A 144,179-nucleotide genomic window follows, 5' to 3' on the forward strand; every position below is an offset into this window, starting at 1 on the left:
TCAATGTGTACTAGAAAGGATACTGGATGTATGGTCAAGGAGTGCACTGAACTGCACTCTTAGTTCATGCCTAGTGACAAGCTTTACACAAGTACCTTACTTGAATGGATTGTGTGTCCTACAATGTCCTCTAGAAATCTTGACATGCAGTGGGTTTGTGGCAGTGTGTGTGTGTGTTTGTGAACAGCTGTTTTTCCACATATAAATCAATGGGGAAGTGTTTCCTTATTTGAAAACTACTGAATCAGGGTACACAGGCAAATGCTTTCTTTGGATGAATCCACATGGAATCCTGGCATGGACATTATACATAATGTGGGATGCAGGACTGAGCTTCACTCACAGACATGTCAGCATGAACCAGGAACTTTATAGCTAAATGCCTGCACAGCAAAGTCCACTCACACAACTGGACCACTGGATCACATGGGCAGGGTCTACTCCTATAGGACTTGATGTGTGGAAGCTTCATTTGATATTCAGAGTTCTACCTGCAGCAAAAGATAGGGCTGAAACCTACCTTTCAGGCCTACTGGCATCTTCTAGGCCAGGGGTCAGCAAACTTTTTCAGCAGGGGGCCGGTCCACTGTCCCTCAGACCTTGTGGGGGGCCGGACTATATTTTGAAAAAAAATATGAACGAATTCCTACGCCCCACAAATAACCCATAGATGCATTTTATATAAAAGGACACATTCTACTCATGTAAAAACATGCTGATTCCCAGACCGACCGGGGGCCGGACTGAGAAGGCAATTGGGCCGCATCCGGCCCCCGGGCCTTAGTTTGGGGACTCCTGTTCTAGGCTATTGCAATATTTATATGAAATGTGCTGCATCTGGACAGGTCTCAGGAAGTTGAGTTGATGAGAACAAAATGAAAACTGCATTTAAGCTCTCAATGGTGGAAACCTGTATCCCTTGCTTATGTTTCTCTGTAAAGGTTACATGCCACCCCAATCTCCACGAGTGGTGAGAGATCCCAGAGGTTCTAGGTGCACTTACCAGGGTCTGTGTTCTCTTTTGGGACAATAAGGCACAGCAGAGACTGTGGCGTCTTTATGAAATATGGTTTTATTGGCATATATATACAACCAGCACCTCGATGGAGGGATTGCTGAGCATTCACATCCTATGAGGCCTGGCTTCCCCCTTAAGGGCATCAATGGATTCAAAGGACAGAAAAAGGCCACACTCTGTGACATCTTTTGGTTCCAGCCTGTCCCTCCTCCTCCTTGCTGCTAGCCAGCTCCAAGGACCTTCCCATAGCTTACATCATTCAAAGTTGAAACCCTAAACCTGGCCTCTGCCTCTTCACACTAGCACCCAGCAAAGAAGTCTTGCCCACTGATGGTTTCCTGCAGGGCCCATCACCAGCCTTGGTCCCCTGCTAATGGCCCATTGGAGCCAACTCTGAGAAGCCAAGGTTCCTTTCCTCCCCCCCCAGGAAGCCCCCCCTCCCAAGTCAATAGGTATTGTGTGTGTGTTACATCTTATGCAGGGTGGGGCTTACTTGCCCCCCCACTTTTATTCAGGTTGGCACCCCCGCTTGCAACAGCCCATCCAGCAACTCTGCCGAGGTGGCTTGGTTCATTAGCAGAACTAAATCCAAGGAGTTGTGGAACCCAGGAATTTGGGTGTATCTGCCCCCCCCCCAACACCCATAACAGCACTATATCAATAATAATATGAACTAATGTACAAGTACATTCAATGAATGTACAAGTACATTCAATATGAACTAATATAAACGTATTGAATGTACAAGTACATTCAATATGAACTAATGTACCCCTATGGTCCATGGGGTCACGAAGAGTCGGACCCGACTAAACAACAATGTACATGGTTTATTTGTTTTTTAATTACCCTCCTAGTGTACCATCACATAGTGAAAATATGATGCAACAAGAAGATAAGGACTTGATTAACATTTGCAGACTTCAGTGTGCCACAATAAAAAGTACAGCCAAGTTTCACTGTTGATGCCAGTCCTATACACACTTTTATGGAGTAAGTCCCATTGAGATCAACGGAGTTTTCTGCTGAATATATAGGATTATACTGTTAACTTCTGAAAACTGAAATAAAAAAGCTATTCAAGGAAATTGAACTTCTCACTGTAGTGCACTTTGCTTCCATTTAAAGCACTCAATTTGATTTATCTATTTGAAATGGAAATAATATTTGTCAAACAGTCCTGAGCTGGCCAATAAATTGTTATGTTTTCTGCACGGTAATGATGCACAAAGAGAGCATCTGGATAGTAATATCCAATAGAGAATGAATAAAAATTGAAACCTGTCCAAGGAAGAGAAAAAGAGTTTTGATAGCTTCTCATGATAACAATTTTATGGATGGAATTATGGCCATTGAATGCAGTTATATATATATGATGCCCCATACAGAACATGTTTCAGAACAGATATTTAAACTTGCCTCTGAGTCAAGAAAATAGGCTTTTTGACTACTGGTGTTTCTTAAATGCAAGACATACATAAATTTTAAAGTGTCAAAATTAAACAAAACATTAACTTCAACATGAAAGAGCACAATTTTGTAAAATAAAAAATTCCTTCAGTAGCACCTTAAAGACCAACTAAGTTTATATTTTGGTATGAGCTTTCGTGTGCATGCACACTTCTTCAGATACGAAGCATGCACACGAAATACGTGCATGCACACGAATACGTGCATGCACACGAAAGCTCATACCAAAATATAAACTTAGTTGGTCTTTAAGGTGCTACCGTGTTTCTCATATTATAAGACATGTCTTATATTTATTTTTTCCTAAAAAAACACACTATGGCTTATTTTCAAGGGATGTCTTATTTTTTTCCTCCTCCTCCTGCTGCGGCCGGCATTGCTGCTGCGCCTATCACTATGTCTTATTTTCGGGGTATGGCTTATATTCCTTGAATGCTAAAAATCCTGCTATGGCTTATTTTATGGGTATGTCTTAAAATATGAGAAACAGGGTACTGAAGGAATTTTTTATTTTACTTCGACCCAGACCAACACGGCTACCTACCTGTAACCACAATTTTGTAATTATTGGAGCTATGTGGGGACTTTCTGCCCCCAATGGATATCTCTGAGGCTATCTGCTGACAATGATTTTCTTTGGAGGAGGACGTGGAAAGTATATGAAAAATGTTACATCTATGAGCAGAATGCTAAGCCCATGCTTGCTCCCTTTCAGGAAAAAAAATCCTACAATCTTACACCCACTTGACTGGAAATAAGCAATCTTGAACACAATGGGGCTTCTGAGTACATGTGTACTGTTAGGTTGCTGTTTCTTTCTCATTCTGAAACTACATTTTCCAGATAATATTGCTCTCTATGCCATCTTTTTTTCTGGAAAAGATAGGGCTGCTTCTGGCTCAGGATTGTTGTTCTGAGGTGGAAGAGCACCGCATGGATGTTCATTGTATGTATAAAATGTCATACAGGCTGCCCATGTGTGTGCAATTCGTCTCTATTTTTAATATGGGTAAAATGTGCAGATTGGGTCTCTGTGTATACAGTCTGGTCAGTGTAATGGGCTGGATGAGGATGAAGAAATTGAAACTGAATCCTGATAAATTGGAGATGTTGTGGTTTGGTAATTAAGTGGGATTGCATTCTCCTTGAAGGAGTAGGTAAATAGACTGAGAGTGCTTCTCCCCCACCCCAACTCCCAATTTTTTAAATTGATATCTTTGCAAAATAATGTTTTTAATTAAACAATACAGAGAGAAAATATTTCATACAGGATCAGATCACAATCATGTCAAGATATGTCACAATCAGGCACAACAAGATGGCATGTGATTTCCAACAATGGGTATTCAGAGGCATACTACCTCCAGCGATAGAGATAAAATATAGCCATCATGGCTAGCAGCCATTGATAGCCATATCTTCCATGAATTTGTGTAGAGGGCCTTCTCGGTAGTGGCGCCCACCCTGTGGAATGCCCTCCCACCAGAGGTCAAAGAGAACAACAATTACCAGACCTTTAGAAGGCATCTTAAGGCAGCCCTGTTTAGGGAAGCTTTTAATGTTTGATGGATTTCTGTATTTAAATGTTCTGTTGGAAGCAGCCCAGAGTGGCTGGGGGAACCCAGCTAGATGGGCAGGGTATAAATAATAAATTATTATTATTATTATTATTATTATTATTATCCTCTTTGAAAGACTTACAGGTTGGTGGCCATCCCTGCCTCTTGTGGGAGTGAGTTCTATAGTTCAACTATAGAAATCACTCCTTCCTTGCAGGCTTTTAAGCAGAGGTTGGATGGCCATCTGTCATGGTTGTTTTCATTGAGATTCCTGTGTTGTAGAGGGTTGGACAAGATGACCCTTGGGGTCCTTTCCAACTCTACAATTCTATGATTCTATGCACTGTGGGAAGTAGTATTTTCTTCTAACTGTTGTGCCTTCTGTGCTTCTTTTGTCTGTGCGGAATCTTCAGCTTCGTTGGCTGTCCCTAAGTTCTAGTCAGGGGCGTCGCTAGCCTTCTGGCTGCCGGGGGCGGCAAACCATGGGGCGGGGTGGGGCGTCTGTCATGCACATGCGTTGCACTATGGGGCAGGTTGCTGCCACTGCTCCAGCGCCTGGATCCGAATCCTAGAGCGGTGGCGGCGGCGCGGCAGCAAACCGCTCCGTAGTGCTTTTGCTCCCCACAGCTCTGCCTGAGCAGGAGGAAGCAAAAGCGCTACAGAGCGGTTTGCCACCGCTGCCGTCACTCTAGCATCGGGATCCAAGTGCCACAGATCCGAGTGCCACAGTCGTTGCTGCTCCAGCGCCCGGATCCCAATGCTAGAGCGGCGGCGGCAGCAATGCAACCATTATGGGGGGCACTCCCAAAGGCCAGGCCCAGGGAGGGGCAAGGCATAGGTTCTGTTGGCTGCTTCACATGCCACTCAACAGTGGTGGGCGGGGCTAAGCATTGCGGAGCCTGCTGGGCCTGGCCTGGGGAAGCGGCACACCATAAAAGGACATACAGCTTCCCCAGGCCAGGCCCAGCCCTCAGCCGGCTCTGTGACGCGCGGCATTGGGGCCTCTGATGGCGGCCCTGAGTGGCACCCCCTCCACTGATGGCGGCCCTGAGTGACACCCCCTCCAGGGTGGTGCCCGGGGCAGCCCCCCCGCCCCCACTTGCTCCGCCCCGGTTCTAGTGTTAATGAGAGAAGGATAAAACTTTTCTCTATCCAATTTCTTCACACCATGCCTTATTTTATCATGTCCTCTCTTTCTCCCCTTTTCTCCAAACATTAAGGCCCTAATTATTATAACATTTCCTCATAGCAGAGTTGCTCCATCCCCTTGATTATGTTGGTTGCAACGAACCCTTTTTACCTTTACAATATTCTTTTTGAGGGGAGGTCAACAGAACTGTACACAGAATTCCAAGTGTATTTGCACCATAGATTTGTATAATGGCATAATGACATTGGCATTTTTATATCTTAATGATGTCAAGCATTCATCCTTTACCAACAGCTGCCCCATACTGGGCCAACATAACTCAATCCGTTCATCACTGTCAGTTCAGACAGACATCAGGTTCTGCAGGTGAACCCCTTCTTTGTGTTCTTTCTTGCTGGTTGGTAAAAACCTATTGAGAATGGAGCAGGGATATTCATTGATGGTGCCCCAATGTTGGAATGCCTTCCTAGAATAAGCAGAGCATCACATTCATTTTCCAGAGAAAATATTTTTCTGCTATGTGGAGTTCAGAGGTACTTCGGTTTATGAACACAATTGGTTCCGGAAGTCTGTTCATAAACTGAAGCGTTCATAAACTGAAGTGAACTTTCCCATTGAAAGTAATGGAAAGTGGATTAATCCATTCCAGACAGGTCCGCGGAGTACTCAACCTGAAGCGTACTTAACCCAAAGCATGGGTGTAATTGGTTCTGGAAGTCTGTTCATAAACTGAAGCGTTCATAAACTGAAGTGAACTTTCCCATTGAAAGTAATGGAAAGTGGATTAATCCGTTCCAGACGGGGCTGTGGAGTACTCAACCTGAAGCGTACTTAACCTGAAGCATGGGTGTAATTGGTTCCGGAAGTCTGTTCAGAAACTGAAGCATTCATAAACTGAAGTGAACTTTCCCATTGAAAGTAATGGAAAGTGGATTAATCCATTCCAGACAGGTCCGCGGAGTACTCAACCTGAAGCGTACTTAACCCGAAGCATGGGTGTAATTGGTTCTGGAAGTCTGTTCATAAACTGAAGCGAACTTTCCCATTGAAAGAAATGGAAAGTGAATTAATCCGTTCCAGATGGGTCTGCAGCGTTCGTAAACTGAAAATTCATAAACCGAGGTGTTCATAAACCGAGGTTCCACTGTATCTTTGAAGAAGAAGAAGAAGAGTTTGGATTTGATATCCCGCTTTATCACTACCCGAAGGAGTCTCAAAGCGGCTAACAATCTCCTTTCCCCTCCTCCCCCACAACAGACACCCTGTGAGGTGAGTGGGGCTGAGAGACTTCAAAGAAGTGTGACTAGCCCAAGGTCACCCAGCAGCTGCATGTGGAGGAGTGGAGACACGAACTCGGTTCCCCAGATTACGAGTCTACCGCTCTTAACCACTACACCACACTGGCTCTCTTTTGAGATGATGGAATAATGGCCTTCAAAGTTGAGCCTGATCAGGAAGGAACTCGCCTCATTTTCTAGGTTCAGGGGAAGGATGTATCTCATCCCTGATGCAGTGCTGGGCTCTGGCACCACTCAGAAGCAAAAAGCCTTCACTCTACTTTGTAAGTGCCTCTGAAGTTTGGTGGGATGCTAGGAACATAATGTGATGCATTAATATTACAGAACAAGATCTAAGACCAGGCAAATGCAAAGAAAAAGGGTGCTGCCCTACGAATTGGGCTTGCAGTGTTCTTTAGGGTGCCCACTGAGTTCTATAGAAAGAAGTACACTGGTTTAATATGGACAAGTTGAGACAGACAGAAAAATCTGTGCCTGTACCCAGGCACCATGATCACCAAGAACAGGGGCAAGCCCCCTTCCCAGTGCATGCCTTTATCTTCTCCCATAGAACTGAATGGCTACTCTGCTCATCTACTGTGGATGGGAAATCAAGTGCTGTATTTACAGGCAACAAAATCAATTGCTGGTTGGAGTCCTAAGGAGTGCAATTTTATTTTGTATTTTTATGCTGTGAACCACCCTGAGATCTACGGATGAAGGGCAGTATATAAATTTAATAAATATTAAGATAATAATAAATTATCTCACACAAAGACACTTTGCATCTATCAGTGAGCCTATGCATTACAGAGGTCCTGCTTCCACTCATTCTTCACCCATCACAGTGATAAACACTTTGCTAGCTATTTGTCAGATGTTCATCTCTTGTGGTTCTGCTCCTGGCTTAAGATTCTGCAGCAGGTGCTAGTTCAACATGAATGCATATCACTTCTATTCAAAATAAAGATGTGGCTGCTGAACCTTGCGTTTTCCAGCTCTTCTGTGCAGAAAGAATGAATCAGACAGCCGTTTCAACCTCTGCCTTATTATTGGCAACACTACGGTAGGTTGTCTCACTCTATAGCTGGTGAACTGGCACCAATAAACTGAGAGGTTAAAAGAACATCCTTGAGGGGAAATTGTCGATGATCTCAATGATATGTAACATAACAGAACATGGTGGGGTTATTAGGCTTTGTTCCAGGGACATTCCCTGTAGCCTGACTGCTCAGAAGATCTTCCAGATCTGATAATTCACAAATGAGAATATTTCCCCGTCAAATTAAGATTAGTAGAAATCCCAGCTTTGTGGGTGGAACACTGCAAAATGTTTGCAAAAAACCCAAACTATCTGAAATAGAAAAATTGTGTGTTGTGGGCATTGTATGAATACCTTTTCAGCTGAAAATATGCTGGAGATAAACAGGGCTTCCTCAGGTTCTGCTTTCCAGCTGCCCAAGGCAGAGAGGGTCTCTTTCTGGCCCTTGGACCTGACCCAAGTCATGGCCTCTCTCCCGGGCTCACTCCTCCCTGGCTCTGCTCCACTCCTTTACAAGACTGAAATGTGACTTGAAGTGTAATCATGCCTTTTGCTTGCCCTTGGCAGAGTCATAGCTGCCAAGTTATCCCTTTTTTAAAGGGATTTTCCCTTATGCTGAATAGGCTTCCTTGCGAGAAAAGGGAAAACTTGGCAGCTATGGGCAGAGTTTGCGTACAGGAAAGCACTTCATGCTTCAACGCATCAGACTCCCTTCTTCACCAGTTATGGATACCATCCTCACAGCTTCCCATTCCTGCCTGTTGGTGCCGACAGCAGAAGACTTTGTAGAAGAACTGTCAGCAATCCAGAGTTTACTAAAGGAGCATTTGGGCTGTGCTAAGGAGTCCTTCACTGTCCTTCACTGGAAGGACAGATTGTGAAGCTGAGGCTCTAATACTTTGGCCACCTCATGAGAAGAGAAGAATCCTTGGAAAAGACCCTGATGTTGGGAAAGATTGAGGGCACTAGGAGAAGGGGACGACAGAGGACGAGATGGTTGGACAGTGTTCTTGAAGCTACGAACATGAGTTTGACCAAACTGCAGGAGGCAGTGCAAGACAGGAGTGCCTGGCGCGCTCTGGTCCATGAGGTCACGAAGAGTCGGACACGACTAAACGACTAAACAACAACAACAACAACAACAACAAGGAGTCCTTAAAGAGACCAGCCGATGCTCACCGACAACCTGGCAGTGAGATTAAGATGGGAGATCAGGTGTGGCTGTCAACACGCGATTTGCCCCAAAAGGGCAGATGCAGGAAACTAGAACCTCAGAGAGTGGGCCTCTTTGAAGTGATAGACGAGATCAATCCTGTAACTTTCAGGTTCTGATTGCCTGTATCCATGAAGGTTCATCCAGTATTCCACAGATCAGTTTTGTCGCCAGTTGTGCCTGCACATCCTTAGCAGGCACCTAGACAAGCACCTCCACCTCCCATCATGGTAGAAGGAGAGGAAGAGTATGAAGTAGAGCAAATTCTAGACTCTCAACTGCAAAGAAAGAAGTTGCAAGACTTGATTGTGTGAAAGGGGTATGGGCCAGAAGAAAGATCATGGGAGTATACAGAACATGTTCGTGCGCCAGACTTGCAAAGGGCGTTTCATACTTGCCACCTCAACTGGCCAAAACCACCAGGGTGGAAGGAGGAGGAGGGCTTTAGGGAGGGGGGGGTGATGTCAGGGACTGGACGGAGGAGGAATGGTGGAGACCGCCCCACCCCTCCTGAAACTTCCAGAGAAGAAGATGATAGTATAGATTTACAACAGTGGTTTGCAGAAGGTCACGGGGCCAGAGAGAGAAGAGGGACAAAACTGGGAGATAATGGGAGAAGAGGAGGGGGGAGCAGCAGACCAGAGCATCTGGCTGACACGTTATCATTAGAAAGTGTTCCAGACCCCCCTTCTCCCAGAACCCAGCGAGCAGTGAAAGTGGTAGAGCAGAGAGCTAAGAGGCAATTGGCCTTAAGTGGCCACCGTAAAGGGAGTAGTGCTGTGGGTGACTGAGAGGGAATGGGGGGAGGAGATTACTCGGAGCAACACCATTACTGAGAGGTGACATTTCTCAGCCTCTCTCTGTGAACATTGAATAAAAGATTTGGGTAATTGGATTCCCTGAAGTCTGACACCTAGCTAGGAAAGGTATATGTCTGTGCTCAGAAACCGCTGGCTTCTGCATGGCTGGGGTGTAACCTACATATACAAAGGTCACATCCCTCACAATGGCATTCGGCTTTTAACCTGCTTTTAGCTTTCTATGATGTTATTGTTCAGTTTTATTTTGTTATATTGTTGTAATCCATAGTGTTATATCATTGTGATACAGTTGTATATGTATACACTTTTATAAATAAATGAATAAAACGAATCTGTTGCTCCACCCGCATTTGCCTCTTGTGCCACCCACTATTGGGTATGTGGTTCCTAGTACAAAAAAGATCCTCACCTGTCTTCTAAAGTGGCAAAAAGCACATTTCTGGGGTACAGAAGTATCATTTGAAGCAGCCCATAGTATATTATTTCATAAATTTGTGACCTGCTCTGCTTACTAGCCAAGCAGATTCGTTTTCTAGAAAGGGGTGTGGCCAAAATTAAATTTATTCCCTACCTTCTGTTTTCCTTCAGATCTATCTTAACTTCAGGTCCTTCCTTTGCTTTAATTTCTTTGGGAAAACATGTTTGCATTCTGCCCTTTGCAGAGTATGAAATTGATCCACTTTATTTTACAGTATCATCCACATCTGGCTTGGTTTCCCAGGATGTTCTGCATGCTGCCAAGGTGCATTTGGGTTGCCCTTCTGCCTGAGATGCTCCAGCTTCCTCCTTTAGCACATTAGCATTCTTGTAACTCCACTGAGGATGAAACTGAGCCCGTTTTGTAAAGCAAGTGTGATAATCAAGCTCTATAAAAGTGATTAATAATAATGATAATGCACAACATCTTTGTTAATAATAAATGTGACCCATAGCAGTACCTGCTACTGATGTGTAATTGCAGAGAGATTTTTTTTGCTGTTAATAAAGGGTTGTCAACACATTGTAATCCATTTTGTACAGAGAGGGGACAAGCCAACAGTAATTTACTTTTCTAGTGATTTGCATACTGTAGACAAAATTTGAGATGGGCCAGTAATTAGTAATGTGCTTAGAATTAACTTCTTTATGAAGATAGGTAATTACTGTGTGGCTTCCACACTTCAAGCATTTTGTAGTGCTTAATGGAAACATGAAAGATGCTCCCAAGGAATATAAACTATGAGGCTGCTCCACATTCTAAATGTGCATTCAGTATATTCAAGCTGAACTTCTGGCATGATTACATTTTTAACCAGGATCCCATCATCAAGACTCTTAGCCATTCTCCTCTGAACCTTCTTAGTGACAATCTTCCACAACAATACCTTCTGTGCGATTATGTTTCCAACAAAAAACAAAACAAAAACCCTGCAGGTTTAAGATGAAAGTTAAGGCTTTCTCATGTTGGTTCAAATCCAGGACACTGGAAGTTAAAGTGGATGTCCCAACAGATGAGCCCTATCATCAGCTGTGATGTTGTGCAATGTCACAAATTGTGCTTGATTGCAACCTACCCTCCATGTACCCATACTTTTCTGTGGTCTTTTAGCCCCAAATCCAGTTGGGACCTGTAAAGAAACCTCATGCAGCCCTGGCATTGTATTTCATTATTAAGTATCTGAGCTATCCTATAATGATAAAGGAATGCCTGTTTGTCGCTTGCAAGATGAGTTAAAGGGTAGAAGGGGCCCTCTTCTAGCATCCTAGCATATGGAGATGTGCTCTGATGTTGTAAGAACAATAATGGTACTGTTGGAATATGATGCGTTGAGCCTTGTTTCCTAGCATCACAGTGATTAATTATGGTGCAAGTAATAAAGTAATGGTGCAAGTCCGAGAAAGATGGGAGTTTCTTAAAGGTGAAATGCTGAAGATACAAAGGCAGGCAATTCTAACAAGAAAGTGGGATGCATCTAAAGAAATCAGTGTGGCTGCATAAGGAACTTACAGTTGAGCTGAAATTTAACAAAGGGAAGAAAGGGGAAATCATGGAGGAAGAGTACAGTATACACAAGTAGCCAACAGCTGCAAGGAAAAGGTCAGGTGGGCCAAAGCTCAGAATGATCTCAGGCTTGCAAGAGAGGTTAAAAATAATAAGGTTTCTTCAGCTATGTTTGAAGCAAGAGGAAGAACAAGAAAGTGGTAGGTCCTCTGTGTGGAGCAGATGAAGAAATGCTATTGGGTGACAGAGAGAAGGCAGAATCGCTGAACACTTACTTTGCCCCTCTCTTCACCCAAAAGGAAAGCAGTGCCCAACCTGGTGATAACAGAATAGATGTTGCAAGGAGGGAACTGCATGCCAGGATAGGAAGGTGGCAAGGGAACACAGAGCTGCTTTAAATGAATTCAAATCTCCAGCGTCTGATGAGCTGCACCCAAGGGTACTAAAGGAGCTTGCGGGTGTAATCTCAGAGCATCTGTCTATAATATGTGAGAATTCTTGGAGTACAGGTGAGGTCTCTGTGGACTGTGGATCAGAGATAGGCAAATGTGGACAACAGACTTGGACAACATTAGGACCACTAGTGGAGCTTAGTGTGGGTTCCTGCTGTCATAAAATGCAGGATAGCTAAAATCAGAAGCCTGGTTTCTGGATCTCAGCCAGTTGCAGACACTGAATCTGTGAGTGAGGAAATAACAGGCAAGCATTCAACTGGTGCACCCCCCTCCAGGAGGAGTCTATGCAGTGGCAACCTAAAACAATAACGAAATCTATTAACAGCAGGTGAGAGCTGCTCATGTGGAAATGCACTGATCTGCACAACAAGAGGAATCTGCCACTGTGGTTCTTGTGGTCCTCGGTGGCAAAGTCTGGGTCAGACAGGCTGTATGGACAGCAATGAATGAAGTGGTTTTATGGTCATTTGGAGCAAGTAATTTGGAGCACCTACACCAAACTACAATTCTTAGATTCCCTGAGGTGAGCCATGAGAGTTAAACTGGTATAAAACTGATATAAGACTGCAGTGTAGATATTCCCTCAGTGCTTGTTTGTGTGGCTCGAAATATCTTGATTTCCTGCTTAGTCACCTGGCTGTAAGGTAATGCTGCCTGCGCTGGCCTCTGTGGAACTACACACAGCATAATTTATTACTTGGTGCAGTCCCCATTCTTTAAAAGTGCCGAAGTATCGGTTAGTGAAGATGTGTATATCCTTTTCAGCTTTCCATAAAGGCACATTCACAGCTGTGAGATGTTTTCCTTATTTGCCAGGTAAAGCTGGGAGCATTGAAAAGTCAAGTCAATGTGATTTGCTTAAACCTGGCAATGTCAACAGCAAACCTCCTAGGCATCTTTATTTGGTGTCTTTCTGAATCATATAGCGGAGAAAGGTTTCCACGGCTACATAAAATTTCATCCTTCTAGTTGCAGTGCTCGAAGCAGCTGGATGATTGAAAACAAGGCCTTTGTCAAACAGAGCTTTTTGGTTTTGTAAGTGACATGGCTAAAGACGTTTTAGAGAGCAACGTTCTTCAGAGATCAAGAGGGGCTTCCGCTTGGTGCTTTAATTCAACATGATGAGGCACCCAGCACCCCCAGAGTGAATCCATTTCTCATGTTTGTGAGACACATGTCTAACCATGACCTCGCCTAAGAGCCATTTCTTTTTTTGCAAAACTGAAAAAGCATGCATTCATAAGAACAAAGTAATCTAAACCATTTTAGGAAAAGTAGTGAATTCAGAGGGATAGAGAAATTCAGGACCAGACAATCTGGTCTTTGACTCTGCCACACATACAAACCTGGGATTGATTTTGCTTTCCAACAAACTTTGGGGCAATGGATAGCTCATTTGGTTAGAGTTTGGGGCTGATAGCGCTAAGATTGCAGGTCAAAGCCCCTTCTGGGACAGCGGCATATTCCTGCATTGCAGGGAGCTGGACCAGATGAGCCTCAGGGTCCCTTCCAACTTTGAAATTCTCTGATTCCAAGATGCTTACTTTTAAAATAGCTGCATGATTTTAAAAAAAATCAATGTAAAGTTGCATCATCTTAAAGAGTGGTGCCACGCCTCAAGTTAGTCTCACAGGATTGTTAATGGAGCCTCTACACTCAGGTTTACAAGCGAACACACAGACAGTGCTATCACTCAGCCCAGAACAGTATCCATCACATTCTGTGCAGTTGCTGTAAAAACCAGGGAAAGAAAGAAAGAAAGAAAGAAAGAAAGAAAGAAAGTAGGTAGAGAGGCATTTTCCCTAGTGCAGAGCCAATTCGCCTGAGGGAGTGATTGTGTGTCGAGGCTTACCAGAAATTACCCTTAAAATAACAACAGACATGAAAATTTTGGTTTGGTTTTTGGCATTAATTTAGGCCACAACTTTATTTAAATACAATTTTAATCTGAGTGTTGGCTTAGGCTTTTGGTTAACCATTCGTCCTTCCCTAAGAAGGACCATCTCCATCTGTCCATTGTGGACAGGACTCAACTCATCTGTCCCCTTAGGACAGGACTCACATCATCTGCCCACTTGGGGCAGGACTCACTTCATCTGTCCACTTGGGACAGGACTCACCACTGTCCGCTTGGACAGTACCAGCTCCGACTTCCTGAAGGGAAGTCAAGTGAACACGCCTGGGAGAGGAGGTAGCTGAGGCCAGGCATTCTCTCCTCTCTTTTTCCAAGAATGTTCCCCAAGGCTCTTACTCTTATAATTGGCCCCTCCATCCCGCCTATGGCGGGGATGTAAGGACGAGAGCGTAAGCCCCAGGATTCCTTTAACGGAATACTTCTATGTGGAGCAACAAAGGTGGGGGGGGGGTAGGCATCTGGATGCCACACCCCTCTTCCAGCCGATTCACCAACCAAAAGCCTAACCGCCAACCTAACAAGTTGTGACAATTTGTTAAGCAGTAGGCGAAAACCAAGAGGCAAAGCCAATCAGCCAATTGGAAAAATTCCTACTGGGCCCCTGAATACAGGCGACCCCTAGAGAGGCAAAGCAATGTCAGGCTAAAACCTGCAAAAGAAAGCGGCGGGTGGGAGGGAGATTGAACGCCAAGGCAAAAGTGTTCAGAAAATGGAGGACACAATCTTAAATGGGGGCCCCCTCCACCAATCCCAATACATGCATTTAAATAGCATTTAAATAGCCACATTACTCAGCATGACCTGTGGCCTAGGCCCCAGCCCAAACCCTATATTAAATTTCTTAACAGCCCTACCGCAACCCGCTTTATATTAGATGATATAAAGCGCTATGCAAAGTGTCAGAATTAGATACATTGGCAGTTTTTTTAAAAAAGGTTGCTTGCTTGTTGCTTTTTATTTATGTATTTTTTCTTGGAAAGGTGTTGCTTGAAAAGGGAAGCACTAGTGATGGATACAAGTTGGTGGTGGTAGTGCAGGCGTTCTTTCCTGAGTCATCAGCAGTTTCCCACACTCACGCCTTCAATCATTCATTTTGTGTAACAGGATTTAAAGTCTTTCTTCCTGACATCCTTGAGCACCTAATTGAGCTGGGATTTTTCTCTAGAGATGTCTTAATGTTCTGTTCACACACAAATGTTCAGAAGCATTTACCCGAGAGAGCCTGTAAATTGCCCTCTTGCAGACCCAAGGAGAAAATGCTTAACACACACCCCGATTTTCTTGTGGAAGAGAAAGTAGCTGATCATGTTATTTCCTTTCCTAGTTATTTTCTAAAAGCATTTGAACTTCAGTTGTGGAGGAAATGTTGCTCCCTGTAACTCAGTCCTAAGAATAACTATATTGATATGGTTGGCTTGGAACAGGGGTTCCCAAACTAAGGCCCAGGGGCCGGATGCGGCCCAATCGCCTTCTCAATCTGGCCCGCGGATGGTCCGGGAATCAGCATGTTTTTACATGAGTAGAATGTGTCCTTTTATTTAAATTGCATCTTTGGGTTATTTGTGGGGCATAGGAATTTGTTCATATTTTTTTCCAAAATATAGTCCGGCCCCCCACAAGGTCTGAGGGACAGTGGACTGGCCCCCTGCTGAAAAAGTTTGCTGACCCCTGGCTTAGAATGTGGGAGTGTGAAGTAATCTCATTGCTTTTGTTATATCTGATGGGCTGAAACCATTTTAGGAAGACATCCATGCTTAAATGGGGGAAAGATCAGGTAAAGGTGAAGCTGTGAGCATGTTAGGGACTGCTGGATCATAGAATTGAAGAGTTGGAAGGGACTCTAGGGTCATCTAGTCCAACCCCTGCAATGCAGGAATCTCAACTAGATTATCCATGACAGATGGCCATCCAGCCTCTGAATCAAAACCTCCCTCTTCTCTCTCTCCCTCTTCTCTCCCTGCCATTTTCCTTACATAGTAAGCTTAGAGGCTTGACTTTCAGTTTCAAGTTTCGGTTTTGCAATGCAGCTCCATCTTCCACCCTGACATTTTCCTTATATGGTAAGCTTAGAGACATAGTTTGCAGTCAATAGACACTTGCCTCATCCCCAGCATCTTTTTATGCCTGGATCACCAAGGTGTCCTAATGTGCTTCTGGTGTTGCTGTTTTGAAACCTGCTGTGTTGCTCAGGTCTTGTTTCATTTTGGACAAGACCATAATTTCTCCAAGACACTTCACCTTGGCTCAGGAGTCAGTATGCACCAGAATCTGATGACTCTCCCTACTGATTAGGCTCTATCTTGCCATTAAATAACAAGAATCTTACCCCACCCAAGGTTTATTGCCTTCAAGGAAAGGAAACCTCCTTCCATTATGAAACAACAGAAAATCATGCAAATAGAAAAAACAACAACAAAGTCTGTATTAGCAATACAGTACAGTTAACAAAGGGATGCTTTGTTCTTGTCATCTCAACTGTTGAAGAATAGCTCTGTATTCCCCCCATCCCCCCCTCTCCCAGTTCTGCTTTTTTACTAGACTGTCAGGACCAATGGAGGGAAAATAATCAGATTCTTCTTGTAACCAGGAGCTGTAGTTGCACTTTTGCAGTCCAACACTCACTATGTGAACTTTATCTACCATCTCTGCTTAGGAGGAAACAGTGATTCTTCATGGTGCCCTTGTTGTTGTTGTTTAGTCGTTTAGTCGTGTCCGACTCTTCGTGACCCCATGGACCATAGCACGCCAGGCACTCCTGTCTTGCACTGCCTCCCGCAGTTTGGTCAAACTCATGTTCGTAGTTTCGAGAACACTGTCCATCCATCTTGTCCTCTGTCGTCCCCTTCTCCTAGTGCCCTCAATCTTTCCCAACATCAGGGTCTTTTCCAAGGATTCTTCTCTTCTCATGAGGTGGCCAAAGTATTGGAGCCTCAACTTCACGATCTGTCTTTCCAGGGAGCACTCAGGGCTGATTTCCTTAAGAATGGATAGGTTTGATCTTCTAGCAGTCCATGGGACTCTCAAGAGTCTCCTCCAGCACCATAATTCAAAAGCATCAATTCTTCGGCGATCAGCCTTCTTTATGGTCCAGCTCTCACTTCCATACATCACTACTGGGAAAACCATAGCTTTAACTATACGGACCTTTGTCGGCAAGGTGATGTCTCTGCTTTTTAAGATGCTGTCTAGGTTTGTCATTGCTTTTCTCCCAAGAAGCAGGCGTCTTTTAATTTCGTGACTGCTGTCACCATCTGCAGTGATCAAGGAGCCCAAGAAAGTAAAATCTCTCACTGCCTCCATTTCTTCCCCTTCTATTTGCCAGGAGGTGATGGGACCAGTGGCCATGATCTTGGTTTTTTTGATGTTGAGCTTCAGACCATATTTTGCGCTCTCCTCTTTCACCCTCATTAAAAGGTTCTTTAATTCCTCCTCGCTTTCTGCCATCAAGGTTGTGTCATCTGCATATCTGAGGTTGTTGATATTTCTTCCGGCAATCTTAATTCCGGCTTGGGATTCATCTAGTCCAGCCTTTCGCATGATGAATTCTGCATATAAGTTAAATAAGCAGGGAGACAATATACAACCTTATAAGCCCCAATTGGCCTCTCTGGCTTGGCCCAGAGTAAGCAATTCTGGGACCTTTCCAGCCAATTATGTGCTATAGCAAGCCTCTTCAGATTCTCAGGTGTTGCTCTTTTCAAAGACACAAAGCTATTGTTATCTGTTGTTTTCCTCTTAAACTAGGTGGAGAGGAAACGTCATCGGGAATATTGTAGCAACAGTAACTGGCAAAAGAAGTCATTTCCACACTGCTGGTGTGGAAGCCTAAAAAAATAAACATAAAACACTACCCAGATTTTCTGTAATGATACACAGGGGCAGGATTGTGTAGGTATTCCATTGGGGTAGAATGAACATGATGGTGTGTGTGTGCTGCGGGGCAGGAGCTGGATTGCATTTCCTGGTTCTTCCTCTTCTGCACCTTCAACATAGCTGCTAAAGAGTCTCTGTACAAAAACAGTGTGTGCATAGTTTCTCTGCATGATCCCTGCTCTTCTTCACGAGCCTTCACTGCGTTCCAAAGTCATGTCTGAACAGTCCCAGAGTGAGGAGACAGGAAAGTGCAAGTCCAATGCTATGAGCATTGCACACAGAAACAAATGAAATGAGCCGTGCTGCATCTGTCTTCTAACATGTACTGTTGCTATTCTGGATTGTGGTCTTAATCTGTTTACTAACCAATTATTAGGATGGGTGGCTTGTGTTTGTGGAGGTTGGGGCCATAGCTGCCAAGTCTCCCGTTTTCCCTGGGAAAACCCCTTTCTTACTTACCTTTCCCCGGTGGTCCCCCGTATCACTTCGTCTCCCGTTTTTCTCCATTATTTTCTCCTGCCGGCGGCCATTTTTTTCCCTTTCTGATTTTCCCTTCTATGGGCACCAAAAATGGCCGCCGCCAGCTTCAAAAGTCGCTTGTACACATGTCCGGAAGTGCATAAACGTAACTTCCGGTGTTGGCGGCGGCCATTTTTGGTGCCCATAGATGGGCGGAGCGACACCGGAAGTTGCGTCGGCACACTTCCTGACATGCGTACAAGCGACTTTTGAAGCCGGCGGTGGCCATTTTGGGTGCCCATAGAAGGGCAAAGCGACACTGGACACATAGACACAACTTCCGGTGTCAAATGGCTGCTGGTCCTGGATTCTGCAGTCCGGAACTTGGAAGGTAAGGTTGGGGCTAGCAATGCTCATGGGTTTTTTTCACTGTGCAAACCTTGGTTCATTGAAGTCACTACAGTTAGAACCAGAGGATGGGATTCACCTAACAAACGCCATCAACAGAAGACCTGAGCAAGGGCTTCCGCAGTGAAAATGGGCTTCCCCCTCCTCTCCTCCTGCACCCCTGAAATTGTCTGGGTGGGGAGTGTTAGAAGAGCCCCCAGCACAGTGTGGGAGGAGAGGGCCTAATTCCGCCTGTCAAGTTGCAATGCTTTTGCAAGTGAAATGTTTGTAATAGAGCAATGTATGATTCTACCCAGAATGCCCTGTGTCAGACAAGTTTGCCTTCACAACAAATCCTCGTTCAAAGCTTTGTACTTTCTCTTTATGTGTTCATGGCAATCATATATAGTAGTGTGGCTGGGGTGAGGGTTAAACTGCTACCTACAGGGACGCAGGTGGTGCTGTGGTCTAAACCACTGAGCCTCTTGGGCTTGCTGATTGGACGGTCAACAGTTTGAATCCATGCGGCAGGGTGAGCTCCCGTTGCTCTGTTCGAGCTTCTGCCTACCTAGCAGTTCAAAAGCATACCAGCACAAGAAGATAAATAGGTATCACTGTGGCAGGAAGGTAAACAGCATTTCTGTGTGTTCTGGCACTCATCATGAAGCTAAGCAAATTGTTAAGCAAAATAAAATGCATTCTTAAAATCTGTAGATTCTCTCACACCGTGTTGTAAACTCCTGAATGTATCTATAGGATGGAGAATGTATCAGTTTGTACTTCTGCTGGAGATTGCTGCTCAAACTCCACTTGCCCCAGCTGATGCTGCTTCTTCCATGTTATGATTGGCTATGACTCCAGGAAAATGCAAATATACACTGACTATTACAATAATTGCCTGTCATGGTAAGAGTAATGTTACCTGAACATTTGCAGTGAGAGATGCATCTACTGCATCAGATGGGTCTGCAAATGCATTTTCCAGCGTGGAGCTATAAGTTGGTGTCTCAATGGTATTTAAATTTTTGTTTATTTTTGTATTATTGTAACTATTTGTTTTATTACTGTGGAGTTTCCAAAAGAAAGCATTTGTAAAAATTAAAAGAAAAAGAAAAAACAATAAGTTGTATTACTGAAATAAATGCACTTTTCGATGATATTCTAATTTCCCGAGTTTCACCTGTATTTTTACCCTATTTTGTTTGGCCTTCAGAAGCCTCAACTGACTGCACTGTATCTCCATTCACTAGCTTAGAAAAAGCTAAGAAATCTGAACAACAGAATCCTAAGAGAGCCTCTTAACTATTACCACAAATACCCACTGCTTGTCATATAATAAATTATCTTGGGAAAATGAAATTTTTTCACAATGCCTAGGGTGAGAATTAACCCCCCACTTTAAACATACACAGACACACAAAAGCCCATATGTACTTCTAGGAAGCTTTTACAGAGAATCCTTAAATCCACAGCCTTAACAAGCTTCCATGGAGTGCCTGCCTTTTGGTCTTGCCCTCTTAAATTTTTATGAGCAAGTTATATGATATTATGTCTGCCACCATCTCCTTTACTTTTTCTCAAGTGGCTCTGAATCAATGACAAGAGAACTTTGCTGTTATGATGCTTGTATCATGTCATCAGGATGTGTTTGTATTAGAAGTGGATGGGGAATGACTGCCATAGCTTGTTTTACACGATCAAGGCAATTTCTGGTGTGGCTGTTTTGGAGCCAGTTTTGGTCTGAATCTCCTAATGTGATTTAGATATGAATTGTTCTTGTCACAGTCAGTAACTCAATGTCTCTTGTGTCAGGAGAAGGAAATGCTCTGAACACCCCTATTTTACCAAGGCAATCTCTGCTTTGTGATATTATCCCCTGGTAAAGCTCTATTTTAATTGCATCTTTGTTTAGCCTTTTAAGGAAATGCCTATATACTTTAGGAAAAAAATGCAAAAAAATGCACATTCTAAAACATTGCACAGACAATAAGAATTACATGCACAATGAACAGTAAAAGTCTAAGCAAGTTGTATAGGAAAATTGGGAGAAGAAAGGAAAAAAGGGAGGAAGAATTTAAGGTCAAGGAAAGGAAAAGGGAAAAAAGAATCTTTGCACTCTGCTTCCTAATTAGTTAGGATAGAAAGAGGAATAATTTAACTTTATTAATGATTAATAAGTGAGAATTAGAAATATGGTTGCACATATTCTTGAAATGTTGAAATCCCATAGTAGTTAATAAATAAACTCAATGGTCTAATAGGTTTTATGCCCTTCCTTTTAAAACAAGACACGAGAGCTATCTTCCAAATCTTCTCATTGCACTTTACCTAATTTTTGGAGGATTTCCAGTTGGCAACTATTATTTACCCAATCATTGTTGGCAAAGAGAGAAGAGGTAAGTTGTGAGTCCTTGAATCCGCACTTTTCACTTTCAGTCACCTCTTGAATACTTTTTTTTTATGCTGACAGGACTTTGCACTAGTTTATTTTTTTTCTTGAGTATCCAGTCATTTTAATGATTGATCTGCATTGCTTTTAAAAGTTTTTTTAATGTTGCTCTAAATTGCCCTGGTGTTGTGAGGGGGCAGTCAATGCATACTTTTTATAAACAATTATGTTCTAAATTTTCACTCACAATTCCTTTCAAGAACCAAGAAGAACTCTTAGGAATCAAAGGAATCTGAAAGTAGCGCATTTGGTTATATCATATACTGTAAGGATTTGATTATATCAAATAAAGGATTTGAAGACAAGTCAATAATATATGCATTTGTTTTAATGTTTTATTGTGTTTTTCTGTTTTAAAATGTTTTTAGATGCCTTTAATTATTTTAATAGATGGGATATAAGCATAATTAAAATAAAGCAAAATAAAATTTGCACCCAAAACTTGACACCTTCAGCACTTCTCCTCTTGAAGGTTATCAATTTTCCAAAGCTGAATTGCAGCTAAGAACCACCTGAGCTGATTTATTTAAAAGACAGATTCTTTCAGGTTTGAATTTTTTTGAGAGAGAGAGATTATCATATGACCAGGTCTGGTCTTCTTTGTTCATTCGTTCTGCTACATCCTGCTCCCATTTGTGCTGAAATCTGAAAGCTGGTTCTTCAAGATTCTGAGATTGTGAACATTTTTTTTGCTCAAGTGTGTGTTCATGTAGGTTGGACTGACCTAAATTTGTTCTTTTCTGCCCCCCCCCCCAATACATCCCTATCCTGGTAGTGAATGTTGCTGCATGTTTTTAAAGTTGCAGCTATTCCAGAAATACATTTCCATTGTGAGATACAAGGTTGTTGTTTTTTAAGAAAAGGAAATTGTGGTGGTCAGTTGGCTAATGCACTTCCTTTGTATCTCGGTGGGCAATTGCAGAGTAAATGAATGGCAGTGTTCTACTGGCATAGAAAAGCTACAGCAATGTGGAATAGCAAGGTGAGGAAGAAGTCAGACAGCTGTCCTTTAAAGGAGGTATTCACAAAGTCTCTCTGTATTGATCAGTGAAATATTGAATAGTGTTGTTCATGTCCCTGATTTCAGATATCTGCTCCTGATTGCTGTAGTGCCTCACCTCAGTTTGTGGTTTGGGTGATTCTGGGGAATCCTTGATGTTATTTCTCTCTTAATTATAGAATTAAGATCTACTCTGATTTGCTGAGTGTGATACAACTGCTGGTTCTCATTTACAGAACAGTCCAAATCCTTGATCCAGAATGCTGGAGGTTGGGTTGGATGAGGTTGGGATGTCCCTATGTCCCTGAATCCTGCTCCCTCTTTTCAGTTCTCTTTCTTGACCCATCTAGAGCAGGGAGAGGGAACCTGTGACTCTCCAGATGTTGCTGGACTACAACTCCCAACATCCCTAATCATTGGCCATGCTGACTGGGGCTGATGGGAGTTGAAGTTCAGCAACATCTGGCACTCCAAGGGTTCCTCACCCCTGACCAGAGACTGTAGGTTGTTCGTTTTCCATTAGTTTGTTTAGCATTTATGATTCCATAGGGTTAGATATGGATTATAGCCCCAAGGTTGAACCTTGGTGGTTTGCTCCTGACATTGGGCAATCGTCAGATCACTGTGGGCTGTGACATATAGATAAACATTCTTTGATTTAGTGGACTGTATGAACTCTTTCCTTCAATAATAATTGAGACAATGGGACCTTATCTGTGATCATAGCTGCCAAGTTATCCCTTTTTTAAAGGGATTTTCCCTTATGCTGAATAGGCTTCCTCGCGAGAAAAGGGAAAACTTGGCAGCTATGTCTGTGATTGTTTATTCAATTCAACTCATTGCTTGATGCTACAACCAATAAATTATGAATATGTGCAAAAAAAACAAACCCTCTGTGAGTTTGCAAGAAATCCTTAATTCATCCACCTCTTCTCTATGGATTTTTCCAGTCATTATTTAACAGATATACATTTGTAGACTTGGGGAGAACATTATTAAAAGGTCCAGTTCATCCCAGTTTATTCCCTATGCTCTGTCAAGAACTAACCTTTGTGTAAATTCTAGGCAAATGCCTGGAGGTGCTTCAAGTACACAATATTATCAATGCCTTGGTATGTCCACTTAGCCAGACTGTATGCATGCAGTGGCAAAACACTGAGCTCCCTAAGTCTGCCCACCTTTTCCCGGTGGGTGGCGTTGCGGCCAGGCAGTTGGGTCACAACAGTATACCAGCTTTGGGTGCAGAGGATTTCCGCCTCTCCCCTGTGTCATGCCAGCCGCATCATTGTTGTGGTGAGCTGTTTGGGCTTGAGTGATGGTTAGGCATTGGGTAAGCCTTTGGTGGCGCTCTGGGTTAAACCACAGAGCCTTGGGCTTGCCAATCAGAAGGTCGGCGGTTCGAATCCCCGTGATGGGGTGAGTTCCAGTTGCTTGGTCCCAGCTCCTGCCAACCTAGCAGTTCGAAAGCACGTCAAAATGCAAGTAAATAGGAACCGCTCCGGTGGGAAGGTAAACAGCGTTTCCATGTGCTGCTCTGGTTTGCCAGAAGCGGCTTAGTCTTGCTGGGCAAATGACCTGGAAGCTGTACGCCGACTCCCTTGGCCAATAACGCGAGATGAGCGCTGCAACCCCAGAGTCGGTCACGACTGGACCTAATGGCCAGGGGTCCCTTTACCTTTACCTTAAGCCTTTGTTTGGATGGGAGGGAGGTTGTAACCTTCGCCTGCCCCTCCTTAGTAAGGGTATTCTGTTAAAGGGATCTGGGGTGTGAATCCTGTCTGAAGCCTGGGCATGGGTTAGGGCCATGTCACAGCCCCTACAGGGACCCCTCGGGGTGCCCCTATTTGATACAAGTCATAGGGTGCCCCCTATCGGTGCTTTACCCTTAAGTGGACTCCCTGCAGACGGGCAGGAGATATAGCCTGGCCCCAATGCCTGAGCCAAACCACTCACATCTGTAACCAATAAAGTTGTGGCCTGTTTGAACCCATAAACCAAAATACTCTGTGTCTCTGTGTTTTATTGTTCTCCTGGGAACTTCGTGGCTCAGGTGCCTTGGCACGCAATACAAACCCTGAGAGATAGCTTAGTTGGTAGAGCATGAAACTCTTTATCTCAGGGTTGTGGGTTAGAGTCCCACATTAGGTGAAAGATTCCTGCATTTCTGCAGGGAGTTGGACTAGATCCTCGTGGTCCCTTCCAACTCTACAGTTCTATGATTCTATGATCACCATTCCAACTTATGAGCTGTGGCTGATCTGGATTTTCTGAATTAGTTGCATGTGTGCATTCCAAGTGCAGTACTATCATCATGTACACATTGCCCTCAAATGTGAATATCTATCTGGCTCAGAATTGGCTATTGTGACGGACAGTGAATCTTGAAGGTCTCTAGCATACTTTCCCCAGCTACACTACCCAAGATGATTTTTTCAACTGGAGGTGTCAGGGATTGAACCTGCAACCTTCCACGTACAAAGCATTTGCCTCACTACTATGCTACAGAGTGCTTTTTAAAAATGGGCCTGGAAGCCACTTCAAGTGTGGCTGTCTCCCAAACTGACCTCTATCTGTATACGCTCCTTTGACCCTCACCAGGCTTTTGACTGAGTAATTTTCATGCAGTTTTCTCTAAGCTCTTCATTCTGGCTTTTTGTTGTCTTTAATTTTTAAACATGCTCTACTCGGTAGTTGTTTGTTATGTTTTATTTACCTGTTTGTTTGCATTCAAGGGCAGCGTACACACAGCATTGCTAAACTAGAGCCCTCAGTGTTTGTACAGCACTAACTGAGCCCACAGCATGTGCCCCCACATGCATTGCAAACAGTGTTGGGATGAAATGAAAAGGGGCTGTGGTTTTCCTTCCAGTTCCTATATGTGTTTAGCAGCCATTTCCATGCTTCTTCTTATGGAAGAACATTGCAAAACCATTATTCAGAGTGATTTCAGTTTGGCATCTCCAGTTCTGCCAGTGGGCAGCTGTTCTTTGGGATGTGGTGACCATCAGCACCCTTTGGGGTGAAGACTACACACTTCATTCATGCTCAGCATATAGTGCAGTGCACATAGCTAGTCTGCATCTGAGCATAACACAGAGAACTAGCCTGCAAACAGCATATTAAAACATAATAAAGCACAGTAAGTCTGCATAAAGCCTAATCAGCTTAGTCTGATTACCATTTGCAGCTATTCATGCGTATTAGTACAGCAAGAAGTGTAAAGACTAATAGGGTAAAGCTAAGCACTTCAGCTGGAGTGTCCTCATTCCACCTCAAAGCTGGTCTGCAGGAAGCCCACTGCCTAGACCTGGCCTCTAGAAAGCGCAAGGCATGAAACAGCACATTTACCCTTATCCTTGGCTATTCAGCTAAATTAGGCCATCAGGCAAGACCCCACTGCTTACATCCCTTCAGTTGTTCAGACTCTTGCAAACCAGAGGGTCCCTCTCAGCCAGGGTGCAGCATTTCTGTCAGCGCTAGGTCTTGCATCTCTCTCTCTCTCTCTCTCTCTTTTAAGACCTTTATTGAGATTTCAAATAAACCATACAATTAAAAACATACAAACAAAGTAAAATAAAATACTAAATATCACAAAACAATATTAACAGAAATCAAAATCTTCTATCAAATACCAAGCTCTGAGCAGATGGTGTCTCCACTCTCTCTGTACCCTATTTGTGACAACTTGGTTTATGATGGCATGGCTGCAAATATGCCAATGTTGTTGTGCTGCTTTCCAGTTTCTCCAAGTGTCGGAATTTTTGTGTGTGTTGCTTTCTGCAGGGTCAGTTTCCTTGTCATGTGATACAGTACGTGAGATTTATGGCTTTTTGTGTGTGTGATATCAGTATATTTACATAACTTCACAGAGAGTAGAAAGGTGCTTAGACTGGCTGTTGTAAATTCTGTCAGTAAACTCTTCAAGTGCAACAACATAACCTTGAAGTTCCTAAGGCCAGATCTTGCCAGCCAGCTGCAGAACGTGGATGCTTGTGTCCTCTCAGGCTGCATTGAGCTGCAAACAGCTTCCTTCAGCCTCTACCAAAACAGGTGGGATGTGTTTAGTAGCGTCTAGCAACCAGTCATCAAGACCTCATAAACACAGCTCTTTACACTGGCCGTGAGAAGAAATGCTATTGTGAACAGCTACTTTCCAAAGAGAGAAAACTGTTTCCAACCCTCTCTGAGTCCAAGTGTAATAGCTTGAAATTTGCAAATGAAATTGAAATTGACAACTTCATGTTTGACCCTCCTTTTTAATTCTGGGTTTATGTGTGCTCTATCCAGTATGTGACACATCTACTGCTGTCTCTTGTGTTCCTTGACATTTTGGGCTCACTTTATAAAAAACACTCTCCTTCCTTCCTCCTGTTCTCTGTGTAGCTTGGATCTTGAGATATGTTAACTTAAGGAGGTTCACGGAAGGAGAGGTTCCCAGCTCTCCCCACCACTGTGTCCCCCCCCCCCAAGCCTCTTGGCGAATAGGAGGGGTCCCTACTTACTGGATGTGGCACAGGAGGCTTCTGAGAGAGGGCAAAAACAACCCAAAGGTGGAAGTCAATCCAATTTTGAGCAATTCTGCCCCCTCACCCACCTAATCACAGTACTGTAGTGTTCTGCAGAATTCTCTTCTGCTTTGAGGCATCCTCTAATTCAAGGCTCACGATGCTAAACTTTTCTTCCACTGTCAAAGTACTCTGGCTGTGTTAATTTAAAAGGTAATTTTAAAATCCTAGCCTTTATTCAATCTTTAAGCGTTTGAAAAAAGAGTACATTTTGCTCTAAACATACATGTCCTTGGTAGATAGCACAGGCAGGAAAATAAATGGATTTGAAGAAATAAAGCTGAAAGAGGATCATTAGGAAGCCAGCAAGCTGTTGAAAGAACAGCCAGACACTGTCATAAAGATTTGAAATGCTGCCGCGTGTGCTCTTGATGTCGAAGCTCATTCAGAAAGGTCATTGCACGTAGGGTGGAGGGTTATTCTTTATGATCTAAAGTAATTTAAAATAGTGTAAACAAATAAATCTAGAGGAAGGAAGAAGTGTTTATTAGCTTTCAGTGACTCCATGAGGCTTCCCTTGAATTATTGGAGTGTGCTGGATGGCATAAGGTGATGGAGAAGATTTGTACCCGATAACCATCTGTACAGTATCTGAGGCTCCTCTTTGCAGTTCACAGCTATGCCACTTAAAGATAAAAACATGGCTCTAAAACCAACAACTTAACCAGCAGCTTCTAATTATACTGGGCACATCATGCTGTGGTGCTCAGACTGCTCTGTTGGCACAAGTGCCAGGCATTGGAAAGTGATTTGTGCCACTGCGGTACTTCAGGGAGCAGACTGACAGCGGTAAAAGATGCCAGAACCACAAATGGGAAGCAATCATAAAAAGAGAGGATCACACACACACATTGAGTGACACATGCGGAAGTGCTCTGGCCAAGCTTCTGCTCGGCTTTAATAATGCAGCATCCATCTTATTCCTGCAACTCCCGGGGTTTTTCATTGCGAAACACAGATCATAAATAGCGGTGGTAGCGATGTATCGTAAAAGGACAATTAATCTTTCAAATAAAAGCAGTAGGGTACATTCCAAACGCCCTGCAGCTAGTCTCTGTTTGCTCGTGAGCAACTTTTATGTACTGACACTTGTTAAATGTTTTAAAAGCAGGTTAAGCTCCTTGGTCCTTAGGCACTAAGATTTATGCTTCCTAATAGTTTTATTTGAACAGCCTGTAATATGTGGGTGCCTGGTGTATAGCATCTTCATATTCCCAGTGGTCTCTTCTTCCTGACTTGGACATCGGTTAAACTACTCAAAATAGGCATTTATTTTAGAGCCTTAAGAAGCCTGGATGATTGACTAGATTCTCTGGTATGAGCACAAAAACAAAGCAGATCTGAAAGATATTTAGTAGGGAAACTTGCATGCGGCTCTTTCATACTTGTATGTATGGTGGTGGCGGCTGCAGAGGTGCCAGTTATTTTTATTCATTTTTCAAATACAAAATCACAAAAAACCAAACAAAAACTCAGAGCAAAGTATAAAAAAAGAAAACCAAAAAATAAACAAAATAAACAAAATACAACATAACAAAAAGAAAAACTTCTCAAATCTTATATTATTTACTTAACATTGTGGACTTCCTCGATTCCCCCTCACTGGGTCCATCATATAATCCAATTAAGCAGTTTTCATCTTATCTCTTAAATTAATCTAACGCATTTTATCATTAACACTCATATATCCTATTCTAAAAATATCATCTATTCTCCACCAATAATTAATCAATTTATCCAAATCAAAAATTATTTTCCCTTCCTTTATCTTCTGTTTCTCCCCTTAGCCTGGAAATTTTTACCAAGAACTTTCCATAAATTTAAATATTAATTCTTATATCATATAGACATTTAAACCGATTATATCAAATTTAACCCCCCTTCCCCTGAACTCCGGGTCTCCCAGATTCATCAGCGAATTCCATAAGTCATTCCAGTTTCAGACCATCAAAATCAGTCAAAGAAATTACACCCATTACTACCCCTCACCCCACTCCTACCCTGTCCCAGCCTACCCACCATTCTTCTTCAATCATCCCCTGGGATCTCCCCAATTCTTCAAATACTGTAGTACAAAACCATCCAACAAAAATTCCCTTCTCCAGCCCTTTCTCAGTTTTTATTCCCTTTGTATTCTGGCCCCAGTATGGATCCTGCCCTCCCTCTCTCACTGGGTGGACATTACTCCATGCTGGTTCTTCTTTGGTGACTCCTTGGATCAGGCAAATGTTCTGTCCCCCCCCCCCCCATGAGACATAGCTGAAATGGTTGAAATGGATCTTGCACAGGTTGTTCAGTAGTACTATTGCTCTCTGTCCTTTTTGCATTGTATTTGCCTTGCCTTTTATACATGTTTGTTTGTTAGAATACATTACAAGTATATATTTTTATATTTGCGAGTCTTCTTGTTGATGGCATCTGCAGCCCCAAGTCTGGCCACTCTTGGCATGGAGGAGCAGGAGGTTGGGCAAATAAATGGAAGGGAGAGATGGAGGAAATTTTTGGACAGATGCTGGGTGGGTAGAAGAATGCAGAAAATGGTAGGAAGGGTGAGGTTTAAAGTTTGACATCCCTACCTTTTTGCAGATAACATGGCTTTACAAAGGTTAACTTGTGTATTGGGTGGGTAAAAAGGTAAAGGGACCCCTGACCATTCGGTCCAGTCGTGACCGACTCTGGGGTTGCGCGCTCATCTCGCATTATTGGCCGAGGGAGCCGACGTATAGCTTCCAGGTCATGTGGCCAGCATGACAAAGCCGCTTCTGGCAAACCAGAGCAGCACATGGAAATGCCGTTTACCTTCCCGCTGTAGCGGTTCCTATTTATCTACTTGCACTTTGACGTACTTTCGAACTGCTAGGTTGGCAGGAGCTGGGACTGAGCAACGGGAGCTCACCCCGTCACAGGGATTCGAACCGCCGACCTTCTGATCAGCAAGCCCTAGGCTCAGTGGTTTAACCACAGCGCCACCTGGGTCCTTGGGTGGGTACATGAAAGCAATTTTCTCTCCCCATTTACAACTGAAAAGAGAAGTCCGCTTACCTTTACCTGGCTCAGTGGCATTGTGGGCTAGCACCGCCTCTCCCACCATAATCCAATGCTGCCTCTAGTTTCTGGGGCAGCCCAGCTGGCATGGAGGCTTAACACTCACCTAGCCAGCTAGGAAGTGGATCCAAGCCTGCCTGCAGGTAATAATAATAATAATAATAATAATAATAATAATAATAATAATAATAATATTTATCATCTGGCTGGGTTTCCCCAGCCACTCTGGGCGGCTTCCAACAGAAAAACAAAACCAAACCATCCATCAAACATTAAAAGCCTCCCTAAACAGGGCTGCCTTCAGATGTCTTCTAAAAATCTGGTAGCTGTTTTTCTCCTTGACATCAGATGGGAGGGCGTTCCACAGGGCGGGTGCCACTACCGAGAAGGCCCTCTGCCTGGTTCCCTGCAACTTGGCTTCTCGCAACGAGGGAACCGCCAGAAGGCCCTCGGTACTGGACCTCAGTGTCCGGGCAGAACGCTCCTTCAGGTATACTGGACCAAGGCCATTTAGGGCTTTAAAGGTCAGCACCAACACTTTGAATTGTGCTCGGAAACGTACTGAGAGCCAATGTAGATCTTTCAAGACCGGTGTTATGTGGTCTCGGCGGCTGCTCCCAGTCACCAGTCTAGCTGCCGCATTCTGGATTAATTGCAGTTTCCGGGTTACCTTCAAATATAGCCCCACGTAGAGCGCATTGTGGTAGTCCAAGCGGGAGATAACTAGAGCATGCACCACTCTGGTGAGACAGTCTGCAGGCAGGTAGGGTCTCAGCCTGCGTACCAGATGGAGCTGATAAGACAGCTGACACAGAATTGACTTGTGCCTCCATGGACAGCTGTGAGTCCAAAATGACTCCCAGGTTGCGCACCTGGTCCTTCAGGGGCACAGTTACCCCATTCAGGACCAGGGAGTCCTTCACACCTGCCCGCCTCCTGTCCCCCACAAACAGTACTTCTGCCTTGTCAGGATTCAACCTCAATCTGTTAGCCGCCATCCATCCTCCAACTGCCTCCAGGCACTCACACAGGACCTTCACCACCCATCTCTCCCAGCAGCTGCATATAGATGTTAAAAAGTATGGGGGAGAGGACAGAACCCTGAGGCACCCCACAAGTGAGAGCCCAGGGGTCTGTACACTCATCCCTCACCACCACTTTCTGAACACGGCCCAGGAGGAAGGAGCGGAGCCACTGTATGACAGTGCCCCCAACTCCCAACCCCCCTGGTCTGTCTGGTCCAGAAGGATATTATGGTTGATGGTGTCAAAAGCCGCTGAGAGATCCAGCAGAACTAGGAAACAGCTCTCACCTTTGTCCCTAGCCCGCCGGAGATCATCAACCAGTGCGCCAAGGCAGTTTCAGTCCCATGATGAGGCCTGAATCCCGACTGGAAATGATCCAAATGGTCTGTTTCTTCCAGGCGTGCCTGGAGTTGTTCAGCAACCACTCGCTCAATCACCTTGCCCAAGAATGGAAGATTTGAGACTGGTTGATAGTTGGCCATATAGGCTGAAAAGAGAAGTATAATTCTATGTATGGAAAAAGTTCAGTACTAAAGATGCAAAACTCTCATATTTGACTCTGCCAACAGTGTGTATTGTATTGAAACTTTTTTTTATTACATTGCATCTCTTTTGTGTGATTTTATTGTTAAACATCTGTGCAGAAACAATCTAGAATTCCACATGTGCCGGAGGTTTATTTTACTTTAAATGCAAATTCTTTCTGACGACACTGGGAAGAGAGTATAAAGGATTTTCACTGTAAAAAACCTAAGTACATACCTTGAAATGAGGACAATGCAGTCAGAAAAGAACAGCTCTTAAAAGCAATAAACCTAGCTTCATGCAAATGCTTTACTAAAAATGAATGAGAAAATAAAAACTTCTGCTGTGTAAGCACCTTTCTTTTAAAATATTTCCCTAACGTTTTGCATGGCATAGAATCATAGAATTGTAGAGTTGGAAGGAACCTCAAGGGTCATCTAATCCACCCCTGCAATGCTGGAATTTCAGCTAAAGCATCCATGACAAATGGCCATCCAACCTCTGCTCTGGTCTAAACCACTGAGCCTCTTGGGTTTGCCAATCAGAAAGTTGGTGGCTCGAATCCACATGACAGGGTGAGCTCCCATTGCTGTGTCCCAGCTTCTGCCATCCTAGCAGTTCAAAATCATACCAGTGCAAGTATGTAGATAAATAGGTACCACTGCAGTGGGAAGGTAAACAGCATTTTTGTGCACTCTGGCTGCTATCACAGTGTTCGTTGCACCAGAAGCGGTTTAGTCATGTCCCGGAAAGCTGTCTGTGGACAAATGCTGGCTCTGTCGGCCTGAAGCGAGATGAACACTGCACCCCATAGTCACCTTTGACCGGACTCAACTGTCCAGGGGTCTTTTACTGTTACCTTTTTTTTTTACCTTCCACTGTTGAACAGCTCTTACTGTCAGAAAGTTCTTCCTGATGTTTAGTCGAAATCTCCTTGTAACTGGAAGCCATTGTTTCGAGTCTTATGCTCCAGAGGTTTACCACACCTATCAGCCAATCACCCATTCCCACCACCCTTCTGAGTAATACCGCTCCCCACCCTCTCACTATATATAAGGGTCTGGTGACTTCTGTTTCAGTGTATCTGAAGAAGTGTGCATGCACACAAAAGCTCATACCAATGACAAACTTAGTTGGTCTCTAAGGTGTTACTGGAAGGAATTTTTAAATTTTGTTTATACAGCACTATGTAATCTAGTGTACTCTATTGTCGTTGATGAAAGTTATTTTCAAATATGCTGGGCCAAAAAATTATTCTTGAGCACTTTTTGAGATTTCCTTTCCTCTGTTTGAGTCTGCTGTTGTTGGTTATCCTTTGGTTTTTCATTGCAAAGGAAGCTGGAATGAATTGTCGTGTTTGTGTATGTTGTGGTGGCAGCAGTGTAGTGGGGTTGCTGTAGTGTAATGTTGCGTCCTCCTGGTGGAGTGGGCAGCTGGGGTGGAGGTGCATTACAGGGGCATGCGATGGAGGGTGAACAGATTCTGCCTCCAACAGGCTCCTCGCCCGCTGCCTCTGCCCACCTGCCAGCGCAGCAATTGGAGGCAGTTGTTACTCCAAATTTCTCCAACTTCCTGCCCATGGCTGATGACTCTTGGGGGCCCCTGACCCTACAAGGCTGGGAGAGTGTCTCCAGCTGTGCCACCACCCCGGGAATCTGTAGGGCCCCAGCATCACCCACCTGCCTGCTGTCCCTCAGTGGCTGCCATGCAGCCAGGCTGGGAGGTTGAGTGGGTACAGCGTAAGCCTGCATGGCCATGCGTGTGCCACATCCTTGGCTGGCAGAGGCAGAGAAGCAAGCCAGTATTGGAAGGTGGGGTGTGAATGGGGCAGCCAAGGCTCCTCACTTCGATTGCCACTACTTCCCCTATCTCTGCTCCAGGAAGGGCAAGTGGTGGGGAGGCGGTGGCAGTAGCAGGACTCCTGCTGCCTGATGGTGCTGAGCTGGGCTAGCGAGCTGCCTCAGCGCTTCACTCGCCCGCAGCAGAAGAGCTGCGGCACACTGACGGGCTCTTCTCTGCTCGGCAGCGGCTGTCGGCTTTTCCCAATCCCTGGACTCCAAATCTCACCCCAAGACTCTCGGCCTGGTGCCCCGAGAGCCCGGCGCCCAGGTGCCATGCACCCCTAGGGCCTATGGTTAAGATGGCCCAGGGGCTAACACACCTTCCCCCTGCTTATCTGTTCCTGCAGCACTCAGGGAAGATGGTCAGAGTCGAGTCAGCAGGGCTGGGTGCAGCTGGGGGCTTGGACACAGCCCCTGGGGACCCTGGAGCTGGAGGAACCGAGGTAGAGATAGGGGCTAGGGGATGAGTCATTGGACAGTGAAGTAGTGCATTAGGTGTGGTGCCCTCCCCCTCCCTCCCTCATTGCCGTCTCAGAGGCAACATCCCTTTGCTGGCCATGAGGAGAAGGAGGCACCGGCACCACTATTGCCCCAGCCCCGAGGACCCAGCCCGGGCGCAGCTTGTCTCTCAGGAGGAGCCTGTTGTGCGGGCGCCTGGCTGTGCCCTATCAGGATGTGTGCCAGGGGCCACAGCCCCCCTGCCCCTCCCGCTACGCCTCTGTGTGGTGGTGGGGATGAAGAGACTTTCTACTGCTGCTTTTCAGGCAGTGTCAACATTAAATAAGTTTAATGTAAGGATCCATTCAAATATCCCACTCTTTACATGGAAGTACATTCCTTGTACATGATAGTACTCCCATTTTCTGTGTTTGCTCATTAGCTTTGCACCCCACGTGAAAAGCTTGCATAACAAACAGAAGACACTGATGTAGAAAAATCCTGCTGCAAGAATGGACCCAAAATGCTCCCCTTCCCACCCCCACTCCTGCTCTCTATATGAAATAATTTAAACCAAGGGAATTCTGATGAAGAGTTCTGTTCTGTTTTTTTAAAAAATGCATTACAGGCAAACAGCCCAACTTCCCACTCCATCACTTTCTGAGTTTATGATAGAATTCAACGTATTAATAGCCTGACTTACGTATTTATGTATTTAGAAATGGCAGAGAGTGGGATGAGTTTTTCCCCTTTGTGATGTATTATGTAGGAGCATTAGCTGCATGTTGAATATATCTATATCTATAGTTGTAGCTATAGATGATATAGATACAGGTTAAAACGGAAAATTAAAAGCATGCTGCATTTGGAGTTATTGTATGAAAAGGATAATCTTCTGTAGTTCATGTGTCTGCAAGCCTATATGTACACTTCCAGCTCATGATAAGCTTTGCTCATGATGGTACAAGAGATACCGGCATGTTGAGCAGCTGTTATACCTTTTTCTGGTTATAACTGGGGAACCCCATGTTCCTAGAGGGAGGGAGATGTGCAGGAGTTCTTAAGAAGCAGCCAGAAGCAGGAATGATGTGCTGCATGCCTGCAAGTTTCTCTGTCTCTCTTGGCTTCAAAAACCAGACATCACAGACCCCTCTCCAAAGCTTCATGGCCTTAAATCTAATGGAAGCTGTCTTTGTGAGTGCAGAGTGAAAAAGATACTGTGATCACTGAAAGGTGATCTGATGAAAGAAAACATTTGTCTCTTGATGTTCTGGGAAGACTTTTTATGACTCTGGGGTATTAGCCACCAAATTGGGAGGGGTGGCTAATACCCCAGAGGACAGGATCACACTTCAAAATGACCTTAACAGATTACACAACTGGGCCAAAGCAAACAAGATGAATTTTAACAGGGAGAAATGTAAAATACCTCACTTGGGCAAAAATACAAATACAAATGAAAGGCACAAATACAGGATGGGAGACACCTGGCTTGAGAGCAGTACATGGGAAAAGGATCTAGGAGTCTTGGTAGACCACAAACTTGACATGAGTTAGCAGTGTGATGCAGCAGCTAAAAAAGCCAATGCAATTCTGGGCTGCATCAATAGGAGTATAGCATCTAGATCAAGGGAAGTAATAGTACCACTGTATTCTGCTCTGGTCAGACCTCACCTGGAATACTGTGTCCAGTTCTGGGCACCACAGTTCAAGAAGGATAATGACAAGCTGGAACTTGTCCAGAAGAGGGCAACCAAAATAGTTAAAGGCCTGGAAACGATGCCCTATGAGGAACGGCTTAGGGAGCTGGGTATGTTTAGCCTGGAGAAGAGAAGGTTAAGGGGTGATATGATAGCCATGTTCAAATATATGAAAGGATGTCATATGGAGGAGGGAGAAAGATTGTTTTCTGCTGCTCCAGAGAAGCGGACATGGAGCAATGGATTCATACTACAAGAAAGAAGATTCCACCTCAACATTAGGAAGAACTTCCTGACAGTAAGAGCTGTTCGGCAGTGGAATTTGCTCCCAAGGAGTGTGGTGGAGTCTCTTTCTTTGGAGGTCTTTAAGCAGAGGCTTGACAGGCACATGTCAAGAATGCTTTGATGGTGTTTCCTGCTTGGCAGGGGGTTGGACTGGATGGCCCTTGTGGTCTCTTCCAACTCTATGATTCTATGATTCTATGACTCTTCTTTTCTGCCCCACCAGGCAGAGGCAGAGGTAGCTTTGATATAAATATTTCCTTGATCTGCCTGCTACCCTTGCCATAAATAATTTGAGGGAGAAGGACTCAACCCCTAGTTGGAGGAAGTGTCCAGCTATCAGGACTTGGATATGGATCTCCAAGGTACATTTGAGCTCACCTCTTGGAAGTTGCCAGTTTGCTATTCCTTTTGCTCATCTACTGCTATAAAAGCCAGGATGTCTGTGTTTTGTGCCATGCAGACTTCCATGGAGACAAAAAGGGTCAAGGTGGGTGGGAGGGAGGATATGTCCCAGGACACATTAGATCATATTCCAGGCTACAGTCCTCTGAGACGAACCAAGGTTCTGGTGCCACAAGGGGCCATCTTCTCATACCACCTTGTGGTTCTGAACTTGCAACCACTAAAGCAGATTAGTTTAGAATGCCCTGGCTCTTAGCCGAGGGGTGTGTGAACTTGTCTTTTCTCCCCAACTCATTTCACCACCTGTACTGAAATTTATTTTAGCCTTCTTCACATCTTCACTTCAGCTTGGGGTTAGATTCCTTGGTCATATATGCTTTGACAAGCATAGTGCAGATTGGTGAAGTCTTTCTGCATATAAACTTAAGCTGTTCATCTTCTATAAATTGAATGTACCGGTACTTGGGTGACAGTCATAACAATGTCAGTGTCTTGAAGTTTGTTATTATTAAGCAGGATAGGTGGAATACTATGAGTGAACAGCTTGTTCAGCACAGGCTTTCAAACCCAGGTGACTCATGGTGTTATACCAGAAATTAACTTTCCCTTGACTGGTTCTTCGTTTAAAGCCAACCAATTCATTTGTCCTGTCACAGCAGAGCAGCTGTGTTCTGCTGTGTTCTGTTCCATTCATAGTCTCTCTGTGCTGCTTGTTATGTGGCCTCTGAGAACATGAGAGCAGATCTGAGGGGACTGTTCAGGGCATCCATTCATTCACAAGAGAGGACGATGCTCTTGTTTTCACATACGTTTAACAAAAGGTCATGCTTTAATCCCCCCGCCCCTGAAAAGCACATTGCCTGTCCAGAGGCATTAAAGTCCAGGGAGTGCGGAGGAGAATTTGCAATATATATTAAAACAAGCCAGAAGTGCATTCTCTTCAGCATCCAGAAAAATAATGCAACTAGGTATGCCAACTTTTTTATTTTCTCCTGGTACCTCTGTGCTCCCAGTTGAGCTTTAGAGCTATCTGGGAAAGATCAACAGGCTTCTGGATGGTACAAGCACAAGCAAAGCTCTTAGAAGAGCAGGCATATAGTTGCTCTTGTGGTTTTGTTTACATACCCTCCAACACTTCTCTGATGAAAATAGGGATGACTAATAATAACATCATCATCATTATCATCATCATCATCATCATCAATACCCCAACATATATAAAAACATAATAGAACATTTTAAAAATTATATTCTCTATACAGGGCTGCCTTCAGATGTCTTCTAAAGGTTGTATAATTACTTATCTCCTTGGCTTGGGGTGTGTGTGTCGCACAACTCCATACCCTCCAACATTTCTCCAGTGGAAATAGGGAGGTCCTAAGGAAAAGCTGGACATTCTGGAATCAAATCAGAAGCCAGGATGGCTTATGTAAATTCAGAACTGTCCCTGGGAATAGGGACATTGGAGGGTCTGTGTTTATGATTTTAACTTACATTTTTAATGACTTGCACCTTGTCTTATGTTGTGATGTTTTATGAAGCCTGCACTGGAACCATTCAGTGAAAGATGGGTGATAAGTATGAAAAAGGAAGGAAGGAAGGAAGGAAGGAAGGAAGGAAGGAAGACTTCCCTTTTCTTAGAGAAGTGTCCAAAGAAGCAGAGAAGCAGGGCCGTCTTAAGCGGGTCGGGCGCCCGGGCACCGAGGTGCGCGGATCGCTCCGGCGCCCCCGCCCCGCCCTGTTTCTTCCCGCGGCTGGTGGGCGGGCGCAGCGTGGTTTCCGTGCGGCTTCGCCGTGCAGCGCCCTGGCGCCCCGCGCCACCCAGCCTACCCCTAGAGCCGGCCCTGCAGAGAGGTATTTCTAGCTCTATACCTATTACCCTGAAGGATTAGTACTGGGTCAAGAAGGCATAGATGACTGTAGAATTCAGTTTTCATTAACAAAGGTTCATTGATGACTTCTTCAGGTGTGAATTAGTGGGGATTTAATATTGCCTATCCATGAGCAGCTGGGGTCATGCTTCATCTGAGAACAATTACTAACGTGTATTCAGGATAGGGTTCAGAAAGGAGTAGAACAGTACCTTGATTTGACAGGACTTACTGTTCTAAAAGTAGGATAAAATTCTACTTTTTTGGGTGTGCAATCTTTTATAATAAACAAGACTCTCAGAGGTGCTCAGTTTTGTGTCACTGACTGACACCACCAGAGCTTAGGCATTCACTGAGCAGTCCTTGTGTTCTTGCTGTGTGTTTTTTAAATTATGTTATGAGGATCTGCTTGAGTGTGTTTAGTTCCATGGCCAAATTGATGTATTTTATTTCTTTGTTCCAATTTCATAGCCCATATATTTTAGGTCATTATTCCTAACTTTCAGTATTATGGTGCTTTGAAAATTAACAGACAGTATAACATCTAACAAATTATTACCCAGAGAATATTCTAAATTATTGGTTCCATGAAGGAGAGGGAACCAGCTTTCCCCCAGTTTAATACTTTCAGAATGTACTTAAGACAAGACTTCTGGGCCCTCTTTGCATTTTAATTCTTGGGATTTGGAACCTGTACTTATTCTGATGGCAGGGCATTCTTAACTGAATGGGATCCGATGACAGGTAATCTCTAGGGCCATTAAAGCAGTGGTTCTTGAACTTTTTTCTCTGGGCCACACTTTTAAGAATAAAAATTTGCTCACACCTCACCAAATTTTTTATTGCTAAGAAATACATTGGAAAACAGAAAGAAACAACTCCTACCAGTACTTGATTTATAACACAACACAACTACTTTGTAATATTATCATGGGACAGAAAATATAAAACAATGCAGCTACATAAGAACATGAATCATTCCCCAACTACAGGTATAAAAGAGCCTCTTACATGTTTACCTTAAGTATGTATACAAATTCAATGAAATGAACTTCCTAGTTTTCAAATTACTGAAGATTTTGACAGATTTTCTGAGCATTTAGGGTAAAAAAAGTAATTTAAAACAACTGTTGTTGATACATTTAACCCCAAATCTGCTAGACAAAGCCAGACAGAAGATGATGACAGGTGGGTGTCCCCCAAACATAAATCCTGGCTACAACTCATTGATCCTTAAGCTTTTGGAAATCAACTGAAAGTCCAGAGTGGCCAGCTAACTACATTCAGCTTTCCCTTCCCTCTGTATAATGAAACCTAGGAGGACATTTAATATCATTTTTATTTTTTTGTTGATAAACAGTTACTAGTTTTCATAATTATGCATTTTGAAATCTCTCTTCTCTCCCCCCCCCCCCCGCTTTTGAAAGCACAAACACTGGACTATCATGGTTTGACCCAGTATTTCCATGTGTTTACTCTGTGTGTGTGTTTGGTAGGGGCATCAGCATTTAGGAAGTAAATTCTAAGCACTTGACTACACAGTGGCCATCATTTACTATATAATAATCTTTGACAAATGGCCCATTAACATCAGAAGGAAGGCTTTTCAATCAGGCTCTTACTCTGCAAGCTCTTGAGTGAAAGGTACTTAATCAGTGAAATTACATTTCTACCTATGTGTTTAGTCCTTTGTCTTTATTCTTCAGAGATGCATTTATGCCTATTTAGACACTACCTGTTGGGAAACACTGACAAAAGGATAATGCAACTAATTGGTAATCACTGCTTGCTCCTGAAAGACATGTTTTCCCTAAAATGCAGGTTCCCAAAGATGGAAGTAAAGCCTGCGCTGTGCTCTTTTGTTGAAAAATCCTACACTGGTTTAGTAATAATATGACTTAAAATCAAGTGTAATGAAAGGCAGAATCACAGTTAAACCTTTTCATTGTTTTCCTCTTTCAGCATTACAGCTCCTTCTTGTAAATTCTGTATTTTTTCTGTCGTGAAATGACTGGAACACAAGGGGTTTGACTGGGGTAAAGAAATGACTGATAAGCAATTTGTTTCTTACTGGAGCAGTTCGGTGATGGAATGTGGCCCTGTTTTCACCGAGCCTTTAAAACTGAGCCCCATGCAGCCCCCCAGAAGCAATCCAGAGCAGCCTGCCTGAATGCCCCAGTTGTCTCTGTGGCCAGATCCCCCAACTGCCAAATCTTGCCGCCAGTGTCACTTGGCAGACTGGGGGAAGCAGGGCTGTCTTTAGCAGATGCGGCACCGGGGTGCAAATATCTGCCCAGTGCCCCCAAATTACCACGGATAGTGTTGGGGTGGCTGTGGCTGCGCACTACCAGCCATCCCGGGGGGGGGCAACTCTCCCCCATGCTGCTGCAGGAGAGCGATCCCCGCAGAGGCTTGTCCCTCTGATCTTCTCACTGCCATTACCACACCAAGACTCTTCCTCCATGGTGTAGTGGTTAAGAGCGGTAGACTCATAATCTGGGGAACTGGGTTCGCTTCCCTACTCCTCCACATGCAGCTGCTGGGTGACCTTGGGCTAGTCACACTTCTCCGAAGTCTCTCAGCCTCATTCACCTCACTGAATGTTTGTTGTGGGGAAGGAAGAAAGGAGAATGTTAGCCGCTTTGAGACTCCTTCAGAATATCAGATCCAAACTCTTCTTCTTCTTCCATTGGTGGTTAGGAGAGGAGGAGTTGGCATGAGTTGGATTAGCTATGCTGACTGAGACAGAGGGGAAATAGGCAGAGTCTCTGAAAGGTTGTTGTCTCTCGCTGTCAGGTGTCACACAATCCACACTATGGGATTAATTTTGTTGTTGTTGTTTAGTCGTTTAGCCGTGTCTGACTCTTCGTGACCCCATGGACCAGAGCACGCCAGGCACTCCTGTCTTCCACTGCCTCACGCAGCTTGGTCAAACTCATGTTCGTAGCTTCAAGAACACTGTCCAACCATCTTGTCCTCTGTCGTCCCCTTCTCCTAGTGCCCTCAATCTTTTCCAACATCAGGGTCTTTTCCAGGGAGTCTTCTCTTCTCATGAGGTGGCCAAAGTATTGGAGCCTCAGCTTCAGGATCTGTCCTTCCAGTGAGCACAGGTCTGATTTCCTTCAGAATGGATAGGTTTGATCTTCTTGCAGTCCGTGGGACTCTCAAGCGTCTCCTCCAGCACCATAATTCAAAACATTACTACTGGGAAAACCATAGCTTTGACTATACGGACCTTTGTTGGCAAGGTGATGTCTCTGCTTTTTAAGATGCTGTCTAGGTTTGCCTTTTCTCCCAAGAAGCAGGCATCTTTTAATTCCATGACTGCTGTCACCATCTGCAGTGATCATGGAGCCCAATAAAGTAAAATCTCTCACTGCCTCCATTTCTTCCCCTTCTATTTGCAAGGAGGTGATGGGACCAGTGGCCATGATCTTAGTTTTTTTTATGTTGAGCTTCAAATGGGATTAATAATACTAGCCTATTTTACAAGGATACCCTAAAGATTACAGGAAAGATGGGATAATTCAAAAAAGCTAGATGGTAAGAGTTTTAGGATGACCATGGATGTGAATTGCCTTTGCTTCAGTTTTAATGCTATGTTTTCAAAGTACCCCTCCACAAGCTGTTGGCTGTGTTATTCCAATTAGAGATGGAAACTGTAAGTTTGATTTTGTTTGCTGCTTTTAAAAAAATAAAGAGAAAGGAAGAGGACAAACGCATTACAGAAGGGTAAAGTGGAAGCATGAAAACCAGAGGACTTTGAAGTTTGCATGCCATCAGAGTTCCAAGTTCAAATGACAAGTGTTTTCCCTATAACTGTCAGTTCTGACACCACTAGCCAAAGTCCTTGCCAAGGCAAAACACCTGAGAACTTGTGACATCAAAATACTTTTGCAAAGATCAATAAGATGACTTGTACCTAAGTATGTGTGTGTGTGTGTGTGTGTGTGTGTGTGTGTGTGTGTTTAATGTACTATTTTCTCTTTTCAGGCAAGGGATTTTTATCTTATTTAATTCCACCTGTAGCATGAATCTTTCCTGAAATTGTCATTGCCAAAGGACTATTTATCTTCACCTCAAGAGGTAGATTCCTTTAAACATGTAGCTAGAAGTGACTTTAAGATGTCCTTCAGTTAATCCTTTTGCTTTGGGGATTGACTACACCTACAACCAATCCAAACAAATGCTTGTCTAGCTATGCTTAATGATGTTTGCATTTTAATTCCTCTGCTCCATTGCTATTTTTCTTGTTGCCTTCTCTTGCATTAAATTGTAGGCATTGGGTGGTATCCGTTGAATTAAAATTGGTTTTCCAAGTTTTCCCTTGCTTCAACACCCCTTTGGCCCAATGAGAGAGGGCAGGGCTCAAAATATTTTTTCCCATTAACCCCCCCCCCCAAATGTGCAGTGTTCTGACTAAAATCTTGAACTTTACTAATTTCAAAAGCTAGCTTGATGCCAAGATTAAGACATTATTATTAAAAAATTAAGAACTGGGAAACATCTCATGTCATATGATTAGGGAGCAAGATCCACTGGCAGGAGTAAGTGAGGATCCAGTGGAACTCCTGTATATCCCCCCTCCTTACCTACCACCTTTCATCAATAGATCTCAGGGCAGTTCATAGAATAAAATACAGGATAAAAGTAAGTAAATGATTAAAATGAAACAAAAATACCCCTTCCTGTCAACCGCATCTTCTCCAAAGTGGTTCATGCCAAAGCAGGTTTTCCCTCGGAAAGAAAGCCCTCAGGCTTCATATTTATGTATTGTGCAATTCTCAGCCCTACTGGAAATCTTGAGACATGCATGTTTAAAAACATCTTTGGATTGCTATCTTCACTACTTCATTGCAAATAAAAATTCTCTTTTCTGCTTCTAAGTCTGAAGCCAACTAAAGTAAATATTTCACATGCAGCTACTCACTGAAGTGGCATCATTTTTCAGCCATTTCATCATTAAAGGCTGAAGGGAAAATCTGAGAGGAGAGAGACGAACCTGACAGATAAAGATTGCACTCAACTGCCAAATTACAGCAACAAGCAAAACTCAAACGTGGTAGACTGGCAGCCAAAGCTTATTTGCTGAATAGATTCCATAAGTTCCAGTGCAAAAGTATTTAAGCTTTATATCTCTTTCAACCCTTCAAAAAGGACCCTCAGTGCATTCATTTAAATTATAATTGAGAATGGAAAGCTATAATTTACACCTATACTTCATTGCAATTTGAGGGTTGAAAACCTCAAAGCTTCCAAAGTTACCTGGAGCTTGTGCCATATTTATGCCTTTTAGTCCAAGTGTCAGACAGGTAAATACAAGCAAGCAGTCACTTACCACCATGCAGGTTAAACCACTTGGAAAAATAATAATCTGTACCATTCTGACAATAATTTGACTGTTCTTCTATATTTAGAACTTGTTCAGGACAACAGTAATATTTTACACTAGCTGTACCCAGCCACGTGTTGCTGTGGCTCAGTCAGGGCCCCCGTTTCCCAACAAGTAACAAAATACATTAAAATATCACAGATTAAAAACTTCCCTAAACAGAGCTGCCTTTAGGTGTTTTCTAAATGTCAGGTAGTTGTTTATTTCCTTGACCTCCGATGGGAGGGCGTTCCACAGGGCGGGCGCCACTACAGAAAAGGTTCCCTGTAGCTTTGCTTCTCACAGTGAGGGAACCACCAGAAGGCCCTCGGCGCTGGATCTCAGTGTCCGGGCTGAACAATGGGGGTGGAGACGCTCCTTCAGATATATTGGACCGAGGCCGTTTAGGGCTTTAAAGGTCAGCACCAACACTTTGAATTGTGCTCGGAAACATACTGGGAGCCAATGTAGGTCTCTTAGGACCGGTGTTATGTGGTCTCGGCGGCCGCTCCCAGTCACCAGTCTAGCTGCCGCATTCTGGATTAATTGCAGTTTCCAGGTCACCTTCAAAGGTAGCCCCATGTAGAGCGCATTGCAGTAGTCCAAGCGGGAGATAACTAGAGCATGCACCACTCTGTGAGACAGTTTGTGGGCAGGTAGGGTCTCAGCCTGCGTACCAGATGGAGCTGGTAGACAGCCGCCCTGGACACAGAATTAACCTGTACTTCCATGGACAGCTGTGAGTCCAAAATGACTCCCAGGCTGCACACCTGGTCCTTCAAGGGCACAGTTATCCCATTCAGGACCAGGGAATCCCCCACCCCCGCCCACCCCCTGTCCCCCCAAAACAGTACTTCTGTCTTGTCAGGATTCAACCTCAATCTGTTGGCCACCATCCATCCTCCAACCACCTCCAGGCACTCACACAGGACATTCACTGCCTTCACTGGTTCTGATTTAAAAGAGAGATAGAGTTGGGTGTCATCTGCATACTGATGAACACCCGGCCCAAAACCCCTGATGATCTCTCCCAGCGGCTTCATATAGATGTTAAAAAGCATGGGGGAGAGCGCGGAACCCTGAGGCACCCCACAAGTGAGAGCCCAGGGGTCTGAACACTCATCCCCCACCACCACTTTCTGAACACGGCCCAGGAGGAAGGAGCGGAACCACTGTATGACAGTGCCCCCAGCTCACAACCCCTATAGACGGTCAAGAAGGATGTTATGGTTGATTGTATCAAAGGCCGCTGAGAGATCCAGCAGAACTAGGAAACAGCTCTCACCTTTGTCCCTAGCCCGCTGGAGATCATCAACCAGCGTGACCAAGGCAGTTTCAGTCCCATGATGAGGCCTGAATCCCGATTGGAATGGATCCAAATGGTCCGCATCCTCCAGGCGTGCCTGGAGTTGTTCAGCAACCACTCGCTCAATCACCTTGCCCAAGAATGGTAGATTTGAGACTGGGCGATAGTTGGCCATATTTGCCGGGTCTAAAGATGTTTTTTTAAGAAGCGGTATAATGACTGCCTCTTTAAGTGGGTCTGGGAATACTCCCTCATAGAGGGAAGCATTTACCACCCCGCGGAGCCCATCGCCCAGCCCTTCCCAGCTCACTTTTATTAGCCAGGATGGGCAAGGGTCAAGGAGACAGGTGGTCGGTTTCACTCGTCCAAGAAGCCTGTCCACATCCTCGGAGGTAACAGATTCATGACTAGACAGGGCTCCAGCACTCTCCCGCCCCGGCCCTGCTCCCATGGTGGAGTCTACCTCCCTCCGAATCTGAGCAACTTTATCTGCAAAAAACTTTGCAAAAGCATTGCAGGAGATATTGGGGTCCCTACCAGGCACCGATGACGAAGGTGGTTCGGATAGATTGCGAACCACCTGGAACAGTCTCCTGCTGCTGTTTTCTGCAGATGCAATAGAAATGGCGAAGAAGGTTCTTTTCACTGTTACCATTGCCACTTGGTAGGCTCGAAGTTGAGCTCTAGCCCGTGTCCGGTCTGATTTAGAATGAGTTTTCCACCACCGGCGCTCTAGCCGTCTCAGCGACTGTTTCATCGCCCTCAGCTCTGGGGAAAACCACGGGGCTGTCTGGGCTCCATGCAATCAGAGAGGGTGCTTCGGAGCCAGTCAATAGCCCTGGTTAACTCCACATTCCAGCGGGCCACCAGGGAATCAGCTGAAACAACAAACAAGAAAAGCAAAAAGCAGGATCATCAAATCCTTTGCCAAATCATTTCACCTGGCACCAACACAGGCTTACACACACACACAAACAAACACACACAGTTTTACAACATCACATGGGAATACGCGAGTGTTTGCATGCACTTAGATTGGACAGATGTCATACAGGTAAAATTCAGGTAAAAACCTGAATTTGTCTAACAGAACATAACGCCCTCCAGTCGACATCAAAGGAACAGACGCCATTATGTACCAATAGGGCCATAATCCCACCCCCTCCTCCTAACTCCCCATCGAGGCCTCTCCAGAATCGCAGCCGACCACCCCGAGACCCAGCCCACCAGAAGGCCAACAGGTACAAAGGAACAAAGGAACATTTGTTAAACTTTCCCAGGTTCCACATGTATCTTCAAAAGGTCAACAGATGCAAACAAGGTTGTTGTAATTTCACAAGTTCCACAAACAAGGATTTCCGGAATAGTCATCCTGTTTCACCCATTCGGGCTTCTTCAGTGGTACAAGCTTCTATATAAATATAATACAATGTGGACCCTTCTGAATATACAGGAACTACAGAGACTGCAAGTGAACCAACACAGTACACATTCAGAATGTTTGGTACTCATGTGTGAACTGGTTTATTGGGATTTCCACCCACTTGGTCTCTCTTAATTTGTTGTTACTTTATCAATATATATTCTTGTTATTTGGTTACATACATTGAAGAGTTCTATTTTTGTTCAGTTGGTTATGTTTGGTGTGTGTTTGCCTATGTATTTACGTAACCGTGGTTTGTAGTTGGTTTGACAAATATAAATACACAGAGGCAGGGACGGGAAACAGTAGAACGAGAGAGATCAGACTCCTTCTTACCTAGACAATCTTTGACAGGAATGGAAAGGCCAAAGTGGAGTCTAGAAAACGAGGCATCACAAGTTGCAACCGCTCACTTAGATTTGGCCTGAGGCTTAGATCCTGCCCTTTTCAGACTTTCTCATCTAGACTCCATAGCTCTGCTAAATAGCACTACATCTCTCCTTACTCTCCTTATTCAACCTTCATTGTAAATCCAGTGGTTTTATTGTGCAGACAAGACAACCATTTACAAACCAAAAGCCTCCTTAAAAGGGAAGATTCTGGGGGTATTTCCCTATGTTCCTGGGAAACATGTTCAGTGAACACCTTGACACCCCTGCCCCTAAAGAAAGTTGAGCAACATGGTTGTCTTGTCAGCCCTGCTGTCCAACTTACATTTAGGGGTGAGGGAGAAATTTGATTCAGTTCACATTTAAAGGCGAATCTACAGGATTTCCATTTTCTGATACAATGTGCAAACAGAAATGGCTACCTCCCTGCTCACAGGGTGGCTGGCTGTTTTGACCTGTTGTGCCGGGCTCCTCTTCCTTGGAAGCATTGCCAGGGTGAGGTGGCCATTTGTGGGAAATTCCCCTGGAGATTGGCAGGCTTTTCCGCCGTCGACTTGTATGAATCCTGGCCAATCCGGCTGACCCAAGTGGGAGGGGCATGGGACCCAATAAAGGCTGGCTGCAGCCGACCCCATGGGCTGCTGTCAGCCAAAACACTCCCTATACCCCCATTCAATGACGTGGTGGGATTATGTAGACTAACCTTTTCCCTTTTAGGGCACTGCGTTCATTGCCTTTTCTGTGGTTCAATAATGGTTGCCATTTTCAGAGCCGGGAAGGAATTTCCCCGCCAAACAGATTGGCCCCATTTTGAGGTTTTGCCTTCCCCATAGCAATAGTCACAACTCTGGCAGATAAGAGATTGGAATCCTTCCAGTCTAACAACATGCAGGGGATGAAGTGGTGCATCACCCCCACCCCAGAACCGTGTGATAACAGTAGGTTAAAAAACAAGGTGTGTGGCAGATGGGCCATAGAGCTTCCTTCAGCTGCTTGGGAGGGTCATATGTATAGACCTGTGACTTGTGGATGACCCATTCATCCTGGGATTCACCCTGTCACACCACAGCCCTCCATCAGGGTGGCTGTGAGGGATATACACCCAATGCCTAAGCCAAGTCCAACCCACATCTGGTTGTGGTCAATATTTAAATTCCAGAACATTGTCTTGACCAGTTTGCTTCCCTTTTTGGCTCAGGCCTTGCCGGGGGGGGGGGCATTGTCACGGCAACATGCCTATTCTGTGAAATCCAGACTTCTCTACATTTTGGAATGCAGTTCTCTGTGTGAGTCCAACAGCATCTGGAGAGGCACAGGTTCTCCATCTCACTAAGTAGGCAGCAACTTAGGTCTGAGACTTTCAATATACTTTCTGTTACCAAGTTTCTTCCTGTGATATATTGTGAGCTCACCGCTCTGGCTATCAATTGTGGCAGATCCTGTAAGAAAGACACAGTAGAGAGCTTGCTACCTGGTGGGCAGGGCTTGTGTGTTCTGCTCCAGAATCAGCCCCTCCCTTCTGTGTGTTCCATTAAGAAAATCAATGGAGAGGGATCAACGGCCTCTTCTTGTTTCTTGCCTCAGACATGCCTCATGTTGTTGCATTTAGTTTCTCTCATTGTGCTACCGTATTTTCCGCTCCATAGGACGCACCTGACCATAGGACACACCTAGTTTTTAAGAGTAGGAAAACAGGGGGGGATTTGCTTTCTTGAATTGTCCTAGGCATAGCAGCCAACTCCCCCCATTAAATATTTGAGGAAGCTTCTTTTGCAGCGGGGGAAAGCTCCATTTTTGAGGATCAGCTCAAAGTTGTTGAGCTTACATTGCAAAGGGAAAAAAATCCTGTTTTTATGGGGTTCAACTCACAATTCTGCAGCTTCTCTAGGAAAGGAAAGGGACCCATTTCTACAGTTTCCAGACAGATAATCTAATCAGTCAGTCACATGTCACTGGGGAAACAAGCAGCCTCTCTCCGCAGACAACAATTGAGGCCTGGGCAAGGGGCCTGGGAGGGGTGGCGCAAGAGCTAGCTCCCTTATCTCCCTCCCCGATCTCTTGCAATCAGCTGCTGAGCGAGTCCTTTCAACCCTCTCTTTCCCTCTTGTTAGCTCTTTCTAAAAAAAGAGAGAGGAAAGCACGATCTGCCTTTGGCCCCTGGGCAATTTGGCTCCAAGGACCATGCATTCACTCCATAAGATGCACAGACATTTCCTCTTACTTTTTAGGAGGAAAAAGGTGCATCTTATGGAGTGAAAAATACAGTATTTTGTCAGAGTTTTCTTTATTATTAAAGCTTAGTTTACATTTATGTGAGCCACTTACTTTTCTCAAAGAAAAAGAAACTCTGCTGAAGAATAGTGGAATATCCTAAACCTGGGTGAGTGAGGGGATATTCCTCAGTTTTCCAGGAGGATTCTGTATCCTCACAGCCAGTGGTGTAGCATGGGGGCACAGGGGGTGCATTGCCCCAGGTGCAAAATTCTGAGGGGGCACAACCAGGTGTCCCCATGCAGGCACCAGCTTCCACAGGGATCCCTGCCCTGCAAAAGCAGCAGAGCACAGGCCCACAATGAGTGGGTGGGGAGGGAGGGAGGCAGGCAAGGGACGACCCCAGGGCAGCCTGGCCCAGCATTCCTCTTTGTGGGCATCAGGGGGATTGCCTGTCAAGGGTCGCATCAGCCAGATGGGTTCCCCTGTGGACAAGTGGGCAGGACTTGGTCCTTGGATGGGCATGGACCTACTTGGCTCTGGTGGGGGGGGGCATTCTGGCAGTGTCGGGGGCTTGCCCACCCCGGACGTCAGCAACCCACGCTACACCACGGCTCACAGCTTCTACTTCTCCTTGCTCCAACTCAGCCTTCCTGTCTGTATACTCTCCCAAGACACTCAACACTGTCTTTCTTTCTAAACTCAGAGACTCCTTTCTTTGGCTGTAGATATTTTCCTCTGAGTGGATGTTACACACAGCTCAGAACCAACTCTCTTTCACTCTCCAACTCTCCCAAAACACTACCCCCCTCTCTGAACAGCTCATTTTATTTTCCTTCCCAAAGTGCTACTCCACCCTCCTCTGGCTTGGTGGCCAGTCAGAGAGATGCTCTAGCCCTCTGGTGGAATTCCACGTCACTACATCAACAGACTCTGGTCTAGCTCAGCTGCCCATCACAACGTACAGTGGTACCTCTGGTTACAAACCTAATTTGTTCCAGAGGTCCATTCTTAACCTGTGTCAGGAGTTTGTGCAGGAGCCGGGCCCTGGGACCAGCGGGGCTTTGCAGGACTGGGATCCTCTCCGGCTTGTTCCAGAGACGCAGGGTGTGGCCGCACAGGTGAGGCCACTTGGTATTTGCTGCACCTGGTGGCAAGAGCCGGCAGGGAATATAAGGCCAGCATTTCCCCTCAGCATCGCACTCTCTGCCTCGCCGTGTGCCTCCTCACCTTTTGACTGTGACTTTGTGCCTTGACCCTTGGACTGTGACTTCGTGCTTCGATCTTCGGACTGTGACTTCTTCCCTTGTGCTTCTTGACCCTTGGACCTCTGCTCTCCGGACGTTTGTGCCTACCATCTTGCCCCCGGTCCCGACGCTCCTTGCTGGGACTTCGCTCGTAAGCAGCCCGGACCGTGACAACCTGAAACCATTCTTAACCTTTAGTTAATGGGGCCTCCCGCTGCCGCTGCGCCGCCAACGTGTGATTTATGTTCTCATCCTGGGGCAAAGTTCTTAACCCGAGGTATTACTTCTGGTTTAGCGGAGTCTGTAACCCGAGGTGTTTGTAACCCGAGGTACCACTGTACTTCACTACTAAAAAAGAAACTTGCTCTTCTCTCTCTAAGCATGTTAAGAATGTGCAAAGAAAGCATAACACGTTATTTGCATTATTCATCCTGTACCTGCTTGAGTTAGTGTGTAAGAAATCTCAAACAAAGGCACATGGCTGCATCTGTTGCCTGAATCATTCTAGAGCCTTCCTTTCTTTTCTTCCTATTGACAATATTGAGGGTGAATTGGGTGTTGGTCAGGAGACAGCCTGTAAATCTACTATAAAATGGATGAGATGGCAATCTGCTACTGAACGCCACTGAAATATTATGGGAGAGAGTCCTCAAGAGGACTTTGGGAATTGTGACCTGCAAGACCACATTATTTTCCATCTCAAAATTATCGCTGTGGGATATAACTTTGCTGGAAATCTTATCAAAGTGGGCATCCGTTGCTTTGCCATTCAGTTCATTGCAACAAGGCCAAGTTTTGCTTGGGTCAGCATCCTCTCAGGTTCCTGGCAGATGCAAGGGGTATAATTTTAGCTGCTTGAACCAGCTATGCTCAACATAAACAGCAGAGACTGTGAGCTGTTATCAGTCTCTTTGGGGGTTTTCCTCCTTCTTCTGTTCTGCAGAATGCAGCAGCCAATTTTGAAGGTAAATGCTCTAGCACAGCTGCTGGCCTGTTGGTTACTTGTATTTCATCTGTGAAATTGCTATAAGGTTTTTTTTTTCTTTACTTGCCTCAGACATGAGCATTACCTCTTTGGGAAACTGTGCGATTCATGCAAAAGAGAGCCGGCTGCTGCTTGTTTGGATTCATGCAGCGATTGAACAGTGACAGGACATTTGGACAATTCAGGATTAAGAGTAGATGAAATAAGTTCTGGTAACCACAGAGGAGATGAAGGGATTTTAAACATGCCCCTTACTATTCAGTCACATCAGTGGTTAGGTTTTCTGAAATGATATCTCAACAAAAATGCTTTTCTGCAGGTTGCATATATCTCACTTGTTTGTACTTATTAAGTGTGGAAAGTGATGATTGAGGAAAAAATGATTTCTGAGAGCTCCTTCCTTTCAATTTCTCACATTTGGTTCTTGGACCTAGTCATTCCCTCCCTTCAATACGGGGATGAAAATACAGCCGTAACGTTGTTAAGAGGTTTCTGTGATTTGAACTCTCAGAATGTGCTATAGAAACATCATTATTATTCCTTTTGTCACGGAAATGTTTGAGATTTCCTACTAGTGTGACTTAGGCTTTTGGCTCCAGACAAACAGTGGGATCACAAGGAACTAAGCCACAGTTTGACTGCATGGCACTACATTATAAAATACTCTACTTGCTTTGCATCTCTTATTCATAGCACCTGGAGATCTAGCTAAACAACCTACCACCCCCATATCTCTATGACAACAATTGTCTAGTTCTGACATATTTGTTTCTTACCAATCCAACCAATCCAGCTTGGAAACAATTACAGCTGTAATGATTGGTCAGTTTATCAATGAGAATAATAAATAAAAACCACCTTGACTAAAAAATTGAGCAGCATTTTTAAAAATATAAATATTACAAGTGCTCATAAATAAATACTGCAGATGGCAGGCACTGCCTTAAGAGACATTTTATTTCTTTGTCCCACACATGAAGAATGCCCCCCTCTTCTAAGATGAGGCTTTCTATGGTAGATGTGTGTGTCATCTAAAAACAAATGGTTGGATCTAGAGTTATATTTCAGTGGGACCACTCTATCCATATAAAGATATAAGCAATAGTTTAATTAATTTTTAAAAACCCACAATTAATTGATTTAAATTTTATTAACCAAGTTCCAGCCTTATTTCTAATATGTTGTTGTATGCAAAAGGCAGGAGTGAATTAAGGTGCACAGAAGTGATTTGAGTGCAGGGTGCCAAAATGCAGTGTATCTTCTTTTAGCTGGTGATGGGGCAATGTCTCATAAGGAGGAGCCATGCCCAAGACCCGAGTGATAAGTTCTGTGTTGCACTGTTGGGGGGAAATGTGAGGAAACGCTGAACTGCTCACTCATTGCTTTCCTAAATTTCCCTGCTAGCTGCCTTGTTGAGTATATGCTTTATTGAGAGTGTTGTGTGAGCACAGCTTAAAAATATAGCCCTGGAAACATGAGGAGTGTACATTAAACATAAGTGTGAACATGCCTTATGAAAACGTTCTACCCATCCTTTTGGGCATCACCGTAGATCTTCTATTCTAATCCTTTTCTCTCTCTCCTTGTTTTTATTTGTCTTTGGACACCATCTAAAATTCTGAAGTACAGCAAGGCGTATTTCAGTTACAAAGTTAAGCACAATACAGAAAATGGTTCAAAGAAATGCTCTTGTGAGAAAATGGCCATCTGTTCTCTTCTATTGCTACATAATGTGGCTTAAGTACTTCCGTCTCCTAGCAGCAAAGGTGTAATAACCGCACATTGATTGATGTCAAGTATTAGCTCTGAGGAAATTCTTTCCCTCACAGATGTACTTTAGCTTGTTTACACCATGGAATTCTTTTCACATTTCCCATGTTTTGCTTGTATCTCTGAGATATTTCTGAAGCAGGGAATTTACAGCTCTGCACTTCTGCGGAGGTTCCTTTATGTCGCAGAAGTAATTCAAAAAGACGATGCCTTAAATATAAACTTTACTATTATTTCTATGATTATTTTGCTGCCTCCCTTAAGCCATTCAGCCATGATACCTTACACTTGGCATGGAAGAAGCTGCTCCCTCCCTCAGTAAACTCTCTGCGCTCATTAAAATTCAATGTTAGCATTTGACAGTCTGCCTGATTTTTCCATGGGGCTTCACTTGACTCTTCCTTAAGCACATGCTGGTTTTAAAACTTCAGATGCTTTGGTGCATTTTCACTGAACTAGTTCCTGCCTTCTGAGTGCTCAACAATTCCCTGTCTGGAGCAAGAAGGACTGCTTTATTCCGAGGGGTGCCTGATGTTCTTTTGGCTTTAGAGCTCTGATCATGAACAAGGTGGCGGTGCAGAGGAAAAGCCTGTTCTTTCCTCTGGTAATTTTGGCTCCATCTGCAAAACTTGGAAATGCTCATAGTTAAGAGGATGCACACATTTTTATTCTGGGCATATGTGCACCGCTGCTTTTTAAAAAGTGTTGATAGTTTTTGAGCTCCTTAGGGAATGATGGGAACTGTGAGGGCAAGCAGGCAAGGGATCTCTCTTAAGTTTTATCTAACACAATGGTGGGTCATTACCTGATACAAGATGGATCACAACAGGAGCACTATCATCGTGCAAATATATGGCAAAGGATTAATAAACCCAAATGCATGTTTGGGGTAAAAGAGGGTCCTGGGTGTGAAAAGTTTGAAGATACCTTGTCTAATAAGATGGGTTTTAGTCCTAGTTTTGAGATAGTTGGCCATCTACACTTGGAGATGGATAAGGGAATGAGATGTTTCACCAGCGTGTGATACCATCAATCATTGTGTCCTCCTGGAATGCCCTTGTAGGTTGGGGCTGAGGTTTTGGAACTCTCTCTTGGCCTTTGGTGCCCCTAAGCCGTTCTCTTTAACAGGAAATCACTGAGGTGGGGCTCATTGGGACATTTGGTGTTTGCTGTTATCAGGATAGAAATGAGACACTAATCTGAAGCTGGAATATGTAAAGGACTAGATTTGAATGAAGAAACCAAAGCTGCGTATGCACAGCATTTTATTTTTTAAAAATAGAAAAAATGGAAACCAAGTTTTTGCCTTTTCTACATAGTCCACACACAATCTAGATTGATCACACACTTTGCCCTTCGAAAGTTCTTCTTGAGAAAACTGGTTTCATTCCAAAAAACAGTTCATTGCAGTTTGATTCTGCAATCCCCCATAGTGTATCCATTTGGAAACAGAAGTACTGTAGACTTTGTGGGAATGATGGTGTGGGAAAGTGTTTATCAAGATCACAGTTACCACTTCTTGACCTGGGACATGTGCAGGGAGGAAAGGGGGAAGGTTTTCAAATGTATATCAAGTAACATGGCCCATCTCTCCACACACACACACCCCACCATGTTTGTCTTTCTCATCTAATCCATGGAAGAATTTGATTCCTGGAAGTGGTAACAGACTGGATGTGGGCTATCAAAATGAAGCTCAGTCTGCACAGGAGGAAGATAGACTGTGGAATAGAGTGTTTTGGATAGGATGTAGCACCTTTGAAAATTCAAGGGAGTGCTCATGGAGCTGGATGGCCAGGTAATGTTGGTGGCCAGGAGTGACTTTCTTCAGCCTAGGGTGGTGCACCAGACTTTTTAGGGTAGTGATAAAGCAGGATATCAAATCCAAACTCTTCTTCTTCTTCTTCTTCTTCTTCTTCTTCTTCTTCTTCTTCTTCTTCTTCTTCTTCTTCTTCTTCTTCTTCTTCTTCTTCTCCCTTGGAAGTGCACTCCATTGTCTCTTTAAGACAGATGGATACCAACAAGAAGCTTGGTCATGGGATGTCAGCTTTATACTGATGAGCAGTAGCAATCCTGTCTGAGAGAATTGATCGGTTTGGTAAAGCTATTATGCAATAATCCATTAAAATGCTATCATTTAAGTGTTTGGGAATTAGCATAGTATGACAATAGAAAGTGTAAGTTCCGGCCTGCAATTACATTGTCTGACCTCTGTTAAAAGCTTGGCAATGAACCACTTAAGGAAGCTTTTCAGGGCATGAGTGGTAGCTTTGAAATATTTAGCTAGACATAATGTTTTTCACTGAAGAGGTTTAAATTAACAGCTACAGTGGTACCTTGGTTTACAACCATAATCCATTCCGGAAGTCCGTTTGTAAACCAAAACAGGTTGTAACCCAAGGTGCGCTTTTGCCAATGGGGCCTCCAAATTTTTTTTGTTTGTAATCCAAAAAAAGTTTGCAAACTGGGACATGCACTTCTGGGTTTGACGTGTTTGTAATCCAAAACGTATGCAAACCAGACTGTTTGCAAACCAAGGTACCACTGTACTTGGCATGGTGCTAGGATGTAAGGTTGCCAAGAGGCAGGTACAGGGAATCCAACAGGGGCTCCAGATTCTGAGCTTTCATGTTTTTGAAAAATAATAAAAAATAATGTAGGTGTCTAACACTTGCAGAATGAAAGTTATGAAACAAAATGTGCAGACACTCTTAAAAGAAATTGCTTTTTGAGATATGAGCCTGCCCCAACCTTTCAGTGTTTTTAGACAGCGAATGAAGTCACAGCCATGATAGACAAATGTTATGGAAAAAAGTATAGAGTTGCACACATATAAAAGAAAAACCAAGAATGGCTTCAGAGTTATCAAATAGGTCCCTTCTCCAGAGAATGTAGAAGGGACTTTCTGGCTCATTTTGAAGCTCTGCTTTGATATTCCTTGCTGCATGATTGACTCTAATTTTGCTGTGTAGACAATGGATAAAGACTGCCTGGTTTGTCTTGAAAGAACTTACTAACTCATTCTGAGGCTGTTTCATCAGGGCTGTCTCAAGCTGGTCGGGCGCCCTGGCGCGGAGATCGCTCCGGCACCCCCGCCCTGCCAGCCCGGCATCTTGGCGCCCCGCGCCACCGAGCCTACCCCTATAGCTGGGCCTGTTCTTCATCTTCCCCAGTAGGGAAGTGATTGTTGCCTAGAGTAAATGATTAAGAAACCTGGGATTTTTGTACTGCCGTGGCTGTGCAATAGCAGGTCCATCCAAAAGCAAAAGGTAGCAGCGATTCTTTTTACATGGTACTGGGGGAAGACTAGGCTCTTGTGCCGCTAACAGCTGTGTGGCAGGCAGAAAATCAATAGGCTAAGCTTTTCTAGTATGAAATACAATTGCAGGGAAAGCTTAATCAGTTGACAATCTGTCTAACATACATTTTATTTCCTGTGTGTGCCCACTTATTTATTTTTGGACACCCACTGTAAGAGCTTGTGCATAATTCACTTGTCCTGTACCTAGAAAGCATGGGTCCAATAGGTTTTTCACGTGCCCCATGCTTTCTAGGCATGGGTCTGAGTGGTTTTCCTTTTGCTCCTTCTTCTTGGAGATCCCTTGTGGCTGATTAAGATTGTCTTCCATGAGTGCAGCCTTAGCAGTGCATCTGTAAATGACTCTCGAGGCCAATTCTGGATCCGCACATCCTTCCACAGTGGGGACATAGGTTTCTGGGCAGGAGTTGATCACGGCGAGGATTTGCCAAATGTGCCTTCTTTTTAGCTTGTTTTAACCCTTTGTCCTGAATCTGTGCTTCTTCAAAATCCATGACACCTTTGGTAGAGGCTATTCTCCAGTTGGAGCGAAAATCCACGAAAAATCTGATTAATGTTTATTCTGATTCAGTGGCACGGAGCGAGACAAGCAGAATTGTGGATGAGACCTAAATAGTTCAATCAAGATCTGATCCAGGTTTATTTGTTCTAAACCAACAGTTGTTTGTGGGTCTTCTTACCTCAGTTTATGCACCCAGAAGACATCCTCACCTCAAATGTGTACATAATATTATATATGGAGCATTGGGTTCATTATGTGTTTGGAGCTCTGCATTCTTTTCAAGCCAAATAACCCAGGAAGAACGTTATTAAACATCATTATTTCCGTGTTACTGGTTTTTGTTTAATTGCTGGGGGAGCAATGTGATTAAACGCATCAGTTGTGCACCAGAATATCACATCAACAATCTCCTCACAAGGAGAGAATTAAAGGAAGTCATTGTTCTCTCCAAAATTACTCCACCCTTGCCTAAAATGGGAATAAATGTGAAATACTATGAATCCTTGACAGTTTCATATCTCTATTTTACATTCACTGGCATGTAGAGACTAAATTGTCTTGAATGATCTGATTAAAATGAACTTTGGTGCAGAGTCCATTGAACATTCTGTTAGTTCTTAGTAGCTTTTACTTTTGTATTTTCTCAGCAGATCCTACTCCACACTTCAATCCCTTTAGGTCTTTTTAACTGTCTGTGTGTGAGAGAGTGAGACAGATACAGAGAGAACATGTTTGGGATTTTCTATTTTTTAAAAATGTTCCAAACAGCTTTGCAGGAAAAATAATAATGATGCTCATCCTAAGGTCACGCTGATCCTTACTGGAAAAAAGTTTTTTCAGCCGAAGGTGAAGCTGATCCTTGCTTGATGTAAGTTAAGAACAAACACTATTGGTCTTGTGTGTTCTTCTTCAGATGTTCCTTTGGAAGATGTTTTGCTGACCAAACAGAGCTTTCTAGTTGGAATCTATCTTCTACATATTCTTATCAAATGAAGCAGATGAAATATTAGTACCCAGCACCAAGGCTTGTATAAATAGGGTAGGACTTTTACGGAAGAGACCATGCAATATTCTTAACTACTTCATTTTAACAGAATGAAATCTGCAGCAATGCAATTTAATTTTTCAAGACATGTTGTTAAAATTTATTCCTTGAATTTGTATGAGTAGTGAGATAATTCATTCCAAATTCCTAAATGAAAAGAAGAGGTGAGAGGGATAATAGTGCTGTTTCTCAAGGCTTGATACTGGCTGCTTCCAATGAACATTTTCTGTGCTGCACATGGACTTCTAAGTCTAGGTCCAGCTGAGGGATTTGAACACATCAGATACAACAGCTGTTTATGTTGGAACATTTTGGCACTTACAACCTGCAGAACAGAAGATAATGGAACCAGGAAAGATGAAACTTGTTGGATAATATCTCTAGCACCCCCTGCTAGACAAAAGAAGCAACTTCTGAATATGAAGTGAAGGCAAGAAATCAGCCTGACCTTTATGAGGTGTCCTTGTAAATAGGAAGAAACTGTTTGTAATATATATGTTTTTCTTTACCAATGGGACCTCAGTGTGTTTTATTTACACTTTTAAACAATCCTAGTGATGTGTGAATGAGACAAAATAGGTGGTGAAGGGACCTTGGAGATTTTTAAGCAGAGGTTGGACGGCCATCTGTCATGTATGATTTAGCTGAAATTCCTGCAATGCTGGGGTTGGACTAGATGACCCTCGGGTCCCTTCCAATTCTACAATTCAAGATTCTATGCTATATATCAACCATTTTTAGTCAAACCAACCAACCAACCCTAAAAGCCCTTCCTTACTGGGTGCATTTATGAGGAAAGTGGTAGTATGAAAGCAGCTGATGGTTTGTTTATTTGGAGAAATGGTTCCAATGAAATTGCATTGCCAGATAAGAATTCAGGTACTTTTTAAAATCCCAAACAATAAGCTTTATTCTGTGTGATTTTCATCTGTTGACTTTAAACGTTGCATTTTTCTTCACCCAATGAAAGTTCTGACATTTTTGTATGTTTTCTAGGGAACTCATATTGTCAGAATATTTTTATCTTTTGAGAACAGCCAAGTACTTTTCATGTCATGTTGGCTGTCAAGGAAAGGGTGGGGGGAGAGGGGTGAAATCTATCACAAGGAAGTTGGCAAACAAAACAATAGACTTACAAAAAGGGGCTGCCACAAAACTGCTGGAAGACTTTTTGAGCCCGATGTGAAGCAGCCAAAGGCTTTGATAAATCTCTCCTATTCACTTATTGTGGTAGTCATTCTGCAAGGAAGAAGGGTGCTGGTGAGAAACGGCTAGGCAGGTTAGTAAAGGTTCAAGAGGCTGTTTATCACTCTATCTCCTCCTCCTGCCCCCACCCCACTATACAATAGGGAATCAGAAACTGAGAAGATCATCACAGTTTTATGAGGGCTACGGTGTCACGGCTTGTCCCTGATAAGTAAGGCATCATCTGATAGTTAACTCTATTGGCAAGAGAGACTAGTGGTGCCAACTTGAATAAAATATTGGGGGTGACCAAGTAAGCCCCACCCTGCATAATTGATCACATGATGTGGTGCACGTACTGTACAATATTTGAATGACAATGCCCATCAACGGGGGGGGGGGAGTTGGACGGCCCCCTTAAATATTTTATTGGGAGATGAAGCCCCCTTGGCCCCTGGAGTTGTATCCTATGAAAGAGACACAGCAGTTTCCATGGTGCTGCGGATACACACAATCACAGGCTTGTAGCCTCTAGGCAGCTGTCCGTAGCTATGTGGAGTTGCACAACAGTTTCCCTCTTCTGGTTTATAAAAGCCCCTCTGATGGTTTGCATGCCTGCAGCCTGAGACTTCTGCAAAGCAGTCACTGAAGCTCTTTCCTCTTCAAGCCCTTTGTGGTTCTAGGAGACAGTGGGGCAGGGAGGGGAGAGAAGGGAATCTACCGACCTGTCCCTTCTTCCTCCACCCCTTCCTGTGCACCTTCCGTCACCCTACATCTCCTTCCTCCTCAGGCTCCTACCTTGCAGGTGGCATGACTGCCATCACTGGTCCCCTCTACCGGGTCACTCTCCTGGTCCCCTGCTTCCACAACACACTCTTTGGAGCGCTGCCAGTCCCTGACACACGACAACAGGGGAGCTTCTCCATTACTGTAGCTGTCTCAATTTTGCCTTTGTTGAGCCTGGAAATCTTGGTAAGAATGGATGGAGTACACTATATTTGGAGTGTGTTGGAAGCTAGGGACAAATAAAGTCAACCCCCTATGCTTCCTCCTCTTAGGATTGCTCCACACACACATTCTTACAACTTGGCTTGCACGTGTGAACGGCCTCAATCCCAATGCTTTTCAGTGGAGTTTGCTGGCAGGTTTAGCAGCAAGTCATCCACATTGTGTTTTTCTGAAAGGGGCTTTTTACTGTGTCCACTATGTGCGATAAAAAAAGACATGTCCACTCTTGTATTTTTTTATAGTGCATATCAGGCACAGATTCAAAGAGAGAAAAGAAGGACAATTGGCTGCAGAGACTCAGCAACGCCCCAATCAGATATGATAGGGAAAGAGGTGAAAATAGTGCAGTAGGTACTTTGTCAAGGGGGAAATTTGGAAGGAGGAATTTGTGTGGGAATGTTAGGGATGTGGATTAGGATATATTATTAGATAGATCCTATCCAAGCTTGTGTTAGCAAGCTTCCAATATCAGCAGAGTGACATTCCCCTTTTGTGCGCAGCAAAGCATGTGCGTTCAGGTTTGCTAGAACCTGTACAATATTACACTTCCTGGCAAAGGTCCCCTTTGTCCCTCTTAAAAGAAATACACAACACAGTGTTTATAAAATAAGATAGAGTTTACTTACAGTTTCATCCTGAGTTAACAGCATAATCTCAGAAAGGCAGGCTTGCTTAGAAAAGTTACAAATATATACATGTGGAGACTACTTAGTAAAGTAAAGCTCCATTTGGTCTCACTCTTGGCTGCAGGCCAAGAATGAGAACCATCCTAACTGGAGATTCTCTGGAGATGTGTTCCCATCGAAGGATAGAAGGCTAAGAGAGAGAATGGCTGCTGGTTAGAGGCTTTGTCCCAGCTAGTCCATCTCATTTGCATGTCTTTAGGAACAGGAACTTAATCAGGTGTCCCTCCAGGTAAGTTCTTGTTAGTGGACACTCTAGGAACTGTTGTGACTTGTCTGCCCCAGTGTTCCATCCCACAATTTGACAATAAATTATGTGATGTGATTAAGAAACAAATTCCTCAAAGCAGAGCACTAACCCAGCCTCAGCTTCCAATGCCACGTATTTCTCCTTTCAACATAGATTTCAAGTGGGCAGAAGAACACAGAAGCCTTTCTGGAAGGCAGTTTACTTAAATATCTTGTCAAAAAGAATGACCATACTTTTAATTTAGAGGAGGAAAGATGTAAGGATGATATCAGTGACTGTCATGGACTGGCTGGATGCAAAGGCATGGGGAGCACTAGCTGGGACCCCACCCCCACCCCCGGGAAGAAGGCTCAGAGCCAGGGCATTGGTGGTGGGACGATGATGAGTAGACAGAGGGAGAAGGAGCAGACCGGGAAGAGGAGGTAGCAGAAGAGGTGTCAGTGCTTAGTGTTAACAGGAAGAAGCTGCGGCAGAGCACAGTTCAAACTCCAAGGCAGAAGCAGAACACAGGGGATCTACCCCTCCTGCCAGGACCAGCTCCTCTTCGCCGTGGTCTCCTAGAACATGCTGAGAATGAAACTGTGTGGGAAAGACCCTTGAGAGGAGTCCTAGTGGGCACTGGGAAGGCAGGGACCTTCAGTCCACACAACTGCTTCATTGGGGCAAGACCTAGAAAGAGTTGCAGAGACCACTAGGTCTGAGCTGTGGTTTCTTTCCTTGAATGAAGAGTTAATTCCACAGGTCTCAGGTGATGTATTGTTTTATTGCTGACTCCAGCCCAGACAGTGACACCTTCAACCAGTAGGTGGTGAAATTCTAGAACTGTAGGGCATGTTTTTGTCCTGCGGAAGTTCCTTAAAAGCACAGATCTGTCCTGGTGGTGTGTGCTGCTGGTGGAATTTGCAAATCCATAATAAACTCTGCTCTTATAAGCAAGTGTTACACTGCCACTACGCTTATAAAATTTATTTTCTTTCTGGTTTATATACTTACTCCATTTCTTTTAGAAGTAATATCTTCTCCTGCTTTTATTTTAACTTACACCATTAAAAACAAAACACCAAACACATCTACTTGATAATCCAATGGAATACAAGCGAAGGCAGGCACAAATGGCATGCTCTAGCCATGAATTAATGACTTCGGTGACCAAACTAGCTACCTCCTAATACTGTAGTAATCCATGCTGGTACCTTAATCCTGACCAATCTGTATTCTCTGGGAGGTGGGGCATGCTTCCTATTGGACTGCCTAGCTATGATCATAATGTAAAATGGAACCGAAATTCAGACAACCTGCAAATGAATTTTGTGTGCTAATTACTTGCATCGAATCAGAGTTGTCTTCCCATTAAAAGCTATTGCTTGTATCAGGTGAAAAGATTGCCTTGTGGTGAGTCACTGGACTGTGGAGGATCGAGTACATTTTCAGCACCAAACCCTGCAGTAAAAGTTAAGCAGAAGCTTAGTGTGAATGTGTTCAATGTCTGCCTTTGGGTTTTTGTATGTCCTTGGAAACATGTATTTTTAAAAAATAGTAGTGAAGAAGTAGAGCTAATCTTCTCTTTTCATGTGTCAAGTGTTTTACTTGAGGCTGAAGGTCCTTTAAAGGCAACACCACAGTGCTGTCAGAAACTGTGTCGGATGGTTCACAAGTAAATTGCTCTGTGATGTACCCAGAATGTGTTCAAAAGCATCTGTTTCTTCAAATCTGGCCCCCCGCTGCTTTAAAGTAGAGATAATGCCTTTTGTTCCTTTTTTGGGGGGGGGGTGCCTTTAGTAATATTGTTTTCAGTTAGGTAAAATATGACAACCTAGCACTGGGAATTTCTTTTCAATGAAATGTGTGTAATGTTACAGCTTTTCCTTTGTTTGGCGCCATAGTTTTAATTTACAAGCACATATAAAATCATTAAGGCATGCAAATAATTTAACTTTCTTAAGTTCACATGTTAGCAGATGCTTTGGAGCATAATGATTCTGACAACAAAATCATTAATTGCTTATCTTTGGGAGAGGAAGGGGAATATCTGAAATAGAAGTGCAGAAAGTGGCAAAAGAAAGGCTTTTCTCAATCTCTCGGAGCACCAGAACTCAGGGACATCCAATGAAACTGTATGTTAGAAAATTCAGCAAAGACAAAAGAAAGTATTGATTCACACAGTGCATAGTTAAACTGTGGAATTTGTTCCCATAGGAAGTAGTGATGGCCATCAAGTAGGATGGAGCACTAGACAAATTCATGGAGGGTAAAGCTATCAATGTCTATATTCGGTCTCCATTGTTGGGAGGCAGTATGCTTCTGAAGGCCAGTTGCTGAGAATCTCAAGTTGGGAGAGTATTGTCTTGCTTTCAGAGTTCCCATAAGCTGGTTGGCCACTGTGAGAATGGGATGCTGAACTAAATGGGCCATCAGCCTCATCCAGCAGGCTCTTATGTTTGTATGTTCAGGATCTATTTTTATACCTGCTAAAATAAGTACCAAGGTACTCCTCATTTGGTTATGCTTGATAAGATAATTGCTGGCGAGAGGCGGGCATCATTTGAAATGAAGGCACCTTCACTTCTGAAATAAGGCAGGTGCAAAATTGTACAGTAGTTGAATGCTTTAATATGCACTTTATCTTACTGCATTTTGTTTGTAACTTGCAAACCACTCTAGTATTAAGTCAGATGAAAACCAGCATATAAATATTTATAAACAAATAAATACATGGTAGGTGAATGCAGAATCAGGAGGGACAAACCATGAAGGGAGAAGTCTTTATGTAACTGTACCTCATCCAGCATGGAAGAAACCACAAATACTGTATAATCAAGAAACATTTATATTTATGACCCATTTTCTTTTTTGAAAGGAAAACCCAAGGTGGCTTGACATAAGTATAGAATGATTTGTTCCAGCAGGCTAATAAAAGGAGCAATCCTTCTTCCTTCTGTTTTTGCTGGTGCAGGATGGTTGGCTGTTGGTGGATTCTGCCCTTGGAGTCAGGGAGAGGTAGCCTTTCTCTTCATAGACTGAACTTTGCTTCTTTAGTTAAAGATAACGATAGTCATTGATTTAAGGCACAGGCAGAAGTCAATATGGTGCCTGCCACATTGGACTATAGTTCCCATTAGCCCCAGCCAGCATGGCTAAAGTCAGGGGTGATGGCAGTTGTAGTCCAGCAACATCTGGAGCCACCAGGTTGGCTACCCGAGTTGCAGATTCACCACCTGTCAAAAGGCTCTTAGAACTGTGAGTTTTGAGGACTTTACCACACACAGAATCTGAAAAGGTTCAAGCCCCTGCATTTTGATGTTTTTCATGGACCATTCTGCGTATCTTCCCCTTTTGTGTTTTGAGCCTGGCTCTGTTAATGTTAGACCAGATGGACACTGGGGAAGGGACCGGAAAGACAGGCTGCTGAACTTGGTAGCTCTAGACAGCAGAAGCTGAATTAGCCCTGAACCCAGACATTGTACAGTACCTTTTACAACTGGATGTGCCTGGGACTGACTGGGAGGCCGTAAAACCACCTCTCCTTGCCTGCTTGGTACACAGCCAAAACATAATTCTGTCATTATTATTCATGAATTGTTCTATGCTTTTTTAATACTCTATTCAATGTGTTGTACTAATACAAATTAATCTGGCGAAAAAATTGTCTGGATGACCCCTGGCAGCATGGAAACTGGGACAGGGAAGGAAACATGCTAAGTTGATATGTTTTAAATAGGAGTTAATTGATGTCAGCTGTATGATCTGTGAAGTTGATTGTAGGTGAGGTAGCACTTCTCACAGTTCTGCTCTAACCACTTGGAAGTCATTATGGATCTATCAGGAGGGGAGTGTCGGCTGCTAATTGCCCAGGGAGGTATAATTTGTTCCACTCAGATAAGAAGCTTTTACTTATTGTGCTAAATCACATGGGAGTAAACAGTAGCATTATCTAGTGTCTGGTTCTAAAAAAGAATCTCACTGGTGAGACTGAGTTTTCTTTGCTTAATAATCTCTATTAGCATGATATTAGTCTCTCAGTAGGCTGAGGTAATTCCACTGTCTAACCTATTTTATGAAAAGCAATTATATAAAGGTAGCTCTGTCTAGTCTTTATTTAAACAAACATATTAAACAATAAAAATGGTTTTACTCTTAAAGGAACAAGTGAGATATATCGACTCAGTGGTGTACCCACAGTCCCTGATATCCTTGGCAAAGAGCTGCCCCTCCCCACCCACCCCCCACCAAAAAACACAATTCTCCCGTGTTTGATCTTGCTTTGACACTGGCGGTTTGTCACAGGGACCCTCTGGAGATGTAGAAGAATACAAAAGAGGAAAGAGCCCACATTTGTAAAGGGCGACGGATGACAACGTGTGCTCAGGCTGATGTGAACACCTGTGAAGGGAAGGCAAGTAAAGGCCACCAGAAGAAGAAGAAGAAGAAGAAGAAGAAGAAGAGGAAGAAGAGGAAGAAGAGGAAGAAGAAGAAGAAAGAAGAAGAGGCTTGTGGTGTTTCAAATGACATTTTCTTTCCCAAAGATGTGCTGAGAAGTCTGAAGGAAAAGTGCCATGGACAGGTAGCTAAACTCTCAGTGGGTGCAGTTAAAGCAGATTCTGCCACTTTACCACAACAAATCCACTTAAAAAAAATTTGGGGGGGACTTTTTGGAGTTTGGAAAATGTCAGGGAAGATGCAGTGCTTTTTTTCTCTAAAAATTTTGACCCAAGAAAATAACTATTTATAGTTCAAATCAGGAAAAATTAATACAGTTAATGGACAAAAGATTCACAAAATGTTTAGGGGCATGCGTACCCCTGCGTCCCTCCAGAAAAAAAAGCACCTACAAGGCTCCTTTCTCTTGCTGCATGCACACGAAAGCTCATACCAAAATATAAACTCAGTTGGTCTTTAAGGTGCTACTGAAGGAATTTTTTTATTTTGCTTCGACTCAGACCAACACGGCTACCTACCTGTAACTAGAACTATGGAAGGCACCACATTGAGCCGCATGAAATGGAAGTCCTCTGAAGAAGTGTGCATGCACACGAAAGCTCATACCAAAATATAAACTCAGTTGGTCTTTAAGGTGCTACTGAAGGAATTTTTTTATTTTGCCAAGAATGAACTGTTATCTTTATTTCAAGGCCACTGGGCGATGGGCATCCCCCATTTTATCTCAAGACAGATTGATGTAAATATTGCAATAATACAGGCAGCATCGATTTCCAAGTACCAAATCTTAAACACACAGAGTATATACCATAAGCTAAAAAAGAAATTATTTATTTTCCAATATAATAAAATAGAAAAATATTAAACTTAGTAATTTTGTAAAATTCAGTTTTACTACTTTGTAAAATTCAGTTTTACTACTTGGATTTTGGTAGCTGCTACTGCAAAAGCCTGTTGTCTTTGTCCATTGAGTTTGTCTTTGTCCATGGACAGTGTTCTCAAAGCTACTAACATGAGTCTGACCAAACTGCGGGAGGCAGTGGAAGACAGGGGTGCCTGGCGTGCTCTGGTCCATGGGGTCACGAACAGTCAGAAACACCTAAACAACAACTGCAAAAGCAGTTTTTGGGTCCTTATTTCCAGATAAATATGCAGCCATATGAGGAATTGTGCCTGCATATGACAGTCTGCTAATCCTTTTTTGTTAGAATGCCAGAAAGGAGCTATAACAATCTTCAACGTCTATCCACCCATGAATATTTTTCTGAAAAACCCACTCCTGATTTATGCTTGTATGTTATGCAACTGCTGATGTGAAAAATAGGCTTTTTATTGTTAGTCTTTGTTTTCAAGTGACTGCAACATTGATATTCTCATATGAGGTACAGAACAAAAGAAAACTTTGCAAAAGATTTTTTTAAAAAAGAATAATCACTGTAGCGATCATAAGGAAATGCATTACTGAGGCTTTTGAATTATACATATTTTGGCTAATCTCTCATAAGAAATTGGGTACAGACCACCTAATTATATTTTAGTCTTTCAATTATCTTTGTTTTTGGGCAGACTAACCTAAAGGTTTTTGAAGGTTTAGTACTAAAATATTTATGATATAATACAATCTGGGAGTGTATTGATGGCAGCTTGTTAACATCCTTTGTGAGCATATGGTGCTTTGCAGGGACCTCTAAGAAATTCACAAGCAGGAAAAGTGACCCAATATAGCCACTTCGGAGAATATTTCCCAGAAGGAAAGGCTAACATGTTTTGATGTTTTTTACAGGTGAAAAAAGATTACAGAGGGAGGACCTGGCAGAGGTTTAAAATGTTATGCATGGTGTGGAAACATAAATGGAACCTCTCTTCCCTCCTTCTCCTCCACTCCCTCCCTAGATCTTTGGATCACTCAAGGTAGGCAAGGTTTATTGGATCCAAGTCTTAACGGCTCTAGAGCCTGATATTATTTGACTGCAACTCAAATTGCCTGTTACTCAATCTGAAATCTGAGAGATGTAACATTAAAGACTCTTGAGCAGTGCTACATCATTAGGAATAATTGAGTTAGTTAGATAGCTTTGGAAGGCACTGGACTTTGACCAACCTTAGGCTTGGCATGACTCTAATTGCCTACTTTGGACATTTGGGAATGTTGTTTAGTCATTTAGTCGTGCCCAACTCTTCGTGACCCCATGGACCAGAGCACGCCAGGCACTCCTCTCTTCCACTGCCTCCCGCAGTTTGGTCAGACTCATGTTGGTAGCTTCGAGAACACTGTCCAACCATCTCGTCCTCTGTCGTCCCCTGCTTCTTGTGCCCTCAATCTTTCCCGACATCAGGGTCTTTTCCAGGGAGTCTTTTCTTCTCATGAGGTGGCCAAAGTATTGGAGCCTCAGCTTCACGATCTGTCCTTCCAGTGAGCACTCAGGGCTGATTTCCTTCAGAATGGATAGGTTTGATCTTCTTGCACTCCATGGGACTCTCAAGAGTCTCCTCCAGCACCATAATTCAAAAGCATCAATTCTTCGGCGATCAGCCCTCTTTATGGTCCAGCTCTCACTTCCATACATTACTACTGGGAAAACCATAGCTTTAACTATATGGACCTTCGTTGGCAAGGTGATGTCCCTGCTTTTGAAGATGCTGTCTAGGTTTGTCATTGCTTTTCTCCCAAGAAGCAGGCGTCTTTTAATTTTGTGACTGCTGTCACCATCTGCAGTGATCATGGAACCCAAGAAAGTAAAATCTCTCACTCCCTCCATTTCTTCCCCATCTATTTGCCAGGAGGTGATGGGACCAGTGGCCATGATCTTAGGTTTTTTGATGTTGAGCTTCAGACCATATTTTGTGCTCTCTTCTTTTACCCTCATTAAAAGTTATTTAATTCCTCCTCACTTTCTGCCATCAAGGGTGTGTCATCAGCATTTGGGATTAGCTGGGCTATAAATCTAAGAGATGATGGGATGACGAGCTTCATGGGCCATTACAGAGCCGGGTCTTATTTAGACAGAGTCTTTCTGTACCTGGTCTGGACAGTATGAGAAACGGGCCTTCAAATATACTGTAGCTCTCTGTATAATAGTGTACTGTAGAAATCTTTGAAATTTAATTTTGTTTTGATAGTAAGGTAATTAATTATGATCAATCCATTTTAGAAAAACCATTGTCAGCTCCAGGCACCTTCTGGAGGTTCAGGTATAAGAACCTGAGTTAATTACCCAGATGAAAATAATTCTGCTTAGCCTGAAAAGAGGGGAGTGGGAGGGAGACAAGCTTTAATTTTCAATTTGGCAAGTATTAAAGCTTAATCAGTAAAGTTATAATGAGGAATTAGGTTAGAGTCCTTTGCAAAATGCAATGTTGGTGCTAAGGATTACTGCCTACTTGAAATGTTGATTTCAACTGGGCTAAAGTATAGCCGTATAACTTTCTGGTCGCATCAAAGAAAAACAATTAATCAGACCTAGAGAGCAAAGTTCAAAGAGAATGTTATGACTGGTATATATTGTCGGACAGTAAGATTATTAGCTATATACGCTAATCTTTACTGATACTTTCTAACAGAAGTGGAGAAGAGGACGCTAGTGATGATCTTCCACAACAGAAGTCGACAATGTTTCTAATAGTGGCTGGTACTAAGGTCTCTCTCACATGTGCCTGTGTGTGCACATGTGCGTGCAAGAGAGCGGGAGTCAGTGAGTGTCTTGCTAAAGAACAGGGAGCAGAGAATAGGAATAAACTGACAGTTCTTACAACTGAGGGATCTCCACAGTCCCCTTGTTATCTGCCTGTTTGCCTTATATGCCGTCTTGCCTACAGACTCATCTTAGAGAGCGAGTAGTATCTCTTTTAGATTGTTGCCTAGAGTTTTATTGAAGGAAAGCTGTTGGATTTGCCTACGGCGTTATTCTTAGGATTATCTCTGGCCCATAGGTCTCGCACGGAGTCAGTGTGCCTTGCACAATGATGACACAAATCGGCCTGCGCCTGGTGGCTCATTGAGCACTGGTTTAGAACTTTTAAAAATTCTCTAGAAATCAGAAAGGTTAAAGCAGCTTAAATCAAAGTGCCTAAGCTTGATTGTGAGAGACACAGGAAATCTTGTGAAGCTCTCAAAAGCATATTATTTTTTAGCCCTTTGTTCATTGAACAGCGTTCCAGTTAGATATGTCAGAGGTTTACTTCAGGAACAACTCTGCAAAGATATTCTGGCATTCCTTATTCACCAATTCCAACATTTTCATACCCCCCCCCCCAGTAAAATACCAGTAAAATACTAATGTTATGTTGTGATTGCTGCACTCCTGTAACTTAAAGTAGTTTAATTTGGATTAGTGTTCTGCTCTTTGATATTCCAGGAAACAATTAAGGCACATAAGTCTCTAGAAGAAACGATCATGGACTGAAGTGTAATGTTTTGAATTGGATTTTTATAAATATGCCCACTTACTGTGCATGCCTTATATACATGCAACCATATAATTTCTGTATTTTATTCTGTGCATCCTTATTGACTCAGAATAAATGCTTCTTGATGTTGAGTATTGGAAAGAAGTTATATTTTATGTTCTGTGAACTGTGGATTAAAAGACTCCCCGAGTGCATATTCAAATGCTAAACTATAATAGTTTCCATGGAGTTAGAATAGCATATATTGAAAATAAGCTATAAATTAAAGACAAATTCCAGCTGTTTCAATATGACTGCAGCAGCTATAATATCTTTCCTTGCTTGCCTTCAATGTATCCTTGCTGAACATCATATATAGTTTGCTTTAGTTTATGAAACCTATTGAATTGCTTGCTTTTGACTTTGAAGGCAGGCTGCGCAGTGAGACAAAGGGTTGCACCCAAAACTGTGTGTGTCATTCTGCTTGTGCAATGGGATTTATTCATCCTCTCTACTTCCCTTGTGCCCCCCCCCCCCGCCCAATCTTCTGCGAAGGGTCCCTGAATCCCCTGAAGGCGGTGGGGGTGGGGATGAAGCTGCAGTGAAGAGTCGAGGGAAGTTATATACAACTCAAAACAGGCATAGGCAAACTCGGCCCTCCAGATGTTTTGAGACTACAACTCCCATCATCCTTGACCACTGGTCCTGTTAGCTAGGGATGGTGGGAGTTGTAGTCCCATAACATCTGGAGGGCCGAGTTTGCCTATGCCTGACTCAAAGAAACAAGCAAATAATCTCTTGATTCTATGTTTTTGTTTAGATTAGTTTGTTCTTTTATTGTAATGTATTGTGAAAAGTCTTAATGAAATCTTTTTTTTTTTTTTTTAAAGACCAATATGGTTATATGTAACTTCCCTACTGTTCCCTCCTTCATCTGTCAGGTACTTGTTTCAACAGATGGAGGGCAACCAAAATGGTCAAAGGCCTGGAAACGATGCCTTATGAGGAACGGCTTAGGGAGCTGGGTATGTTTAGCCTGGAGAAGAGAAGGTTAAGGGGTGATATGATAGCCATGTTCAAATATATAAATGGATGCCATATAGAGGAGGGAGAAAGGTTGTTTTCTGCTGCTCCAGAGAAGTGGACCCGGAGCAATGGATTCAAGCTACAAGAAAGAAGATTCCACCTAAATGTTAGGAAGAACTTCCTGACAGTAAGAGCTGTTCGACAGTGGAATTTGCTGCCAAGGCGTGTGGTGGAGTCTCCTTCTTTGGAGGTCTTTAAGCAGAGGCTTGACAGCCATATGTCAAGAATGCTTTGATGGTGTTTCCTGCTTGGCAGGGGGTTGGACTGGATGGCCCTTGTGGTCTCTTCCAACTCTATGATTCTATGAGATACTTCTTTATGCTTTTGACTGTCTTCTCCATCCAATTCTGTGTCTAAAGTGGGAATCTACCCACCCATCCCCAATAGAGAGGGCTGTGGGGAGTCTGGACTGATTGGAGGCACCCCTCTGCTTCTGTCACTCCACTGGTAGAGAAAGATCTCTGTTAAATGTTTAAAAAAAAGGCCAGAAGCCCAAGACAGTATAAGTTCCTCAACTACGTTTATTCAACATTTGACCATAGCAACAGCTCACTCATAGAAAAACAAGAACAGGACTCACAAGACGCACACACTAAAAAACCCAGCAAAGAAGTGCCAGTTGCCAGAGCCTACACTCACTTGCCATTAGAACGTTCATCTGCCAATGCTTATACAATTGGTTAGAACTCGCCTGGCAACATAAACTGTGTTAAAACCCAATACATAACAATCTCCTTCCTTCTGACTGCTCAGGGTAGCAGAGCCTGGTATAGCCTTGAAAGGGCTGGCCAGAGCTGAACCATCTTGTGATCTTTTGGCTCCTAAGCTGCTCTCACAGCACTGGCCAACATCAGGCATAAATCTGGCCTCGATCCCTGTGTCAAACTGAAGCTGGCACAGAGATCAGGCCCCACTTTGTGCCACCTCTACTTTCTGCTGCCACGAGTGAGGGTGTGGTGGTACCTTTGTTGCTCTGCAGGGCAAATATGGATTTCACTTTAAGCTGCTGTAATACTTTTTGTTGTCATTGCTACAACAGGCTATCACACAGGTGATAAAATCACAAGGACAAACTGTTCTTGAGACAAGATATCTTATTTTGTTAACTCCTTCCTAGAGATGGGAAGGCCTGGAAAAAAAACCCAGAAAAAAATGGGGGGGGGACACCACCTTGGTTCCTCCCCTCCATTTTTCCCGGGTTTTCCCCCCAGGCCTTCCCATCTCTACTCCTTCCACACTTGGGATCTGATAGGTCATCTCATGCCAAATCAGGAAGTGTTGGACCTTAAGTTTTTGAAGTTTGGGAGCTTCAAGTTGCAGAGAAAAACTAATGCGAAAGATTTCCTATTACAGAAGCAAACAAAATTCAACCTTTAGCAAGAAGTGCTGTGCTATACAAATATTTCTTTCACAAAACTATCAACAAAGGAGAAAACCAACCAGCCATTATAGTGTGTACTGCAAAACATTTGTTAGAAGTAAATGCATTTCCATATATGTGATCTGGATGTGTATGTTTGCCTATATTCTTTCTCCACAATTTCACCGGAATAACCTGATGCACTTTTAATTATTATTTGCCTGAGGCTAGCTAAAGCAATTTCTGAGTTTTAATGCCTTTATATTAACTTTGGTCAATCAAGGCACAAAGGCTAAACCAATTAAATTTAATACAGTATAGAAAATGACAAAAAGGATGGCTACTTAAGTAAGGCTGGAGTAACTCTTCCCTGGGAAAAGGTTACAACAACTGGAACATTTTAGTTTAGACAAAAGGTTAGCAAGGATGAGCATGATAGAGATGTATAGAATTATGTATAGAGTGAAAAAGTGGACAGAGCAAAGCTCTTTATTTAACTTGTATAATACCAGAATCCAGGATTATCCATGAAGCTGAAAGTTGGAAAATTCAGGGCAGACAAAGGCAATTCTTCACACAGAACATAAATGAACTTGTCTGATCCAGCAGAATTCTTCTTAGCCTCTTACATAAATGAGTAAGGGCATAAAAAAATAAATTAGTCATTAATTAATATTGGCTAATATTTCTTTTCTGCAGTTATTTAGCTTTATTTCATTTTTTAGCAAAGAAGTGGTTTGCCTCGGGCCATGGCATTGAAGGATGGTATAAAGACATAACAGCAAAGAAAAAAGTTATTTTTGCCAGTTGACACTATGGAAATTCTCAAATGAAAATATGTTTATTTGTTACCAAAGCATTGGTTTTTTTTTTTAAAAAAAAAGTCCAGCAAAATGAACTAGGAGATAATGGAATAGAAGAGGGCGTCATACTCACACGGATCTGAGAATGGAAGAAAGTAAACATTTCATCAAGCAACTTTCTACGTTTGAACAAATGTTCAGTCACAGCCATCATATACTTGGGGCTATTGACACTGTATCATTTCTTTCAAGTGCAGTTTCATTATTGAAAGGACCTTAGGACTTGCAATTTTTTGATGGTTTCATGTTGCAAGTGCTGATATTCTCACAGTGGTCGCCATGAAATCCCTTATCCCCACAAATAATATTTCAAATAGTTTTTTCTTCTTCAAACATGAGAGCCACAATCCTGCACTATGGAAAATAGGATGTAGACTAGCTTTCATATTTTGAGTGTGGCCCTTTCGCCCACCATTACATCCACATCAGCACATGGCAAGGTACAATGATCCTGAGTCCACAAAAGTTGACTTGGCTTGAATACTAAATGCCTGGAGCCTGGTTATCGGAAGGAGCATCTTCTCTGCTCCTCCACATGCACGACGAGATCAAGTGTCAGGTAGGTAGCCGTGTTGGTCTGAGTCGAAGCAAAAATAAAAAAAAATTCCTTCAGTAGCACCTTAAAGACCAACTAAGTTTATATTTTGGTATGAGCTTTCGTGTGCATGCACACGAAAGCTCATACCAAAATATAAACTTAGTTGGTCTTTGAGATCAAGTGTGTTGACGTAGGGATGGCGGGAACTCATTCTTGGGCTTTCTCTGTAGTGCACCTTCTCCTTGGAATTCCTTCCCTAGAGAGGAAGGCTGGCTGACTCCCTTTCAGAGGACGATCAATACTTTCCTGAATTGCTGGATTATGTATGTTGGGTTTTTTTCATCTCTTCACAAATGTGCTCAAACTGTTTTGTTGTTGCTGTGTTTTTTATAAGCCACTATGAGAGGCTTAGCATATAGAATATAAAAAACACACACTGCTCCATCTGCTTATTTCTGCTGGAAGTAACTTGTGTGCTGCAATCTGAAAAAAGAAATGAACTGAGGGAAAGACTCACCTGTAAGTGAGCTGGCCTAAAGCAGTTGCAGTCCTGGAGACATGGGCACTGCCCTTCCCTTTGAATCCAAAGGTGCGTATCAGTCAGTTAGGGCAAGCTCCTGATGGAGAAGGCATGTTCCAAAGAGGGATTTGAAGGAGGAGAGAGGTGGCAACCAGGCTAAATGATCAGGGAGGGAGCTCTGAGCATAAATCACAGCAGAAGATAATGGGCAGAGGGAAGAAGACTGTAGGTGTGTGGTTGGTGTTGGTGTTGGTGTTGTGGAGGTCACAAGGCAGATGAGAAAAAAAGGCAGGACAATGTGATCAAATCATGAAGAAATTTAAAGGTAGGGAAAGGATCCTTGGGCTTGCAAAAATGAATTTATTGCCATTTGTTTAGTTTTATCCAGCCCATTAAAGATCCCAAGTATTCTTGCTGCATTTGCATTAACTGAAAAAAGAAACTACAACTTGGGTGTTATCACCAAATGACTGAAGAGACTTCAGAAGCTTCCTGTAGAGGTTGAATAATATCAGTAGCAAGAAAGTATCCCACACAGCAAAGCTCCTATAGGTTGGGGCAGAGGACAGCAACCATTGCTTCCCATTAACACACTAATAGTTTCATTGCTAAATCTCTTAATAGAATTGCACATATTTTAAGCCTTTTGTTTAACTTAAACCTGTGTCACATTATGCTGGCCTTGGTTGCTTGGAATTTCAGTCTCTCAGTTTCTCAGTCAGCATTTTAGCATGAATTTCTACTGATAAACATATTTGTATACAGTTTTGACCAATAAGCATGTTTTTGCAAGCGATTTCTCCTATTATTGTGCATTCCTTTGCACATTGGTTGGAAAGTGCAATTCAAATTCAAAGTGCAAATGTGACAGGATACCTGTACTTTGGTTCACACACTGGGTCAAGAACTATGAATTAGGTAGTTTCTCATTAAAATGGAAGCAACATTGAATTGCCCCCTCTTTTCCCCGCTTTGAATACCAGCTGCTGTGGAAAATACTGTTGCATTCATGTCTGTTTGTTGGATTCCCACAGGTGTCTGGTTGGTTCCTGTGAAAGCAGGATGCTATCTAGATGGGCCTTTGGGATGATTCAGCAGCGCTCTTCACATGTTCTTGAGAATGTTTTAATGTTTCTGCATTTATTTCCACTCTGGAAAATATGAGATTTTAAAGATGAGATTTTAAAATTTCAGAGTTACAAGTACTGTACTTCTAGGAGTGAAAAGCCCTTGGCAGCTGAAGAAATGTAGTTAATATGTATAGGAGACCGTCAATTATTGCACATGGGTAGCAAGGTCTGAAGCACTGAATCTTCTTAAGTGCCTTTCAACTTAACAAGAGAGGTGAGTAGCTCCTACTTTTATGTAATTCCGAAACAACTTTAATACAGCATGCTAATTCCTTTCAATTTGTTGCCAAAAGCCTAATAACATGATTTTTTTTGATTGTTCCATTTTTAAATGTATGTTTTCACACTTTTCTCTCTTGCTCAAGAGTTGCTACCTGCATGCACAGAGAAACAGGTTTTTCATAACTGAATGAACATAGAAGCTGCCTTACCAAAGGAGAACCAGCTATCAACTAGCTATCTAGTTAATCAATTAGCTATCTAGCTAATAATCTAACAGGACAGGAGACATAACCTGTGTACTTCAGCTGAAGGTGAAAAATTATGTTGTTCTAGAATCATAGAACTGGAAGAGTTGGAAGGGGATCTGATGGGGCATCTAGTCCAACCCCCTCAAATGCAGGAATCACAGCTAAAGAATTGCTGACAGATGGGCACCCAACCCAGGGTCGTCTTAAGTATATTTGGTGCCCTGGCGCCGTGGTGCGACGGATCCCTCCGGCGCCCCCACCCTGCCCCGTTTCCCAGCGCGGTGGGAGGGTGGAGCTGCACGGCCGGGCGCAGTGCACAGCGGGCAGGCGGGCGCAGCTTCACGGCGGGCAGGCGACCTAGCGCCCTGCGCCACCCAGCCTGGCTGTAGGGCTGGCCCTGACCCAACCTCTTGTTTAAAAACCTCCAATGAAGGTTATATTCCAAGGTTGTCTGTTCCACTGTCGAACAGCTCTTGTCCTCAGAAAAGCTATTCTGAATGTGTAGTGGAAACACCTTTCTTGTGATTTGAATCCATTTGGTTTGGCAGCAGAAAACAAGTTTCCTCCATCTTCCTCCAAGTTTCCTCCATTATTGCTGCCATTAAGGAGTAACCAATTAAATATTTAAATAATAGCTCATGGTTGTATTCACTGAATATACCCCAAAATGCTATTTCAGCAGTCCCCCCACCCAACACATTTTTCCAGTATTTTTGCTATATCTACAAATCCGTTGTAAGGGAGCCCCAATTCTCTCTCCTGCAACTACAGATATAATGCTTCACTCAGTAGATGCAGTAACTATTCAACAAGGAAATAGGTGGGCAACAGTGGACATATCTGTATTTCTGCGGATGTCTCTCCAGCCTAAACTATAGAATGAGGCCTATGAAGTGGAGCCTATTCTTGTGGATGTAATTTTGAGACAAAAAAAAGCAAATATTACTAGGATTTAAACATGCAGTCCAGCTTCTAAGGCTTTTATACACGGCACCATTACAAGTCCAAATCATGCCTAACTGCTGAGATTTACTGGGTTAATGTGAATTGTTAGTTTTCAGGATTGCTGCTTCATTTTTTGTCTTCTCCACTTGAAAGAGTATAAACTTGGTGCAGAGTTTAGAGAATGGGCATGTTCTGGGCATGTTTCCAGAATATGTTCTATGTAGCTTCCCTCAGTTAGCACTTGCTGAATGAAGCATTATGAAGGATTCTTAAATGTGTGTGCATGATTGCACACACAGAGAACATTTCTACTTTGGATATGCTTGATCGTGTTTCAACTTTTGGAATATTCAGCAATATGTATACAGTATGTATATTCAGCAAAAGTGAAGGAATTATCATTATTATTTTGGCTTTGCTGCTCAGGGAGAGGGGCAAGGACCTTTGTAAGGGCACTGAAGCCCAAAGACTGCTTATCTTTCTTAGCCGGTTCTTTGGCTTCTGTGGTATAGAACTTTGCAGCCCTTTGGACTAGTAACTTTAAAATAAAATCAGAGGTTCTTGGTGTTACTGTAAATACTTTGCCCCATGCCCCATTCTGCATATTTATATAATTGTAGCATACACACATTTCTAGATATATTTGTTCCACTGGTGGGGCAGAATCTTGAAGCCTCCCACCGTTATGTGTGTGCTTGCATTGAAAGCAATGTGACCACAAAAGCAATTTGGCATTTACTGCCCTTGTTGCCCAATTATTTTCATTGATATAATTAGCTGAAAACCTATTCAATTCCTTCCTTCACCTTCTAGTGCTCAGAGAATCCCTTAGATTGGAGATTGCTTAGAAACTTTATTCTGAATCTTTTGCCATTAGATCAATAATGGCATGAACAACTTCCCTGTAGTAAGCCTGAACAGCCTAAAACAGGCATCCCCAAACTTCGGCCCTCCAGATGTTTTGGACTTCAAGTCCCATCTTCCCCAACCACTGGTCCTGTTAGCTAGGGATCATGGGAGTTGTAGGCCAAAACATCTGGAGAGCCGCAGTTTGGGGATGCCTGGCCTAAAACATAAGAGTCTGCAATATAGTACTGCACCTTGTACCCACAGTGGCCAACCAGGTGTCTATGGGAAGCCCAGAAGCTAGACCTTAATGCAACAGCACTCTCTTCACTTGTGATCCATAGCAACTGGCATTCAGAGATATCCTGCTTCCAACCGTGCAAGTAGGACATAGCCGTTGTGTCTAGGAGCCATCATAAAGGGATATAATGTCCTTCATGGAAGCTCATGAGAAATGTAACTTGATGTGATGCGTTGCATGTTGGCTGCCCTGCTCAGTCTTTACTGGCCAGGACCACAACTGAGGAGAGACATCTTTGAAGACTAATCAGCCTCTTCCATGAAGGGAAAAAGAGCCAGCAGATTTATCAGCACGCTGGAGGGTTGTCACATTATGGACATATCAGCTGTGTCTCTTTAAATAAGAAATATCTTCACTATCTCATTAAAGTTTTGTCTGTTCCCTGAATAGCTCTTTATTGACTCAGGGAGTTTTTTCTACTTTCCTAGCATGAAATTATAATAAAAAAAATTAGACTTACAGATGTCTAAATGTCCTTGAAACAAAAAGTGAAAATGGCCCAATCTCAGCTTCCAGCATGAATGTCTATCACTCATCAGAGAAAAATGATTTGACTTTGTATTCATTAGACATTCTTTGAAATGATCTTCAATTAAACAGACAATAGATTTCAAGCTCTTGCAAAGATAAGGTTTTAATCTTCCGTGCAGATTTTTTGTCTCCTTTCCAATATGTCATGCTCCTGTTTAGAGCCTGCCCTTTCAAGGAAGGCAAGACAAGGACAGAAGGTGTTAGCTTTCTTGGTTTACCAAGTGTTTCAGATGGAAAAGATGCAATGTTTGCAGTTTTAATACACCTTTGTGGACATAAATTGCCGCCTAATTAATATATAAAATAATTACCTCAATATTTATCCTTCAACGCTTAAAGAATTATCAAGTGAGCACCACTGGGAAATAGGTGCCATTTTCGGCGTTTTCACGCCTTTGCTTTGAAAGCTCCTACCTGTTTCAGAGAGTGTAAGAATTGCCTTAAGGTAGATTCTCCCTCTGCATATAAATAGATGAGGAACACAGCTGAATGGTGGCGTGGTGGATAGAGGATTTCTAAAATGGAACAGTATGCTCAGTTTCTGTAGCAAGGGAGGGAGAAAAAAAAAATTACAAAAGGGAAGGGAGAGTTCACACAGAATCTATGCCCCCATTCTGACCTTTAGAATTTCAAAGTAGTATATCACATAAGGAAGAATTATAAGCCATGCTAGAATGATTGAGATATGTCAGTGCTGGAGAGGATGGACGTCTCTGAAGAGGTAGCAGTGAGGGAGTACTGTGCCTGTACGAGTGGGCACAGCAGATTCTGTATCAGAACTGGTGGTTTGAAGGTGACTATGGAGGCAGGAAGTCAGTCAATCAAGAGAACTTGGATGGGCAGTCCAAAAGTGGCTTACACTGAAGAATGAGAATGGAATGAAGATGTATATAAGACATGGCAAAAATCTACTGACCTTAAATGCCACGTGACTCCTTTTGAGCCAGTAGGAGCTAGTATTTGCACTGTGTTAGTTAGAAAATGTATTTTACAAAGAATAAATTGTATTGGTGAAAAGAAAACTAATCTATATATATAAAAATGTAGGCATTGCGTGCGCAGAGATCACATCCTTTCTCCGTACTGTAATGTAACAAATTTGGCCACAACGTTCCATGCCCATCAGTGAGAGATCTGGCATAATTTTTTTTCCAAAAAAAGCAAACCTTTCATACCTAAAATAATGATTAAACACAAAAAGTGGCGCCCAAATTAGACGTCACCAGCAGAAGCTCTGAAGACTCCAGCAGCATCCTATAGAAAGGCAGATTGCCCACTGCTGCCTCCAAAGTCTCGCCACCAGATGACATCACAAAATTCCACAGCAACCAACTGGAAACAGGCATTTTGCAGCAACAAGGCTCAACATTGCCAAGTGGAGGTAGGGGCCTGCCTGGGGGGGGATGGGGGGCGAATAGGGGGCAGGGATAGGTAATGGGTCAGAACGGGGGGGGGGGGAGACACAGGGATGAAACCTGCCCTCTCCACAGTATCTCGCCTCGGATTTGCAGACTAGGCTGAGTGGATTTAGGGGCCTGCCTGGGTGGGGGATGGGGGGGCTGAATAGGCCGCAGCATAGAATCAACTGAATATGGGCCTTTTACAAGGCCATGCCTTTGGGTAGAATAAATGTTATTTCACATAACACATAGGGGAGTCAGGGTTGGGACAGGGCAAAATTTTGCAGAACACGCGCATTGGGGGGATGATTGTGTGCAAAATGAACGGGTCATAGGGATAACGGGGGGGGGTTGGACGGAGGAGAGGAGGGAAATCACAGGGGTAAGTGGGGGGGTTATGGGGAGGAAAGGGGGGAAATCACAGGGATAAGCCGGGGGTGGGGGGAAGAGGGGGCATAATAGGTCATGGATCAGGACAGAGTTGGGGGATTCACAGGGGCAATCACAGGGACACGTCATGGATCGGCACAGGGTAGGGGAAATCACACAAATAACCCACAGCAACACGTGGCAGGGCCAGCTAGTGTAATATAATGTAACAGCTGAAAAATCTTGTGACTCCAATTAAGGCCATAGAAACGCTGAATCATTGCCTTGTTAATGTGTTAATTCTCTTTAAAAGTGAACATGTGTGTGTCTTAGGTAGTGATGGGCAGTGGGGGTTGGAGGTTGGCTGGATGTTTTGCCAAGTGTGGAAACTTCAAGCAGACACTGTGCCCAAAGGAGTTGGCAAGGACAGACAAGCTATAATTTATGGACTGATAACCTATGCCCTGCTATGAGGGAGTTTTGGAAACAAGGAGCAAGACGACCCTCTATCGGGCTCAAGAGAGAGAAACACATTGTATTGGACTTGATATGCATAAATAATACTGGTTGTTGATAGTTGCCATCCTGCAAATATTGTGTGTGGGGTCTATTTCATCACTAGGGCTTTGAGGGTGAAATTGCTGCATTACACTGCATGACTAAAAAAAATGCCAGCCCTTGGTTAGGTTATTGATGCCTTTTCCTGCCCCAGATATATGAAGAAGAAAAGAGTGATTGAAGAAGGTGATAGTCATCTTGGTATACAACCACTCACAACGCCATTGGGCAGGTGTGGATACATCTTTCATTGCCAGAGCTCCCTTCAACTGTTTTCACATGAACACACTGGGAGGTAACGTACTATAGAATCTGCAGTGAACTTTTATTTTTGGAATAAAGGACAATAGTTTAAGATATCCAGTTAACCAGAAATGTGATAAGGCCATTGCCAACTACCAATCAGTTGTGGGGAAACCCAGCCAGATGGGCAGGGATATAACAACAACAACAACAACAACAACTAATTTGCATGAAGGCAAATCTCTTTTCTAGGTTGTGGATCAACAATTTTCTCTGCATATGTTAAGATGTATTTATTTGTTTATATTATAAAGCTGGGAAATCACATGTCATTGGTGAATAATCAATTTCTCTGTCTAAACTTCATGGTCATTCATATTTTGTATCTTCACAATAGAAAACCTAAACCAGTAACAGTGGTTTTAGGTTGCAATTGGTGGGTTTTGACTGAACAACCCTATAGGCGATTTGTAGCATTGGACTGTCGGCTACTCCCCAAGATGCTCCAATGTGTCCCAGTGGGTTAGAATTTACCAATGTCACCATGGGATCCTTGCAGAGTAGCAAGCAACAGAGCACAATGGTCTGAGGAGGAAGGACTTTTAGATGAAACTCCATGCAAGTTTACCTCAAGTTAAAGTTGGAAGAATAAATTTCAAGTCCCATGAATCTGTGATTCTGAAATATCTGTACAGTAGAACACTTTATGAATGATAATATTCTAATATAGAAATGTATTTAAGTATGTACTTATGTTTAAGTACAGGATAATTCATCTGGAAATGTGTGTTTAGAACATTCACAGATCTATCCTCCTGGATTAGAGGTTTATTAGGTAACTAAATTACGTTGATTCACTTTGATTTTCAGAATAGTGATTTTATCAGCATATCATTGCCTTTACTCACTCAAACAATATACTTTCATAACAGTTGTAGTTTTTTTAAAAAACAAAACAAAACAAATCACCAAAGCCGTTTCACTTTGTTCTTACCACCATGGGTTTTGTGCTCACTACATAGCTGCCAAGTTTTCCCTTTTCTCGTGAGGAAGCCTATTCAGCATAAGGGAAAATCCCTTAAAAAAAGGGATAACTTGGCAGCTATGTCACTACGTGCTCACTGTCAACAACTTATTCTCCTTCATTTTTCTCTATATAATAAATAATAATAATAATAATAATAATAATAAATAATAATAATAAATTTGTTTGATTTTGTGATGTGAGCACTGGGTACTGCAGAATCTGAGAACAAACAGTACTAGAAAATTTTGGAAAGCCTCAGCAAAATTTGTAATCTGGGGAAGAGGCTATTTTTGTGGCCCCATCAGTAGGAGTAGCACCAAGAATGGATATCTTGAGCTAGGGCATTCCCAGTGGTGGCACCTTGGCACCCTAAAGGGAATAATATGGCCTCCCTCTTTGCTTGCAATTAGGAAACATGTAAATACTGTTTTTATTTATCCAGGCTACTGTCAGTTTAATGAAGTTTTTACATGACTGGATTTAATTGCTGTCTGCAATGTGTTATCGTGCTGTTTTAAACCGTGAGCTGCTCTGGGTTCCCTTGGGGGAAGAAAGGTGGTTTATACACTTGAAATGTGTGGCTGTCAGTTTTTTTTCCACCACAGTGCTCTGAATTGACAGAACTTCCAGGACATTGAATGACTGGAGCAATTCATTCATCACAAGATCTAGTATGGCAACCAGAAGCTGCTCAGCATCTGAATACCAGATCTCAAAAAATTCAATATATATGATACCAGATTGCTCGTTTCTGGGAGATGCTTGACTATGTCTCAGGATTAGCCTGATAGCAAGTGAATTAACATTGAAATCCATCCCTAATTTAGTTATTTAGTTATTATTTAGTTAAAACCAAGGGCACACACTTTTTGGTTTACAGATAGAAGCACATTAAATTGTTACAACCCCCAAAATTTACTTTGAAGCGATGAGTAAAAAGTAAGTATGCTGCCAACTTAATCATTAAATAAAGTGACTGAATTAAATGCATTGTGTATAAAAACAAAAGGCAAGTAAAACTCTTCTGCTAATCAGTAATTAAATGCCATGTTTTGAATTGTTTAATGCCTGGAGAATTCTCCCACTGATCTGTTCCCTTGCAGCCCATCTCCCTCTATGTAAACCACAATACAGAGCCATAGCCACAACAACCCTGCTGCATTCAGAAGTAGAGTGTCCCAATCAAGGGAAGTAACAATCCCATTCTATTCTTCATTGTTTCCAGTTCTGGGCACCACAATTTAAGAAGAGACCTGTGCAGATGAGGGCGACCAAGATGATCAAGGGTCTAAGCCTTAGGAGGAGCGCTTGAAGGAGCCGAGTATGTTTGGTCTGATAAAGAGGAGACTGAGAGGAGATATCATAGACACCTTCAAATATTTTAAGGGCTGTTGTATGGAGGAGGGAACAAGCTTGTTTTCTCCTGCTCTGGAGAGTAAGACTTGAACCAATGGATTCAAATTACAAGAAAGGAGATGTGAACTATACACCAGGAAAAACTTCCTGGCAGTAATACCAGTTTGACAGTGGAACAGACTCCCTCAGGAGATTGTGGACTCTCCTTCCTGGGAGGTTTTAAAGCTGAGGTTAGATGGTCATCTGTCATGTATGATCTGGTTGAGGTTCCTGCATTGCAGGGGTTTGGACTAGATAACCCTTGGGGTCCCCTTCCAACTATACTATTATATGATTCCATAGGATTCTCTCAGCTTTGAATGATTCAGTTGCCACACCTTTTGGTCCTATGTCAATGCATACTGCCAGTTGTTTATTATAATGGGCAGACCCAAGAAATCAATAAAAGCTTTGGATTGGGTCTGGAGTAGATTCAGCCTCTAGGATTTTGCTTTATGGTGATGACGTTGGAAAAGTAGGAAATGTCCTCATCACTGCTGGGGCCTCCAGTGGATATTCTGGTTTGTATATCGGGTCCTCCCTAACAAGAGGGCACGTGTTGCGGTGTGATCTGGCAATCAAACCCTGTGTTGTGGGTGGGAACAACTGCATGGCCACAACACCCTATTGGTGGTCCCTCGATCTTGGGTGCAATCGGGCTAGAGGGACGCCAGTCAAAGCGATTGAGGGACCACTACTTAAGCTGATGCATGTGTCCCTGAGCTTCCTCTTTTGGGCTCAGTGCATCAGAACACCCGCCCACCTCTCCCTACATTTAGGGCTTGCGCTTGACCTTGCTGTGCCATCGTGTGCCGCCTGTTGTTGGGACAGGGGCACGGCAGGAAGTTTCCCCACTTGGCTGATTGGTTGGTGCCACTTGGGTTTCGCCTGCCACGTAGCAAATCATCACAACTTGTAAGGTTGCAGATAGGCACTGGTTCAGGTGATAGGGGTGGTGGGATGCCTAGCCATCCCTATGCGTTGGGTATCTTTAAGAAGGAATCCACGGACTCATGGTTGGTCTTCCCTGTGAGGGGTGGTGCCCTGAGCCTGAGTCCAGGGGACATCTGGGTGGAGGCCTAGCAGGGCTCCTGCTTGCCACTGTCCCAGAGGTTCACCCATGGCTGACTTATGCTTGGTGCCAAGGGTCAGCGCTGCCTGCAAGGGTGCAGGGAGCTAGTCGAACCAGAGTCTATGCAACCACTCACTTGATTGTACTGAATAAAGTTGTGGTCTAAATTCTGCCAAAAACCAAACCAAAAATTTGAGTCTTGTCTGAATTTATTTTGGGGTGGTTAAAAGGCCACTGGTCCCATTACCTACTGACAAATAGAAGGGGAAGAAATGGAGACAGTGAGAGATTTTACTTTCTTGGGCTCCTTGATCACTGCAGATGGTGACAGCAGTCATGAAATTAAAAGACGCCTGCTTCTTGGGAGAAAAGCAATGACAAACCTAGACAGCATCTTAAAAAGCAGAGACATCACCTTGCCGACAAAGGTCCGTATAGTTAAAGCTATGGTTTTCCCAGTAGTGATGTATGGAAGTGAGAGCTGGACCATAAAGAAGGCTGATTGCCGAAGAATTGATGCTTTTGTATTATGGTGCTGGAGGAGACTCTTGAGAGTCCCATGGACTGCAAGAAGATCAAACCTATCCATTCTTAAGGAAATCAGCCCTGAGTGCTCACTGGAAGGATAAATCATGAAGCTGGGGCTCCAATACTTTGGCCACCTCATGAGAAGAGAAGACTCCCTGGAAAAGACCCTGATGCTGGGAAAGATTGAGGGCTCAAGGAGAAGGGGACGACAGAGGACGAGATGGTTGGAGAGTGTTCTTGAAGCTACTGACATGAGTTTGACCAAACTGCGGGAGGCAGTGGAAGACAGGAGTGCCTGGCATGCTCTGGTCCATGGGGTCACAAAGAGTTGGACACGACTAAACGACTAAACAACAACAAAAAGGTCTCCACACGCAACTGGGGCCTCAGTCTGTGCTTGCAGCCTTCTCTAACTTAAGAAGATGGGAGCTTAAGCAAGGGGATCAGTTAAGATGAAAAAAGAGGGCCCCAGTTTGCATATGGTGGTTTTATACGGATAGATGCAAATATAGAAATATTTACTGTAATTTACAGTAAGAGATACAATACAATACATCTCACCATAATGGTGAAGACACTAGGTGACTTGTGAGCCTGCTCAGTCTGCTGACCAGATGCTGCTGGGGGCAATTTAGTGTCCCACCTTGTCTCAGAGTCTTGGGATAATTTCTCTTGCTTTTATTTCATATTCAAGGAATCTGGAGCTGGCAGAGGGAGTACCAAGTGAGTGTCTGTTGCTGTGACTTGCTTTTATTCTTGAATCATACATTGCGGAAGGGCATCTGGGAAATTAGTAAGTACTTCACAATTAGATCTTGGCTTGTAGACCCTGCCCCACAAGTATTGGGAAGGGGGGGGGGGTTGAGTAAAAGAGAAGATTGGTGCTCTTTTTACTTTGATATGCATGCAGAAGTGGGATGGTATTTGCATTCTCTTCTGAGACAATTTCTAAGCCAAACATGGAACTTTCTGAAGCTGTACTTTCAATTATTCATAGGCTTCCTAAAATCCAGGCTGGTGATGATCTTAAAGTGATAAGACAGCTCACCTCTTTAGAAAGGAAAATCTGTTTAAGCTGTGGCAATGAAAACTATCATATTTAGAATGATATGATATTATGATCCTGGGTATTCATGTATCCATACAGCTATATTAACAATGTGGGACAAATTCCATACAGATGTAAACCGCTATATTATCATTTTGATTGTCTTAGCAGTGGGTGTGGTATTGTCAAATAATCTAACGGGGGAACATACATATTTAAAATTAAGGGCAGAAGGTTTGTGTTTACTGTACATCATTGCAATATTTTTTAAAGTTGTGCTTGAAGAAATATGGTTGATCCAGTATTGGAGACAAACCTAGAAGTTGTCTTTATTTATTTATTAATGTGACGTGTACAGAAATTCCATTTTTAAAAGGCCTGGCTAAATAAGATTTCCTACCATATTGGGGTTATTGCAAACAGCAAATACCTGGCATACCACCAGTGCATTGGGGGTGGTGGTGTTAGAGATCCTAACGGGGGGGGGAGGGTTAAAACACCACAGAAAAAGCCATCACCATTTTGTTTTTGTCAGGAGTTTAAATACAGTTTGCAGCAAAGCTTTGGAACACTTCCTTTTTGTGGAGAGCTTGTTGATTCATACTCTGCAGAAGGTCCAGATCAGTGAATTTCAGTCAGATAAGTCTCTCACACAGAGGTTGCCGGAGCTTAAGCTGGTACCCAGAGAATAGCAGGCAGAAGATAATGATCTAATAACCAGGTTTATTGTGGCCAGGCCAGGAACCTGATACTGTTTGCCAGTCTTGGGTATTGTAGTTGCACATGCCTTTTTCCTTTCTATGCCTCAGAGGCCCAACCCACAGTGCTTTCTTCCGTTGGTATGCATTGGTATGGCATATCACCACCTCCCCCCCCTCAATCTTGCCTGCCCCCCCTGCTTGCTCACTCCTCCCCCTGCACATTTGCCGCTTCCTCCTCTGTCGCTGCTGCTTTCCATGGCTGCAAGCACAGCCTCCCAGAGGTACTCTGGCGAGACCCTAACCACCCCCAAAGCGCCTTCCAGGGAGTTGCATGTGAAGACTGTGGGATGCAAAGGGTTAAGTGCAGTCAAGTCACAACAATCCCTAGATAGTCCACTTGGAGGACTGAGGAGGAACACATGACTAAGCCTAGTTTCCTGTTCCTTTACATGCTAATTAGATGGGAAAGGCGATAGATAAATTCTGAAGGAAACAGCCATTTCTCTCTCTCTTGGACCAGACTGTTGGACTTCAAGGACTCAACATCTAGTGAGGATTCTCTCTCTAGGCTTCCAGCCTACAGAGAGAGAGATGAGATGGAGTCTCACTTCTTATAAGTGAACTTCACAATGTATATATTACTTTTTACCTAAGCAAGTCTACCTCTTGAGTATGCTGTATCTCAGGAAGATTGTAAGTAAACATCTTTTATACTTTTAAGAGCATTGTGTCGTGTCTTTTCTTTTAAGAGGGATAAAGGGGAAAATACCAGGAAAATACACGTTATTTTAGTGGCTTAAATCAAGCCTGCGCAAACGCTTTTCTGCTGTGTATTTTGCAAAAGGGGAATGTTTTTACTTTGCTAAAGTTTGGTGCTTGCTAGCGCAAGCGGGGATAGGATATATTAAACATTATCTCCTCATCCACATTCCTGAACATTCCCACAAAGACCCCCAAAACCACCCCCAAAATAAAGACACAATAGACAAAGAATTTTAGTTTAAGGTTTTTGGCATTAATTCTGGCCACAACTTTATTGGTTCCAGACTATCTGAAGCTGCACTGTGGCAGGAACAGGACTAACACTGAGCACTACCAGAGGTAAATAAGGGAAAGCATTATGGGGGAGCATGAAGCTGGCTTCCATCTCACAGCTCAACCCAGATGCTCCCAAGGACTCTGGCGTAGCCCCAGCCCCTTGACAGGATTCGGACAAAAGCAAGGCGAGCCCCTGGGTTCCTTTAACAGAATTCCCTAGCAGCACCAATGGAGGGGCAGCCACAGCCAACCACTCCCCCTCCGAAAAACATTGAACCAATGCCTAACTGCCAACCTAACAAAGTTGTGACGATTTGTTACACGGTAGGCAAACACCAGCCAATCAGCCAAATGGCAAAATTCCTACCGGGCCCCTGCTCCAAAGCAGACAACCCCTAGACAGGCATAGCAAGGTCAGAAGAACAGCCCCAAATAGAGGGAGGGTTATCCAATGCACATCGCAAGAAAGAGAAAGCCCCCAGCAATATGCAGCAGCTTAAATAGCCCCTCGGTTGCCAACCAGAGTCCCAAGCAGCCAAATTCTACCCCAGCAACGGAGGGGCATCCAATGGGGGGGGGGGTTTGTGGCTATCCAAATGCTCCTACCCCAACGACGAGGCGGCAGTTTAGGTGATCTCACCTCCATGATGGAGGACACGATATGCCTGACAATTGTAGAACTTTATGATTGTCAGGCACCTTCCTGGAAGGTGTTTGGGGATCGTAAGGTTCATGCCAAACCACCTCCGGGAGGGTTGTGCCTGCAGCCGAGTCCTTGGGTCCTGGAGCTGTAGCCTGGATGCGCGGTGCGATGCTGCGTTGCCTGTGGTGGCTGTGTGTGGTGGCTGTGGTGGCTGGTTAAAAAGGAACGTCCCAAAGTAATTTTGGCCCCTAGAAGTTAGCTCTTATGTTTTATTTGCTACATTGAGTAGGTTTTTGGATGTTTATGCTTTGGCTGACTATTATCTTGTGGTATGACACAAGGTTTTTTGGGGTGCCTTGGAAAGGCACAGTCCATGCTATTTTTGCTATTGAAAACAGGATGCAACCAAGTTTACAACATGTGATTCTCATCCCTGAACATACCAGCTGTTATCTTAACACCCTTCTGCCATGTTGTGATAATTTTCAATTATGGTTACTCTCTTTTTGAAGGATTAACAAATTGGATAGATAAGGGGTTAAACTTCTATAAAAGAGAGAGATCTATCAGTCTTTTTTGCTATTTCTCTGTGAATAATGAATGAGATAAAAAAAGAATCCCTTCTGCATACTTCCTAAGTTTGATGATTCACTTTTCAAAAGTGTTTATTTTTGAACTGTTACCAATTCAAACTTCCTGTTCAATCTTGTCTTCTTTTTTGAGGCACGAAGCAAATATTATTCCCCACAGTAATTTGCAGTCTTTTGTTGACTGAAGACCTAGTATTTTAGATTGGTCTTAACAAAGGAACTCCTAGTAATTTTTTATACCATTTTGACAGACAGTTCTTTCTCTCCAGTCTGCTGCCACTCAGAAAGGCACAAGACAATTATAAAATGTCAGCAAGACTGAAGAGCAAGACAGAATCTGTTAGCTCATTTCTGAAAGGTCCCTATTTTTTCTTCATGTGTGAAACGTTCTCTTCCCGTTGTGATTTGCAAGTTGTAAACACAAAATGCTTTGTATTAAGAAATTCAAAAATAATGCATTGAATACAATTACTAACAGGTACTAACTCCGTAGCAAAGTAGCTGATTAAACAACTTTTTCTTCATTTTTTAAAACTGTGTGTTTTACTGATGCTTAAAAAGGTAGAAAAACAGCACAATTTAGAAGATTCTCAATGATGCTTTTAAACATAGAGGATAACCATTACTTTCCTCTAAAAGTGCCTATTACCCATGAGTGGGTGTTGAATGCACAATCACTAAAATGGATGTTTATTAAAATCCTGAAATAAAAATACCAACCTCTTACGCAACACCTATCACTAGCCTTCTGGGAAATAAAACCTTGATCTTCCCATTTTTAACATTGGCAATTTTTGAAAATTACATTATTGGAAAGGACATATAATGTTTCTAGACTGAGGAGAAGCAAGACTAACAATTTAGACTGCTACCGTGCTGAGAGATGCTATGTAAATGTAGATCTCATTGTTTTTCCTGCGAAAACACATTAATAAATGTGTTGTTACGATTTCTAAAGCCCTATGATACCAGCGAGAAGAAAAACAACCACCAGCAATCCTGTAGCTCATGGGTGACCTGTGGCCCACTCAGTGAGACAAAGCACCCCAAGGCTTTGTGTTGTTACAGCTCTTCCTGAGCACACCCTTGCCCTGGTGGTATGTTAATACATTATGTGCCTCATCATTTTTTCATGTTAATAACATTTAGTATCAACAAACAATAATGTTTAGTATGCAAATCAGTAGCAGTTGCTGGTTATTGAAAGCGAGACAAGGAGGGGCAAGGCCATGGGCAATTGATGGAGTGCAGGCACAACAGGAAGAGTGTTGGATTGGCTCTACCTCTGCAGCCACACCACAATGTCCTCCCTAATAGCTTGTCCCTCCCCGTCTTCCTTTCAATAACTGGCAATGTTCGGAAGCCAGGTAAACAGTCCACCTTACCCTGCCAAGTGCTACTGATACAAATTGAAGCTAGTAGACCAAGCTTTATGTTAAAGGTTGCACGCTGAATGATATCTAGCTAAGTTATACTCTGAGAACACTTACGGAAATCAATGTTCAATAAAATAGGGATAAAAAGAGTTTGTGTAACTGTGGAATTTGGTTGGTACGTGTATACTCCTGAACAGGTGAGTATTTGCGCAGTCAAATTCTACTATGGGGTGGCAGCGCTCATCTCTGCTTTCAGGCCGAGGGATCTGGCGTGTGTTCACAAAGAGCTCTTCCAGATCAAGTGGCCAGCATGACTAAGGGACACCATGACGAAGGCCAGAATAATTCACATGTAGGTGCTCAGTACTGTAATTTTTCTAGACGGCTTTCACTGTACATCAAAAGCTTCCAGAAGCCTTTTGAAATATAGCTGAACTTGTGAGGGCATCTATCAACCAAAGTATTTGAGCAAAGTATTAGTAACAACCATGTTATGAAGACTGAAATGTAACTGACACTTTACCCTGGCACTTGGAAATGTGTCATGAAAAGTAGTACTTAAATAATTGCAAGATCAATAGAATAAAATGTGGGATGTGCCCATGTCAAATAAATCACCAGCTTCTACTCCAAGCCTGGGATTGCTGCTTAAAATTCCCACCTGCAATCTACTAAATCTAAAAAGCACAACTTCAGGCAACACCAATGCACAATCAATACACGCAGGCAATACACAATCTAAAAGCACAACGTCAGGCAATACCATTGAGACGGAAACAGGGTGGCTATCTAAAGAACTTTTAACTGAGTTAAGATTTGAAAGGGATATGTACAAAAAAATGGAAAAAGGGGGAAACCACAAGAGAGGAATTCAAACAAATAGCCAGCACGTGTAGAGACAAAGTCAGAACAGTTAAAGCACAGAATGAACTCAGGCTTGCTAGAGAGGTTAAAAGCAACAAAAAGGGTTTTTATGGCTATGTCCGTAGCAAAAGGAAGAACAAGGAAACAGTGGGGTCACTTAGAGGAGAAGATGGTGAAATGCGAACAACAGGGGACAGAGAAAGAGCAGAACTCCTCAATGCCTTCTTTGCCTCAGTCTTCTCCCAAAAAAGAAAACAATGCCTGACCTGAAGAATATGGAGCAGGTGATTCAGCAGGGGAAACACAGCCCAGAACAAGCATGGAGGTAGTACAAGAATACTTGGCTAGTTTAGATGTATTCAAGTCTCCAGGGCCAGATGAACTATACCCAAGAGTATTAAAAGAACTGGCAGAGGTGATTTCAGAAACCCACTTCCACGCCTGCGATGGAGGTGCTGTTGTGGGCAGGCCCCAAGGGTATTGGCAGCGAGCCCTTTGGGGAGCTCAAGTGGTGGTTGGCATTGTAAAGTTGCATAAAAAGAAGAAGGGGGGGGCAGGTTGCGTCATCACCTGCCTCAGGAAATGGAGAAATAGTCCGTTAAAGGTTTCCGGGGATGGCGACCGTACACATAATCATGGAACTTTTTGATTCCTGCCACAATTGCCAGTGCCTCTTTGTCAATTTGAGCATAGTTGTGCTCTGTTGGCAACAACGTATGGGAATAGAAAGATGGGCTTTTGCGACCCATCCGGTTCCCTATGACTCAGCACAGCCCCCAGGCCGTATTGAGAGGTGTCACATTCCAGGACCAGCGGCTTTGACTCATCATAATGAGCAAGGACGCTCCAGCTACTGAGCATTCCTCGCAAGGAGTCAAAAGCCTTCTGCTGCTCCCGCCCCCATTGCCACACATTCTTTTTCTTCAATAATCTATGTAATTGTTCAGCTACCGAAGCTTGACTGCAACTCCGTCTTGTTCTATGGTCGTGGTGCCTCGATGATGGCCTTAATTTTAGCATCTGTGGGGTGGATGCCTGATGTGTCAATTTTAAACCCCAAGAAATCCACAGTTGGCACCCCAAAACTGCATTTTTCCTTTCTCAGTTGCAACTCCACCTCCTTGAACTTGAGTAACACTGCACGGACATGCTCAACCAGTTCCTGTGTGTCTTTTCCAGCAATCAAAACGTCATCAAAAAATGGCCAGACCCCTTAACAGGTGTTCCATGAGCGCTTGAAAAATCCCTGGGGCCACACAAACTCTGAACTGTAATCTGTTAACTCTGAACACCACTTTATGCATGACAATAGTCTGTGCTTCCGCTGATTGCGGGGTTACTGGCAGCAGTTGGTAAGCTTGTGCCAGGTCAATTTTGGCGAACACCTTGCCACCAGCCAGTTTATCCAACAGATGTGATACGACTGGAATGGGGTATGAGTTTCCCCTGAGTGCCTTATTGATAGTACACTTGTAATCTGCACAGATCTTCCCCATTTGCTTTAAGGGGCGTGATGATTGGAGTCTCCCACTTAGCAGAGTCCACGGGTGAGAAAACTCCCTGCTTGACTAATTTATCCAGCTCTGCCTCAATCTTGGGTTGCAGTGCAAACGGCACTCGCCTTGGTTCGAGTCGGATTGAGGCCACCCTGGAATCCAACTCGAAGTCAACTGGGGGCCCTATATAACAACCCAGTTTTCCATTAAAGAGACCAGCAAATTCCTTGCATAATGCCTCCCTCATATCAGGGCAGGTTTGGATTGAATTAAGCTGATATACTCAGTCCCAGGGTGAGGAACCAGTCAGTGCCCAGGAGACTGGGGCGATTGCCCTTTGCAGTCACCAGTTTGAGCATGGCCTGTTTGTCCCGGAACTGTACTCTCATGGCACACATTCCCATAACATGGATGTGGCCCACTGAGTATGATTGCAAGGTTGCTGGGAAGGGCTCCAGAGGGGGCAACTTACCCCTGGGGAAGAATGTCCTCGCGGTCTGGTCCGACACAATGGTGAATTCAGATCTGGAGTCACACCTCCATGTCACACTGCTGACTCTCAACGTTCACCTTGACATGTGCCTTGCCTTGCGCTGGGAACTGCACAGCCCTCCCATTGATCTCCGTTACGTAGTGGCAGTCCTTTAGAAAATGAGTTGCGGTGGGCGGTCTGCGATGCTCCAGTCTAGGTGATCCTGTCACTCACGACAACGCTGATCTACAAACCCTGGCAATGTGACCCGTCTACCCGCATGTCCAGCACATAGCATCCTGGAAATGACAACTCTTCCACTCATGGTTTCCGCCATAACCTGGGCAACTGCCTCGGCGATCTTGTGTGCTGTGCAGGCCTGACGCACCAACTCGACCCCGTGGACTGGGCTCTGGCTCGGACTAGCCTCTAGCTCGTCCATGGCATGCACAGCTTCTATCTGTGGCTTAGTGGCCTTGCGACTGGCATCAAGCTCCTCTCTTTCATAATTCTCCGTGCCGGTGGCCTCCTTCAAGGCTTAAGCAAGGGTAACCTCTTCTTTAGCGACGATGCGTCTTCTGGCTTTCTTGCTGCTCAGACCACCAATAAACTGATCCAGGAAAGTCTCTTCCAGATTTTGGAAGCCGGAGTGCTGAGTGAGCTTCTGGAGTTCAGCCAGAAATGCGGTTACAGACTCCCCAGCACGCTGCTGCCTCTTATGGAACTCCATCCGCCAGGGCATTTTGGTCTCAGTAGGCGCCAAGTGGCTCGTTAAGAACTCGAAGCATTCAACGATGGCTGGAAGGGCTCCAATATTCCCTTAGACTCTCCAATCTCCTAGCGGGCAGGGTCGTCTTCTCAGCTGGCCAGTGAGTCTTGTTCTCAGCTGCAATCCGGACTCTGAGGCAGGGCTGCGTTTAACCGCTCCTCAGTATTCCGGATCCCATCCTCGTCGCCAGTTGTTGTGACGTGGGGTTCGTGATTTCTCTTGACATAATATGTTGGAGACAGTTCTCTAGCAACACTTCTATATTAAAGCAAACAAGACTGAGCTCTGAGGAGAGGAAAGCTCCATTTATAGGGACAGGGGACTAGCTAGAAAGGGATACCTTTTGGAGGGAACAATATCAGGCAATCACAGTGCTGCCTTTTGGAGGAAACCAATAAGACAGAGGATCCAAATACAGCAGCTTAAATGAACCAATAGTAGCTGGACCTTCTGGAACCAAAAGGCAGTTACTTTACCCTAATGCAAATACATACAATTGGTATATATATATATATATATATATATATATATATATATATATATATATATATATATATATAAATGGTGAAGGTGCATGTGTGTTATTCCCCACTTTTCTCCCACAAGGACTTACCCGATCGTCCTGAAATTTGGCCACAACCTCAGAGTCACATGAGAGCAGGTAACTATGCACTTACACTGACCAGCTGACACACCTAACACAGGTAAAATCCTGGATTTGTGGTCAAAAAATTGTGCCCTCCAGTGGACATTCAACTAACAACTAACACCCCCCCAAATCAGTCCCCCCCTTCTGTTTTGTAATAATAAGTAATAATAACATGTCAAATAAACAAACATTTACATGGCAGTTTAAAAAACCCAGAAATATATTTCTGGGAGTTACATGAAGAAAGACTGATGGCCGAAAGGTCATGTGCAAGGTTAAGACTGTGAAGCACTTGGCCTGTTAAAATGGCATCCCAAAATGATTCCGGAACCTTCCCCCCAAGCTATGTAGTTAATGACTTGCAAAGGAATGCTAAACTGGCAGCTGCATTTTACTTTAAAAAAATGATATTTAAAAAATATTATTTCTTATTCCACATGGCTCTGCTGATCAGAACACACCGGCTTAAGAGAGAAAACTCCAGCATATTGCTGCTCCCTTGTACAAGAACAGTTTGCTGGCAGCTCATCTCCCTGATTATGCAAAGGAGATGGAATTATAGCATGAATTACTGGCAAGCTGGTTGGCTTGCATCCTCTGCTTCAGAAATATTGAATTACTGCCCTCCCTCCTTTATGTTATACACTGAGCTGTTGATGCTGGGAAATCCCACTGAGATAGATGGATATGTGGATGCACAAAAGTGGATTCCTCCAGTATAATTGAAGTTAGTCCCTTCCCCTCTGCCAGTCATACTTTATAACTGAAAAGTGAAAGGATCCTATTCATGATGTTAGGGCGCCAACAGGTTGGCGTGCTGAAAGTGGCAGTCAGATGCAGATGGAGTCTAGGTCCAACAGTCCAGGTCAGGAACCAGCCGAGGTGGGTATCAGTACTGGGGATCAGGAGAAGCCAAAGTCAGGAACACTGGAATCGGAACAGGACGAGCAAGGACAACCACACGCTTCTGCACAGCAGTTGCAGGTGCTGGCGAAGGGATCAGCCGGCCTTCCTTAAGTAGCTGGCTCATCACCACGCCTCTTACGAGCTGCAGCTGCCTCTAATTGTTCCCTACGTTTCTCAGCTCTACGCTCTACAGCTGAGAAGGGAGGAGGGGAGGGACCCCGCCGGCTCCTCTCCTCACAAGGGCCTGATTCTGGCTCGACTTCTTCCTCCTCCTGTTCTGGTCTTCCCTCTTCCCTATCTGATTCTTCCTCTTCTGAGGAGTGCTGCCACCAGTCTTCTCCAGGTATGAATTCCTCCATTTCCCCAGACACTTCCATGGTTGCCGCCTCGCCTAGGGGGCCTTGCCACTACTCCTGCTCATCCGGCACAACCCTGACACATGAAGGGTCATTAGCACCACCCTCTGCAAAGTGTACATTACAAACATAAAGACAACCTTGACACTGAATAAAGAAAATGAAGGAAGATGTGTGTCAAAGGTACATGACAATATAGATAATATGAATTTTTTTTTGTTTACTACAGGCTAGATTGTGCATATATATTTGTCATTTCACTCATGAAATATCAAGGGATGACTAGAATATGTGGGCACCACAGCCAAAACTTCCATTATCTCCTAAAAAAATGGGTGATATCTAAGTCGTACTCAAGGTAGACACTTTGAAACCAATGGATTTAAGTCACTTTGATCCATTGATTTCAAGGGGTGTAAGGTAAAGGACCCCTTGACGATTCAGTCCAGTCAAATGCGACTATGGGGTGTGGCACTCATCTTGTTTCAGGCCAAGGGAGCCAGTGTTTGTCCACAGACAGCTTTCCACATCATGTGGCCAGCAGGACTAAACAGCTACTGGTGCACGGAAGACTGTGACAGATGCCAGAGCACACAGAAGCGCCGTTTACCTTCCCGCCGTAGTGGTACCCATTTATCTACTTGCACTGGTGTGCTTTTGAACTGCTAGGTTGGCAGAAGCTGGGACAGAGCAACGGGAGCTCAACCTGTCACGCAGACTCAGTTATCAAGGGTTGGTTCATTTATGAATGTACTAGCTGGCCTGGCCACGCGTTGCTGTGGTTCTTTCCTGTGATTCCCCCCACTCCGTCTGGACATATGACTTATCCTGCCCCCTCCTCCCTCCACCCCCAGTTCATCCCTGTGACTGTCCCCACCCTGTCCTGACCCATGAGCTATAGAGCCCCCTCCTCCCCCCAGGCACATCCCTGTGACTGGCCCCACCCTTTCCTGACTCGTGAGCTGATGAGCCCCCTCCTCCCCCACCCCACCTGTCTGAGCCCTCTTGTCACGGTCCGGGCAGTGGGCGGTTGACGCCCTGGCTGAGGATGTCAGGACCAGAGGCAAGATGGTGGTGTAGAAGCAGGAACAGGTGCAGGGCTGAGGGTCCAGCAGCAGGCAGTTGCAGGGTCAAGGAGCAAGGCGGAGGCGAAGGGCTGGGAGTCAAGGAGCAAGGCGTCGGCAAGGCAAAGGTCCAAGGGTCGAGAAGCAAGGCGAAGGATCAAGGAACAGGAGGCCAGATTCAACAAGGCAGGGATAGCGTTGCTGTGGCGAAGAGCTAAAGGGAAATGCTGAGCTTTTATCCCTCCCAGCTCTTGCCACCAGGTGCTGTGAGTTACCAAGTGGCCTCACCTGAGTGGCCACTCCTAGCTTCTCTAGCACAAGCTGAGGCAGGCCCCAGTCCTGCAAAGCACTACAGGCCCCAGAGCCTTACCCCTGCCCATACTCCTGACACCTCTGTTGTCTCTGGGGAGTGTTTCTACAGCCACAGCAGGTGCTGTAACTCTCCAATGGTTTGACTTCACCCCCATAGGTGCACTGCTTCATTGTCTCCCAAGGCAGACAGATGCCAACCAGCTGCCGGGCAGGGTTTGGATCGTCCTGTCTAGCTAGAATCCAACCCCACTTACTTGGGAGTAAACCTCATTGAATTCAGTAGGACTTACTTCTGAATCGGCATAATTAAGATTATGCTATAAGGCTAGATTCCTATATTGTACCCACTTACTTGTGAGTAGTCTCCATTGACCTACCTCCATGGGACTTATTTCTCAGTAGACATAGCTAGGATTGCATTGCAATTGTTCTGGATTCTCACTGACCCAGGTCTTATGGAAAAACTAGTTGCTGAGGGTAAAGAGAAGGCCAAGTGTATGGTAGATCTCATCTCATGAGTCTCTATTTCAGAAAAGAGCCCATAGCTCAAAGCCAATGCATGTTTCCCCGCCCCCCTGAAGTGCTGAAAGTTTACATTTAGTAGGCTTGCCATACAGTGGTACCTTGGGTTACAAACACTTCAGGTTACAAACGCTTCAGGTTACAAACTCCACTAACCCAGAAATAGTACCTCGGGTTAAGAACTTTGCTTCAGGATGGGAACAGAAATTGTGCTTTGGTGGCGCGGCGGCAGCAGGAGGCCCCATTAGCTAAAGTGGTGCTTCAGGTTAAGAACAGTTTCAGGTTAAGAACGGACCTCTGGAACGAATTAAGTTCTTAACCAGAGGTACCACTGTATTTCAAAAAGTTGAGCTTTTCAAAAAAATTCTCCACTGACTCCATTTTTATACCCGAAAACCAGGACATGTCAGGAATTTTCCTGACATATGGCAAGCCTAACATTTACTGACTGCCGCCTCACTTTCAGAAATTATTTGTTTATTCTAGATACAAACTTTCAAAGTGGCTACATCAGAGAAGAGTTAGAAGCAAGGGGGGATTCTCTAATGCAGTACATCTCAATGTCTCAAATGAACATCTTCAAACTTCAGCAAAGGTACTTCCTAAGCTTGGCTGAACGTTAATTCAGTTGACTCCGGATTCAACCACCAGAACTTAAAAGAGAATAAGGGAAAGGGAGAATTCTAATTTAAAACAGCAGTGTCCAATTTAGCTGTACTGGGAAGTACTTTAGAGAAGCACAGAGTCAATTTTTTCCAGGTGAACTCTTAGGAACTTGGTTTAAAAGAAAACTTAATGGAACTGGTACCTGGATTTTTTTTTACTGTGAATTCCCAGGAGCCTGCAGCTATAGACAAGCAGCACATTCACAGAAAGTGGGCCATGTGGGTGGAGGAGAATAGATTTCTACCACATTCACACAATTAAGACTTTGCCTCAAGGGAAATTATTCTACCACAAATTTCTCAAATGTATAATTTATACAAACAGGTAGGATAAACGATTTCAAACAGATTTCACAGAAACAGATTGCTTTCTGTCAGTCAAACTATCCAATACAGTTGGACATAATATGGCCTTTTCTGCCTCCAAGATGCAGGGGCAGTAGAAGAAGGCTCACGGTACTCGCACAGTAAAGAGCATATCCTCCAACATTAATCTATATGAAAATAGGATGTTGTATGTAGAGTGGGTGAAGCTATCTATTTTCAGTCCATGTTACTTCTGCATATTTTACTTGGTAAATGTGTTCTCTTTCTGCATTAGTCTGACATTTATAAAAATCTTCACAACTTCTTGTTGTTGTTTAGTCGTTTAGTCGTGTCCGACTCTTCGTGACCCCATGGACCATAGCACGCCAGGCACTCCTGTCTTCCACTGCCTCCCGCAGTTTGGTCAAACTCATGTTCGTAGCTTCGAGAACACTGTCCAACCATCTCATCCTCTGTTGTCCCCTTCTCCTTGTGCCCTCAATCCTTCCCAACATCAGGGTCTTTTCCAGGGAGTCTTCTCTTCTCATGAGGTGGCCAAAGTATTGGGGCCTCAGCTTCAGGATCTGTCCTTCAAGTGAGCACTCATCTGTCATGGATGCTTTACTTGAGATTCCTGCATTTCAGGGGGTTGGACTAGATGGTCCTCAGGGTCAGAGACACGTAGAGTCACTACAGTTCTATGAACTCCCAGTGATGAATGGTTATCCTATTTTTGAAAGCTGAGGAATTTATTTGTTTAAAACATTATGAATATTGTCATACCATGACAAGGAATATGACAGAGAAGTTCAGGATTCCACTGGGTATATATGAACACTAGGGATCGCTCAAAGTAGCTCTTTGGATCTTAGTCCTAGATTATTTATTGACTCAGAGAAAGCAAAAACTCAAAAGCAAAATTTATTAGATGTTTACAGTATACTTTTCATTTCATTTTCTCCTTCTATGTGAAATACAGTGTTTACCTTTCCTTGAATGTTCATTCTTTTTTCTTTTCTTATTTTCGAAGGCTAAAGCATTATGTATTTTCATTTTCTCACCTTGATTAACTGTCTCACTGTCAAACATTTTTGGCTACTGAGTTTCACTTTATGAAGAACCAAGGTGGGGAGAGAGAATAATTCAATACATTTTTCAGGGTCAGGCGAATGCAGTGCAAGAGCACTAATTCTGCTACTTTTTATTTAATTTAATAAATTTGTATACCTCCCTTCATCCGGAGATCACAGGGCAGTTCATACTATAAAAATACAAAATGAGAACACCCCTTAGGGGAAGTGGGAAGGACACTTCATATGACAGAAGAGTAATTTTCAAATAGTGCCCTTGAGAAGACTGGGCACCTTGGAAGATTTTCAGATTTTTAGACTACCTTTCCTAAAGACCAGCTTATCCTCTAATACAGTGATGGCCAAACTTGGCCCTCCAGCTGTTTGGGGACTACAACTCCCATCATCCCATAGCTAACAGGACCAGTTGTCAGGAATGATGGGAATTGTAGTCCCAAAACAGTTGGAGGGCCAAGTTTGACCATCATTGCTCTAATGCTTTCCCCTTCATTCTAGAGTTGCAGGTAAGTTGTGATGGGTTGGTTCTTAAGGCATACATTGAGTCACGTAGAGGATGTTGAGGTGGGGCATAGGAGCTCACCAGATCTCTGGTTGGTCACATCCCAGCTGCTTACCTAAAGCTCCCAGTCTTTTCACAGTCTTTTCCCAAAAAGCAGCAGTGACATGACAGACCACAGATTGGGGGAGCATGCCCCCTCACCACACTGCTTGCTATGGTTTGAGTTCATGAGGCATGAGCTGTGTCATAAGCCTTGTGATGCAATATACGTGTAGATCTGCATTTTGAGGGCAAGGGTCTTTCAATGGAATTTATCCAAAACATCTTTAACTCACCTATTAACTCAAAGTCCTCAAAGCTTGGGTCAATGCCAGTTAAAAGTGGTGATGGGTGAACGAAATCCTGCAGGCTTAAAATTGGAGTTAACAGCAAACCAAGCTGTATTGGTTTGCTCGTACCTACGGGACCGCCTCTCCTGGTATGCCCCGTGGAGGACCTTAAGGTCCACAAACAATAATATTCTGGAGATCCCGAGTCATAAGATGGCTAGATTGGCCTCTACTAGAGCCAGGGCCTTTTCAGTACTGGCCCCAACCTGGTGGAACGCTCTTTCCCAGGAGACCAGGGCCCTGCGGGATTTGTCATCTTTCCGCAGGGCCTGCAAGACAGAGCTGTTCCGCCTGGCCTTTGGGTTAGACTCAGCCTGACCCCTGTGTTTTTCTCCCTCATGGCTTGGATTTATGGCCTACTTGAAATGAGGCTGCACTTTAAATTTTAATACTGTATTTTAATCTGTATTTTAACTAATTGTTTTTATGTTTTATTGTGGTTCTGTTGGTGTCAGCCACTTATGGCCTACTTGAAATGAGGCTGCACTTTAAATTTTAATACTGTATTTTAATCTGTATTTTAATTAATTGTTTTTATGTTTTATTGTGGTTCTGTTGGTGTCAGCCGCCCTGAGCCCGGTTTTTGACTGGGGAGGGCGGGGTATAAATAAAAATTTATTATTATTATTATTTTTAGAAAAGAAAAGAGGGAAAATAGATTCTCTCAAGTCAAAAATCCTGTCATGCATCTGATGATGCCATCACAAGTTTGAAACTGTTTCCATTCATCCCCCCTCCCCCAGCAATCCACATTAATTCCCAGAGTTCCATTTTCACCACCCTTTATTTCCCTTCAGAGCTACCTGGTGATGGGTCGAGCGGCAGCAAAACATCATTATCCAGGGCTCCTGAGTCTGTTCACCCTTCCCTGGTGTTCTCTCAAATCTGCTCCAGAGAGCTTAGGGAGGTAGTGTGGGGAAAGGAGAAAAACAGTGAAATTTACATCCATCACGTTTATATTAATGGAAGGCTCCACTATATCAAATGCCTTCCATTCACAGAAAGTCTCCATGTGGATACAAGCAAATCTTTCAGGTCAATATGAAAGGGTGCAATTATTTGTGTACAGAATTAGAGTTGTTGTTTTTGTTTTAATGTGAAGATTAGAATACCCCATGGTTGTTTTATGGCCTGGTTTGCACATAGCACAAAGCCACACCATAGCTTAATGCAATTGCACAAGTGTATGGTTATTATTACTATTTATTGAATTTAAATCCTGCCCTATACCTGGAGGTCTCAGGGCGTTTCATAGAACAAAATCAAAATATAAAGCCACAAAATATATTATCAAAATAAAAAAAAGCCAGTAACCCCCCCCCCCAATAACTTCTGGTTCACAGAGAAGAGCTTGCTTTTCATCTGGTCCTCCTGGTTTTGTGCTTTTTTAAGCTAAGCCAGGGTTTAGCTTAGTATGTCATCAAAACACAGATCTGTGGTTTGGCTTGTTCCAGACAAACTAAGAGCTGTAGCCAAGGATTGTTCTTGGTTTGCTTAAAGAAGATAAACAACACACTAAGACACACCTACCCTTGTGCCTTTTTTAGTGTAGGTAAATAAATTTAATCAAAATCACAGTCCAACTTAGTCAAGCTTGGCTCACAACAGCAGCAGCAGCAGCAGCAGCAGCATGACCAGAGAATGAGCAAAGTGTCTGCAAGCTCCTCTCCAGAACCCTACACATTGATGTTAAGCCATGGTTTGGCTTAGCATTATGTGCTAATTGAGCCATTTAGTCATCTATACTATATATAAATAAATGTAAAAGGTCCATGTTTGTGGGCATCCACTTTTCTCCGAAACTGCTTGCCCAATTGAGCTGAAATTTTGACACAAACTTCAAATCGAATGTGGGTGTGTATGCATACACTTATATTGCATAGATGGGACACCTATCATAGGTAAAAACATTATTTCAGGGGGAAAACCATAGCGCCCTCCAGTGGATGTCGAAGGAACTGAAGGATGGCAACGTGGCCTCAGCTGCTGCCATTGGCTGCAGACTACCAGTGACATCACGAACAGAACATGGCAACCAACTGAATAGGGGCCTTTTACAGAAAGCAAAGCCAATGCCCACCATTACGCAGCCAGGGGCCGTCATGCGACTGGGGTAAAGAACGGAACCACTGCGTGGAGGAGGGCTGTGGGGAGGAGAAATGTGCCACACCTCCCACCACCAGGCGGCAAACAGGGTATGGAGATGCGGGGGGGGCACTCACTCCCCGGGAACAACAGAGGGAGGGGTGTTGCCTGCGTTGGGGGGGGCAGGATGGGATCGGGACGGGTCATGGGTCGGGATGGAAGGGGGGAAGTCACAGGGATGAGCCACAGCAACGCGTGGCCGGGCCAGCTAGTAGACTAATGAATGCTTTAAAGCAAGCACTGTTGAGCTTAATTTGTCTATTGATGACCACCATAGCTGCCAAGTTTTCCCTTTTCTCGCGAGGAAGCCTATTCAGCATAATGGAAAATCCCTGAAAAAAAGGGATAACTTGGCAGCTATGATGACCACATACAAGCTTTGCTTCTCCTGCCCAGCTTTGTTTCCTATGATATACATTGTTTGTAGCAGAACAACAGGATTTTTAAAATTGCTATTGGTGATGGTGCAGGGGAGTTTCATTCAAGAAATTCCACCATGCCTTCTGAATTTCCAAGGAAATTATTAATTGGCTAGTACGCAAGAATAATTTCATCTGGATTTTCCCATAATAGTTGCAGAAACATCTTTAGCAAATGTATGTCCAGGCATACAAATCTGTCTGCATAACTAGCAAGTAAATGCATGATTAAAATACTACAAACCAGATAAACAAAGCTGATCCATCTATGTGATTTACCATATGCCAGGTTCTTTACTTAGTGTGGCCTGGAAAGGGGATCTATCAGAGATTAAATCCTCAATACCCTTAGAAACATTTTATCAGATAATGGTGTCCCATTTACAGGGGAAAAAAGATGACACCACTTTGATTCAAGGCAAACTTTGAGGATGTATAGTATATCATACTGATATAAACATTTTGTACTGCACTTCCTGAAGTGCTGATCCTGGAAAAGTATCTTCTCCATCAATAAGGAGTTGCTGAATAAGGAAAACCCTGCAGTGCCTCTATACATCACATTTACAAATATTGTTTAAGGTACTTTTTACATGACAAAGACTAGCTTCTTTTTCATGTGACAGAGTCTAAAAGAGGGAGCAGCATGGGTAGTCTAGTGGCGTGCTAAGGCTCTTGTTAGGGAGACAAGATGGATAACAGGCAAGAGAGACAGAGAGAGTGCTCAAGACCTCAATCTGTTCTGAGAAACTTGTTGCTCAGACTGAGGAATCAGGTCAGAGTCAGCAGCTTTATAGAACCAGGTGGGACCGTCTTGGCTCCTGGTGTCATCAGCTGAAAGCTACAATTCCACTCAGTGAAGCTCATACATCAGCAGCTCCCTCTTCTGACAAGCTGCCATGAAGGTGAAGAGAATAAAGTGGCTGTGAAGCATCCTTCTGCTAGAGGCCTGGCATCTGAACATACTAGCTGCAAAACAGGAGCCTGGCTCCTAAAGATTAGAGTAGGTATTTTAAAGCCTAAAGGTAAAGGGACCCCTGACCATTAGGTCCAGTTGTGACCGACTCTGGGGTTGCGTGCTCATCTCGCATTATTGGCCGAGGGAGCCGGCGTATAGCTTCCAGGTCATGTGGCCAGCATGACAAAGCCGCTTCTGGCAAACCAGAGCATCACATGGAAACGGCGTTTACCTTCCTGCTGTAGCTGTACCTATTTATCTACTTGCATTTTGACGTGCTTTCGTACTGCTAGGTTGGCAGGAGCTGGGACCGAGCAACGGGAGCTCACCCCGTCACAGGGATTCGAACCGCTGACCTTCTGATCAGCAAGCCTTAGGCTCAGTGGTTTAACCACAGCGCCACCTGGGTCCCATTTTAGAGCCTAGGAAAGCATAATAGCAGCTGCAACAATAAGGTCCATCTTCCTCATTTTTCACCTTTTATAAGACTGCAGTTCTAACTCACTTACTTGAGTGTAAGCCCCATGGAATTTGAAATGACTTACTTCTGGGATTTATTCTGTGTGCATCCTTCTTCTATGACAACGAGCATTCATCCTGATTTGCTTGTGGGGTACTTATAAGTACTCCCATAGATCATTAATTCATTCTACACTTTCCAATGGATTTTTCCTGTCACATTCCAAACCTCAAAAAACCCAGAGTCTTCTCCTTTCCCCCACCAGTGGATTTCTTGCACCAGGATTTGTGGCTTCATTCCCTTCCACAAAACACTGAGAGTCTGGAGGCACCCATGGCTTGGATTGTAAGTAAATAACAAGGACACCTGAGAAGAGAATTACCAAGAAGCAAAAACTCAACCCTGCCAAATTGTCATTCTGAATAGCTTCCCCTCTTGCCACCGCCCTCAGTATTGTTTATTAGTGCATGAGATGCAAATGTTAGTAGCCATTTGTCTGCATGCAGCCATATGTGAACATCTTTTTTTAAAAAAACAATTGATGAGCTCTTATCAATAAATGCAGAGAGAAATAATCTCCTAATGTGGAAAGTAAGAAGACACTTAACATGAAACAGATGAGAAAGAGGGATTTCAGAAGTTATTTTTGCCACAAGCCTCTCAGTTGGGAGAGGGGGAGTACACAGAGTTTGAGTGCAGTGTGGATTTATTTATAACCTCATCTAAATCATAAAATATCTCTGTGGAATGTTCATAAACTACCCCAAACATGCTGCTGCTGCTGCAAACAGTAGCTTTGAAGAAACATCTTGTTCTATCCAGTCCAGCATCAAACTGTTTTTGTTTTGAAAAACATTTTAATTATGATAAACTCACATTTCTTTTGGATACATGTTTTTAAAACCCATATTTACTTTTTAAATTAGAAGGATTTTTTTTGCTATAGCCAAAATGTAAAGCCAAAATGTAAAAACTAGCCAAAAAGAAAGAAATTTAAAAATGTGTCCTAGAAAAAGGGAAGGCAGAAGAGAACACATGTCATGGATAGGAAGCCAACAGTAAATCAGGGTATACTGGCCATGGTCTGGCTCCAGTGGTGGGCTCTTCCTCTTCCTCCTCCTGCCACAGAGGGAAGAAGGGTTGAAGCAGCCTGCCTTCAGGGGCAGTGCAAGAGGAGGAGGAGCCACTGGCCATTGAAGCTGTGCAGCCACCCTGTTTGGCTCTGCCTCTCACTCACCCTCACAAGCTGGTGCCTCTGGCTCTGCCTAAGTGAAAGGGAAAAGAAGCCTTTTACATAGCAATCTGTGCTGGGTTGCCATAGAACATGGCCAAGCTGAATGGTTTAGCATCCAACCTTAGTGCCCTCTTTCTGGTCCCATCCACAGCATACCCCCAAAATTTCCCTTTGGGGGAATCTAAACTGGCCCCTATTCAGCCAGCTTCAGCTCAGTCGGGATGAGCAAGTGATGGGCTGAGGCCCAAACACTGGCTGGGAATTGGCAAGCTGAGCCAGAGATGTTGTGCATCCTAAGCTGCTCCTGCTGGCAAAGCTTGCTAGAGGATTGTTCTCTCAATCTTGTTAATTAATAAAATGAATCTGGAAGAAGTTGTGGAGTGGGGGTATCCTTCGTTTCCTCAAGGCATTCAACAGTGGGTGGGTGTCAGATTTTTTAGTATTAAACAAAATAGAACACTGCCCACTTGTACCTCTAGTGCTTGCTTCGTAAAAAGATGACCCATTAGTTCTTAGATAAGTTTTAGAATTATTCATGCAAAACAGCCACAGCCTTAGCCAGGACAGCTTGACAGTTTTGTGCAGAATTAATTCAGCTGCACAGGGCCATCTTACAGAAATGGAGGGCAACCTTGTTAATAAGAAGAGCTCCAAAGGTGCTGAGTTATAAATAAAGCATTTTATAATTACTAAAACTGTAAGTAAGAATTATGTTTCACCAATTACACTTGCAGTTTGCAGTATGCCGTCACGAGGCTCTCTCTCCAATGCTCAGGTCACGCTTTATAGATTTCTCTCTGACAATTTGCAGGCTATTCCGTACCCATACTTATTTCCCAAAATAAATGTACTTTAATGTATAACTTCATGGCTCTTCAGGCACCTGATGGGACACTTGTGAGAAAATCCTGGAAGAAAATGGACAGGCAGCCCAAACCTCAAACCTGTATGTGAACTGAAGACAGCCTAGCATGGTTTAAGACATGACTGAAATATATCTGTATAACCTATTTGTATCTATAGATACAGATGCAGAAACTTTAAATGGGTATTCCTGCAATATTTATTATTATTATTATTATTATTATTATTATTATTTTAAAATTACATGCTTAGTGTAATATATCTGTAAATGAATATCTTGTTGATAGAGAGGATTGCCAAATTAAATAAAAATGTCATCGATTCTTTTTTCCCCTTGGTAAGATCTTTTGTTTACCACAAAAACAGTAAAATAGGCAGCATTAATATATTTTTCTGTATCTATAAACCTAATGCTAATTTTCTGCAGAACATCTTTAGGTATGGCAGAACCTAATACAGTGGTACCTCGGTTTACAAACAGTCCTGTTTACGAACTATTTGGTTTAAGAACTTCGCAAAACTGGAAGTACAGTGGTACCTCGGGTTAAGAACTTAATTCGTTCCGGAGGTCCGTTCTTAACCTGAAACTGTTCTTAACCTGAAGCACCACTTTAGCTAATTGGAGGTTGTATGGCGGCTAACAGATTGAGGTTGAATCCTGACAAGACAGAAGTACTGTTTGTGGGGGACAGGAGGCGGGCAGGTGTGGAGGACTCCTTGGTCCTGAATGGGTAACTGTGCCCCTAAAGGACCAGGTGCGCAGCCTGGGAGTCATTTTGGACTCACAGCTGTCCATGGAGGCACAGGTTAATTCTATGTCCAGGGCAGCTGTCTATCAGCTCCATCTGGTACGCAGGCTGAGACCCTACCTGCCTGCAGACTGTCTCGCCAGAGTGGTGCATGCTCTGGTTATCTCCCGCTTGGGTTACTGCAATGCGCTCTACGTGGGGCTACCTTTGAAGGTGACCCGGAAACTGCAACTAATCCAGAATGCGGCAGCCAGACTGGTGACTGGGAGCGGCTGCCAGGACCATATAACACCAGTCCTGAGAGATCTACACTGGCTCCCAGTACGTTTCCGAGCACAATTCAAAGTGTTGGTGTTGACCTTTAAAGCCCTAAACAGCTAAACAGCCTTGGTCCTATATACCTGAAGGAGTGTCTCCACCCCCGGACACTGAGATCCAGCGCCGAGGGCCTTCTGGCGGTTCCCTCATTGCGAGAAGTGAGGTTACAGGGAAGCAGACAGAGGGCCTTCTCGGTAGCAGCACCCGCCCTGTGGAATGCCCTTCCATCAGATGTCAAGGAAATAAGCAGTTATCCTAATTTTAAAAGACACCTGAAGGCAGCCCTGTTTAGGGAAGCTTTTAATATATAATGCTGTATTGTTTTAATATACAATTGTTAGCCGCCCAGAGTGGCTGGGGAGACTCAGCCAGATGGGCAGGATATAAATAAATTATTATTATTATTATTATTATTAATTGTTATTATTATGCAACTTGTGTATTTTTGCAATATTTTGTTTAAGTTGTCTGTTGTTGCCTCAAGTTTTTTTGTACACCGCTTAGAGATATTGTGTAAAAACAAAAACAAAAAACTTACAAGATATTGTATGTTGGGAAAGATTGAGGGTACAATGTTGGGAAAGATTGAGGGGACGACAGAGGATGAGATAGTTGGACAGTGTTCTCGAAGCTACCAACATGAGTCTGACCAAACTGCGGGAGGCAGTGGAAGACAGGAGTGCCTGGCGTGCTCTGGTCCATGGGGTCACGAAGAGTTGGACACGACTAAATGACTAAACAACAACAACAACAAGAGATATTGCAAAGAAATTAAATAATCAATCATCTTCTTAAAGTTTGCTAGATCCAAACCCTTTTCACCAGTATTTAATAGATCAAGAGATTAAGGGAGCAATCCTATAACAAGATTCACCAGGATGAGCAGGTTATGATCCAGTGGATCTCCAGCTGAGCCAAGAAGTTCTTGGCATAGGTGGGCTACTCTGGCTTAACTCCCTAATCCTTAGTTCAGGCAGAAATATCTAGCATATCTCCCTCGTCTTGTGACCTGGAAACCTGGCATAAAATAATAATTGAAAGCCTTGTTCCCCACCCCCCCTACCAGGTTTATGGAGCAGCAGTCCCATCTGCAGAACCGAGGTCAGAAGTGGTGCAACTTTAATGACTTATTGAGCTTCTTATGCATAGGTTACAGGGACCCAGGTGGCGCTGTGGTTAAACCACTGAGCCTAGGGCTTGCTGATCAGAAGGTCGGCGGTTCGAATCCCTGTGACGGGGTGAGCTCCTGTTGCTCGGTCCCAGCTCCTGCCAACCTAGCAGTTCGAAAGCACCTCAAAAACGCAAGTAGATAAATAGGAACCGCTACAGCGGGAAGGTAAACGCCGTTTCCATGTGCTGCTCTGGTTTGCCAGAAGCGGCTTTGTCATGCTGGCCACATGACCTGGAAGCTATACGCCGGCTCCCTCGGCCAATAATGCGAGATGAGCGCGCAACCCCAGAATCGGTCACGACTGGACCTAATGGTCAGGGGTCCCTTTACCTTTTATGCATAGGTTACACCAACACTGTACCAAACTACCTACTTACTGTGGATAATGGGTTTTTTAAAAAGTAATATCAAAATGAAGTAACACACTATTTGTTATAAAACAAATCAGAATATGCTTTGAAACTTCCACAGATTTAATGGAGTTTAAATGCCTTATACACATTCACTTAAAAAAATAGACTTCTACAACAATTCTAATGCAAACAAATGCATTAGTGTCAAATTACAGTGTCATTTAATAATAATATGATTAAACAGTTACAGGTTTTAGCCTAAAAACAAACAAAAGCAAGCACTTAAAAAGAAGCTGCTGCAGCCAGTGAATCCATTTAAACTCATACTTCCCATATATCAAAGGTCAAGACCCTTTCAAAAGGTAAATGTGTTTGGTTTAGGTGGGAGGAAATGGCCTGTCCCAAGATTTAGCTGGCACCCTCCATCGTAACTTAGGAATCATGGTTTGTTTTTCAAGCTTTTCTGTAATATATTAGCAAGAGCTTAAACACTCCAAGGTCACTTTCAAAATACTTTATATTATGCTCATATAATAGCTGCCATATTACACTCTCAAGAATTGGAAGGTTGATTGAAAAGAGTTTAGGACCAATATTTTGAATAATTGCAACAGAGGAAGGGGGTGTGTCACATTTTCTGTACCTTGAGATATGACATTTTGTAAAATAAATGTTTTGGTTCTTGCTGCAATCTTTAATTTTTGTTCCAGAAGGACATGTGGTTGTCTCACTGTATGAATATATCCATGTTAAATAAACAAACTTTGCCTCTGTCTTCACCCAAAAGGAAATCAATGTGCAACCTGGTTAAATGATGCAAGAAAGGAGCTGCAGCCCAAGATAGGAAAATAGGTGTTCAGGGAACACCTAGCTACTTTAAATGAATTCAGATCTTCAGGGCCTGATGAACTGTAGCCAATGGTACTAAAGAAGCTTGCAGATGTAATCTCAGAGCCTCCGTCTATAATCTTTCAGAATTATTGGAGAAAGGTGAGGACCCTTCGGACTGGAAGTGGGCAATTGCGGTCCCTGTCTTCATAAAGTGGGGGGGGGGGGAGACCCAGGTAACTACCAACTGGTGAGCTTGAAATCAATACCAGATAATTAAACAGCTGGTCTTAGAAAAGGATGCTGTGATTACTAAGACCCAGCATGGGTTTCTTAAAAACATGTCATGGCAGATGAATCACATTTATTTCTTTTTGATAGAGTCACAAGCTTGGTGGATCAGGGGAATGCTGTGAGCATAGAGGGTATCTTGGTTTCAGTGAGGCTTTTGAGAAAGGCCCCCACGATATTCTTTTGGAGAAGCTGGTAAAATGTGAACTGGATGAAGTAACTGTTAGTGGAATTTGTAGCTGGTTGACTGGCCAAGCCCAAAGAGTGCTCACTAATTGTTCCTCATCATCCTGGAGAAAAATGACAAGTGGAGTGCCATGGGGTTGTTGTTCAATGTCTTTATAAATGATTTTAATGAAGGAATTAAGGGAAGGACTGGACTTAACAGTCAGGGGTCCTTTACCTTTTTAAAAAAAAGTAATGTCTAAAATCCAAGCATCCATCATGCCACAAAATTTGTATGCAGTTAGGCTGGCTTAATTCTACAGAAATCAAAATCCTTCTTCTACCATGCTTAAATGTGAAATAGTGAAAATATATTGGGAGTAATAACAAAAAAACAGAAAGCTGGATTGTGTATAAGAAGAAGCTGCAGTGAATTGGAAGGACAGAAATGAACTGATGCCTACAAATTTATGGCATCCTTCATGTAATTATTTATAGAGGCTATTTTTTCATTAAAGCAGAACAAAAATCAGTCCAAGCTACTGTTGTAAATTCAGATATACCGTAAGTCACCGAGTCAACAAAATAAAAAAAATCATTGATTGCATGATGTAAAAGCTTTTGAAAATATACCAAGCCTAAATGTGGGCTTTGCTCATTATTCTGGGTAGAAGATAATTCCTTTTTCAATGTTGTCATTAACAGACCTTCCCACGCATCTATCTCACTGATTTAAAAAGACCATGGAGAAATAACATGGTAGTGTTGGTTTGTTTTTGAACAATTTGCAGGGATGGAGGGTCCTGGATTTCCATGGCTTAGACAGAGCATCATCTTGCGTCAAGATTATCCAATAAATAATCCAACAAAATTCAGATTGTAGTGTGCTTCATATAAGAAAAGAAGGAGAAATGAATAGGGCATTTAATATTTGTTACTGTTACTCTAAAATACACTAAGTGTGTTTCTGTGGTGAAAGGGAAAGTTAGCCGGGTGAGTGGAAGAAGAGTATAAGACATCTGTCTTATACTACAAGTCTTCAGGACAATGCAGCCTGAAGTCTCATGGTTCCCAAAGTTTGCTCTTGAGCCTCATTAGACGTCCAATAAAAGATGGGCAATACAGCACTCTACACAAAGGCTTATCACTGTTTCTGCAACCAGGAAGGATGGAAATGTCTGCCTGCCCGTATCTTTGTCAACTGTGTTTGGTCATTTGGCTGCCTTCCATTGGTGTACTTCTTCTAGGGTGTGACATGTCATTTGGTTAACCTCGAATCCTTGGCTAATTGGTCTTTCATCAGGACTTTTCAATATTAAAAGTTAAACACATTTTAAAAATGGTTGTCATCACCGTCACAATATTTGGCAAAGGACCAGTGTGAATGTGGAAAAATGCCAGCAAGAGGGAAAACGTCACAGGAAGGGCACATTGGCTGAAAACAGGAATGATAAGCTACTCACAGTCCTTCTGCTCACAAGGGAATATTTTAATACCTGTTTCATCTCAATGCATGAACATTTCTAATTGGTTAAAATAAACAATTTTCACTATGTTGCTGCTGCTTCTTGGGCCAATAACTGCATCTCAGGTTTCAGAGAGCTTGAAAATCTAACAGTGGATTAGATGGCGAGCCACACATTAGTGCGGGAGGTGCTAATCAGATCAGCTTGCATTGGAATTTACAGGCCAGGAATCTGTCCTGCTGCTCTCCAAAGAGCCACAGGGAACCAGGCAGAGAGCCTTCTCGGTAGTGGCACCCACCCTGTGGAATGCCCTCCCACCAGAGGTCAAAGAGAACAACAATTACCAGACCTTTAGAAGGCATCTCAAGGCAGCCCTGTTTAGGGAAGCTTTTAATGTGTGATGGATTTCTGTATTTTAATATTTTGTTGGAAGCCGCCCAGAGTGGCTGGGGGAACCCGGCCAGATGGGTGGGTATAAATAAATTATTATTATTATTATTATTATTATTATTATTATTATTATTATTATTCGGTGCTCTGTAGGTGGTTTCCTAGTCCACCACACTCTCTCCACTTTTTCTTATTTTATTTTTCCACTTTTATTTTTTCTACTTTTTAAGAAAAGCCCTCAGCAGGTTTCTCAGCTGCAATTGAAACTCTCATATAGCACAAAATCACTTAACACATAAACAACAACAATAAAATCCATAGCAGTAGGAAAGAATAAAACTTAATATCCCATATTGTGAAACCAGTGAATTCAAAACTTTATACAGAAGACAGAAACCTGGCAGGGAAATGAAGATTGTTGGCACTTGCCTTTTTTTTTTTAAAGGACACAGTACTGTAAAGTCTAAAGATGTGTACTTCTATTACAGCTCATCTTGCTTCCCCACTTCAGACTGAAGTTCTCTTCCCCATCCACCCCAAAAAGCTACCACATTTCTGTCATCTCTTGGATGGATGTTACATACTCCAGGAACCTTCTGACAGGCACTCCCTCTGCGCCATGGTTTGGCCTGTCACAAAAATCACTGAGGACAGGTAAAAACTACCTTCCTCCCCAAACAGACAGGGTTGTCTCCTTCAGGTTTCTGTCACGGAAAGTCCCAGAGACATGTTTTAGGAATCTCTCTCCGGAGGTGCAGCAGGAGGATGCAGCCTGCTTCTAAGAATCTGTTCTAGGGGCTTTAAAATATTTTGAGGGAGCAATCCTGTGCACGAGATGCTGGCATTAAGCAAGCAAGTGCAAATTAAGCCAGCATAGTTACACCTGATGCAAACCCTGTTCAGTAGTGGGGCTGCTGCTGTTCTGCAAAAGCCTAGCAGAAGGGAAGCATGCCTTTAAAATATTATTATTGTATGCCAAGTTAGGTGATCAAGAGGCTCTAGGTTAAGTTCCCCCCTCTGGTCCCGTCCCCAGAGCACCCCCAGAATGCCCCTTTGGGGAGATTTAGACCAGCCTCATCTCAGTAATCTTCAGCTAAGCTGCCTGAGCAAGTCTCCTCACCACACAGTTAAAGTAATTTTTTATACAGGTGCTTCACAAGGATGCCCAGTTTGTGCAATCTTTTCTTAATGGAGAAAAAATTGAACCATCACAATGTAAATTCCCACACAAATCATCCACTGCACACATTACTTTAGGCCAGGCATAGCAAATGTTGTTCCTTCCAGATGTTGTGGACTACAGCTTCCATCATCCCTGACTATGGCCATGTTGGCTGAGGCTGATGCAATCCACAACACCTGGAGGGTGCCATATTGTCCATCCCTACTTTAGAGGTTCCCTGTTTGTGGAATGCTCTCCCAAAGGAGGCTCTTCTGGCACCATCATTAAATATCTTTAGGCCACCAGGCAAAATTTTCCTTTATAAACAGGACTTTGGTCTTTAATTATCTGTAGCCTTCAGGAGTGGGTGGGGTGTTTATAATGTATTTCTTTCTCTTCTTCATGTTAATGTATCTCTGTTATAAGTTGCTTTGGATTGCCCGGGGCAAGATCAAGTGACTGACAAATTTAATTAATTAATAAAATAAATCCACGCCTGCACAAAGCAAATGGAAAGCTGCCTGAACAAGCCATCTGAACCAGGCTCATGATTACATATACAGTGGAACCTCAGTTTACGAACACCTCGGTTTACAAATTTTCGGTTTACGAACACCGCGGACCCATCTGGAACGGATTAATTCACTTTCCATTACTTTCAGTGGGAAAGTTCGCTTCAGTTTATGAACGCTTCAGTTTATGAACAGACTTCCGGAACCAATTACACCCATGCTTCGGGTTAAGTACGCTTCAGGTTGAGTACTCCGTGGACCCGTCTGGAACGGATTAATCCACTTTCCATTATTTTCAATGGGAAAGTTCGCTTCAGTTTATGAACGCTTCAGTTTATGAACAGACTTCCAGAACCAATTGTGTTCAATAAACCGAGGTACCACTGCATCTCATATACTTCTAAGTCAACACTAAACATATACCCTGAATAATAAACAAACAAACATTAAGTTGATTAAATGAACGAGTTGATTCATCAGTCCTATTCTGTTTTTTGTCATAATTACTATCCAACTACCACATTGCAGTGTCACTGTAGGCTGTCCTCGCCCACTGCCTTCCTTTTGCCGCTTACAAATTGTACTTTCAGTTCAAGGTGATCCTACATACTTCTTATTTTGCTCCCAGCACTCATCACATTCAAAATGTTGTGGAGAGTTTTTCTTTCCCTGTTGCTGTTGGGGGTTTCGGTCACCAACATTCACAAGCTGTTCCAAGTAGTTCTACCAACTGTGCAGTGGGCGGCATTGTTCCCAAAATTCAGTAAAACTTATGGCTGTAATGTGCAATAAATCAGAGTCACCTGTCTTGAAATATGTAGAATGACAAACAGGAATACAGGCAAAAAATACATTTCCTCCCCTCTATTACCAACTTTCTTGTAAATCTTTCAGTGCAAATTCTTTCACAGCAGGTAAGCTTATACGTGCCTTGCAAATCAGATGGTAATTCATTCTTAAAAGTTTGCTTTTATTGTTTAACAAAAGTGAACATAAACACATTGTTCTAGATACTACTTACATAATCCTTTCAGCTATGCAAAAACCTGACCTGTTCATTTTAATGGTTTGGCTTGTCATACTTGTCATGTGAAATCCATTATTGACACACACAAATGATCTCTGTGGGGTGGTAGGTCTTTATTTACACCTACTGTACTTCATTTCAACTGAAGAATAGAATTTTATATTCAGTTGTAGGAGGAAGCATATAGAATTAAATGTAGTTTCTAAAGTCAGCCAAGAACAGTAGGCTTTCATTTGGCATGCATCGCTTCTACACTAGGCACTGACAGCTAAAATAACTAAGTCTGTTTCCAAATTCTGTTATGAAGCAGCAGCAGCAGAACTCTGCTTTATGTCAGGGATGCTTTAGCTGAGATTCCTGCATTGCAGGGGGTTGGGCTAGATGATCCTTGGATAGCCCTTAGACAAGCCTCACCAGATGCTTAGGAAGTCGAGGTAACTGTAATCTGTTTTAATGGTTTAACAGTTGTGTATTTTGAAGTATGGTTGTGTGTTTTTTCTCTATTTTGCTGCTTTATCTTTTGTAATCCACTTTGAGGTTTTTTACAATCAGGTGGTGTATAATTTTTTTGAAACAAATAAGTAATATTTGCCACCACTTTGAGCCAGTTTGGACTCTGCTAGTCCAGCCCATTGTGTGAACTGACATGCCCACTCTCTTTTACTGATGACTCTCCTATATGAAGCATTTAATGAGCAGCAATTGGAGTATCTCACTCCTAGAAGCATTACAGGGAATGGTATACCATCCTCTAGATTTTCAGACTATAATCCCAGTCCAAATGACTCATATCTGTTTTCATAAGTTGACTCTTTGTTTTATAAATTACCTCAAAAAGATTCCAATTATATTGCACAGACTGAAGAACAGCTATAAGACACTGAAGCATATAAACTCAATACAGTTTTGCTTAAGCAATGCTGGAGTTGATAAACTCCCTCCCTCCCAAACCAACGGCATTCCCCATCTGCACACAGCCCCCCCCCCATTTTAATAGCAACCCCCCCAAAAAAACTGCCCCATCAAGGAGAAAGGTACTGCCATTGCAACATAAAATCCCACAGGGCTCTCTGGAACCTAGTCCTGAAACTATCCTTGTTAATCGTCCATCTGAGTCACTCAGGGTTTTCCAGAAAGAAAGTTTATTAGGAGCAAATCAAATAATGAAACAAACCAGTTTACATAAGGAACCGCTGATAAATGACTAGTATGCATAATCAAAAAACTAGCGAAGGGGGAGCATCTTTTGTCCTCCAATACAGTATTCAGAGAGAGGAAAAACAGCTGTTAGTCAAAAATATAAGGAACTTTTACAGTAAATCTTAGGGTTTCACTATGCAACAAAAGAATAATACTTGCTTGCACTATGCAACAAAAGATTAATAGGTAGGAAACATCATGTTATTGCTTGCAGAAGAGTATGCAAGCAATTGCCCAGGTCATATGCTTTCTACATTTGCTTCTTAAGATCAGATAAACAATGTTTATCAAAAAAGAATGAGGCAGATTTCAGATGGGGCTCCTAGTAAATTGGGATTAAAATGGCCATAACTTTTATTAATTTAAGATGTAGGAAACCTTGGCTTAGGCATTGGGCATGTATCCCTCTCAGCCTCCTGGTGAAGGTCTGAGGCAAGACAGGGTTAATCATGAATATGTATGTGATGAAGCTCATACCAAAATAAAAACTTAGTTGGTCTTTAAGGTGCTACTGAAGGAATTTTTTTATTTTGTTTTTATTATGATCAACATATCATTTGCATAGGAGTAAGAAACCTGAGGGGGTTGGAACCAAAAGCTTTGATTGTCAGTAAGCCGACTTGAATGCTATTTTATTTTATTTTATTTTATTCTTTGGTAGATTTACAAAAAGAAAAACACACACCAATAAATAAATTTTAGAAAGGGGCAACAGTGGACATGGATACACAAAGATTTTTTTAAAAAAATAAACATAATAAAAAATCAAGACTCCTTGCCCTCTGCCTGCACCTCATGGTTGGGCTTCAGAGGCGGCAGCCTTTCTTCCTCCTTGCCAGCTCTCCAGCAGCCTCTAAGAGCTGCCCAAGGGGGGAGGATGGCATCCGCCGCCATGGAGAGGCTATGGAGAGGCAACAGGATGCTCCCTCACAGCCACCACTGCAGCCACGAGCGCTGGCTCCTCCTCCTTCCTGAGCTCGGTGGTGGCAGTGCTGGGAGGGAGAATAGGGACATTCCAGGATCAAATCAGAAGCCAGGATGGGTTTCATAATTCTGGGGCTGTCCTTGGAAAATAGTGAAGGTATGCCATGGGCATCATGATGTGCATGTTTAGAACTTTAAACCTCCCCCTTAAATAAATTCACGCAAGACTCAAATTTTTGGTTTGGTTTTTGGGAGAATTTATTGATTACAGAAAGTGAGTGGTTGCATAGGTTCTGGTTTGACTAGCTCCCTGCACCGTTGCAGGTAGCGCTGACCCAGGGCACCAGCATAGGTCAGCCTTGGGTGAACACCTGGAATGGCGGAAAGCCAGGGGCATGCTATGTCCACCACCCAGATGTCCCCCTGGACTCAAGCATGGGCACAACCGCTCGCAGGGTTGACCAAACTATTGAGTCCCTGGATTCCTTTAACAGAATACCCCGTCACATGGGGATGGTGAGAGCGTTCCCCCATCACTATCACCTGAACCAGAGGCTATCTGCAACCTTACAAGTTGTGGCGATTTGCTACACGGCAGGCGAAACCCAAATGGCACCAGCCAATCAGCCAAGTGGGGAAAATTCCTGCCGTGCCCCTGTCCCAATGACAGATGACACACGGCGGCATAGCAAGGTCAAGCGTGCAAGCCCTAAAAGTAGGGAAAGGTGGGCAGGTGTTCCGATGCACTGACCCCCCAAGAGGAAGCTCTGAGACACATGCATGGGCATATATAGGCCTCTAGATCCATTTGGCTAGTGCCCCATTGGTCAGATTAAACCCAGCATTAAGGGACCTGCCAATCGGGTGTTGTGGCTATCCAATCGTACCCACCCACAACACAAGGGTTTGGTTGCCACGTCTCACCGCAACACGTCCCCTCTTTGAGGGAGGACACAATATATAGTGATACACATAATGACTGCACCACTGAAAGGAACACATTCATGTGTTGCTCTACTTACAGCCTAGGTAAAGGTAAAGGGACCCCTGACCATTAGGTCCAGTCGTGACCGACTCTGGGGTTGCGCGCTCATCTCGCATTATTGGCCGAGGGAGCCGGCTTATAGCTTCCAGGTCATGTGGCCAGCATTACAAAGCCGCTTCTGGCAAACCAGAGCAGCACATGGAAACGCCGTTTACCTTCCCGCTGTAGCGGTTCCTATTTATCTACTTGCATTTTGACGTGCTTTTGAACTGCTAGGTTGGCAGGAGCTGGGACCAAGCAACGGGAGCTCACCCCGTCACAGGGATTCGAACCACTGACCTTCTGATCAGCAAGCCCTGGGCTCAGTGGTTTAACCACAGCGCCACCTGGGTCCCTTACAGCCTATTCAGCTGCAATTGTGCACCCGATGGGTACCTAAATACCTTACCCGTGATTAAAGCTAAGGCATACTTTGAGAACATGAGTTTGACCAAACTGCGGGAGGCAGTGCAAGACAGGAGTGCCTGGCGTGCTATGGTCCATGGGGTCACGAAGAGTTGGACACGACTAAACGACTAAACAACAACAACAACTTTGAGGAAATGTCCCTTGTGTATCTTTCCCTTTGCTATTAGCACACATGGACCACATTCAATCACCGTCAAGAAGACTCCTGCAGTTATTCCACAACGACAAGAACTCTAATTTCAAACTCTCGTTAAAGAAGTATTGATTTAAGGTGGCTTCTTACATCTCAGACAGGCCAACATGTAAAATATGTCTGATGTGCCGACAAAGCCCAAACCATTAAAAAAAATTGCAGCTAGCTGCTTTGAAAAAAAGAGAGAATTCTATTATGTAAGAAATAGCATTCTTGGAGGAGTGTACAAAGCAATGAACATCTTTATGGATAATTGCTTTCTGAAACAAAGAGGATGGGTTTTGGAGCCATTTACCACTAGAAAATTATTTGATTATAGCACAGTAATCAATAAAAGTACAAGCTCTTCGGTAGCATTCAAAATCCAGTTCTAACCAGCAGCTGATAAATGCCTGCTCTGCTATGAAGTGCAATATTTTATGTCTACAGAAATGATTTTTGGAGAATATTCACTGTCTAAATAATCTCTGAATCAGTCACCTTTGAGAAAGAACATTACACACAGCAAGAAATGGAGAAAAGATATTTAAGATTAGTCCACACAAGTGGTAGCATTTGATATTCTCCATGGTGGGAAAGAATGGAGATATTTCCCCCTCTCCTTCAACATCCTCACCCTGATACACATGCACTGGGGAGGGCCGTAGCTCATTGGCAGAGCATCTACTTTGTTTGAAGAATGCCCCATGTTCAATCTTCAGCATCTTTAGGCTAGACTGGAGATGCCTGTGCCTTGGCCAGTCAGGGTAGACAATACTAAGCTACATGGACTCAGTGTATGCTATCACTTTTCTAATGGATAGTGTGACACCGAGAACAATCAGGTGAGGAGAGCATTCCAAGCTACCCAGAGCTCCCACCTATTGCCTCAGGACAATAAGTCTTAAGCCCAATCTAACCTTCCACATAGGGACCCAGGTGGCGCTGTGGGTTAAACCACAGAGCCTAGGGATTGCTGATCAGAAGGTCGGCGGTTTGAATCCCTGCAAGGGGGTGAGCTCCCGTTGCTCAGTCCCAGCTCCTGCCCACCTAGCAGTTCGAAAGCACATCAAAGTGCAAGTAGATAAATAGGGACCGCTCCGGCGGGAAGGTAAACGGCGTTTCTGTGCGCTGCTCTGGTTTGCCAGAAGCAGCTTTGTCATGCTGGCCACATGACCCGGAAGCTGTCAGCGGACAAACGCCAGCTCCCTCGGCCTATAGAGCGAGATGAGCGCCGCAACCCCAGAGTCGGACACGACTACTGTGCTTTCACCACATACAGCACACCAAATTCTTGGGCTCCTTTCATTGTGTTGCTGCTCAGTTGCCACCACTACCACAATGGAAGCTGGGCGCAAGTGAACGAACCAGCCAGGCAAATGGCTCCTTCTTGCTGCCCATCATCTTTTCCCCAGCACTGTCCAGCTATCCATGTCTGCCTCCTCTTTGCGTGTTTAGACCTTTGAACCTCCCCTTAAATAAATTCAGACAAGACTCAAATTTTTGTTTGGTTTTTGGCAGAATTTAGGCCACAACTTTATTGAATACAGAAAGTGAGTGGTTGCATAGGCTCTGGTTCGACTAGCTCCCTGCACCCTTGCAGGTAGCGCTGACCCAGAGCTCCATCATAGGTCAGCCAAGGGTGAACACCTGGAATGGCAGAAAGCCGGGGACATGCTATGTCCACCACCCAGATGTCCCCCTGGACTCAGGCACGGGCACAACCCCTCGCAGGGTTGACCAAACCATTGAGTCCCTGGATTCTTTACAAGAGCGTTCCCCCATCCCTATCACCTGAACCAGAGCCTATCTGCAACCTTACAAGTTGTTACTATTTGCTACGTGGCAGGCGAAACCCAAATGGCACCAGCCAATCAACCAAGTGGGGGAAATTCCTGCCAGACAACATATGACTTGGCATCAGGGCCGGCTCGCCCATTGATTCTAGTGGCGCGGGGCGCCAGGGTGCCTGGGCACTGAGGGGGCGCTGAGGGGCGCCCCAGCAAGTGGGAGAGCTGCACAGCGGCCTCCCCTTTCCCTCTGCCAGCCGCACCGCTCAGTGGAGAGCAGGGAGGTAAGCGGGCGGAGCAGGGGCACTAGGACCCTGTTCCACTCTGCAGTGCCCACCTTCCAACGCTTGTTGGTGAAGGGGAGCGCCAGCCACGGCATGGCCCGCCTGCTTCTTGCCAGTGCTGCTGATCCTGCTCGGCCAACACGAGGACAATCTCTAGGCGCTGCTGCCGCCACCGCTGCTGCTGCTTCTCCGCTGCCTCTCCGGCTTTGCCTCGGGCCGGCTGGAAGCGCGCGTAGAAGGCAGCCAGGCTAGCAGCCAGTTGCGTGCCCGGCCTGGCTCCAGCTCCTGCTGCGGCGGCAGTGGCAGCAGCTCCGGCTGCGCTGCTGCCAGCGCCGCAGTAGAGCTCCACGAGCGAGGCGCCCCGCGCCGGCAGCGAGGCCATGGGCACTGCCGAGCCGTTGGGTGCCACTAGCGCCTCGCCCAGCAGTTCGGCCAGCGGCGCCGCAGCACCGTGCCGGCAGCGCAAGGCACTGAAGACATCCCCACTGAGCCCCACGCAGCTCCCGTCGACGCCAGAGGCGGCAGCAGTGGCACTCGACCTGCGTGCTCTGTGCAAGGCCGGGACTGGAGAGGACTGGGACTGGAGAGGTAAGAGCCCAAAGGAAGCTGGAAGGACCAGGGGAGGGGTCAACTCTGGGAAATGGGGCGGGCGCCGGAGGGATCTTCGCACCAGGGGGCCGGGTATGCTTAAGACAGCCCTGCTTGGCATCGCAAGGACAAGCGCACAAGCCCTAAAAGTAGGGAGAGGTGGGCAGGTGTTCCGATGCACTGACCAAGAGAGAAAGCTCTGAGTCACGTGCATGAGCATATACAGGTCCCTTGATCAGTTTGGCTAGCATCCCATTGGCCTGATTCAACCCAGCACCAAGGGACCTACCAATCAGGTGCTGTGGCTATCCAATCGTACCCACCCACAACACAGGGTTCGGTTGCCAGGTCGCACCGCAACACGTGCCCTCTTCGGGGGAGGACACGATTTCTGGTTACAACTGAAAATCAGGGGGAAAGAGACACAGCAATTATAAAATTTAATGCCTGCGACATGTCATGGGCATAGCCATGGGGGGCAGCACCCCCATCAAATAAAACAATAGAAATATTTAACTAACTGACCAACCACGAGGGTTCTGCCCCCTAACAAAAATCCTGGCTACACCCATGGTACATGTAGTATAAGTGCCGGCGTCCCCCATGGAGAAAACTAGTGGTGGTGAAATTAGAAAGGGTAGGCAATTCCCCCCCCCCTTTGGTTAATTGGCAATCATACTACAGTAATTGCATTCCGCTTCTAGGCAGCTTTCTGGCTCCAGCCCCATTGATTTGGAATGGATAGAATTTACTTAAAATATCCTTCATGTTCACATGGATCTTCTGACCTCAAATGTCAACTCGTTTCTTTATAAAATCTTGAGATTATGTTAAATTATGTTAAATCAAACTACGCAGCTGAACAGAAAGGTGCTTTAACTAACATAGCCTGCTTAATTAACTTAGTTCACACGCAAGTAATATTTGCTACCGAGTATTATCTTTTTGAGTTGAGGGGAATATATTATTCCTCTCTATTAACCTCTCCATTATTATATATGTCTCTCAGCATATAATTTTTCTATTCAGTACTATCATAGGGTTCCAGCCTGGATATGTTCATTTTTCCTCGAATAACAAGATAGATTCAGTTTCTCTTTAATGATATTCAATCACTAAACATGAATGAATTCCCGTTCCATTCTACTTCCGTATCTATGGATAATAGACTTAAAAGTTATACAGTTTCTATACCTGACTCATTCTCATTTGCCCTCTTAACAAAGGACTTTAAAATCACAGTTTTGTGAATTAGCAAGTGTGATTCTAATCTAAAACCAATTTAGGAAAACATAAAGCATTCACTTTGAGTTCAGCAAGATATGATATTAGGCTTTAAGTGATTAACACAGAAAAAGAATATCTATCATCTCAAAAATAACTTGTTCATTTTGTTCTAAGCAGTTGTACTTCAGATTTTTGCTGTATGAAGTGCTGGCAAACACCCTGTGTTACGTTGCACATATTCCTTCACTTCAAAGTTATTAAAAGAACATACTTGAAAATGTTGCTTTATATTTTTGAGATTGCAATTGGCAATGTTATTATATTTTGAAGTCTTTGGTGAATTAATGGCAGCTCGCCGACTCCTGACAGTGGGCGACATTTGCGGCCCAGTGTGTGGCCCCTCCATCCTCTTAGAGCCACGACGGAGTGTACAGGTGTACAGTTGTGGGCCACAGAACTCCCCTCAGCAATGTGGAATGGGGGCCAGCTGCATAAATGCACGTTTTGCAGTGTCCCCATATTCATGTTACAGGTAGGTAGCCGTGTTGGTCTGAGTCGAAACAAAATTGAAAATTCCTTCAGCACACTTCTTCATGCACACGAAAGCTCATACCATGCACACGAAAGCTGCATGCGCACAAAAGCTCATACCAAAATAAAAACTTAGTTGGTCTTTAAGGTGCTACTGAAGGAATTTTTTTATTTTGTTTCGACTCAGACCAACACGGCTACCTACCCATAATAAAAACAATTGATCATTCTCCATATATGTTCTAAGGAGATGTACAAAGTATAACGAGCAGTTTAAACACAGTAAAAAAGCACAAAAAATAAAAGTAGATGAACTTTAAAACAACACAAAGTGGATATCCATGGCGTTCCCTCTGGGAATGCTTGTCAGAACAGACTGTTTCTGGAAAGTGCCGATAGAGCATGCACAACATATTTTAACAGGAATGCTGTTGCACAGAATAGGGTCAGCCACACTGAAAGCCCTGCTCTGAATAAGTGTGGACGATGCCTGATAGAATCTCAGAAGTCAAAACAGGTGGCTAAATAAAGCTTTGTGTTTTAGGCTTGCTACTGTTTGCAGGAAGTAGTTTGTTGAGGCATGATCACACAGCGCTATGACCAACATACCCAGGCCCCAATTGCTTATTTCCTGGTTCAGCAAGCTTTTGGTTTGTAGCATCAGTCAGACAAATAAATTAGGCCATCTGTTAATTGATTACGTCTGGTTCAGTGTCAGGCCACTGGCAGAAGAAACAATTAGCCTCTCTCTTCAGGCATCTTTTGTTATTAGGTTTTAATTAATCTTTGTTCCTAGAAAATATAATTGAGTAATGAGAGCTTTTATATGGAGAATCCATTGAATTTGCCTTTCAGATGGTTTTTCTCTTAGCGATTGTGCTTCCAGTTTCTTCAAGGCTTTGTTTGGAAAAGAAACATTCCATTTGAATAATGCCCCCTCCGCTGTTTGCAATGGCTGCACTACTTTTAACCACACAATATTGCCATGAGATAACAATGATTTTATCACATAGTCAGCATAACTTCGTTGCAACATATTGTTGTCATTGAAATTTCATGGTGAAGAGAACAAAACCTCTGAATTGAAATCTGAGAAAATGGGAATATGAAATTTGGAGCATAATGTTAAGATGTGTTCAGATTCTAAGGATGGAAGTCGCACGTTCTGTTCCATGGGGTGCAAAAGGGGAGCAATCCATGTTGAACAACCAAACATTCTTCATCTGATGGAGCTGTTTAGGGCCTTCATCTGATGGAGACTTCATCTAATGGAGCTGTTTAGGGTAATCCTGCCCTAAATGTGGAAGTGCAATGAGATGCAACAAAATTTGTTGCATGGAAGTCCACCAGATCATACAGATGCCACTGTCTCCCCTGCCTTTCCTTTTGAGGAAATTGAACCCAGGGTAAGCCCCTGGAACCACTAGAATCTCGCACTGCTCAGAGATTGGGGCAGCACGCAGCAAGCCAAAGCCATTGTCATTTTTTTCTTATTTTGCATCAGTGTGTCTTTGTTGACTGGGTGTTTGTTCAGTTGAATCTAGTCTCCTTCCACACAATTTACTTACAAAATTCCTTAAGAATCCTGGAGAGAAGTGACTAGTGGGGTGCCACAGGGTTCTGTCCTGGGCCCAGTCTTATTCAACGTCTTTATCAATGACTTGGATGATGGGCTTGAGGGCATCCTGAGCAAGTTTGCAGATGACACCAAATTGGGAGGGGTGGCTAATACCCCAGAGGACAGGATCACACTTCAAAATGACCTTAACAGATTAGACAACTGGGCCAAAGCAAACAAGATGAATTTTATCAGGGAGAAATGTAAAGTACTACACTTGGGCAAAAAAAATGAAAGGCACAAATACAGGATGGGTGACACCTGGCTTGAGAGCAGTGCATGTGAAAAGGATCTAGGAGTCTTGGTAGACCACAAACTTGACATGAGTCAACAGTGTGATGCAGCAGTGAAAAAAGCCAATGCAATTCTGGACTGCATCAATAGGAGTATAGCGTCTAGATCAAGGGAAGTAATAGTACCACTGTATTCCGCTCTGGTCAGACATCACCTGGAGTACTGTGTCCAGTTCTGGGCACCACAGTTCAAGAAGGATACTGACAAGCTGGAATGTGTCCAGAGGAGGGAAACCAAAATGGTCAAAGGCCTGGAAACGATGCCTTATGAGGAACGGCTTAGGGAGCTGGGTATGTTTAGCCTGGAGAAGAGAAGGTTAAGGGGTGATATGATAGCCATGTTCAAATATATAAAAGGTTGTCATATAAAGGAGGGAGAAAGGTTGTTTTCTGCTGCTCCAGAGAAGCGGACACGGAGCAATGGATTCAAACTACAAGAAAGTAGATTCCACCTAAACATTAGGAAGAACTTCCTGACAGTAAGAGCTGTTCGGCAGTGGAATTTGCTGCCAAGGGGTGTGGTTGAGTCTCCTTCTTTGGAGGTCTTTAAGCGGAGGCTTGACACCCATATGTCAGGAATGCTTTGATGGTGTTTTCTGCTTGGCAGGGGGTTGGACTAGATGACCCTAGTGGTCTCTTCCAATTCTATGATTCTATGATTCTAATGTCTTCGATACGTTATATCTAATCAGCATGTTTTCTGTCTTAGCTTTTGAAAAATTCATACTTTAATTCAAATGCAATACTGTATCAGGCTGAGCTGAAAATCACGGTTGGTGAAGGCAGCCCTGTTTAGGGAACCTTATATGTTTAATAGATTATTATTATATTTTAATGTCTGTTGGAAGCCGCCCAGAGTGGCTGGGGAAACCCAGCCAGATGGGCGGGGTATAAATAATAATAATAATAATAATAATAATAATATATTATTATTATTATTATTATTATTATTATTATTATTTACATTGTTCTCTTAGGTAAGCACATGCATTATAGGAAAAATACCCCAAATCAGTGAATTAGCCTAGCATTTTGAGGACAACGTGAACTTACTAGGTCAGTGTGGCAGAGCGCCAGTGTCTGTTACAAGCTTATAGTGCTTTAGGTAAGTAGATTTCTTTAATGCAACCAAGCATAATCTTTCTAGCAATTTTATTATCATTATTCTTAAAGCCTTTAAAACTCTAGTGCTGCTAAATTTAACAATGCAGGATTAGTAACAAACACACTCAGCAGCAGAGGACACCATTTTCTCGCCGTGTATGAATTTAAGGACAAAACTATCTCAGTTTGTTATTCCTATGTTAAATTGAAATATAATAGACTGCAATTCTGTATCTATGTTGTTATTCTGAGTGCGGAGTTCTGAACATACTCAATAGAAGTCAATAGTATTTACTTTTATGTGTCTCTGGGTTTGGCACTCAGAAGTCTGCATTGTATCTTTACGTAGTGCATATTTTAATGGGATTAGAAGTGCTGGCATCTCTTTTGGATGTGTGGATATGTGGAGGTTGTTCTGACCTATGAACGACTTAGGTGAAACTAGTTACAGGTAGGTAGCCGTGTTGGCCTGCCGTCGAAACAAAATAAAAATAAAATAGAAAACTTCTTTCCAGTAGCACCTTAGAGACCAACTAAGTTTGTCACTGGTATGAGCTTTTGTGTACATGCACACTTCTTCAGATAGGTGTATCTTGCATTCTGTGTTTCTTGGCAAAGTTTGGTTTGTGCATGACATATACACATCCATAAATGACTGTAAACAGAATGAATATGTGTATATTTGTAACATTTGAACAAGTGGACCAGCTCTGGGAAGCTCTGAGAGATCTCCATGTTAAGCTGTCTACACATTAGCTGCTTAAAACTCCCCCGACCGCTTGCAAATCATAGATGTCTTCATAGATGACATAGATGTCTTCATCTGTGTGCATGGCCCGTTTTGCTTCCCTGCTCTTGCAGCCCCCTCTCTCCAGAACTCCTATTCATGAAGCTGTCATCTGAGCATGTGAGATGGCTTTCTCAAATGTACACATCGGACTTAAAGTGGAGGGGGGGAGTATTTGATCCCCTGCTAAATTTGCCCAATTGCCCTCTGACGAAGAAATGACCAGTCCATAATTTTAATGGTAGGTTTATTGTAGTTGTGAGAGACAGAATAACAACTGGAAAACCCCCAGAAACCCAGAAGACAAAAGTCAGAGATTGATGTGCATTATAATGAATTAAATAAGTATTTGATCCCTTTGCAAAATGTGACTTAGTACTTGGTGGCAAAACCCTTGTTGGCAATTACAGAGGTCAGACCGCGCCACCGCGCCACCGGGAGGCTACCTAGAGCCGGCCCTGGTGGTATGCAAAAGTTTTCATCCTGTAAGTCACCCCATTATATAATATTTTATTCTTCCTCTACAATGCATTATATATCTTGGATGAAGGCAGTCAGCTCTTGTGCAATCCATTCCATGTCTGGATGGCTCATGAGATCTTGATGAAGGTGATATAGAAGTCTCCAGTTTTGCAGTCTTCCCATATGCATTGAGCTGGGAAAGGAGAGGCTTTTACCTTAGGCAAATATTACAGGGCCTGTTATAAGTATTTTGTGTAATAGATATATCAAACACTAAAGTGATGTTCATTTTAAAAGCATGCACATATTTCATATGGAATTTGGCTGCAGTTCATAAACTAGTAAGATTGACACCCACTTTATTACATCAGCAGAATCCCCCTAGTGAATTACAACCCAGTGTGCACTTGGTGAACACTTGTGCTCCTATATTTCAAGACATTAGCTATACCATATAAATAATGGATTATAATACATCATCTCGGTTTCAGAGCATATTGTAACTTTTCTAGCAGTCCAGTATGTACATGGCCCTGGATGACTACTCTGGCAAAAAATGTTACAGATCTGGGGTAACAGTTTGGGGGTGCAAGGGCACCCATAACTGCTAGTGAATGTTAGAAATTAATAAAGGGTAGAATTTAGATAATATGTGGAGTATTGAAGGGAAGATGCCATATGTTCGATTTAAACTGCAGGACCTAAGCCAGGAAATCACCTTGGGAGAAGGGCCATCAAGGTGTAATTATTGGCCAGCCATTATGGGAGACATGATGTCACCCAGGAAATGTGTGTGCTTTTGAAATTAAGAGGTTGCAGAAGAAGGGGAGGGGCCTGATGAGCTGCCGGCATACCTGCCAAGTTGCTGTCAGAGAAATAAGGCACCGGGCCGGAAATAGCAGACCGGAAGTAGTGCTGCCGCCATTTTGGAACTGGGCGGAGCATGCTCAGAAGTGTCTTTTGATGATGCTTTGCCCAGTTCCAAAATGGCCACCGCGCCAGAAGTCACACTGCAGCCATTTTGGAACTGGGCAAAGCAGCACCAAAAGTCGCTTCTGAGCATGCTCCGCCCAGTTCCAAAATGGCCACCGCGCCAGAATAAACCGGGGAAAAACAAAAAAATCTGTTTTTTTCAGCTAGGAACAGCTGGGAAAACGGGGATTTCCCGGGGAAAACGGGAGACTTGGCAGCTATGGCTGCCGGATGAAGGCCAGAACCATCTTGGTGGGCTGGCTGAATGCAGGCTAGGAAAGATGCATGGAGATGGCTAGGAATCTAGTGCTGGGCTGCTGTGATGGACAGGCTCCTCCTGAGGTGGGAATACTGTGAAATCTCTCTCCAGTGTATATATGTGTAAATAAATTATACTTCAAATAGACTGCAGATTCCACTGCAACTCATTCTCCCCAAAGGAACATAGACCCTGGTCGAGTGCCAAGACCCCTTGGAATCTCATGCATCATTTGGCAGAGATTGGGATGGCCAGTAATAATATAATTATTGTGAACAAAAATAAGAATGTTGCATGAGTCAGATTTTGTTAGCTGAAGAAAAGTATGTTGTGCAGTAATGAGTCTGAAAACCTGAGAGACCAGCATGCAGGCTTTATAGCTGTGTGCCTAGCAGGAAAATGGCTTCAATAATGTTCTATCATGTATCTTGGCAATATTGCATGATAATCTGGCGGATTCTTTATTTTTTTCAAACATAAGAGTATCAGGTGGTGCTGTGACAAAAAGTCCCTGCTATGCCAGTCCTTAATGTCACCTTCTATTCTCCCTGTTTGCTATATGCAACCTTAGGAAGAATGCTGGGTATCACATCTGAGTTTCCTTAATTTTGAATACTAGATTGTCACATTGAATCATTTACTTGTTTCCTTGAAGTGAATAGAGTGTTCAGGACTGTAAATTAATAGGATCAATAGACAAAGATCACAACCAAACTCTATTTCCCCTTCGCCTTCCATTTCCTCTGCACTCTAACAACAACCAGAGTTTCAGCAATATGTTGAGTCATATGCAGGCCTGAAATGCCAGAGCTGTACATAAATGCTCAGATACGTATTTATCTCTGTTGGCAGTGTTCTTTGCAGTTGTCAACTTGCAAATGCTTTCTGGATGTTTCTGTTATTAACTTGGTTGGTCTGTATTTTTTTAGCCTGGTGAAAACTCATTGTCATTGGTTCACATCTTACATTTACTGAAGAATGAAAGGAAGCAATTCAAATGTCAAGGCCAAAATTCAACCCAGAAAAACAGGTAACTTAAAACAAGCAGCAGTGGTCTTTTTTTTTTTAAATCTCCTCATCCCCAAATAACTAAACAACTGCATTCACCCAGGTAAAGTTCATTTCATTACCTACTTTATGTGAATAAGTATTTAATCTTTCTTGTGACCAGATATGGAAAACAAGCTTTATTAACCAAGACCCTTTACAGACAGAATATGGAACAGGAACTAATGCAGATGCTCTAAACTAAACTTTGAAAATAAATAAATATTTTTTTCCTGAGCTGGAGCTAAGATGACTCCTCTCAAGCAAAGCAAAACACAACCCCTAAGACAATTCTCTCGACAGCAGATGTCAGTTACTAGCTTGTAAGCAGATCCTTGTTTGTTTTTTCATATTGTATTTTTCCTGCATGAAGAAATGGCATCTCTTTGTACTCTCAGTTAATACAAAAGTGTTTTTGATTTGCAATATACATCGATATCTGTATCTAATACATTTTACAAGCTGCAGTTAGAGACCTTCATTAAAACTTTAAAACTTTGTGGGGAACAAAACAACAATGCATTTCCCCAGTCACTCTGGTCATAGTAATTACTGTCCTTTTTAAACAGCCTCAGCATCATTAGTGGAGCAGAAGCTGTGAGCCTTCGCTTTCTTTCCTTCAACATTGTTTTCCCTTAGATCACAGCACTCAAATCCATTGCTGTTCTGTGCTGCTTTGGATAGGCAGGTCAAACTTGAGGAGAAAGTAATCGGAGCACAAAATTCATGATACCAGAAGGGTTTGTGGATGTCGTTCAGCTACAATAGATTATTGATATTTATTTTATTTTTTTATTCAGCATATAATATTTAATATTGAATTTTTTGCCTTCTAGAAATTAGTTTAAGCTGCTGCATTTATACTACAAATCAATATATGCACATGAAGCATCTGTGTTGGGGGAAACGCGTTCTCCAATCAGAGAGAGCGTCAGTTGCGGAAGGGTTAATGAGACATCCCCTGGGGGTTGGGTGGTTTAGTCTAGATCAGGCATCCCCAAACTTCAGCCCTCCAGATGTTTTGGGCTACAATTCCCATCTTCCCTGACCATTGGTCCTGTTAGCTAGGGATCATGGGAGTTGTAGGCCAAAACATCTGGAGGGCCACAGTTTGGGGATGCCTGGTCTAGATGGTCTCTGGTAATTGGGGCATTCTTGTTGCTGGGGTAAAAAGCATGTTATGAGTTTTGATTGACAGCCTTAGCCAGTAAAAACAGCTTACGGTTTCACTTTTGCCAAGTGCAATGGATCTCCCACCCTCTTTAAGGGTCTTTTGCTATTGACATTGCTATGCCTGTAATGGGGTCGCCTGCTTTGGGGCAGGGGCCCGGTAGGAATTTTGTCCATTTGGCTGATTGGCTGTGGCCACTTGGTTTTTGACTACTGCGTAGCAAATTGTCACAACTTGTTAGGTTGGCGGTTAGGCATTGGTTTAAAAATCTGGTTGGTGGAAGGGTATGGAAAGGCTGGGCCTACCCCTAAAAAAGTGCTGCTGCTTATAGAGGTATTCCATTAAAGGAATCATGGGGTTCAACAGGCTCTTGTCTGTACCCCTGCACGGAGCTAGGGCCTTACAAGAGCAAGAGCCTCAGGGAGCATTTCGGGGAGGGGAGAGTGCCTGACTCACAGCTACATCCTCTCACTCGGGGTGTTTACCTACTGACTTCCCTAGATGGCTAGGGGAAGTCAATGCGGATCTGTCCCAGGGCAGGGGACAGATGGATTAACCAATGCCTAAGCCAACACTCACATTTGGTTGTATTTAAATAAAGTTGCCCAAATAATGCCCAAAACCTTAAACTTAAATTCTCTGTGTTGTGTGAGTTATTAGGGGGATGTCTTGTGACCTCAACACGTAAGTTCAAATTGCATGATTTTGAAATCTGGGCAAATTTCCCTAAGCTACAATGATCAATTAATGAATTTGTATGTGTGAAAAAGCCGTGTGTGTGTGTGTGTGTGTGTGAGAGAGAGAGAGAGAGAGAGAGAGAGAGAGAGAGAGAGAGAGAGAGAGAATCCATCTTTAATCCCAGACCTGGTCATAATGCTGACATGCATTTTTGATGTGTTTAACTTTTCCCTCTTTTTCTTTTTTTAACCATTCCTTCACACTTAGTCAATGCATATGTATCCTCTTTTTGTTGTTGTTTAGTTGTTTAGTTATGTCCGACTCTTCGTGACCCCATGGACCAGAGCACGCCAGGCACTCCTGTCTTCCACTGCCTCCCGCAGTTTGGTCAAACTCATGTTCGTAGCTTCGAGAACACTGTCCAAACATCTCATCCTCTGTTGTCCCCTTCTCCTAGTGCCCTCAATCTTTCCCAACATCAGGGTCTTTTCCAAGGATTCTTCTCTTCTCATGAGGTGGCCAAAGTATTGGAGCCTCAGCTTCACGATCTGTCCTTCCAGTGAGAACTCAGGGCTGATTTCCTTAAGAATGGATAGGTTTGATCTTCTTGCAGTCCATGGGACTCTCAAGAGTCTCCTCCAGCACCATAACTCAAAAGCATCAATTCTTCGGCGATCAGCCTTCTTTATGGTCCAGCTCTCACTTCCATACATCACTACTGGGAAAACCATAGCTTTAACTATATGGACCTTTGCGTGGACAGGTGGAGTCCCCCAAACCCCATGTGACCCCTGAGCGGAATAATGATGCAAGACAACATGCTACGGGATTTAAAAATTGGCCACAACTTTATTGAGATTCGGATGTAGGGAGACCTTGGCTCAGGCATTGGGCGTTATCCTCTCCCAGCCGGGGTTCTGGGGGGCTTCGGGGTTATCCAGAATGTATGGGGGGTAGGGCTGGCTCTGGAGAACATATGTTCAAGAAGAGAGATCCCGCCCCCCATTTGCCGCCACTGGAAGGGGGGAGCAATGTCAACCTTTGGCATAGACAATGCTTCCCCCCAATACCCCTTAAGGGGGGACCCTGATCTTGTCACCGCAAAGGGGGTGAGGTCACCGCCTCACGCCCCTCCCTTTAGGAAAATAGCCTAAAGAATTCCGCCCAAGGCCTGACACCGCCAAAGTTGTGACGTATTACTACGGGAAAGGCGAAACCTGCCAATGCAGGGAAATTCCTTTCCGGCCCTTCAACAGCAACCTTGATGTAGCAGCGCCCTCGTACCTGTGGAAAAGGGTTAATCTGCAACAGAAAGTCTGAACTACAACGAAATGGTCAATAATGGTCAATGAGGACATGGAGGGTGGGAGAAGCTCCGGAGCCGACTGGTGCCTGTAGGTAGGATTCCACTTCTATTGTGTGAGCTGTAAGACCCTCCCCTTACCTGGCCAGACCCCTGGCAAGCACCTCCCCCAGGCAGGATTGGGCAGTTGGCTGGGGTAGGCAGAGACCCCCTGCATCCTGTCTGGCGAGGAGGTGCCAGATCCGAACTTCCAGGGAGTCGCCTTTTTGGGGTCAAGGGGGCTGCGCGCGACCACGCAAAATGCACCCCCCATTTTATGTGGGGAGCGGTCATTGTCAGCAAGGTGATGTCTCTGCTTTTTAAGATGCTGTCTAGGTTTGTCATTGCTTTTCTCCCAAGAAGCAGGCATCTTTTAATTTTGTGACTGCAGTCACCATCTGCAGTGGTCATGGAGCCCAAGAAAGTAAAATCTCTCACTGCCTCCATTTCTTCCCCTTCTATTTGCCAGGAGGTGATGGGACCAGTGGCCATGATCTTGGCTTTTTTGATGCAGAGCTTCAGACCATATTTTGTGCTCTCCAATTTCACCCTCATTAAAGGGTTCTTTAATTCCTCCTCACTTTTTGCCAGGCATCCCCAAACTTTGGCCCTCCAGATGTTTTGGACTACAATTCCCATCTTCCCCGACCACTGGTCCTGTTAGCTAGGGATCATGGGAGTTGTAGGCCAAAACATCTGGAGGGCCGCAGTTTGGGGGTGCCTGCTTTTTGCCATCAAGGTTGTGTCATCTGCTTTGTTGTAAAACATGACTGTTTGATGGGTTGCTCCTCAAACCAGCTTCACACAGATTGGAGTCCTCAAGCCATTCCTAATTCATCCCCAACAAGGTGTGGACAGCTATGCACAGCTTAACTTCCCTGCCCCCTCATTAATGCCCCATGGAGTGAACAAATCTTACACTAATGAAGCTGTTGTGAGCAGCTAGTGGGGTGGGGGTGGGGGTGGGGTGAGCAGTGAAATAAACCGGGGGGAACACACCCATAGACAAAAATTTGTATGAAGCTCTTTGTATTGGTCTTGTCTTACACACCCAAAACTGGGTCCTTGACCAGAACCTGTTGTGCTCCCTGCTCAAATCAAAATAAAACTCCTCTTTATAAATTATTATTTTTAAGTTTCTGTTCAGGACATGAGACCAGTACATCTCCCAGCAGTGTTATCTGTATCATTTCAATCTGTTCACCCAACAAGGATAGAGGAATAAACAAACAAGGCTGTTTTTGGCTTAAAAAAAAATGCTTTCCCCCAAGGAGACCCTTATTGTTCTTCTTGTAATTAACGATCAGAAACTATTGATATCTGAATTAGCCAGAGCAAGAAGGAAAATAGTTTTTTTAAAAAAAAAATATTCCCAGAAGATCAAGCTATAGAAAGCTCTGTCTTAATCAAAGAGTGTGCATTTGTTATAGCAGAGATGGGCAGGTTTGTGCTATTTAAAAACAAGACGGTGAGAGAGGGAGGGAGGGAGGGAGGGAGACAGAATTTGTAGCATAACCAGGTCATTGGCCTCATCATGATTTCAATCCCATGCAACTTGACCTACTGCTTTATTAGCTGGGTTATTGTTTCTGTTCATGCCAGGGATAGAACAACAAAGCCAATGTAGAAATGTGATCTTCCTAAGAATGATACTAACAACTTGCTGTCCACACAATTAAATAATTCAGTGTAATTTCAGATACTCTAGTTTCCAGAATGCTTTGTCTGAGGTAAACTAATATTAACCCTGGGCTTGGTGGGGCAAAAATCCTCCAGAATTTGTTCTCTAAAAGTGAGATACCTTAATTATGTTGTCCCTGCCAGGGCAGTTTCCTGAAGCATAAACTCTGCAATGGTAAGCAAATTATAACTCTCTATACTTGTTATACTGGTGACCGGGAGCAGCTGCCGAGACCACATAACACAGATCTTGAAAGACCTACATTGGCTCTCAGTACGTTTCCGAGCACAATTCAAAGTGCTGGTGTTGACCTTTAAAGCCCTAAACGGCCTCGGTCCATTATACCTGAAGGAGTGTCTCCACCCCCATCGTTCTGCCTGGACACTGAGGTCCAGCGCCGAGGGCCTTCTGGCGGTTCCCTCATTGCGAGAAGCAAAGCTACAGGGAACCAGGCAGAGGGCCTTCTCGGTAGTGGCACCCGCCCTGTGGAACGCCCTCCCATCAGATGTCAAAGAGAAAAACAGCTACCAAACTTTGAGAAGACATCTGAAGGCAGCCCTGTTTAGGGAGGCTTTTAATGTTTAATAGATTATTGTATTTTATTTTTCTGTTGGAAGCCACCCAGAGTGGCTGGGGAAACCCAGCCAGATAGGCGGGGTATAAATAATAAATTGTTGTTGTTGTTGTTGTTGTTGTTGTTGTTGTTGTTGTTATGTGTGTTTTAAAGCAGCAGCCTTTAAAAATCTGCTGGTTTTCCCACTGAAAATATAACACAGTCCATCCACAGCAGGAGCCATTGCTTGTTGGCTGTAGTGTGGTCTAGGCAGGCAGGATCAGAATGGACTTGGTCAGGGAGAGGAAGCCAAGGAAGGCAAAGCCACAAGCCTCTTTAGGCTGCCCTAGGGAGGCTTGAGGAATTCGATCTTTGCAAAATACTGATTTCAATGTTGCATTTCTTGCCAATTTCAATATCCGTTTTGAGAGAAAAGACACATTTAAATATGTATTAAAATATATAATTGCATATTTTGGAATGAAAAAGCTGAGGACTACATCTACCCTTGCATTTTATTTACACTGATTTGATCCTTGCAAATTCTCTTAGACGCCACCTGCCTTAATGCGCAGGCCCCTCCTCTACACATTCTTTATATTCTTGTCAGTATCTGCACTTGCTAATATTACCATACCACTTAAATAAGACTGGATAATATACTTATCTATGTAGTGCTGTTTAATGAATTCTGCCTCCCTGCTCCCCTTGCATTTATTTTCACCTTTTAACTGTTCAGAGATATTCTCCAAAAGCAAGGATGAGACAGTGCCACTATACCTGAACCACGTGATGACAGGAAAGCGCCCATGCAGACATATTTTGAGAGGAATGTAAAAATAATGTAGAGGGTATTGGAGAAATGTAATGTAATGGAATTTCACATTTAAAAGATGTGTGATTGATGTGGGTTGGAAGCAGACATAACCCATTTTCCATAGGGTGCCCTGCAGCTCAGCCATCTTTTTGCCAGTGCACTTTTTTCATAGCTGCCAAGTTATCCCTTTTTTAAAGGGATTTTCCCTTATGCTGAATAGGCTTCCTCGCGAGAAAAGGGAAAACTTGGCAGCTATGACTTTTTTAAACCCACTTTCAGGCAGCCTTTGGAAGTAAGCTCTCAACTTGGACTGCTCAGTCGGTAGAGCATGAGACTCTTAATCTCAGGGGTTGTGGGTTCAAGCCCCACGTTGGGCAAAAAGATTCCTGCACTGTAGGGGGTTGGACTAGATTACCCTTGTGATCCCTTCCAACTCTATGATTCTATTTTTCACATTGCATGGAGGGCACTGGATGGGCCCACAGAACTGGCTTTCCTATTGGTTTGCTTTTGCTACTATAACTCATCCCTCATTCAAAGAATTCTGTAGTCAGTAGTGCCTGGGCGAAAATCGGGAAACTGTCTGGGAAAATGTTGGCAGTGTCAACAACTTTTGTGTCCAGATTTTCACTTTTTGAAATACGGCAACCCTATTGTAATAAGCCAGTACAACTGTGAGAGTCATACATTCATACTGAAGGTGATGTTAAGGAGTTTCTTGAAAGTCATTTTTGTTTAAATGAAATGCAGAAAACATTCTGGGGTTCTTTCTTTTTTTTAGTTCTAAATCATGTTTTAACTTTACAGATGAATGTCATATGCTTTAAAAGTCATATAACCTGGGGTGCTCAATGTCATAAATCAATGCATATTTAATCAAAACGAATTTGCTTTTGTTTTCAGGTTGCTGCATTATACTCTATCAATGTAATGAGGTCACTCTTGCACTTAATTAATTGTGCATGTTTATGCTCCCCCCGCCCCCCTTTGCCTTCTGGTTATACCCGAGATTTCATATAACATTGATGGATGATCAGTACCTACTTTCCAAATGGGCCAAGCAATAAAGTTCAGTTGTAAATTGATTTTTTAAAGAGCAATTTAATTATTCTAAAATTTCAGATTAGTTGCAAGCTTTCCTCATAAAAGAACATGGATATCCTCAGGGCTAAGATTGTAAAGGTAAAGACTTTCTATGATGTTCAACACAGCCAGGAATGGCCAGTTTAAGAACCAAATTATAAGCTTCACAGATCAAACTGCATCCCCACCACTTTAAAGCTTGGACGCTCTAAAGATTAACATAATCTAGAAGATTTTTCAAAACTTTTCTGGAACTTATTGTAAGAGCATGTTGAGCTCCACAAGCTGGTCAAATATCAGCTAAGAAATGACTGAGATATAGCAGATTAAAACGCTTGGGTGGGTCTTTGCAACCCCCACCTGCCACTCTAATTCACAGCAACTGATATTTGCCCAGGCATAACATAGTGTCATGAGTCTGGAGTGGGTTGTGGAGTTAAGGCCCTTTTAATTCCTGGATCCAGCATGGATTTGATTGCTGGAAAAGCCAGGCCAGTCTGGCTCAATGAGTTTTTAGGGGAAGAAAGGGAGGGCAAATGGGTGGGTCTCCCTCCCCTGTCTGCTAGTTAGAAAGACTAAAGTTCAGAGTTGACGACTTATATGAACTAGAGGTTGGAGGCAAAAGCTGCAGGATTGAAAGGCACAGAGAGACAGCCATGGATGATTTTTGCTGGGATCCAAGGCTGCAGCTATGGGAGAAGCAAGACCCTATTGGGGTGCTGGTGCTATGAAGCTCTCCATTGCAGGTTCAGGGTGTATATATGTGTAAATAAAGCATATACAGTGGTACCTCAGGTTAAGTACTTAATTGGTTCTGAAAGTCCATACTTAACCTGAAGCGTACTTAACCTGAAGTGAACTTTCCTATTGAAAGTAATGGAAAGTGGATTAATCCGTTCCAGACGGGTCCACGGAGTGCGGCGCTGGCAAAGTCGACGCGAGAAAGACAGGATGGTTTTGCAGAAGGCAACCCTGGGCAAGCCCGAGCGCTTCCTTTTATTAAGAGGCATTTTGACAGTTAATGATTATCCCGTTAGCATAACTTTCCACCAATGACAGCAATCTGACTCCATACAAGGCAATGCTTCCTGTGCACGTCAATTTTGGCAACACCCCTAAACTTTTCCGCATGGTCTCCATTGCATACGTGCCATTTCTCATGCACTCTGTCCATGCTCCTGTCACATGCCTACTTTTTCTTTTTTGAAAAAGGCTAAAACACAAGATAATGAAAGGTCTGCTCATGCATTTAAGCTCTAAAATAAATTTTGGGGCTTTGGAGCAACCCTCCATTCTGAGGTGCCATGTGGTAGTCTTGAAGTTCCTTTAGGCAATGCAGCTTTTGCTATTCAGAGCGAGACAAAAGGCAGCATGTGGTGGACTCTGTGGAGCTCATGTCTATGTTGAAAGGCAGCTGCAATCTGTTTCCTTGCAAACAGATTAGATAGGCTCTGGCACACTGTCAGTAGGCCTATAATTCCTGGATGGATAGTTCTCCTTACCAGGAGACCAACTAGTATATAGCATACTGCCTAACCTGAATTGTATTACAGCACCTTCAAATTGGGATGTCTCCCTTAGTTAGCTGGTTTCAGTGCACTTCAAAGTTCATAATACTTTGAGATTAACCCATTATGATTTCAGATTTGAAGGTTAGAATTGTACTTATTAGAGCCACTTTTCTAGAACTGCCTCCTCTTCCCGAGCCATAGTCCACCCTAGTTAAAGAAACAAAGTTATAAGGATCCTTTCAACCACATCTCTTTTCATCTCATCAATTAGATTTCTTTTTGTTCTCAAACATAAAAATGAGGAAGCCAATGGTTATATTTATTTTTTAAAAAAACAGAGGCATATTTTAAAATGTGGAGACAGTGGCTGCTAGCAGTGCACAAGATGTGGCGCATCGAGGCAGCTGCAGATGTGGCAGTGGCCAGCCGCAGCGGGTGGTGTGTGGAGGACGCTGTGAAGGCGGTGCGCAGCCACAATATGCAGCCACAGCAGGGGGTGGAGGCCGGGCACCCACAACAAAAGATATTGTGGGAGCCTGGGCACCCAGAGCGCTGGGGAGATGGAACCTATGAATCTCTCTGTGTTAGCCTTTCATCCAAAGTTCATCACAGTGCAAGAAATGGAGCTGTAAGTTTTTCTCATGGTGAAGCTACATGCTACAAGAAGCATAAGCCTTGTCACCAACAATGGAGAACAAGCGATAACTCCACACAGACAGTCCTGTTAGGTCCTTATGGCAGGAATAGTGTTTTAAAAGATCACTGATCAGTATTATTCCCATGGAACTTGAAGCATAGGTTACTTAGCTTGCAATTCTATGCCACCTACTTACTTGGGAGTAAGCCTCATTAGTAGAACTTATTTCTATGCAGTTTGCCTCCTTTCCTTGGCGGGATAGAGCGAAAAACTTTAGCTTGGTACATTTTAATCAGATAAATGCAACACCTAACAATTACTTTAATGTGTCTTCTGAAGAGCTACTCCTAGCCATTTCATACCATCCGAGCCTGACACCCTCTCATTCTGTTGCATTAGATGTATGGCACTGATGTAGTAAGTGAAGGATGTCATTGTACTGACAATGGAATGAAATGATGGATTATTACAGCAGGAAGCATTACAAAGCAAATTTGGTTGTAAATTATTTCTGATTATCTTTATCAAGGTGTAGAGCTGACATACTTAAGGAGATATTTCAGTTCTTGTTATCTTGTTACTAGTCCTGTGCGAAAATGAATCTAATGTTCATAGAAGATTAAGTTCTAAATGAATCCGCTTATCTTATTTTCCTTCAGTCACCTTCCGGTCTCCTAAAAGGCAAATGTTGCATTGCCGTTGGCTTTCAAACAGTCTTCAGATGCCATTTTAAGTAGCCATGACATGTAAGCTGGTTTGTAAATTTAAATTATGTCTAATGATAGGAGGAATCTCTTAGAACGGTAGTCAATGAATTCTGCAACAATTAAAGAGAAAGATCCTTCTGACATTTGTGGAGTTGCTGTTATTTGGTCAACAATACTAGTCAAGCTCGTTTCCATGTGCTGCTCTGGTTTGCCAGAAGCAGCTTTGTCATGCTGGCCACATGACCTGGAAGCTATACGCCGGCTCCCTCGGCCAATAATGCGAGATGAGCGCGCAACCCCAGAGTCGGTCACGACTGGACCTAATGGTCAGGGGTCCCTTTACCTTTACCTTTACTAGTCAAGCTGCTTAGAATTCCTTGTCATAACTTCATTGCAAATGGGAACAACTGAGTGAAGCAGTGAGCTGTTGAATGCCCTTTGGAACTAAAAAGCAGAAGCTTCAGAAAGAGCAAGAGAATGCTCAGCTGATTTTTGTTGCTCTATAATGGTCCACTTTTGTACTCCTTTTACTTTTATTGGTATTTTTTATATGACACCTTCATACTTCTCAAAATTTTGTGGGTGAAAATGGGGGGATAGCATGTTTAATTATAATATTTACTCTCAGGATTTGTCCCCACCAGCACCTTCCCATTGCTGTACATTGCTGGAAGTGGCTTCTTTTGCTCTCTACATAGCATGCATTTACTTTTCAACAATATGTCCTGAACAGATTTAAAAGGCCAGAGAGGGTGGCATTCAACCAAGTTTTACTCGGCGTAGACCCACTGAAATCAATGAGCACGACCCTGGGGGCAATCCTATGGCAAGTTCTGTTGGGATGGGCAATTTAGGATGCAGCAGCTTTCTGGTTCAGTCAGGGTTAAGTCATCAGCCCTGGCTCTGCCAAAGATACTCCCCAGTAATTTACTCATCCCAACTGAAGCTGGCTGAAGGGTTGTTCCAGAGGTGTAATATGGTGGAACCAGAGGGAGGGGGACTTAGGCTGGATCATGTGACCTGGCAACCTGACATAATACACTATTTTAAAGGCTTGTTTTCCCTCTGCCAGCTTTAGGCAGCAATAGCCCAAGAACTGAATGGGGTTTAGATCCAGTTTAAGCTTACATTGCAACAACACCTGGAGGGCACCAGGTTGGGGAAGGATGACATTGGGCTTTTGCCTACAAGATTGTACTTTGACTTATGCTCAGTTTCTGTTCACGGTAACCTTCTTTTCACGATAACCAGCCAACTTACCCATCAGTTTCCCCCTATTTTGTTCTTGCTAAATTTCATAGCCAACCCCTCCACTTATTTTTGGATTTTTAGCCTAGCCCCAAAACTGGCTACACCATCTGTGACATAGATAAATATGCCACCTGCTCTTGTTGGATAATGGCTTCTCTATGAAATCCTATTTGTTATGGCTCCATTCTGAACTTGGACCATTCATTATCTACCAGCATGGACTTCTTCAACCAACTGGTGTCCGCATTATTGTAGGGTTTTTCTTCCCTAGCTTCTTTGTTTTGTGTTTTAAAACTCATTACTCAGAAGTAAGCCCCTGTGGGTTCAGTTGGCTTTGCTCCCTAGCAAGTGTGCCCATGATTACAGCCTGTCAAATATGGATTTGTCTCATCTTGAGAACACACCATGGAATACATATCCTAATGTTATATGGTACTTTTCTGTCTCTATGCGTTCTCACTTTGTTTCCTTCTAATCAACTATGTAATACTGCCCACTGGGAAATGAGAAATGAGACAAATATTTATCAGTTTCAAGGACAAAACTACACAGTTCAAGGACTTTCGAAAGGGAATGTCTTAGAACCGCAGTGTTGGGCTGAATGGAAGTGACTCTCTTACAACTCACCGAGTAAGTTTTGCTTACCTTAACAATATAGAGGTAACAGCCTATGACAGGGAGCAAATCAGGGATCAGCCATGACTGGCACTAAAGTTAATTTTAAAATAGACTTAGAAAATTAACTTATTAAATATTAAGGGTCCGTATTATGATGGCTTTAAAAGATCAGGATCTATTTCATGTCAATTCAAAGTGGTGATTTATTTGTGATGGCTGATGAAAGGTTAAAGTCACAGTAGTTTGAATGATCGTTTCAACCTTTATTTCAATGTTGTCTCCAGGGAGATATAAAAATGTATGTAGGACTGCAGCAGAGCAGTAGAAAAATAGTTTGCCAGGAGGACTGGAGGTTTCAAAGGCTTGCTAGTGAGACAGTTAACCTATCACCCCTGGGTTTTCTGTTCAAACCCACTCAGGTCAATAGAAACCAGACATTATTCTTCAGTTCTTTTCTATCATATCACACTCTCAAGGCAATCTGCCCTCCCATTTAAGTCCATTGGCTGCTTTTGTGTCCTGCTGGGCACCGAAGTGCCTCTGGAAAGTTCAGCTACAACTTTTGCCTTTTTTAAAGTGACCCATGTGGTTCTACCATCCATACCTGGTAAGAATATATTTTTATACCTGAAAATATATCCATACCCACTGACACCTGAATATAACTGTTGTGACTGCTGTATGCATTGACAGTTCCAATTGAGACCCAGGACCACTGACTCAAACTTCACACCAGTCTGTGGACTGATCCAAATTACCACAGCAAATTACGAACACAGAGCTATTCCTGTAAGTGCTTCCTGTCTAAGAAATGGTAACATGAGAAATAGAAATAGTTCTAGCATGGTATTGCTTAAAAAAAAGGTAATTTGTAGGCATGGAGTCACTTAGTGTTTTGTGTGGATTAATACACCACAAATCCCACTTACCTAATTGTAAATAATAATAATAATAATAATAATAATAATAATAATAATAATAATATATTTATACCCCGCCATCTTGCTGGGTTTCCCCAGCCACTCTGTGCGGCTTCCAACAAAATACATCAAAACAGCAGGCATGAAAAACTAAGCCAGATAGCTGTTTAAAAGGTTGTGGCCTGTTTCAGCCACACTTGGGTCTTATGTGTTATTCACTGTCTTCCTCCATGCCTTCATGGGTGGTTTGGACAGTGCAAAAAGCCAACAAATAGGAAAGCAGTCCCCCCCCCCCCCTGAACTAAGCCTAGTTCAACTTAACTCATTTCCTAGACTCGTTATGCTGTATCTATTCCTTTTTTCATTTCATTTTCATTTTACTTTTAATTTGTATACCACCGTTCCATATTACTATGCGCAAGGCTGTTTACAAGCTGAAGAAACAACGAACAAAATATACAACAAAAATCACACACGTTATAACAATCTGATCCAATACAAAAAAAAGTCCTAATAAAAAATAATTTTAAAATAAACAATCAATAAAGGAATATTCAACAATCCATTAGAGTATAATAGTACACAATAAAATTAAATATCATAAAATAATAATTAGACAATTAGCAATTACTGTACAATAAATAATTACTAAACTATAATAAATAAAAAATAACAGCAAGTCACAATGCATAAAATACCACAATACATGCAAAACCATGTAAGAGGATCAACTGAGGAACAAAGACACACAACTTATAAATTTATTATCCCTCCCCCTCCCCAAAGATATCCCTGAACTCCTCTTCTATCTTTCCAGCTGCTTCTGCTGTTTCTAAAGTCATGATCTGGGAAGGGTTCCTATCTAGGGCTGCAAGGTGGAGCAAGGCAGGTGGAAAATGCCATGGCCTGATGACCAGCACAAAGTCTCTCTCCCCTCACCCCATTAGTGACAGCTGCCATTACTCCGGAGAAAGAAGTAGGGCAAATTCTCACAGAACACAATGTGTGGTGAACTAGGCAATTGCATTGGCTGCAAAGTCACGTATTACTGGAGATGAAAAAGAATGCTTACTAATTGTAAATCATGTTTACATTCAACTCTAATATTCCTTCTGAATTAGATTAGTTGCATTCATCTCATCACACATCCTTAGAGCATAAATTCTGTAAATGCTCATCATCAATTCTGTTTCCTTCTTTTAACACTTAGTGGGTGGTTTGCAGTGTACAAGCTGACAATTAAAGTCAGTACTATTTCACAATTCACACCCTGTGTCAGTTCACTGCGACTCTGTGTGAATACTTTCGCTCGTGATTAATTTAAAATGTTGTTGAACTTCCTTTGATCCATCAAGGCTACTTCAGTTCTTGTTTTCAAGTCTACAAATTACTGTTCCAGCCATGATGATCTTTTAGATTATCAACCCAGAGTTCTTTGGATTGATATGATATCGAGACATAGGCTCAGGTCGAAGATGGTGTCGGCAGAGGAAAACGCAGAACCCTCACAGTGCTAAGGATTTTTTTTCTTTGTTGCTCTATGAACTCTACCTCACCTCCCTTATCTACACTCATTTATTCCTCTGCCCATGTCTCCGCCCATGCTTTAGGAGGCATTTTAGCCCCACTTCAGCCCAGCTTTCATCAGCCTATGTTTAGCCAGCCATCTCCCGAGCTCCATCTCACTCAGCTTCCTATAACATCTTTGTTCAGCTTTCTTGCTTTTCCTTCCCCTCTTGCCTCTGACCCCCTTGGCTTGCTGCCAG

Source organism: Zootoca vivipara, chromosome 4 (genome assembly GCF_965207765.1).
Source record: "Zootoca vivipara chromosome 4, rZooViv2.hap1.1, whole genome shotgun sequence".
Lineage (NCBI taxonomy): Eukaryota > Metazoa > Chordata > Lepidosauria > Squamata > Lacertidae > Zootoca > Zootoca vivipara.